The sequence below is a fragment of the Pelodiscus sinensis genome, chromosome 1 (genome assembly GCF_049634645.1).
Source record: "Pelodiscus sinensis isolate JC-2024 chromosome 1, ASM4963464v1, whole genome shotgun sequence".
Taxonomy (NCBI): domain Eukaryota; kingdom Metazoa; phylum Chordata; order Testudines; family Trionychidae; genus Pelodiscus; species Pelodiscus sinensis.
The window spans coordinates 290,387,352-290,531,530 of NC_134711.1; the positions used below are offsets into that span (position 1 = coordinate 290,387,352).

Below are 144,179 nucleotides of genomic sequence, written 5' to 3' on the forward strand. Positions count from 1 at the left end.
ACCAAAGAGGGTGATGCTGGCACTGTCTGTTTCTGTATTGGTGGCCTATCAAGTAGCAACAGACCTCTTCTGCCTTAGTCCCAACCTTGCCCTTGGCCCAGGACTTTGCCAGGGTTACATCTTTTAGAGCCATGTGGGCTCAGTGGGCTGCTGAATGTGTGAGTTTATCAGTACTATAACCTGAAGCTTCCCTTTCACAGCCAGTGGGGCTGGCGCTGGGCTCAGCGTAAGAGACCTCATTGGCACTTTGGGAGTGCCAGTATTGCTGTGGCAGCACTCTCTGCCCTCCGCTTTGGCACCATCCGTTTGCATTGGTACTGCTGCCGACTTCAGGACCGATGTTCCTTCCGGTGCAAGAAACAACAGAGATGTCCTTAGTGCCATTGGAACTGTTGCCACCATTGGCACCAGCTCCCCCATCTTTCTGAGCTGTGAAGAAGTTGGGACTGGCTGCTCACACAGGCTCCACTTTTAACCCCTGAAGCAAAGAATTGGGGACCCCTGCCCAGGCACTTACTGCTGTAGCCGCACCAGTGGCCTCCATGGAATCAATGGAACAGTCCTCTGTTGTGGATGTTCCACTCTTTATCTTGCTTGTAAGTAAAATTACTGACCAGGACTGTGGTGGGGATGTTGATTCACCACTAGCCTAGGCCCCAGTGAGCCTTGCCTTTGTGGAGCCTCGACAATTGGCCTGTCCAGGCTTGTTAGTCCTGCAACAGGATGTGGCTCTGGCATGGTGAACTGCTTCATCTTTGTCCCTGAATGATTCTGTGATGCTTGGCTCTTCCTCCCCTTTGTTACTGGAGAATTTCAAGGCTTACTAAGACTTTTTGCAGCATGAGGTTGCTTCCCATGGTATTCAAGTGGAGCTCTTGCAGAAGGAAATCCATAAGACAGCGTGTATCCTGCATTGGTTTGCTCCTGGGAGAATCATCCTGCTTATTAATGATTTGCTTGTTGAACCTGTTAAGGACTTCTGGAGCACCCTGGCTTTGGTACCACCTGCAGCAAAGTGCATGGAGAAGCACTACGTTGTTCTGGTGCAGGTATTTAAAGGTTTTTACTCCCATCAAGCCCCAGATTCTCCAGTAATAAACACGGGCAACAAATGAGCCCAAATGGGCAGCTTTAAGTATACTCCAAAGATAAGGGCTCAGAACAAATGGACTTGATGGGCAGAAAGATTTTTAAAGTGATGCACCAGGTTGCTCAAGAAGTGAAAAGGCAGCTGAGGATTTGAGTTGCTGTAGGTGTTGACCTTTCCAAAGGAGTTGCAGAAAATGTTGGGGGATCAGCCCTCCACCCTGCTCCTTTGCATTAGCTGAATTTGAGAGTGCAGAGGAAAGCAGCTGCTGCCTCCTCTTCTTTCCAGAATGGTACAGACAACATGTCCCTCCTGTGTAACCAAGAGCTGCCTGAGCCACTTTATCTGCCTGAGACTGAATTCCTTCAGGGGCCTTCATTGTACTCTGCAATAATGCTCCCTGGCTGAGAATGAAGGCCCTATCAGGCCTTCAATATATTTCTTCTGAAGGGGCCTGAATGTTGGCTCTCAAATGTTGACTCATCCTACTCCATATAGAAAGTGTTGATTATTCAGTGGAAAAAAGCCTCTGATTTTCAGAGGCAAAAGTTACTGTAATAACCCACTCCCTTTCTAAAAATTAAATTTCTCGGCTCTACTTTGCCTTATAGAAGGTAACAGAATCTAAGTAATAAGTTTTCTGCTTGCAATTAATAGGGAATTTTGCTGTGTAACTGCCTCCTGTGGAATGGTGGCTCGCATTTGGTTGTCATATGGCTGCACTGTATAATTATAGAACATATTATGGTTTGATGGATGAAGTCATTAAGAGCATAGTAATTAGTACCAGCCTACTACTTTGAACTACAGTGTGGTGACAGTGAATTACGTCTGTACACACATGAATATGGCTTTCTAACCACCTGACGCCTCAGACCTACATACTTTTACACTGTAACCATTCTAGCCTTTTTCCATTTTTTAAATATACATACATAAAACCAGACAGAAGAATTTTGCTTTGCATCTTTAAAATTCACATGAAATCTAAATAATCTGAGGGAAACTTAAGGCTAGTTAAACTACATTAGATTACTTGTGACATTACGATTGGCATAAGAAGCAAAATCCTATGGTGGAAAGGCAAAGAACTGTGCTACAATATGTAAGACTCTGATCTAGAATTAATCCTAGGATGGGACCTGCTAACTCAGGGTTTATAAGAAAGAACTAGCAGTGCAGCAACATCCTAGCTGTGAAGCAATTCACTTCACTTTCAAACCAAACTGGCTACTGGGATCTCAGTGATGGTTCAGCTGGAGGTGTAAATCTGAACTGAGGCAAAGGGGGGAATTAGTGGAGAGAGTGTGTGTGTGTGTGTGTGTGTGTGTGTGTGTGTGTGTATATATATATATATATAAATAAATAAATAAATAAAATGGGGAAGTTGGGAATGATGAACAGCTTATCACATATGTAGTGGCTCTACCATAACATCTAGAGCTAGTGTGGAAAAAATTATTTCCGTTTGACTTTTCAGTGGAAAAAATCATAACCTGGCAGAATTTTCAGAAACTGAAAGTTTTTTGATTCAGAAATGCTATGGGAATTGTCATTTGGGTGCATCATGTACCCATTCTCCCTGGGCCCTGCTCTCCATCTGGCTATATCTCCCGTGGGTGTACCTTCTGGCTGACATCACAGTGTCTGAGGGGGTCTCTTGCCACAGTGCATCATGGAAGTAGTGTGGCTCAGCCCATAAAGGAGAAGGGGGAGATAAGGCATCTGAACTACAACACCCATGAGGCACTGTAGTGACATTTTGATTTGAAATTTTCAGTTTTCAGGAAAAAAAATACTTTTTGGATATTGCATGTTTGAGTTTTTGATAAAAAATTGAATTTTTCCATGGAAAGCAGATTTTTTTAATTAAAACTTAATTTAGTTAAACCTCCTAATTTGCCATTGAAAAACAACTTTAATTACATCTCTGATCCCTGCAAAATCCATGTTTCGCTGTCAAAAGAATGAGTAGTGAGCAACTCCTTGCATCAAATAGACTGGGAAATATTAATGACTGGGACAGTCCCAGATTTTAATTCTCTAATTCTTCTTGGCACCAAATGATAGATGCCTTGCTTTAAAAATAGTTGCGATTGCTTGACCAGTGTTCTTGTGTGCTGGGAGGGAAGTGTTACAACTGATCTTTGCATAGAGAGAGATGTTATTGTCTGTCACTTCTTTTCTCTTTTCTGGGGCCCCTGACCCAGTGGTCCCAAAACATGAGCCAGCAAGCCACTGGCAGCCAGCCCTCCACTGCTCCCCAGGAGCAGTCTGCCAGCTCCCAGAAGCCTGACAAGGGCTGGAGAAGGCGGGCGCCTTCCTGGTCCAGGGTGGAGATCATGGACCTTATTCAGGTTTGGGGGGATTCCCCCAACGTTCATGATCTCTGCACTAGACGGAGGAACGCAGCCGTCTATGGCAGGATAGCTGCCAGCCTGGCCACCAAAGACCACATGCGAACCCAGGAGCAGGTTTGCATGAAAATCAAGTTGATCCAGTGAGACCCCCAACCATGGGCCCTGAGCTTCCCTTCCCCCTTCTTCCCCTTGCTTCCCCCTTCCAGCTCCCTCCTCCCAGGTTTCCCCCTCCCCTCTCCCACTGTCTCTCTTTCCCTCTCCCACCTCCTTTTCCCAGTCTTCCTAGAGGTTCATTCTCTTCCCCCCCCCCCCAGTTTTGTTCAATAAACTCAGTTTCTATTTTTGAACATATGTGTCTTTTGTTTGATATTAGGGAGGGGTAAGTGGAAGGACGTGAGGGAGGAATGGGGCATGAGCCTCCCCCGGTGGGGAGGACCAGGGTGGCTCTGAGGGCTCCTTGGGGTGGACGCTCTCCCTCAGGGCCTCCTGGATCCTGACAGCTCCCCGATGAACCCCCCGGATGGCAGCCTGCAGCAAATGCAGCCGGGCTGATGGCAGCGACCCCATGAGAGGCACCGGTGTGCCCAAGGGCAGCTCTGCTTCCATGTGGCTGAGTGCTGTGGTGTCCCAAGTGCGGGCACTCAGGGTACTCCTAGACAGGACTGCTTTGCTGTCCCTCATCGAGGTAGACAAGCAAGCAGGGAACCCTGAGAACTGTTTGACTGGGGTGGAGGTTGGGTCCCTTTAAGCACGAAGCTCAGTTAGTGTGTGGGGCTGCTGCCTGAGGCTAAGTCCTAACATGATGCCCTGCTGGCACTGGTTCCGGCCAGCCTTAACTTCGGTTCAGGGTCTACTCAGTGTGGATGCGCTATTTCGAAATAGGTTTTGTGTGAAGACGCATTAATTTGAATTTGCTTAATTTGAATTAAGCTAACTTGAATTGACGCTGTAGTGTAGAGGTACCCATGGAGTGTAATTTACCTATTAGGTTCATGGGTTACACGTAGCAATTCCTCAGAGCATTTAGCACAACTGTGGTCTTTCCTGGACTTCATTTCAGACATTTGGTCCTTGTCCAGGTAGGAATCTTGCTCAGACACTGTGTGATTTGAGAAACAGTGGGGGAAAAAATAGCGTCATGAGCATAGTGTTGACATCCCATCCCATACTGCCCAAGTGAAATTCATGAGGGCTGGACCTAAGTGATAAATAGGAATGGTGATCAGATTGAATTCTGAGGCCTGGTCTACACTAGAGTAGGCAGGTTGGCTTAAGATTTACCATCTAGCTATTCAAAATGTGTAGCTGGATTTGGCTTGCCTTAAGCCAAGCTGCTGCAGCATCTACACTGCGGGAGCCCGATGGGAGCACATGATCCCATCAGCTTCCCTTACTCCTTGCAGAATCGGGAATACTGGATGCTGGTGGGAACTGCCCTCAGCATTTGATTTGGAGATCTACACTAGATCTGCTCAATTGAACGCTAGAAGATTGACCTCTGGAGGGTTGATCTTCTCCATATTGTAGATGTACTCTGCAGGACTACATAGGTCAGAGCTTTGAGGGTGAAGGCAAGCATAGGAAGCTTGTCCATTAATTTTTGGAAATTCCTAGGAAACAATGAAGTTCTGCCCAGGTCACATTAGTATCCTGTGGTCAAAGCCAGTTTGTCAAGATCAGATTATCTCTTGCTTTTCTTCATTGTCCCGAGGCTGTTTATCCATGATACAATTGCTGTTAATTCTACATCCTGGCTCGAAGCTGGATTTGGACAGATCCACATCTGTTAGGTGCCTCTGAAGTCAGATCACCACTGCCTCCAAATAATTCCATGAGGGCAGGGGACTGGACTCGATCTCTTGAGGTCCCTTCCAGTCCTAGTATTCTATGAATTCAGCAAGGATTTTAGTCTGAGGGCTAGTACCTGTTTCATGGTGGTGGCCAATGGTATCACCTCTCAGGGAGACTATGTTGGTCAGGAAAGAGCCCATTGGCATTTCCTACTGAATTTGGCCATTCAGGCCTCAGAGGTGGTATCATTGATTTCTTAGCACCTCTCCCTGCAGGCTGGGGCCCAGTTTCCAATAGGAAGTTGGTGTGATTCTCACACAGATGTGTTGATTGTGCGTCCCAGTTTACAGTCTGAGATTATTTAAAGTTTTCTCAGCAAAGTGGGAGGAAAGTTCCTCACAGCGGGATGAAGTCGCCCTTGAGACTGAGAGGAGTCAGTCTGAGTTTATTAGTCAGCTAAGGAGTAGAATAACTCCTTTGCTATGCTATTAAATGTTTACTTGTAGCAATACTCAAATAATAAACAAGAGGAATCCTTCTGTCATTCTGTCTCTCCCTGGACTGTATATTAATCTAATTGCTTCATCTTAGCAGGAACTCTGTCCCTTCTCCTCCCACAGTTTCCTTTGATCGTAAACCCTGATTTATAGGCATTTGTGCATGCTGTAATTGATGTCAAGGAGAATTTTGGTTGAGTAAGAACTGCAGAATTAGGCCTGTGTGTTAGGCTGGGTAGGTCTAAGAATTTGCAATCTGGGGATCATATCATGAAGCCTCTATTCATTTTTTACTGCAATACATTTTTATTTGGATAATGACTGAGTAAGGATTCCAGGATTTGTCTTGGAGTGTCCTTACCTGATTACTTTACAAATTCTTGGTAACTCAAAGCTCTCACAAATCCTATAGGTGTCTCTGTTATCCTGGTTAGCCCGGAATTACTAAATATTCCATAAAATGGTTCTGAACCCTCATAACTGGTACATAAACATGGCAACTGCCTAATCCATCTCAGAAAGTGATGTAATAAGTTAATTGCAAGACTGCTTTGAAGATTATTACCTATGCACTTTTCTCTACTTTACTCATGGAATGAGGAGTAATGGTAGTTTGAATTAGGATCTTTAATTCGAACTACCTACTCCGTGCCACGTGCAGCTGCGGGCACGGAGTTCGGACTGAGGGGGATTTAAAAATGGCGGTGCCTGGGAACATGCAAATGAAGCCCAGGATATTTAAATTCCAGGCTTCATTTGCAACTCCGCTTGCCCTCATTACCCTACCTAGCTCTAACTAACGAGCTAGTGTAGACGTACCCAAAGATGCACCCGAGAAATAGGGCCTCACCTAGCTTGTGAGCCATCTTATGCTTCAGGCTCATATTTCAAATGTTCTGCTCTCTGTCCAACTAAAGGCCAGTCCTGGACATCTTCTCTATCTTTAGGGACATGTTTTAAGAAGATGTAGCTATTATGTAAGACATGGCAATGCAAGTCTAGGAAAAGGAGATAATGCTAATTATTGTAAATAGTAAAAAATTCTCCCTCCATAAATAGAATACCAAACAATGGAAAATTATGGTTGGTTATTTTCACATACCAGACTTACAAAATAAAATGAGCATACTCTCATTAAAGTGAGCATACTGTCATTAAAGTGTTGGTGGGAATACCATGCTGTCAGGAGCCAATCTTCATGTCATCTGGAAATGTCTCACATAGACTCCTAATCCAATCTCAAAATATTGGTGAAATGTTTATTTCAGGATCAGTTATCCTACTTCCTATTAATATGGTAAGGAAATGGTCTGATTAATTGAAATTAAACTAAAACAGGTACCTTGTTGTTGTAGCCCAGGCATGTCCAAAGTCCGGCCCGCGGGCCAATTGCGGCCCGTGTTCCGGTTTAATACGGCCCCACAGGTAATTTGGCAATATCTATCTTTTATGGCCCCCAATGAATCCATATGTATTGAGATGAATACATTGTAAAATCTCAGTTAATGTCAGTTGGTCTAAATCAGTTATAAATATATTTGGACACAACATGTATACTTGGTGTTATGTTCCTGTTCATATTTTTTTAACTTAAAAGTTGACAGACAACCTTTATTACCAATAATATGTAATGTACTTTACAATGTTCCTGACATATTTCAGCTTCTTGGATTTTTTTTTCATCTGGCCTTCAGATATGAAAGGCAGAGTGATTTAACACCTGTTTAGATTTGTCATCCATGTGACGAAATGAAAAGTATGCTGTTTGCAATAAACTTTGCATAAAATAGTTAATTTGCATTTAATTTTAATGGTTCAAAGAATGTCAGGCAAAATGGTCGGCCCTCACGCATGTTCACTTAATCAAATCTGGCCCTCTTTGAAAAAAGTTTGGACACCCCTGTTGTAGCCAATAAGTATTTTTAATTAAAGGCGAACATGTCTCAGGGGCGGCCCATCCATATAGGCAAAGTAGGCAGTCGCCTAGGGTGCCAAGTTAAATGAAGTGCCAAATGGTGGCACAATATCATTGAGTGGTTTGAAGGTGGGGGCACCGATTGCATGGTTCGCCTAAGGTGCCAATTGCTGGCAGCTAGTCTAGGGTCACCCCGACACCTTTACTTCTGTCAAAACTCCAACTCAAGCAGAATTGTGATTAACCCAGGGATTTTTAAGAGGTGTGTGTGTTTTGCATGCTTGTTCTTGTTTTCAAGTATTTACATGAATTTATTATTTGAAGATTTTTTTTTTTAAATACCAGAAACATTAGGCTGTAATTGCAATCTATGAATGATAATTTAAACCCTTAAGGAAAAGTGAACAGGAAAGTCATGGAAAAAATCGTGGGGTTTTTTTTTATTGCCAGCTATGAGGAAAGTAAAGAAGTTAAAGAACTATCTAGGGGCATGTCTACACCACAGAGTTAATTTGAAATAACGACAGTTATTTCAAATTAACTTTAATAGTGTCTACACAGGCAAACCGAAATGCAAAATAAATTTGAAATAGTGGAGTCCTTATTTCCAATTTGGTAAACCTCATTCTATGAGGAGTAACACCAAATTTGAAATAGCTATTTCGAATTAAGTGCTGTGGAGACACTTAATTCGAAATAGGGGGCTTCCAGCCCTTCCCAGTGAGCCCTAGTGGCCACTCTGGGCACAATCAGGAAAACTTACTCTCCTCTGCCCCAGCCCCGGAGCCATTAAAGGGGTAGATCCTGGCCACAGTGCCTGTGCTAGCTCCAAGCCTGCAAGCCCAGAGCCATCAGTGGCCACTGGGGCCCCTGACCCACTGGCCCCGAAACATGAGCCAGCAAGCCACTGGCAGCCAGCCCTCCACCGCTCTCCAGGAGCAGTCTGCCAGCTCCCAGGACCCTGACAGGGGCTGGAGAAGGCAGGCACCTTCCTGGTCCAGGGTAGAGATCATGGATCTTATTGAGGTTTGGGAGGGATGCCCCCAACGTCCATGATCTCTGCTCTAGACAGACGAATGAGGCCGTCTGTGGTAGGATAGCTGCGCCTGGCCACCAAAGGCCATGTGCGAACCCAGGAGCAGGTTTGCATGAAAGTCAGGTTGGACCGGCGAGACCCCCAACCCTGAGCCTGAGCTTCCCCTCCCCCTTCTTCCTCTTGCCTTCCCCCTTTCAGCTCCCTCCTCCCAGGTTTCCCCTGCCCCTCTCTCTCACCTCCTTTTCCCAGTCTTCCCAGAGGTTCATTCTACCCCCACTCCAGTTTTGTTCAATAAATACAGTTTCTATTTTTGAACATACGTGTCTTTTGTTTGACATCAGGAAGGGGGGCTAGGGAGGGGTAAGTGGAAGGACGTGAGGGAGGCATGAGGCACGAGGACGGGGGAGGCTCTGAGGGCTCCTGAGGGTCAATGCTCTCCCTCAGGGCCTCCTGAATCCTGACAGCCCCTCGATGAGCCCCCCCCCCCCCCCCCCGGATGGCAGCCTGCAGCAAATGCAGCCGGGCTGATGGCAACGACCCCAGAAGATGCACCGGCATGCCCAGGGGCAGCTCTGGCTTCATGTGGCCGAGTGCTGTGGTGTCCCGAGTGCAGGCACTCAGGGCACTCCTAGACAGGACTGCTTTGCTGTCTCTTATCAAGGTAGACAAACAAGCGGGGAATCCTGAGAACTGTCTGTCTGGTATGGGGGCAGGGTCCCTTTAAGCACGGAGCTCAGTTAGCCTCAGGCAGCAGCCCTACACATTCAAGTCCTAACCTGATGCCCTGCCGGCACAGGTTCCGGCCAGCCTTAACTTCGATCCTGGGTCCACTCAGTGTGGATGTGCTATTTTGAAATATCAAAATGCTATTTCGAAATAGTTTTTGTTTATAGATGCGTTATTTCGAATTAGCTTAATTTGAATTAACTATTGCAAATTATTTCGAATTAGGTTAATTCGAAATAGCGCTGTAGTGTAGACATACCTTTGAAGACTAGTGCAGAAGGAGAATAGGAGTAAAGCTAGCATGGAGGACACAGGACAAGAGCCTGCACAGAGTACAGGGGCATGGCTAGAACCAACTGTCATTGGATACTGAAAGAAGGGGAATGGGTGGAATCGTGAAGCAGTGGCATCCAAGATGAATGATCGAATCTAGAAGTTGCTGATGTAATATAGGCTGGGGACATAGGAGTGCTGATAAAATTCTATATTTCTAATTTTGTGATGTCAGTCATATGACATAGGTAATGGTTACAAAGTTTATACTGTGTACTATGTCAGGGGTTGGTATCTGGTGACTCCTGTGGCTGAAATTGCTGAAGATGACACTTTCCTACCCTGCAGTTGGTAAGGAGAAGGGAGAGATGGGAAGTATTTACAGGTACAGTATCTTAAGTTTCCGATATATGGGTATCCATTGCTATTTCAAACGTATTAAAGTATAACCCTCCAATCTTAATACAGTTCTAAAGCACAATGTGGAATTCTGAAAACGTTTCTGCAATCACCATCTGTATCATGATTGTTTCTTTGTTCTTGCACCATTTTAAGATCCAGATAACTACCCCAATCTGTATTTATGATTAAGACTGTCACAACAAGCTGGTGAAAAATTGCTGAAGAGAAATCATGGTAGACAGTTGAATATAAACATTTGTCCTCTTTTAAAAGACTTGCCAGGCTTCAGTAAGAATTGAAGGTACTCAGCCCCTCCCAGGCCTCTTCAGCACTTTTCAGGATCAGCCCTTATCTGGCACTAATACATGTAAAGTCCTTAATTCTTGCAAGGAAATATGGCTGTGTGTGTCCAGCTATCCCATGGGTGTATTTAAAGATGTATCACCCCTTTTAGTATATATAAGTTTATATGACAGTTAGTAACTGATTGCACTTACGGGTTTAGGGCATTACATCACCAGCAGACCACCTCCCCCATCCTCCCCTGCGGTTTGGAGTCTGTATTCCCAGCTCATAACTGACCCTTTTAATTTTTACATTCAATCCCCACAATAAATTTTAGACATGGAGAATTCAAGTCCTCTTAACACCATTCAAAATAAACAGCTCGTACAGGAACCTTAGCTAGCCTAGCTTTCTCTCTAGGGCAGCTATTTAAAAATGTATTCTTATTCTCAAAATCAAATAAAATTTCAGTTAGCTTTTATTCTCAGGAGGCAGAGTTCCCCACCCCTAATAAATCAACAAGAAAAAACTAATCTGGAAAGCCCTATGCTTTGACAGTATGATTTCGTGGAAAAAACATAGACTTCACAATGTCATTTAAGCTTATTTAACTTGGCCTCGCTTTTTTAGTATTTCACCCAGTCTTTCATTTACATTGTGTTCTATTGAAATAGAAACATCTCAGCTGACAGGACTGCAGTGTTGCTTTATGTATGAGTTTTTGGGACACAAATGCAGTATAGTTTCTGTAGCCAGGCAGCATTCAAATGGCAGCGTTCTTTTTGACTTCTGTCATCTGTATACTAAAAAATATGTCTTCCTCACTTTCTCATTTCTCCTGGCAGATAAAGGAAGAAAAAAAGTCAACATCTAAACATAAGAGATATTTAAGTGTTAGAACAACTATTGACAACATCCCAGGCTAATAACCATCCTTGGTCCCTGGTGTCAGAACTAGTTTAGCCTAGGGTACATCAATTGGAAACGTTATCTAACTATATAGTATCAGACTGTGGGGGACCTCATGATTATGCAACTTCACGTCATGCTGAAATAGACAGTTCAGGAAAACCTGGAAGTGACAGATATACCACAGGCTGCCCACACTTTGGGGAATGAGTAAAAGTTTAAATAAGCATGAATATTCAAGATGTCAGATGATTCAATGTCAGTTTACTGCAGCGGTAGTTGAGAGGAGACAAATGACTGATCAATACATACATTTCCGTTCCACTTTAAACACGGTGGCTAAGGAATGTCATGACGTACTCATTATCACACAGATCTGAAAAAGCATTAAATCATTACATCTAACAAGCCTGTCAGTACTTAAGGAATTAATGGTATATAGATGGCATATACTCTTAGGCAATGATATCAGAGTTAATTCTTCCAACTCTTTTCTCATTTCATACCTCCAATTACTACTAGATTTTTTCCTCATGGAAGATTTTCTAGAGAATTAGCACATTTAGAGGAGTCAGGATTCAGTCTTGACTATATAACTACGTTTATAAATATTGAATGCTTGTTTACACCTTGATTATAGTGTTAATTTAATATCGCTATAGTTAGAGCTAAAAAGAAACTTTCATTTTAAGTATCCACGTTCAGATGCAAAGGAAGAAAACATCCAAACATTTTTCAGAAGTCTGTTTTAAAACATCTCCAAATTAAAATTTACTAAACTTACCTCAGAATTTCATCTTTAGTACAATAGTTAAGTATGAGAATTTTTTGCCATAATGTGAATGTTTGAAGTATGTTTGGTTAAAATTTTGTTTGAAAGCAGGTGTGAAAAATGTTTAGATATTATTCTTTAAAATTTCAAACTTTCCATTAACTTGGCATTGTGTTCTACCCCTAGGCTGCCTTGCAGTGGAGGATGGAATGCTCTGATGTCTCCATGGCATACCTCACAGCACTGCTGAGGCTTATCCGTTAATGTCTGTAAAGTGCTTTGAGGTCCTCATATGAAAGATGCTAGAGTATGTATTATTGCTATTGGAACTCCAGTAGTGATGGCCTTAATTTTGTTCTAGGTCTGGGATTAGCAACCTACAGCATGTGTGTCACTTATGGAATGCAAGCTGATTTTCACTGGCATGAGGGAGGGAGCTCAGCACTGCTGCTCTTCCCTTGCGCAGCCACTGGAGAATGCCCTCTCTCCTCCCTGCAGCAGGTTAGGCTGCAGTGGGAGGAGGCAGTGCTGGGGCTGATTCTCCTCAGCAGCACCTTGGCTGGGACTGGAGGCGCTTCTGCCATGGCCACATGGTCCAGGGCCAGCCCAGAATTGCATGGAGGTGGGGCCTCCAGTCTCTGGAGTCAGCCCTGGACCATGTGGCCATGGTAGCGGGGTCCTGGCCTATGTGGGCCCTGGCAGTAGCAGTGGGGCCTGCCTTCAGGGCAGCCCGGGACAGTGTGGTCATCGCTGCAAGGGGGTGCGAAGCCACGTAAGGTTTCCTCTCATGCCCAGATCACCCCACACCTCAGTCCCCTCACTCACTTTCCCTCATAAAGATCCCATACTCCCAGCTTGGTCTGACACCCTTCTTTGTTGCCGCACCTTCCCCCTGGCCTTGCCTAACACCCCCATCCTGCTCCTGCATCCACCATTGCTGCTGCAATCTTTCCTGGCCATACACGACACCATCTCTTGCTCCTGCTTGTCCACCTGTTCAGACACCCTACTCCCACCCAGACCTATCAACCTCTCCCCCTTCTGCACCCTCTCTCCCAGATCCTACACCCCATCTCTATCCTACTTGCTGGCAGCCCTGTCTCACACACTGAACCCCTCATTTTTGTCCTTACCCTGGAGTCTGAAGAAGTCCATAAAATCCACTAACTCCAGAACCCAGTAACTTCCCTTCCCCCCCCTGTGAGGCTAGGGCACTGGAGGAGTGAGGTGTCTCATTTGGGGGCCACATCAGTGAGGGTTGGGGATTTTGGGAGGAGTTTTTTGCTTTACTTGTGTGGTTCCTACCTGATTTTTCTGTGGTTGATGACTCTTGACCCCCCCAAAAAAGTTCCCCCTCCCTGCCATAAATAAAGAATACATGGAAACCTTTCATGCTGGACATATTTTACTTTATTTAAAATGAAGTTCGATAAACTAACATGAGAAAGTTAAAATGCTTAGTCTGTTTCATAATTTAAATTAAACCATTCTCCCTGGCTGCAACTGGTTCAGAAAATGTCACCATAGCCAGCCTGCCTTTGCTTCCCTTCCCCTCTTCCCCAGCACACAGATCTGTGAATAAGTTAAATCTTGGTATGCCAATTCTGAAAGGTTGCCGACTCCTACACTAAAAGGTAAGATCTGCATCTTTCTTTATTAATGAAGCTGCTGTAAGTAGGACTATAATTGACTTTAAAAAGTATCACTGGCACTTGGACCCGTACATACAGGTGCATAAGTCAAATCACGGCACTCCACCTCTGAAAGGTTGCTGACCCCTGTTTTAGGTTGTGCCATTTGTTAGATACAGGAGTGAAAGAAACATTAAGGATACATAAGAGAAATTCTGTGTTAGTTTCTCATTCCACCCAGAGATTCAAGAAGTGTGTGTGGGGGATGACCATTCATCCTGTTTTTAATGGGAGAGTCCCTTATTTAAGCCCTCTTTCAGGTGTCCTGCCTTTAAATAAAAAGAAAAATTGTCTCATATTTCTCTTGCTAGTCAAGTCAGGCTGCAGTCAGTGCAGACACAGCCCACACTGTGGGGCTGAAGCGCTGATCACTAGCAGATCTCCCCCAGCCCTGTGGGGCTGAAGCCCTGATTGCTAGTTAGGCCCCCCCCCTGCTGCAGGAATGAAGCTCTGATCGCTGGGAGCCCCTCCCACAAGGCTGAAGCCCTGACTGCTGATGGGCCCTCCCCCTTTGTGGCTGCAGCTCCAGTCACCGGCAGCTACACTCTTGCCCTGTGGGCTGAAGCCCCAATACCCAGCACCCCCTGCAGGGCTGAAGCTCTGTGTCACTGGGTCTCCTGGTGCCTGGGGCACCCTTAGTCATTCCCCGTGAGGTACAGCCTCTAATGTCAGGGCTGGTTCAGCCTTTCAGGCTTTGTACCCAAGTCAGATTCACCCCCTATTAGGGTCAATACAGCCACTTGGGCCTAGTCACAAATACAGCCCCACTCCCTCAGGGTGGAGACAGTTTTCTGGCCTGGTTCACGGGTAAGCTCCCCCAAGACTCTAGGGAACTGGATTACAGTGGGGCAGGGAGGTAATGGGACCCGGGCCCTCCCACTCCACCAGGTCCCGGCCCAGGGCAGCGGCAGCTCTCGCTGCCGGCTGGGCGGGGCTGCACCGGAACACGCCGAGCTCCCGCAGGACAATCTTCCGACTGGGCCACTTCGCACCCCACCGATGCACCGCGCCGTCTCCGGCAGCCAGTCCCAGTCTGGCGACTCCCTTGCCCGGCATTGTTGCTGCAGCGGCTGGTGCTGCTCTGGGGGCAGCTCTGGTTGCAGGGGCTGTTCAGGAGCTCCTGCCTGAGCTGCTTCCCCTCCATCTGCCCCAAGTAGCTCTCTTTTATACCCAAGCCGTGGGAGCATGCCCAGCAGACTACAGGGGGTGTGGCCTCCCTGGCCCTCAGAGCGGAGTTAACCCCTTCTGGCCTAGAGCGGGGGGATCTTACCCCGTCACACTCTGATTCCCACTGCCCCCCCCCACCCCCAATTTTCAGTACCATGCCTCCAGGTTGAAGCCCTGATTCACGGTGCTCACCAAATCCCCAGCATGCATGCACCCTCTGAAGCCCAGATCCATGCTCCCTCCCACCCTGCAAGCCATGAGTGGTGAGGCTCAAACTGGGAGCAGCTGAGTTTAACCCTGCGTGCCCCATGCTCTCTGTGAGGGAGAAGCCTCCCGAGTCCCTAGGCAGAATCAGGGCTGGATTAACTTTATGTGGGCCTGGAGCCCAACATTTTTGTGCACTGTGGAGCATGACTCAGGGAGGTCAGCCTCTAGAGCAAGGGGCCAGCTAGAGACAAAGGGGCACAGCATGGCAGGGGCGACTCTGCTCCTCCCAGGCCAGTGTGAGGGCATTATTTATAAGCCGGCACTTGTCAGACGCACAGTCGGCTGCCCGGACCTGTGCTTCCACCCTGCCCCTTTCCCTGGAGGGCAGGGCTATGCTGTGACCCACAGCCCTTGACTCAACATCCCCCCTTTTTCCTATGGCCAGAGCCCCACACAGCCCTGCTAGAAGTACAACACCCTGCACACCACCCCTGCCCAGTGCTCCCCTGCCACAGCTGCCTAGAACCCCTACTCCCTAGCCCCCAAACACACATTCTCGCTATCTCACAGCCCAGCCCCCTCAGACCCACTAAAGACCCACTCCCCCGTTTGCTGGCTGCACTCACTGACCCTGCTGGGAAGTGACTGTTTCTGCTGGCAGCGCAGCCAGGGGAATTGCTCCAGCCCCATAACCACTAAATTGTAAGTATATATTTTTAATTTTTTACCTATTATTAAAGGTATAATAATGCAGTATTTCTTTTTAATGGGTGCTTAGTCAACTTAGTATTATTTTCAATGTTTGTACTGCATATTTCTGATGGATTGCCATTGAACTCGCTTAAATCCAAAGCAATTTTACCAGGTGTCCTGTATTCGACATAGAGAAATATGGTCACCCTATACATATATGAATAGTATTTGGCCTTTTTTAAGATGTGGAAGACAAGTACACTGATGTACCCCAGCCATGTTATATAGTCCTTCTGGCCCACAGCCTCTTGACTCCTCTGAAACTGCATCTTCATGAAACTGCAGACAGTCCTTTTATTTAGATTACATTAACTGTAGGTGGGTGAAACAAATCTGTGGCAAACTTGAAAAAGGCATGACTGCTTTTAAGACAGCAATAATTTGTTTCCTTGCAGCATGAGCACAGCTTACATACATTTCCAACCCCTGAAACCTGACCAATGCACTCTTGTTTTCATTTCTGGACCTATGTACCTAGTCCACTGCTTCAGTTATCTGATATAACTTTATAGCTACAGCTTATGCAACATGTAGTTTAAACCATATGGTCATTCTTTTATGTAGTGTTTCTTCTCTCTTATTTTTCATTTTCCCACACCCACTCCATTTATTGTTGGCTGCTCTCCCGGCACCTTTCCTACATAGAGGGAGTTGCATAAATAGACCACTGTAGATATAACAACACAGACAATGGTGAAAGGATCTTCTCGACTCTGCTTCAGAGTGGTGTAAAAAGCACATAATATATGGTACATGTCTACAATAGTCTGTAATTACAGAACTTGATCTATAAATAAGAGTAACAATCCTGTTTACTATGATATGGGACCAGCAACAAACTGATTTAAATGGCTACATATTATTGAATGATGTAGCCTTGACTGCTTAATCTGTCTGCAGTCAGTAGGAATGAATGTAAGGTTATGGGGGAAATTAGGAATAATAGAGTACATTTAAAAAATCTGCATAATGTTTACATTATCTACCTCATATTCCTTTTATAATGATTTAGGATTGCTTTTCCTCTTCACTTAATTTGCTACTGAATTACATTTAGCACTAATCTACCCCATATTTATTTTATGCAAGATTTACCCTTGTAATAATGGGCCCAGTCTTGCATTCCATGCACATTCAGAACTCCCACTGATTTTCAGTGGAAGTTTTGGTTGCCAAGGAATACAGCATCAGGCCCACAGTATGGCTTATTGCAAAGTTACTGCTCAAGGAATAGTAGTTTGTTTTTATTAAGATTTATCTACATCAACATGTGTTTTAATCAGTTATTCTATATCAAATCAAGGTCAGGATCCCACTAGAGCAGTGGGTCTTAACCTGGGGTGCACGCACCCCTTGGAGTGCGAGACATGCCAGATTTTTTTATGATATATCTTAGGTTTAAAGAACTGATCTACCAACAATTTTTAATAAGGGGTGCGAGAACATATTTTGAGAACCAAAGGGGTGCAGACTGCAGTAAGATTTAGAACCACTGCACTAGAGGAAAGATATGAAGATTCTTTGCAAGTGAATACTTGGGAAAGAGAATCAGTTCGTCTGTCTTAAAGAATAGTGCAAATGATTTAAGGGAAAAAAGTGGAGAACTGTTTAGCGGAAGTTGCATTTTGGTGTGTAGGAACAGGAGGGAAGAAAAAGAAACTAAAATAGCTGTTTTGTTGATTTAGTATTTGGAGGATTGTACAAACTATTCATTGGGATGTATCCACTTATGGAATGTGGGCCAAATTCAGAGGTGGGGTAAATGATGTTAACTGTCACTAAATAATTGTAAGCTTCAGGAGGTAGCTGAGTTAGTCTGTACAGTTAAACTGAAAAAACAACAAATAGTCTGGTAGAACTTTATAGACTAACAAAACATGTAGATGGTATCATGAGCTTTTGTGGGCAAAGCCCACTTCTTCAGATGACCTGAGTGTTGGATGTCTAGGACCCTAACCCCTCTCCCGTCTGCCCTATTTATTTTGGTCCTAGAAATCTAACACTCCGGTCATCTGAAGAAGTGGGCTGTGCCCACAAAAGCTCATGATAGCATCTATAAGTTTTGTTAGTCTATAAAGTGCTACCAGACTATTTTTTGTTAAATAATTGTAAGTAGGTGGAGAGGGGTGTATCTTGCATGCAGACATTCAGAAGGGGAGGATACTGCAGGAAAAGCATTTGACAAGAGAGTGTAAATGTTCAAAGTAAGGAAGAAGAGTTATAATCTAAGCCCTTGGGCACGGGGTGGAAATATGATATCATACCACAGTGTATGCCTCTAGATAGACAGTAGGATACTGGAGATGGGCCTAAACCACAATCCCTGATCTTAACTCCATCCAAATTTGGAGGCATTTGTATCCAAAATTGAGCTTTACAGCTCCTGTTTACTAAAGGCCCCTGTCTACTAATGATATCAGTAGATGGACTATATTGATTAAGAAGTGCTTCATTCCTGGAAAAAGGGGTGTGATCAGTTAGAAACATGCACATCAGCAGTCTTCAAAAAAGCATGTGACTCCAACAGAGAGAGCCAGCTGCTTCAAAGAATGACTAGAGTATCAAGCATCTTACTTAGAGGTAGGCCAACCCAACCAGATATTGGAATTCTTATTGCTGGAGATGCCATACAGTCTGTTTGTGTGCACACTCTGCTGCCTTTTGCACATACAGACAGAAATTAGACTCTACTGATAAATACTTTCTAAAATAAAATACATGAAAATCACCTTGTTTGCTTACTGGCCAAGATCTAAATGCTGGATTTGTGTTTGCACTGCTGTGATTGAGGGCATCTTTCACATCTAAGGGTACGTCTAAACTACATGGCTCCATCAACGGAGCCATGTAGATTTGTTGTTTTGGCAAAGTCAAATGAAGCCGCGATTTAAATGATCGCGGCTTCATTTAAATTTACATGGCTGCCGCGCTGAGCCGACAAACAGCTGATCAGCTGTTTGTCCACTCAGTGCACTAGTCTGGACGCTCCCCCGCCGACATCAAAGCCCTTTGTCAGCAGCCCCGGTAAACCTCATCCCACAAGGAATAACGGGGCTGCCGACAAAGGGCTTTGATGTCGGCAGGAGAGTGTCCAGACTGTCCGCTCAGCGCGCTAAACAGCTGATCAGCTGTTTGTTGGCTCAGCGCGGCAGCCATGTAAATTTAAATGAAGCCGCGATCATTTAAATCGCGGCTTCATTTGACTTTGCCTATGTGTCTAATCTACATGCCTCTGACGACAGAGGCATGTAGTCTAGACACAGCCTAAAAGAGTGGAAGCAAAATAGGGAATGTAAATCCTTATGCAGTGGTTTAAGTGATAATAAGATAGTATCTACTGTTGCAGGAGAAGCACAGAATCTTGGACTTCTGATCTGGGAAGATAGAAAACATTCCAGTTCATCTACGAAACATTTAAGAATAAATAAATAAAATGGTGAAATTGTCTATGTAGTGTGTATATATAAAGAGATTTCACCCATTCATGAGAAAAGCCTTTGTCAGCACTAAAATTTCCCTCTTCAGAAGTAGATTTTCCAAGCCAGGACAAATCAGAGGGTGCACACATCTTGTCTGTCTTTATGGTGCACTGTGGAGACATTCCATGTTCATTAGCTTCTGGCTGAGGGAATGGCTCCATGTGTGAAGAGGAAAATTCCCCAGGGAATCTATTGTGTAAACCACAGTCTGGGAGATAAGGCTGGACCTCAAAGAAGAAATTGGTCTTCTCAGATCATATTATGTCTACATGTCTGAGACTAGACAAGCTTTAGGAACAGAAAAAGCAGTACACAGGAGGTTTTCATCAAACTGAGAATTCCGTGGGCAGATAGAATAAGTTGGCTAATAAGATAAAAGCATAAAAATATAAGGAACTAAACAAACCCACAACAGCAGAGGATGGAAGGCATGAAGCTTCACTAGAGCATTAAAATACAGGAGATTTCAAAAATATACTGGGTCCACAGTACTAGACTTCATGAGAAAATACTCCCAGACAACACTCACTTCTTGGAAAAATGTGGGTTGGGTGTTGGTGCCTGTGTGTACTACATGCCAAAAAAAATCATACTGAAAAGAATGATTAAAATTTAACAGTCCGTCTCATGCTCATGTAGTTCTAAAGCTACTCAAACATATTGTGTCAGGATATGGGAAGAATCCCATTTTTCAAATCTGTTCATTTTGTAAATTAACGTGTAAATTCTGCATGAGTAACTGAATATGTTTAAAGTGTTTAAATACTGTGTTGGAGTTAGTTATGCTATATTTTAGTAATGCCTTTTACCTCATCTCTAGTATAAATTCCTCTGACATTTTTTGTTTTTTAAAATTCTGTTCAATTTGCTCCAAATGATATTGTGGGTTTCCATCCTCTTTTTTACCCTCAAAATACTCTCTGTTGTTAGTTCAATTGGGTTTTTGTTAGTTTAAAAAGAGAGAAGAAAAAAAACCCTCAGGCTATGTCTAGACTGTAGAGTTTTATCAGAAAAACTTTGCTTTTTTTTTTCGGAAGAGGCTTTTCTGAAATTTGACTGGGCCAAATTTCAGAAAAACCTCTTTCAGTACAACCCTTATTCCTCTCACTGAGAGGAATGCTGAAAGAGAATGTGCCCTGCTTTTTTCAGAAACTGTTCCGAAAAAGTGGACGCGTTCCCTGGATACCGAAAAACTGCAGTCTAGATATAGCCTCAGATTCAACCTGGGATCTGGAATTCATGCTGGAGTATTTCTTTCTCTCTTAATATCCTGTAGTAAAGAGTTAGCAGGCAGAAATGTATCTTCTTTACACCTGTATAATTCTGTTGCCTTAAAGTTATGAACTCAGTGATGCTTATGCAACTCAAACACAGACGTAACAGACTGCCTCTGTAATTGGAGTTGATAGTACACAGCAAGGAATAGAAGCCAACTCACTCTCTCTTAGCTGTATTATCTTGAAGGACTAGGGTAGCAAAATCAGTTAAATATTTTTGCTAGGAGATGGTGGCAAGCTAATAAGATTCAGGTTATACAGAGGAAGCATATTGGTTGAGTAAGAAGGTGCCACACTTTAATCTGTTATCCTTTGACCTACCCTGTTTCCTAATTGCACAATACCATTGTCTTTCTCAAACATTCATATGCAGCATATTCTTTCAGCAAGCAGAGAACCTGATTAGTTAATGACATCTGGGGTTAGGTTAGTAAGGGTATGTCTACACTACCCTCCTAGTTCGAACTAGGAGGGTAATGTAGGCATACCGCACTTGCAAATGAAGCCCGGGATTTGAATTTCCTGGGCTTCATTTGCATAAGCGGGGAGCCGCCATTTTTAAAACCCCGCTCGTTCGAACCCCGTGCAGCGCGGCTACACGGGGCACGAACTCCTCATTTCACGAGGAGTAACGGTAGTTCGAACTAGGAAGCCTACCTAGTTCGTGCCCCGTGTAGCCGCGCTGCACGGGGTTCGAACCAGCGGGGTTTTAAAAATGGCAGCTCCCCGCTTATGCAAATGAAGCCCGGGAAATTCAAATCCCGGGCTTCATTTGCAAGTGCAGTATGCCTACATTACCCCGCTAGTTCGAACTAGCGGGGTAGTGTAGACATACCCTGAGAGATGATGGTGTGGGTGAAAAGCAGAAACTTTGTTGAATCTAGTGCATTTTTAACAAGATGATATATGTTCTTATTATGTATCCCTCCCTCCCGAGATCTTCACAGCACATCTTCATAGGTCTTCCTCCAGGAATCAGCTAGTGCCATTGGCTAGCAGGTGTTAGCATTGGTTGACCAAAAGTCTTCCCCTAAATAAATCTTCCTGCTGATTCAGGGAGTGAGAAACTAAGGGTACGTCTACACTGCACACTTATTTTGAAATAAGCTATTCTGGAAGAAATACTCCAAAATAGTTTATTTTAAAATAGCATGTCTACACTACAGGGAAGCCTCAAATAGTCGGAGGCAGACTTCCCTAATGTGAAACAAAATACAGGACTATGTAGCACTTTCTTGTTAGTCTTTAAAGTGCTACATAGTCCTGTATTTTGTTTCAGCTACACCAGACTAACATGGCTACATTTCTATCACTTCCCTAATGTGGACGTGCTACCTCAATTTAGAGCCCCAGGAAGGCACTGGGGAGTAATTATTTTGAATGGCTCTGGGGAGGAGCTATTTCGAAATAACAGCAGTGGAGTGTCCACACTACTGCTATTCCGAAATAGCTATTTTGGAATAAGTTTTATTCCTCGTGGAATGAGGTTTACAGATTTCAAAATAAGCCATCCATTATTTTGAAACTATTTTGAAATAACGGAATTGCCGTGTAGATGCTCGCATTGGTATTTCGAAATAACATCAGGTATTTTGAAATAACAGTGCTGTGTTGATGCACCCTAAGGGCTAAACTAATTCTAAGTGTAAGCAGACATAATTCAATTGAATACTATGAAACTTCATTACCTTACATCAAAAACAGTTTGGGAACTGTTGGGAGCCCCAACAAGGAGAAAACCCAATTTTTTAACCACTTTGTTAATTGTTTTTTATGGTGTTAACTAACATGGTGGTAAAACGTCAAAAACTGGTAGAATTTCTTCTGGACTTGGGCTCTTGACAATTCTAACAGTAGTTCAGCAGATTAGAATTGATGGAGATTTTTGAAGTAAAAATTTCAGAAGACTCCATTTTAGCAATGCTTCAACATTGCTATTGGACATCGTTACACAGTTTGTGACATGTGCTATACAACAAATGTTCTTTGATCATTTAACTTGGTTACAACAGAGTTGTCCACAATTCCTTTAGAATGTTTGACATTTGTTGTTTAGAAAGCATTGATGCCTCTGTGATAAGGCTGAAGCTGGAAGGCCTGTTTTTACCCTGGGTACTTTGACATACCTATATCATGTTCATGCCAACATTCCACTGTGTTGCAACCAAGCCAGAGGACAACTGTATTTTAACTGAGTTTCCTGAATCAGATATATTTATAATGTAAATGGAACCCTTACATGTTGGTTGAAATCATGTTCTAATGTGTTTGAGTGCAACCATTTCAAGCATTGTTTCACACACGATCACAAGATTAATATGGATCAGACCTTAATGCAACATTTAAATCATCGTTCTAGGAATTTATTTATTTTTGTTCTTGTGGACAGTATTTAATATAAACTTGTAAATGAAAGATAAGAAAGAACTACCTTTTGTCTTATTGTTCTTGTGTGTACATACATATTTTCCTTTGTTTCTGTTTTTGTTCTGATAGTTAAAATTATGAAAAATAATAATTAAGGTAAAGTTGTTTTGATGGGAAGTTAATTGTTGTGATTCTTTGTAGGAAATGGAAGCTTTTACTATTTGGAAAGCATTGCAGAATTGCATAGAAACATCGGGGCTGACACACCTTGGATATTTCTGATGAAAGTGTCTTGAGAGAAGTATCTAGGATTTTTCACACAATATAAATCTTGCAGTATGATTTAATTAAAGGGAATTAAATTGGTCATACCATTTACTAAACAGAAACTTTTCTTATGCAAATATTGTGTGTGTGTGTGTGTGTGTGTGTGTGTGTGTGTGAGTGTGAAAAGTAGGTACTAAAAGGGCTTCTGGGCTCAAAAAAAGGGTTAGGAAATTGGTACTACTGTTATCTCAACTGGTTACAAGCTAATCACAAACTTGAGGCTTACCGTTTGTAAGATTCACTATTACCTTGTCCCAAAATACATTTTTTTTCTAACTATGTAATAAGAGGCAGAAAGCAATATGTTTGATAATCCCAGCCAAAAAACTCAGGCACTATTTTACAGCTTTACATTTAGAGTAAATGGGTAACAGACTGAAAATCCTGGAATGTATGTCAAATACAGCAAATTATTTACTTTTTAGACATTTTAAAAATGTAATCAAATGTGCTACAATGAAAGATGAATTTACAAAGAAATGTAGATCAGAGGCCAAACTGACCACTGGCATAAACAACAAAGTTTCATGCATTTATTGGAGAGTATGCCTTAGAAATGCAACTTGGAAGCAAATATTCTGCTTCTAAATCTCTAAATACTTTGTCTCATAGCTTCTATTCTTCTCATTTGTCTTCCATCATTTCTGTTTATATCCTTCCATATCCTGTCACTTTCCCTCAGATTCATTTTTTCTATAATATTAAATACTCCAATTAAAAAATAAACTCCCTTCTGTTCTCTCTTTCTCCCTGCACGCTACATCTCTTTTGGCTCTTCTGAGATATTTTTCTTTTCTAAGCCTATCTTTTCTTTTATCTTATTTCTTCTTTACATGGTTATATTTGCTGGCATTTTTAATGCTCTTGGCTGGGACATGAAGACATGGGCCTCCTAGGCTATGTCTACACAGCAACATTATTTCAAAATAACTATCATCATTTCAAAATAACATTGTTTGCATCTATACAGCCAGCAGTTATTTCGACATAATGTCAAAATACTGTTGGACTTCTTAGTCCAATTCCTGTAATCTTCATTTTATGAGTAAAGGAAGTCAGAAGAAGAGTGCTCTATTTCGAAATAAGTGTTGTGTAAACAGCACCAAAACTCAAAATAAGCTATTTCGAAACAAGCTACGCAATTGACGTAGCTCAGTTTGCATAGCTTATTTTAAGTTAAGCTCTGCTGTGTAGACGCGCCCTAGAGAGACATGTCAGGCTTTAGCAGCTAGTAGCTTTTCTTGGCAGTAACTTCCTTTGGGATTTCCATGAGGCGTAACGGTTAACTCGAACTAAGGACTTAGTTCGAGTTAACATTTGACTGCCTCGTGTAGCTGCGGGCAGTTAATTCGGACTAAGGGGATTTAAAAATGGCGCCCGGATGGGAAGATGCAAATAAAGCCCGGGATATTTAAATCCCGCGCTTCATTTGCAACTTCGAATGCCTACATTAGCCTCCCTAGTTCGAACTAGGAGGCTAGTATAGACATACCCCATGTGTCTGGAGTGTTAGTGAGCTTCAAACCAGCATCCTCACTTAATGTAGAATAAAAGTATGTCATGTCCTGAGGTACTCTCCTCTCAGGTAACAGTACACTGATATAATTTGTTTTCGCTCCTGACTGGACAACTTTTGCACTCAGTTAACATCCAGCTGCTCACTATCTTCTTGTTCCAATCACAATCAAAACCAACCCTTGTTATTTCTCCCGGTGGTCTGCACTAGCAGTGGTATCAGGATGTGGCAATGCATGCATGCTGGTGCCAATGTCTGCTATAACTACTCTAGTTCCATTGTATCCTGAAGATCAGTAGAGTCTGTATATTGTATATGGGACTTTGCTTAACACAGAAGGAAACAGTTTTACCAAAATCAATTTATTGAAAGAGAGACAATTTAAAGGACTAGAGAAGGATCTGACTGGATGCTTCACAAATAGAACCATGAAAACAGTTACTTTGTGTGGATATGATGACAGCTATTAAATTTAAACCAGCTTGTAGATATCAAATAAATCTTACGGTAGCTTATCTCTCAGCAAAAAAGGCGACATTTGGCTGGTGTTTTTATTGTGAATTATATACTCATCCTTACATACATGCACACAACTGAGCAGTTCCATTTCCAACCAGAAGAGGGCAAAGGCACACACACACATACCCCCAACAACCAATTGCAGTTTAATTTGTATTTTCTGTCATTACATCTTCCTTTTTCTGAGCACTTCCTCATCCTGTGTGGCCTTATTTGCATAGAATATATATCTTACTGTAGTCTAACATCTCTCTGCTCTCTCTGCACTGAAATTCCTCATTTAGCTTACTTTTTACATATTGCCCACAATAAATGATTTCCTATGCCAGATACAATGGAATCATTGGACTGAAAGGGATCTTGAGATGTCATCTAATCCAATCCCCTACATACATAGCAGGATTAAGTATTATCTAGACCATCCCTGACAAATATTTGTCTGACTTGCTCTTAAATATCTCCAGTGATGGAGATTCCACAATCTCCGTAGGTAATTTATTCTACCACTTAACCATCCCAACAGTTAGGAAGCTTTTCCTAATGTCCAACCTTTACACCTTCCTTTCTGTAATTTAAGCCCACTGCTTCTTGTCCTATCCTCAGAAGTTAAAAAGAAAAATTTCCCACCTTGTTCTTGTTCTCTGTAAGTTGTGTGCTTGGGCGGCCACCCATGGGAGATTCAGCTGCTGTGCAGCCCAATTAGCAGAGCACCCACAGCTGCCCATAGCCAGCAGCATTTGTTTCTACCGATGGTCCGCATTTGCATATGTCTTGGCACGCATAACAAAAAATATTCTGCATGTGGATAGAAAAAATTAGAGGGAATATTGCTCATAGGTCATGTTTTCCAGATCTGTAATAATTTTTGTTGTTTTTCTCTGAACTTTCTCTAGTTTGTCCACATCTTTCAGGAAATGTGGTGCCCAGAAATGGACACAGTACTCCAGTCGAGGCCTAACCAGTGAAAAGTAAAGTGGAAGAACTGCTTCTTGTGTCTTGCTTATGACAGTCCTGCTAATATATCCTAGAATGATATTTGCCTTTTTTGCAAGAGTGTTATGCTGATGAATCTTCTTTAGCTTGTGGTCTACCTGTGACCCCAGATATTTTCTTGGAAGTCACTGGCCATTTTGTATGTGTGCAACTGATCATTCCTTCCTAAGGGGAGTACTTTGCATTTTTCCATATTGAATTTCATCCTATTTACTTCAGACCATTTCTCCAGTTTTTCTGGATCATTGTGAACTATAATCCTATCCTCAAAAGCACTTGTAAATCCTCTCAGCTTGGTGTCATCCGCAAACTTTATAAGTGTATGCCATTATCTAAATAATTGATGAAGATATTAAACCTGACCCAGAAATGATCTCTGTGGAACCCCACTTGTTATGTCCTTCAAGCATGATTGTGAACCATTGATAAATACTCTGTGGAAATGGTTTTCCAAACAGTTTTGCAAATATTTTATATAGGTCCATCTAGGTTGCTTTTCCCTAGTTTCTGTATAAGAAGGTCACATGAGTCATTATTAAAAGCTTTACTAAAGTCAAGAACAAGTTACATCTACCACTTCCCTCCATCAACAAAGCTTGTTACTCTGTTCAGGAAAGCTATCAGATTGGTTTGACATAACTTGTTTTTGACACTTGTTACTTATCACCTAGTTATCTTCCAGGTGTTTGCAAATTTATTGCTTAGTTATTTGCTCCACTATTTTTCAGGGTACAGAAATTAAGCTGACTGGTCTGAAATCCCCCAGGTTTTTCTATTACCCTTTTTATAGACAGACACTATATTTGCTCTTTTCCAGTCTTCTGGAATCTCTCCCAACCTCCATGACTTTTCAAAGATAATCACTAATGACTCAGATATCTCCTTAGTCAGCTCCATGAATATTCTAGGATGCATTTAATTAGTACTTGGTGACTTGAAGACATCTACTTTGGCTAAGTAATTTTTTTCTTTTCCTACTTTAGCATCTGATCCTACCTCATTTTCACTGGCATTCACTATGTTAGATGTCCAGTGACCACTAACCTTGATGAAAATTGAAACAAAGAAGTCACTAAGCTCCTCTGCTATTTCCACACTTTCTGTTATTCATCCCCATTAACATACAAAGAATCAGGGGACAGGAGAACAGCAATATGAGAATATGCATTAACCAAGCAACCATTTGATAATGAAAATGATTATTTATACTGTTTTTCCTTTTTCTAGAATGTACACCCTGGCATTACAGCTTGGCATCATGTCACAGCTGAAAAAAGGCCTGTGTCTGAATCAATTGTAGTAGTCACTGGTAATCCAAAGCCTCTATGGGTATGTCTACACTACAAAGTTAGTTCGAACTAACAGACGTTAGTTCGAACTAACTTTCATAGGCACTACACTAGCGCTCCGCTAGTTCGAATATAATTCGAACTAGCGGAGCGCTTAGTTCGAACTAGGAAAACCTCATTTTACGAGGATTAAGCTTAGTTCGAACTAGCTAGTTCGAATTAAGGGGTGTGTAGCCCCTTAATTCGAACTAGTGGGAGGCTATCCCTCCCCAGGTTTCCCTGGTGGCCACTCTGGCCAACACCAGGGAAACTCTATTGCCCCCCTCCCGGCCCCGGACCCTTTAAAGGGGCACGGGCTGGCTACGGTGCCCGTGCCAGGTGCAAGCCTGCCAGCACCCAGCCAGCAGACCCTGCACCTGGCACGGCTCGAGCCATCCACCCAATGCCCCCAGCCCTCCCCCTCTTCCCGGGACCAGGCTGGCGGCTCCTGGTAGCTTGCCCGGGACCGCAAGAGGTGGGCACCCGCCTGGACTAGTGCAGACATCGTGGACCTCGTCCACGACCTTCGCACTAGGCACAGGAAAGTGGCCGGCTAGGGCAGGAGAGCTGCCAGCCTGACCACCCAGGAGCAGGTGTGCATGAAAATCAAGGTGGTCCACTGAGACCCCCGACCCTGAGCCCTGAGTTTACAATGGCTGTACTGGGTCAGACCAAAGGTCCATCTAGCCCAGTAGCCTGTCTGCCAACAGCGGCCAACCCTAGGGACCCTGGAGTGGATGGACCGAAGACAGTGACCAAGCCATTTGTCTCGTGCCATCTCTCTCCAGCCTTCCACAAACCTTGGGCAGGGACACCACTCCTACCCCCTGGCTAATAGCACTCCATGGACCCAACCTCCATGACTTGATCTCACTTCTCTTTAAACTCTCTTCTAGTTCTAGCCTTCACAGCCTCCTGCAGCAAGGAGTTCCAGAGGTTGACTCTTTGCTTTGTGAAGAACAACTTTCTGTTACTAGTTTGAAGCCTGCTACCCATTCCTTTCCTTTGGTGTCCTCTAGTCCTTCTTTATGGGAACTAATGAAGAACTTTTCTTGATGCACCCTCTCCACCCAACTCCTGCTTTTAGAGACCTCTATCCTATCCCCCCTCCGTCTCCTCTTTTCTAAGCTGAAAAGTCCCAGTCTCTTTAGCCTCCCTTCATATGGGACCTGTTCCCAACCCCTGATCATTGTAGTTGCCCTCCCCTCTCCCAGCCTCTCTCTTCCCCTCTCCCACCTCCTTTTCCCAGTCTCCCCCAGTTTTGTTCAATAAAGACAGATTCCATTTTTGAAAACAATTGTCCTTTATTTTGTACATCAGGAAGAGGGGCTAGGGAAGGGTAAGCGGAAGGAGGTGAGGGAGGAATGGGGTACGTGCCCCCGATGTGGAGGACTGGGCTAGCTCTGTGGGCTTTTGGGGTGGAAGCTCTCCTGCAGCCCCCCAATTGCCCCCTCTCCCCAGATGGCAGCCTGCGGCGAGTGCAGCCGGGCTGATGGCCGAGTGCTGTGATGTGCCCAGTGTGGGCACTCCGGGCACTCCAAGCCAGGACTGCTTTGCAAGCGGGGCACCCCTGAGAACTGTCTGTCCGGGGTGGGGGTTGGGTCCCTTTAAGCACAGCCCTCGGCTAGCCTGAGACAGCAGCTCCACGCTCTAAGTCCTCCTCTGATGCCCTGCCGGCACTGCTTCCGGCCATCCTTAAGCCTGGCTCAGGGTCCACTTAATGTGGACATGCTAGTTCGAATTAGCAAAACGTTAATACGAACTAATTTTTTAGTCTGGATCCGTTAGTTCGAATTAGCTTAGTTCGAATTAACTAATTCGAACTTAGTTAGTTCAAATTAACGTTGTAGTGTAGACATACCCTATGAGAGTGAGCACTTGTAAAGACAGAGTCATTTTCAGTTCTTGACAACAGCTTGGAATGTGAGCATTGGAGCCCTGCTTGCCTTTCTTATTAATAAGGCAGAAATACCAGCTGGAACAGTTATAGAGACAATGACTCTTCATTCTGCCAGATTGGGTCATTTTGTTACAACTGTAGGCGTTAAAAACCCTTTGATTATTTTTGCCTGGAAAAGTTTATTTGTATACATTTTAACTAGTTAGAACTTCCATAGTGTGCCCTCAGGGTGGTCCTGCAAACTGCTGTCTGCCTCTGTTTTCTGTTTCTGGTGGCCCCTTTCCTCAAGGCCTGCCCACTTTCACCACCATGTTTGATAAAATAGGCACTGCCTATGGCACCTTCCTTTGACAGGCTGCAGTACACTTGGTGAACTTGCTTTAGTTTCCCCTTCCTGAACAGAGATCCCAATACTTAGCTTTCAAATATAAATAGCCCTTCGTGAGGTTTATTTGTTACAGTAAGTCCCATAATCCTGAATTTCCCAGCATAGTCCAAACAAGGAGATTCTCTCTTTTGAGCCCCTGAATTCCTCAACACCCCAAGTACAGTTCTGGTATTTCTCTCTACAGTACCAATCTCCAGTATAGCTTCAGTGTCTCTCAGTAGAGGGTACTTCTACACATCAACATTATTTTGAAATAACTAACGTTATTTTGAAATAACTTAATCCACGTCTACACAGCAAGCAGATATTTAAAAATAATGTCAAAATATTGTCAAGCTGGAGGACTTCTTACTCCAACTCCTGTAACCCTTATTGTACGAGGAGTAAGAGAAGTCGGAGGAAGAGTGCTCTATTTCAAAATATGTGCTGTGTAGTCGCTCCCTATTTTGAAATAAGATACGCAATTGACATAGCTCAATTTGCATAGCTTATTTCGAGTTAAGCCCCGCTGTTCAGATGTGCCCTCTGACAGTCAGGTACAGGTTTGGTATCTCTCACCAGATCTGTCGCCTAGGCTACCAGGCATAGGAAAATGAAGCGGGGATTTAAATAATCGCTGCTTCATTTAAATTTACATGGCTGCCGCGCTGAGCCGATCAGCTGTTTGTCGGCTCAGCGCGGTAGTCTGGACGCACGGGTGTCGACATCAAAGGCATTTGTTGACCACCCAGGTATGCCTCCTGGGATGAGGTATACCTGGGTGGTCGACAAATGCCTTTGATGTCGACACCCGCGCGTCCAGACTACCGCGCTGAGCCGACAAACAGCTGATCGGCTCAGCGCGGCAGCCATGTAAATTTAAATGAAGCGGCGATTATTTAAATCCCCGCTTCATTTTCCTATGCCTGGTAGCCTAATTTACATGCCTCTGGTGACAGAGGCATGTAGTCTAGATGTTCCCTACGTCTGTATCTTTCTCTTGCGAGGTATCATAAGCAAGCTGATCCCTCCCTTCTTCTCCCCAGCCTTCCGCCTTCTTTGGCCGTGCAGCTTCATCTCTCTGGCTCATAAAGCCAGCAGGCATCTCCCACTGCTGCTCTCTGTGTTCAGTCATTTCTGGATGTGGCTTTTAGGTTTGGGGAAGTTTGTAGGTGACCTCCCACCGCCTTCCTGCCCTTTGTTTTCACCAACCTTATCCAGAGCGTAACTAAGGCAATCTCAATGCTCCCTCCAACAGGGGCATCCTCTCCCTGAAGCTCTCAGATCAGCAGTCTCCCTTCTCTCAGGGCACTCTTCTGCACTGGATTCTGCTCCCTTTGGGTTCTGGAATCCCTAGTGCCCATGGGCTGGGTCTCAATTAGAATTCCAAGGACTGCCTGGCCTGCCTCATTACACTGACAGAGAGCATACCTGGACTGAAACAGGAGAGGTGGAACCAGTTTCATTTCAGTGCCCAGGTGATAAAATCCTACTATTTCCTGTAAGTGAAATATTCAGTGTTGTTTGTGTGCCTTAGTAGCTCACTATAGTTGTTGAAAGTTGTACGTTAATGTTCTTCATATATTCTAGCACTCTAGTACTCTTGGCTATACTCTTTGAAGTGGGTTTGGATTATCCCGTTTATTGTGGTTTCCTTTAAAGTAGTCCCATTGTGCACTGCAGTGATGCAGAGTATAAGCAAGATGACTCAAGCATTCAGTACTGAACAGAGCAATGCAACTATTCTGTACTCAGACGTACATTTCAGAGATCACAACAACCGAATGAAAGCTTTACTATAATGGACTTGTTGCTCATATCTAACAAGAAGTAAAGAGTGAAAAAGCAGTGGGAGATAAAAATGTATGATCTCGTGTCTCTTTAAAAAAAAATCTTTGTCAGCTGGAACAAAGCTGGAAGCAGAGCTGAGCCAGCATAGGAGGGAGTGCAATGCTGCTCCTTCAAAAGGGGGAGGAGCAGTAGTTCCAGTCTGTGCTTCCCCTGAGCCTGTGAAGGATTTTTTTTTCTCAGTCAGTTAAAATTCTTTCCGGGTCTCCTTCCCTGCCTCTCCTCCCACAGTGCTTCTTCACAGCCCCATAATGTTGTTTTGGTGTAACACCTCAGACTGGTCCCATGTCTCCCTTTTGTCCACTGCTCATATATTTTTGGAGGGGAAGGTAAGTATCAGTAGCAGTGATCCAATGTTGGGAAATAAACAGTGCTAAGATTTTAGTGTCACCGGAGAGGAGGGATTTCTTGCAGATCAGCTATTTATTACTTGTGATAGTATATAGGCCCAGCTAAAATTACTGTGTGACTAAAAACAACTTAACTGATCTATGCCATTACGGAAAATGTGTTTTGTCTGACACTTGGTATTGTAAAGTTTAACAGAATGTGGATTAAAACTTTCAAGACGTAAACCTTGAAAAAGGGTGAGTGCTTGATCAGTAATATACCATCTTTGGAGATCTGGGTTCACATGTTGCCGGGGGTCACAAATAAAATGAGTTTGGCAGTCGCCAGCTACTCCCTAGTAAACGTTTATTCATTACAAGACCCACACCATTTGTCACGGCTGTCAGTTTTTATTCAACAGAGGCCCAGGTCTTTAATAACAAGGGTATTGTAAGTCAAGGTTGAGATGCACTGGCAGAAGTGTGAGGAAGCTTGCAAAGCAATTACCTGCAATTTGCCTGGTTCTCTGCAAAGCTAAAGGTCACTCACTTTCAGGAGCAGTAAAATTGATCACATTTAAAAACAAAAAATTATTTTAAGCGAGTTTTTTAATGGAAAGGCTGGCAAAGCCAGGACTAAAATATCACTGTCAGGAGACCATTTGAGTTTTTCTAAACTTCTCTGCCAAAGTTTGTTAAAGTATTTTCCCTATTAACTCTTTTGCAATCCTTGTCTTAAGTGTACCTGAAGTTTTAATGTTAAACCATTAAATCCATTTTACAACCACAGATTATTATGTCAAAGATGAAGGATTTGTGAGGTTAATGGCTGACCCTCAAAAGCTGAGACACAAAACATGTTTACATTACTTAGGGCCTTATCCTCATCCCATGAGAGTTGGTGGGGGCAGGATTCAGTTTATGTGTGTGAGTTCAAAATCCATACAAGAATAATGGTAACATACATTAATTCAGAATAAGCATGCTGCAAGATTTGATTTTAAATCACAGAATCTGCCAATTACTTTGTAATAGCATTTTTAATTTGAAAACATCATTGCAATGAAATATTGCTGTAATGCCATTTTTAATTTGAAGTGGAAAGCTTTCTAGAAGAAAACATAAACAAGACAGCAATTATGATTTACAAGTGATTAAGGGATTCATATAAGGAACTACAGCAAGATCAGGAGCATAATACAAGAGAAAAATATAAAAAAGCTTGTGAGTATGATTTGAACCTAAGAAACAAAAAGTAGTATCCAAAGTGGTGGCTTCCCAAGAAAGTTGATCAGCAAGCAGATACAGATGCTAAATGAAATAGTTGGAACAAACACAGTCCTACAGAAGAATTTAAAGCAATGATCAGCAGTCATTTAGGAACATATAATCTAACCATTTGTACCTTCTGAAAGCAGGATATATCTTTTACAAGGGCTAGGTGGTTTGGTTCATCTACAAATTCTTAGTTTCTGTCATATGTGAGTAATATATATAAATGACCAGTATCATATTGTAGCATTAGAATTAATTGTGAGTAACAATCAAGTTAATTTTTACATCTATTTTATATGTAATTAAATGAAGAGGCTGCTGGCACCATCTCCACATCCTTCCAGAATAGTGAAACCAAGAAGGATTAAGTGTTGTAAGCAATGATTCATTCTCCTGCTCTGCAACCTGCCAAGGGATCTCTAGAATGGCATTGCTGTTGGTAATGGAAACAGCTATCCCTCCTTCCAGTCAGAAGGAAGGAAACTGATACACATGGCAAGCAACCAGGATGGCTCGGAACAAATACTATAGAAGTTAAGGAAACTAAATATCAGACCAAGAATCTGGAAAACATGCCAGAACAAAAAAGGATAGAAGTACAGTAATAACAAAAGGAAGGAAATAAAAAAATAAGCAAGAGAATTCTGTTACCAAAAATAATCCCCAGGATCAAGTATTCTTTAAGAGCCAATGTCTATCCTCCTGATGTAGAGGCTGATTTTACATGGGACCAAAAGCTACTACAAGATGTTAAGCATCTGTCCCTAACAAGGAAGGGAGTTTTTCTTGAATGAAGCCTTAGGGCTTCAAGATTTGGCTTTCAAATTTTCTAAGTCAGCAGAGTAATTCTGAAATTAATCTGATCTGCTTCCATTGAATTCAGTGGTAAAACTTCCAAGGATTCAAGTCTCAGAGGGATAGCTGTATATCAGCAAAAACAACGAGGAAGCCTGTGGCACTGGAGTAAATCTACTTTAAACCCTGCAGCGATTCAGTTGAATTTATAGTTCAGATAATTTAACAATTTCTGCTGATTTATGGAGTTTAATAAGATTCTGCAGTCAAATCTCACTCATTTGTTCTCAATGATGGCTGTTGGATGCTGAGCACTTTTGGAAATCTGGCCTTTTCAGGTCCACAAATGGGGGGATAACAATGGGGGCAGTTGCCCCAGAGTCCAATTATTCAAAGGGATCCGAGGCCCCAGCTGCTGCCACTGCTACTGCAGGTAGTAGCCTTGGGTCCTTTAAATTGCCACTGGAGTGCTGCACCTCATGCTTCATGTGGCTCTGAGGGCTGGGGAGAGGTGCACCCATGCTCTGGGTGGTGTTCAGGGTTGGCTGTCCTCAGTCCTGCCTCTTCCGGGTGCATGGAGCCAGCCACCCCACACTTTGCTGAGGGGTCTGGGGAGGCCACTTTGGTGCCTAAATGGGAACTGAGTTTTTTTGAAAATCTGTCCCTGACATTGGAAGTTTCTTGTGAAAGAATGGGGAAATACCCAGACTAGTACTTTTAGAGTAACTTCCTGAATACTATGGTCTTGTCTTCTTTGTGTTGATTCGGTACACAAACTAAAGAGAGGTTAAGGCCCATGTATTGTCTCTCTGTGCTCTAGGCGAATTCCTTTTGTTGCTCTATTGGTCCTTTTGGAAATGATGGTTTTAAATCTGTCTTCTGTAGTTGCTTAGTTTTTGGGTTGAGACTCAAGCGAGATAGACTCTCCATAGCGATGTTCAGGTTCCTGCTCTGCCTTAATTGGTGAGCTATGACAAAAAAGTTTGTAAATCAAGGACTTAAATCTGTGTTTTGTTAGCCACGAAGCCACACTCTTTCTTGGGTATTGTAGATACTTCTCCTGAATAGCAAATGGATGTTTCAGCACAATTCTGTTTGTGTGAAAACATGTGAAAGGTTTTTGTTTCATTCGAATGTAGAACAAAAATAGATTTTTAAACATCAAAAGTTGCCATGAAATAGAATTGTCATCCTCTGGAGACTGGTCAAACTTAGGAGTTGGGCAGGGAAGGAGCATGCTCAGTGAGAAAGAAATCTTCTGAGATTTTAACTGCTGAACTCAAACTAGCATGTACTGAACATTTGCAAAGTGCATTTTTTCAGAGGCTTATAATTTGGGCAGATGTGGGCAGATTTTCAGGGGGAGGGAAAAAAGCACATCCCTGACGCATCAAATCCCCAAAGCAGAGCATGGGGGGAGCTAGCTCATTTAAAAGAACCGATGTAAAGGCATGTGGACAAAACAATTTGTTTTTTCCTAGCTGTGTTCTTGGAAATGGCTGAACTATTTGGGATGAAAATATTCACAAATAAATCCAGCCTGAGAGTAACACACAACATATATTTTAGCTCAAACGCTTACATTTTCACAACGTTGAAGCAACTGGAAACAGGGTTTTGCAGCACCTCGTTACCACCTATCCTTATCAAAAGGGAGCCTTATCTGTGCTTGATGTGGGTTGTTTCCCCAGCTCCACTGGGAACAGGCAACACAAACTCTCCTGTCTAGGCCTCACAGGCCTTACTGCTATCCTGCAAGCTAGCGATTGGCACAGTCCAACCCTAGAGCCCTCCAGGCATCTCATTGGAATGTCCAGGCCCTGGTCCACTGGTCACTTGCAGGGCTCACTGCTTTCAAAGAAACAGTATGCTCCACTTTAGTAGTTCTACCAAGGGGTTGATCAGTAAAGAAAGCTGCATCATGAAGGTTAGAAAATGTGAGACTTGCTCAAAGTCAAAATGAATTAGCTCTTGGCATTGGCAAGGACATTAAAGTAAACAAGGTTTTTTTAGTTATATACATAAAAAAGAGAATAAGAAAGGATGAAGTCGGGCTACTGTGCAGTGGAGATGGAAGGAGATTAAAAATACTCCATGTATGGTCTCAAAACTAAATGAATATTTTGAGCTGGTTTTTAATAGTGATGATAATGTGGAACATTGGCTGATGCATGGGTGACAGTAACTTAAATGTCTTACAGATACTGTCCTATCACAACTGAGGTCCCTGTAACTCTTTAAATAGCTCCCTGTTGGGCACAAGGGTGCACCCCTTACTTTCACCTCTGGGCTGATGGAAACTACCACATATGAGATGGAAAATTTAAAGAGACAGATACTTTCCATGTCACAAAATTGAAAGATCTGGCACAGTGTTCCCTGTAAACTGTGTGCTTGTGCTTAAATGCCACCCAGATGATTAGCAGAGTGCCCTCAGCTACGTTATTTGTTTCTACTGGTAGTGCACATTCATATATTTCTCAGTGCATGTAAAACATTTATTCTATACATGGATGGAAAAAATTAGCAGGAACATTGATCTGGCACATGAGATTGCTAGTCTAGTAGTAAGGATAGTACCATGAGATTGGAGATAGCTAATGTCATACCTATATGTAAGAAAGGGAGAAAATGATCTGGGTTAGTCTGATCTCACTAGTATGCAAGAATAAATGGAGACCCAATTATGAAGGAAAGAATAATTAAATTCATAGAGGTAAAGGTAAAATAATGCAACAAAGGTTTACCAAAGATAACTCATGCCAGATTAACCTGATGTCCTTCTTTGACAAAATCACTGATTGTTTAATAAAGGGAAGGGCAGTAGATTTAATATATATGGGTTTCAGTAAAGCATGTGACACAGTGAAATTATGAAATTAGGAGAGCTGGGGATCAGTTCAAGCATTTTAAAGTGGCTAAAGGAGGGAAGGCAATGGGTTGTGCTGAGAAGTGAACTTTCAGACTGGAGGGAGGTTATACGTAGAGTTCCTCAAGGAGTGACTTCTTATTCTTATTCAATATTTTTTAGCAGTGGCTTTAACACAAAAAGTAGGAGTGTGCTAATGAAACTGGCTGATGGTGCAAAGTTGAGAAGCATCATTAATACAGAGGACAATCAGAATATTAAATAGGAAGACCTGGATGATCGTGAAGACTGGAGTGAAAAAAATAGGATGTAATTCAGGAGCACAAATTGCAGGATTTGTGCTACAAGCTGGAGGCCCATCAGCTGGAAGTGACAGAGAAGGAGAGACCTGAGTGTGTGGGTTAAACACAGGATTGCTATGAGCCACCAACACGATGTGGCTGTGAAAAAGGCAATGCAATACTAGAATGTAGTAGGTAAGGCATTTCTAGTAGATATAGAGAAGTATTACATTAATGCTATTTCACATGGCACTGGTATGACCTGTTGGGAATGAAGTTGGAATACAATTCTGGTCACACATGTTCAAGGGAAATTAATTCAAACTGGAAAAGGCACTGAGATGGCTAGTAGGATGATCAAGAGCATGTAGGACCTGTGGTATGAGAGGAGAGTGGGAGAGTGTTGCTTGTTTAGTCTAGAAAAAAGAAGGCTGAAAGAGGACATGATTGTTCTCTATAAATACAGGAGGGTGTGAATACCAAGGATGATGAGGAACTAGTTAAGCAAAAGGACAATGTTAGCACAAGAACAAATGAATATAAAAATGCTGTGCACAGAGTCAGGCCAGAAATTAGAGATAAATTCTAAACGTCAGAGGGGTGAGGTTCTAGAACAATCTCCAATAAGAGTTGTGGGCAAACAACGTAATTAGTTTTGAGAGAGAAATGGATGAATTTATGAATACAAATGTTTGATGGAGTTACTTGTGATGATAGGAGGCAGGGCTCAACAGCCCCAGGGCTCACTTCTGGATAACGTTTTATGTTCCTAACATTCTTCACTCAGTCACTGGCAGGAATCAGAAAAGGATTTCTCCTTTCAGTGTGTTCTGGGACATTTTTTAAAATCGCCTTCCTCTGAAACATAAGAGATAGCCACAGATGGCACATTGAGTAGGACTTAGAGGTGGCACCAAACATTATTTTTCAGGTGCTTGACTGGCTGGTCTTTGCTCACAGACTCAGGGTCTAACTGATTGGGTATATGTGGGGTTGAGAAGGAATTTGGGATTGGCGGTGTCAGTGGAGGGGTTTCACTTTTTTCTCTTTAGCATGTTGGTGCAAGTGCTTTGCTAGGATTACCTAGGTACATCTCCCTTCATCATTTCCCTGCTATTGCAGGGGCCTTGGTGCACTTCTGTCTCTCCTAGCCTTGGCCTATGACATGTAATAGTCTAGTCTCCTATGCGCTGTAATACTTTGGCCTTATTTCCATTGCTGGGTTTAGAGCAGTGTTTTTGAAAGTGTACTGCGGAAACACTTTTAGAAACACTTTAACTGTCTGCCCCAGATTGTTTATCTACCACCGCTGTGGCCATGGAGCCTCGCGGCTCCCATTGGCTCCGTTTTGTCCTTTGCAGCCAAGGGGAGTCGAAGGAAGCTGTGGCCCAGCCCATGCCGTGGCGCCAGTACATAAACAAACCAGGCTGGCCAGTTAAAGTGTTTCTGAAAGTGTTTCCGTGGTACACTTTCAGAAACACTGGTTTAGAGTGCAGGAGCGGACTGGTACTGGTGGCCAATGCTGCATAGGAGATCAAACTAGATGTTCTGCTGGTCTCTACTGGCCTTAAAATCTATGACTTTGTGATCTTAGATCCCTGCTCTGCTTAACTCGCAGCATGTGGGTATGTTTACAGTGAAATCAAATACAAAATTTATTTTTCAAAACATAATTCAAGTAATTGCAAGTAGATTTGGAAACAAAGGATTGTATGGTTACATATACATTAAAATAATAGCATGTGTTCTAAAGCCTAGACATATATTAAAAAGATAGTTTAATGTCTAGAAGAGTATTGCTCACCTTGCAGGATTTTACAGTTCAGCTGGACTTCCCCCTCCTTTCATGAGACAAGCACAATGGCAATTTTCCTCCTTGGTGAATGTTTCCTTGCACCCTAAAACATTCCAGAACAATTATTGTCTTTATTCATTAACAGGACCCACTTGGTGTAGGTTTCATCTGTGAATTTCCTTTCTTCTAGATTTTGCAATCTCTTATTTCTCTGGTGGCTCAGCACGCAAATAGATATACTCTGTTGCATAGAAGCTATGTGGATTCTTTGCATTAGTCATCACTGTGGAGGATCTGAGGGAGATTCTCACACCTGAGCCATCCTTTCTGGATGACAAATCTGATGAATGTCCAGACTGAGGTGTCAGTAGAAGGGGTTTTGGAAGTTAAACAGTAATAAGTCACCTGGATCAGATGGGATTCACCCAAAAGTTCTGAAGGGACTCAGGTATGAAATTGCAGAACTGCTAACGGTTGTATGTAAATTAGTCTTAAATTAGCCTTTCTACCAGACAACTGGAGGCTCGTTAACATAACCTTGGTTTTTAAAAAAAGTCTCCAGAAGTGATCCTGACAATTACAGGCTGCTAAGATTAACTGCAGAACTAGGCAAATAGATTGAATCTGTAGAAAAGAACAGACTTATCAGATACGTGTATGAACATGATATGTTGGGGAAGAGTCAACATGACATTTTGAAAGGGAAATCATGCCTCATCAGTCTAATAGAATTTTTTGAGAGTGCCAAGAAGCATGTGAACAGCAGTGATACAGTGGATATAGTCTACTTGGACTTTTAGAAAGCCTTTAAGAAAGTCTCACACTAAAGGCTTCTAAATAAGCAGTTATGAGATAAGAGGGAGGAAAGTGATGGATGATTCAATAATTGCCCTCTGTTCATTTCCTCTGAGACACTGGGTGCTGACCATTGTTAGAAGGCAGGTTACTGGGTTAGATGGACCACTTGTCTGATACAGAATGGCTATTCTCATGTTCTTATGGGTATTTTTTAATATTTTTTTTGTGGGACAGGAAAACTACTACTCACATACATCAGAATTTGTTCTGCGGTCCGGTTATTCTCTGAAGAGTCTCAGCATCTTAGCAATTAGACACCACATTATTTCTGAAGTGCTGATTATTTCAGTAGTTCTAGGCTGTCTCTCTTTGTGAAACATTTTGTTCATAAGGAAATTAAATCTTAGGATGGAACCTGACAGAGCTCTTTTGCAGATTTATAGTGAATCCATATTCAGGAAACATGTTGATAACCTTTGCACTGGTATAAAAGGCTGAACTTTTACTAAATCTATTGGAAGTAGCAAACCTTACTGCTGTAGCTCTGTTAGAATTGAAATGAGAAAAATCTCTGCTTGCCTGTCCTGGTCCCTGGTCCCAAGGGTTGTTCAGTAGCAGAAGTTCTTCTGTATACAGTTAGCTATTTCCTGTGGGTTTTTTTGTCTTAAGGCTTTAGACATGTACTAAACTCTGAAGCCTTCTTATCTAAGGAATCTACATATGGCTTAACCCATTTTTTAAAAAGGACTGTGCTAAGCAACATTCCAGGACTGAAGCCATTAGTTGTGTCTTTCACTAGTGTAAGTACATTGTGGTGTACACAGAAAATTTCATTTTTATCGCACGCTGCATCATAAATAAAGGAAAGAGCTGTCTGCAGCCATTGGAGTTTTTTCTTGGGTTGTTTGGAATTTTTAGACTTAAAAATACTAGATGAAAGACCTTTAACCCATGTGATGACAGCCCTGGAGGAAAGAACACTAGACATGGCTTCTCTCTGCCTGCCATGTAAATCTCATAATCACCCCTAAGAACTCTTTGCATTATTTTGTCATCAAAGTGTTTCGGAGCAGCTGCCTCCACAGGAAACAAGTTATTTTATAGGTAAAAGCTTCAGTAGTGGAACACACTTAGGGAATGGCAGATATTTTATTCCCCTTTATACATTTTGAGTGGGTGCCTGCTATGTGAATGTCTCAAGATGTTGACATTCAGTATATAAATGTGTGTAAATAACCAGAACAAGGAAAAATGAAGTAAGAGCTAATTTGGAGTGATTTGCTAAACAGATAATGGCCCTGAACACTTCTCATCAGCTTGGGTACATTAGATTAGATCATCCCTGCTTCTTAATCTCCTGTCAATGTAATTCAGAGCAGGATGAAGAAGATTGCTAGCTTTCCTCAGGTGAACTTCTGTGCGGAAACTGAGAGCAGCCAATTTGTTCAGATTCCTTTGGCCTTTTTAGATTTACTCTTACTTGCTTCAAGTTGATGAATCATTTGAAGATGGGGTCAGAGAGGGTATGTCTACACTACAGCGCTAATTCGAACTAACTTAGTTCGAATTAGTTAATTCGAACTAAGCTAATTCGAACTAACGCATCCAGACTAAAAAACTAGTTTGAATTAGCGTTTTGCTAATTCGAACTAGCATGTCCACATTAAGTGGACCCTGAACCGGGGTTAAGAATGGCCGGAAGCAGTGCCGGCAGGGCTTAGATGAGGACTTAGAGCATGGAGCTGCTGACTCAGACTAGCCAAGGGCTGTGCTTAAAGGGACCCGACCCCCATCCCGGACAGACAGTTCTCAGGGGTGCCCCACTTGCAAAGCAGTCCTGGCTTGGATTGCCCGGAGTACCCACACCGGGTACATCACAGCACTCGGCCATCAGCCCGGCTGCACTTGCCGCAGGCTGCCATCTGGGGAGAGTGGGCAATTGGGGGGCTGCAGGAGAGGTTCCACCCCCAGAAGCCCGCAGAGCCACCCCAGTCCTCCCCATCGGGAGCTCGTACCCATTCCTCCCTCACCTCCTTCCACTTACTCCTCCCTAGCCCCCCTTCCTGATGTACTAAATAAAGGACAATTGTGTTCAAAAATAGAATCTCTGTTTATTGAACAAAACTGGGGGAGACTGGGAAAAGGAGGTGGGAGAGGGGAAGAGAGAGGGTGGGAGAGGGGAGGGCAACTACAATGATGAGGGGTTTGGAACAGGTCCCATATGAAGAGAGGCTAAAGAGACTGGGACTTTTCAGTTTAGAAAAGAGGAGACTGAGGGGGGATAGGATAGAGGTCTCTAAAAGCATGAGTGGGGTGGAGAGGATGCATCAAGAAAAGTTCTTCATTAGTTCCCATAAAGAAGGACTAGAGGACACCAAAGGAAAGGAATGGGTAGCAGGCTTCAAACTAGTAACAGAAAGTTGTTCTTCACAAAGCAAAGAGTCAACCTCTGGAACTCCTTGCTGCAGGAGGCTGTGAAGGCTAGAACTAGAACAGAGTTTAAAGAGAAGTGAGATAAAGTGACAGAGGTTGGGTCCATGGAGTGGTATTAGCCAGGGGGTAGGAGTGGTGTCCCTGCCCAAAGTTTGTGGAGGGCTGGAGAGGGATGGCACGAGACAAATGGCTTGGTCACTGTCTTTGGTCCATCCCCTCCAGGGTCCCTAGCGTTGGCCGCTGTTGGCAGACAGGCTACTGGGCTAGATGGACCTTTGGTCTGACCCAGTACGGCCATTGTAAGCTCAGGGCTCAGGGTTGGGGGTCTCAGTGGACCCCCTTGATTTTCATGCACACCTGCTCCTGGGTGGTCAGGCTGGCAGCTCTCCTGCCCTAGATGGCCACTTTCTTGTGCCTAGTGCGGAGGTCGTGGACGAGGTCCACGATGTCCGCACTAGCCCAGGCGGGTGCCCGCCTCTTGCGGTCCCAGGCAAGCTCCCGGGAGCCGCCAGCCTGGTCCCGGGAAGAGGGGGAGGGCTGGGGGGCATCGGGTGGCTGGCTCGAGCCGTGCCAGGTGCAGGGTCTGCTAGCTGGGTGCTGGCAGGCTTGCACCTGGCACGGGCACCGTAGCCAGCCCGTGCCCCTTTAAGAGGTCCGGGGCCAGGAGGGGGGCAATAGAGTTTCCCTGGTGTTGGCCAGAGTGGCCACCAGGGAAAGCTGGGGAGGGCTAGCCTCCCACTTGTTCGAATTAAGGGGCTAGACACCCCTTAATTCGAACTAGCTAGTTGGAACTAGGCTTAGTCCTCGTAGAATGAGGTTTACCTAGTTCAAACTAAGTGCTCCGCTAGTTCGAATTAAGTTCGAACTAGTGGAGCGCTTGTGTAGCGCCTATCAAAGTTAATTCGAACTAACGTCCGTTAGTTCGAATTAACTTTGTAGTGTAGACATACCCAGAATGTCTTGGATGCCTGCTTTAAATGAGCCCTGAGGGTACTTTCTGACCAAGCAGACCATATCTCGTAGAACGGTTTCTACTATGTACTATGTACAATTTTAAATATCAAGTACCTCTGGTCTAAGGAAGAGGGTGTAATGCTTGGGTTGCCTGATGAAGTACAGCAATGCACCCTATGGCCTTAGAAACCTAATTTTCTTCATTGCTGAAGTATCTGTGGCGTGTCTTTGAAAGAGTCACCAAATCCAAAGAGGAATGACATACTTTATGTGTTTTAATGGAGGATTCAGGGCAATGACTTATCAGATGGTTTATCAGAGTTTACAGGTTTAGGTCCTGTTCCTTCTGTCACAGAAGTCAATGGGAAGACCGTGACTGGAACCAGATGAAATGTTATATTTGCAATGGGGCTTTTTGAGGAGTGACACTGTTCCCATATTGATTGCTCACTGAGGAATATTAATTTTTGCTTGTTTCACTTATAGGAATAGAAGAGGGTAAAAAGATATATTAGTTGCAAGATAATCATGTAGGAGACACTATTGGGAGAAAATCCCTAGATCTGGACCTGCAGTTAAGAAAGGCAGGAATAAAAAGAAAAATGTTGAAATACATACATTGGGTCATACACAGACAACTTTACTCTGTTTTAACTCAGTCAGAACCTGTATTGACTCAATGAGAATTTCATTTGCAAAGGAACTGAGTAAAAACTGCATAAAGACATCAGTAATTTCCAGTGAAATGCTTGAAAAATGTAAGCAAGGCAAAACAAAAACAAACAAACAAACAAACCCTAGTTAATATGGCTTAATTTAAAAAAAATGTTTTCACTAGAGAGTGTATCCTAAATCAAGCTGGTTCACTACAGAGGAGCAGAAATGTTCCATGAGCTTCCTTTTTGCTCTTTGGTAAGCAAAAGAGAATCCATACTATAATCTCTAGATTGGTGGGTTACAATCCCATTTGAGTATGCTAGTGTTTGAAGCAATGCTTATCTGCTGAGCTAATCTAAGACACAGTCATAATTTTTGCAAAATGCTTTTGGCAGGATGCTGGATTTTGTTTGTGACCAATATTTGTATCATTTTAGCATACATTTTGTTAATAACAGAAATATTAAACAGGTTGGCTTGTGGTTCTCAGTGCTAAGCTCCAGTAGATAATGCTCTACCAGATTTTTCCAAAAACTCTCATTACCAGGTTCTGACTCATCTAGCCAGACTCTGACGCCAGTCAATGAAGAAACTTGCCAAGTATTTCATGTGGTTTTTTTCCTGAAGCTCAGGGGAGAAAATGAAAGAAGCTTTAAAATGCTATATTTTTTTGTTTAAATATTTGCACAAAACAGATGGGAAAGATGTTGTCATGGTTACAGAGCTAACAGCACCTCTGCCTCCTGTATTGTCTCTTTGAGTATGCCCTCCTCAAGTGGCAGGCTACACGCCTTCACCTCTTTTGGACTGGAACCCCAATTCTTGCTGTGTCAGATCAGCTTCTAACTATAATACTCTGCGTATTAACCATATTTACTCAGGAGGTCTGACTGGATTTGCAACCTGCAGTTTTTGCCTGGATCCATGACCAGTGGTTTAGTGACCAGACAGTGCTTATCTCAGTTTTCTTTTTCCAGACAATCCCTAAAGAGCTACCATCCTCCAGAAAAAAAGTCCTTTTTGCAGAAATACATAGAATTGTTCTTGTTAGTTCTTGGGCTTTTGGCCTTGCATGCTCAACTACTTCTGTAAATTGTCTGGAACTAGGAGGTAGAACCTTCATAGCTAATAATTCAGGCATTGTCTCTTCACAACCCTTAAGTGTTTACTGGGGTGATGATGGTGGCTTATTTTGAGACTGTTTCCTTCCTCCTTTCTTTTTCCTATAGCCTTCCATTGAATTCAACCGATATAGTCACACTATAAACATCTCAATAACTAGGTCAGCATATAGTATTCATAAATTATTATTGAGCAGCTCCACTTCTGTCACAGAAGCTGTCATTTTTTTTACAGAAATATTAGGCCTCTGTTAGCGTATCACTTGTCAAAAGCTGAGGCTTGGAAACGCTCGATTAATAAAGATCAATTGTCCAGAGCAGGTTTGATTATATAAATAGTTCCAGGGCCTGAATCACAATCAGATCACAGATTATGACAGTTTCATCAGCCTTGTGCTGAACAGCATGAAAGAATAGGTCTCTGTCAACCAGTGACCTGCACTCTTGAAATGTATTCCCAGATTAGTGCAACTGGCCAAAAATATGGTCCACCTGGCCTACTTTTACATAAAAGGCCTCACTCCATCCAGTGCTGCCTGTCACAACAGAGACTGGATATCCTCAGAATCCTGACACATGAGGTCTGAGCCTGCAAGATTCTGAATATCCTCAGCTCCAAATAAGTGAACTCCTGTCAGGGGCTGAGCACCTTCACACCCAAGTGGTTTCCCACCTCCACTGATTTCTGTAGGAGCAGAGGGCTCTCAGGCTGTGGTATGAGGTGCTGAAACCTAGCTTGGAGAGCCTTACTATAATGAGATGTTGTGCTAATACGATACCCTTATGTTTATCCTGTCTGACATGCTTTTAGATTTTAGAAATGTTTGTGTCATCAACTGAGAAAATGAAATGAAACTAGTCACTCTCACTAGTCTGAACACACCTGCCATCTTATAACTGAAACCAAAGTCCATCTGTGTCTTTGGCATAACACAGCTATACTAGGTATGACACTAACTTTTTGGCTAAGAAAGGTAAATGCTCTGGGTTTTGCTTTTGTAATTTAAATCAAGGGTTATATCAGGCTTAGCTCAGGGAATGAGATGAGAGGCAAAATCTAAGTGGGTATAAATACTTAACATGCTAGATTGTGCAACAAAATGTACTTCTCCAAACTATGTTGAAAGTAGATAGAATTGTGAACATAGGTACCTGAAAGGTGTAAATGAATATGGTCTGGGTAGCTTTCATTCTCTTCCAGAAAATGAAGATGTTGGAAACATTTGACAAAGAAACATAAAGCTCCTAGAAGTGTGTGAATTGCAGCAGGAAAGCCTTGGATCACTCATGTTAATTGGAAGGTACACCCAAGAGGGAAGTTCAGAATAAGAGAATCCTTGCAGGGTTCAGGAGTCAGGATCCCACAGAAGCAAACCGACCCATAGAAATAAAGCAGCTGTGCCAGTCTGGAATGTGCTAAGGAGCAGAGCTGAAATAAATATGACAGTCGTCAGACATTTTTTGATGTCTGGGGAAAACCAAACCAAACAAAGACACAGCAGTGACACAATACATGGTCAAAATATATTGTGCCTGATTTTGATTTTGCTTTCACTGGCATAAATCACAAGTCCGCTCCATACAGGTTAATGGAGTTACAGGTTAATGGCATAAAACCAGTGTAAGCAGTCAGGCTCAGGCCCCTTTTGACTAAACTTTTAAGCAACAGATGGATTGAATGCTACTTTGAGATAGGGCTATAATCCTAAAGAAAGAACAGTCACTGTATGCGTTCTCCTTTTTATTACAGCTGCAAGCGTAAGTCATGCATGATTTTATAGGACACGATAATATTTATCAGCCACAGGACAGCACGAACCCGTACTAGAATAACTGGCTCAGCCTCAAAGTGATAAACATGTCAGGATAATGCAATTGTTCTTAAATATGAAAGGACAATGCAATTTCAAATGTTGTTTTGCTGCATGTTAATAGTCCTATAATTCATCATCCAGCATAAACTATTTTATTATTTGTATGGTCACAATTGGCCCATATTTTTATGACCTGGGTTCAGTTTTTAAATTTGCAGGTTGCCAGTGCAAATAAATTGCAGACCCAACTTTGGTCATCTAAATACTCGATTGTCCCCTCCAATAAGGTAAATAGATGTCTACATCACATGAATGACACCCAGAAATGTATGAGAGGACAAAATTATGCTGACAGTTTGCAAGTGCAAAGATGGAAGTAGTGTTTAAGGTTGCGCTGAAAATACTTCTATGTTTGTTAATATGTAATACCCAGGAGCTAATGGAAGGGAGAAAAGCTCAACATATGTTTTTAAAATACATCAAATTTACCTACAGTCGCTCCCAAACAACTGTTTTCTCGACTTTTGATATATACCCATTTTGTTACATGTATATGTAGCTACAGTTCACTCCTGTTTCTGCTTCTACCACTGCAATTGTTATGGCAGTGTCTCTTTTGGTGGGTCTTCCTGCTCTCTCACTTGATGTGTGGTCCCACAGGCCTTTATCTTTGTGTCTCTCTTTTCTTGTTTACATTCTTCCCATGGGCAAGCTCATATCCTCATAGGGCTTCAGGTGCTTTCTCTATGCAGATGACCTGAAAATCTACATTATCACTCCTGACTGGATCTCTCAATCTTCAACTTTGCCAATGAGTGACTCAAAAAATGTGTTACCAATGACTCAAAAAATGTGTGACATCTGTGGTTTGCTGCATATTATACCAGGAGTGAAAGCTTAGAATGTTTTAAAATATAAAACCTTCTTTTCAGGGTGTTGTCAACCTGTGTGAATCAAATGAAACAGTTTTTTGATTGGTAGCAGGTTGACTGGGGCAGGAAAGGCCAGCTATAATTAATGCAGTTCCCTTAATTCATTCAGTACCTCCTACAATTAATGCAGCCTTTGCATACAATTCATGTCAATACACTACAGAACAAGTGTCAGTCATCTGTCTCCTCCCACAATTAACACCTCCCACCACCCAATTAATGCTTCTGAGCTTCTGCTTCACAATAAATTCCTTTCCTCACTATTAATGCTGGCTGGCCCCATTAACTACTCTCCTCCGGTTATCAATGCTGGCTGCACCTTCCTTATCCACTTGTTGCTAAGTTTCTCTCCTTCCACCCCCAGGAGCCATAGAGAGGCTTGAGAGGCAAGGTCTGAAGCTGAGAGTACGTTTTTGGATAGGGGAGGACAAGAGGGAGCTGTGAGACCAACATCTTTTTCACAGGAGGCAAAAAAGAGAGCCAAGCAACTGAGACCAGGCTCTTCTCCCTGAAGAGTAGGGGAAGGAACAGAGCAGCAGAAGCCTAGAGCTGTAGGAACAGCAACTCCTCTTCCTCCTCAGCATCAGCCTGTCAGCAGCCCCTGTTCTGCAGACTCTACTAGTGTGAACTGTGGAGAGGGCCAAACTAGCTGCCGATTGGAATTTGCTTTGAGAGCTCTGCTCCCAACTTATCACCAGCTTTCCTGTTTGGCACTCCTCTGTCTCTCTGACCACTTGCACTCTCTTATGTCTCACCATCTTCCCAACCTCAGTGCGACTCCCCCTTAACTCATCGTTCCACTCCATTTTTCTGTAGTCCTGTATTTCTTTTATAATGACTGGTGTTGACAATACTATCATCCTCCCCTTCTCTCAAATACGGAACCTGAGCACTGTTTTTTACTCCGTCCTCTCCTTTGTCCCATATATCCATGACAGATCCTAATGTTGTCTCTAAGGCAGTATATACACTACAAAGAAAAGTCGGAAAAGATATACAAATTGTGAACATGGTGCCAAATTTAGAAGAAACCTCCTCTTTTGGCACATCACTTTTTCCTTGTACAATGAGGTTTACAGGGATGGCGAAAGAATGAGTCTGCTTTTCTGAATTTTTTTTTTTTTGAAAAGCAGATGCATTCCTTGGACATGGCAGAGCTTTTCCGGGATACCTCCAGTATTCCGGAAAAGAGCTGTAGTGTAAGATTTGAAGGTATAGGTTGAACTTCTCTAGTCCAGAACTCTCTAGTTCAGAAATATTCGTCATCTGGCATGATTTTAGATAGCCAGATGTCCACTTTTCATGGATATGGTCAAGCTTCCTGCAGTCCCATAAAGTTCGTTTACAGCCACCAGTCCTAGCTGTCAATGTTCTGTGCTGTGATTTAGCTCTAAGGGTGTGTCTAGACTACAGAGTTTTGTCAACAAAAATGGACCTTTGTTGACAAAACTATACCTGCGTCTACACTGCCGCTGAGTTCTGTCGACATAATGTCGACAGAACTCAGCAGTTTTGTCGACATCTGTAAACCTCATTCTACGAGGAATAACGCCTTTTGTCGACAGTTCTGTTGACAGAAGGCGTTATTGCATCTACACTGTCCTTTGCATCTACACTGTTATGTCGACAAAGCGGATTGCTTTGTTGACAGATCTGGATGTAGTCTAGACACTCTTTGTTGACAGAAGCTTTGTTGACAGTATCTGTCGACAACACTTTTGTTGACAAAAGCCTGTAGTCTAGACGTACCCTAATTTACTCCTAAATGTCTTCTAAGAGCCCAGGAAACAGTGGAAGTGTTTGTAATGCTTCAAGACTATATTTCCCGTGGTCCGGAAAATTCTCTGGTTCAGAACCGGTTGGATCCCGAGGGTGCCGGACTTGAGAGGTTCAACCTGTACCATCTTTCCTCTTTTTATATCTACAACTACAATGAACTCTCATTCAGGCCCTCCTTATTGCCTGTGTGGACTATTGTGACTTGCTCTTCTCTGGCCTTTTTGACACCCATACTGAATTTCATTCTGTATAAAGTATGGGTGATAAGTAGGGATGATAATAGATGGGTATTTAACTAATCAAGTAACTGATAGAATTTTTATCGAATACTTGATTAGTTGATAGGCAGACCGGCTCAGTTCTGGCTAGCGCCGGATGCATGACTAAACCCTGCTGTGGCGCTGCAATTTAAAGATAGTAGGAGCCTGGCAGCCTGCCCCCTGGCTCTTACTAGGTTTTAAATTGCAGCGACGTAGTGGGGTTCGGTCCCGAACCAGCGCAAGCTGGGACTGAGATGGGCTGCCCGCCCGCCCGCCTGGCTCCTACTACATTTTAAATCCAGAGCCCACAGCAGGGTTTGGTCCCGCACCAAGCACGAGCCATGACTGAGCTGGGCTGTCTGCCCAACTTGCAACAGCCTCTGTCTGCGGGGGGTCCCAGTGGGAAGTTAGGACCTCCCATAGACAGGGACTGCTTCTGCAAAGCAGGCCCTGTCTGTGGTGGCCCGGCCACGGACAGGGGCTGCTTTGTGGTAGCAGCCCCTTCCCCATCTCCCACACTGCAGCAGCAGCATGCAGGGTTGTGGGCAATGGGCAGCACCACAGAGACAATGCTGGGGGGAGCCGGCTTTTAAGCACTCTCCTCAGCATTGGCTCCTGCTCCCTCCCCCTTGCTACCTCTCTATGGGTATGTCTACACTACAGAGTTAGTTCAAACTAACGGACGTTAGTTCGAACTAACTTTAATAGGTGCTACACTAGCGCTCCGCTAGTTCGAATTTAATTCGAACTAGAGAAGCGCTTAGTTAGAACTAGGTAAACTTCATTTTACGAGGATTAAGCCTAGTTCGAACTAGCTAGTTCGAATTAAGGGGTGTGTAGACCCTTAATTCGAACTAGTGGGAGGCTAGCCCTCCCCAGGTTTCCCTGGTGGCCACTCTGGCCAACACCAGGGAAACTCTACTGCCCCCCTCCCGGCCCCGGACTCCTTAAAGGGGCACGGGCTGGCTACGGTGCCCGTGCCAGGTGCAAGCCTGCCAGCACCCAGCCAGCAGACCCTGCACCTGGCACGGCTCGAGCCAGCCACCCGATGCCCCCAGCCCTCCCCCTCTTCCCGGGACCAGGCTGGCGGCTCCCGGGAGCTTGCCCGGGACCGCAAGAGGCGGGCACCCGCCTGGTCTAGTGCGGACATCGTGGACCTCGTCCACGATGTCCGCACTAGGCACAGGAAGGTGGCCGTCTAGGGCAGGAGAGCTGCCAGCCTGGCCACCCAGGAGCAGGAGTGCATGAAAATCAAGGTGGTCCACTGAGACCCCCGACCCTGAGCCCTGAGCTTACAATGGCCGTCCTGGGTCAGACCAAAGGTCCATCTAGCCCAGTAGCCTGTCTGCCGACAGCGGCCAACCCTAGGGACCCTGGAGGGGATGGACCGGAGACAGTGACCAAGCCATTTGTCTCATCCCATCTCAGCCTTCCACAAACTTTGGGCAGGGACACTACTCCTACCCCCTGGCTAATACCACTCCATGGACCCAACCTCCATGACTTGATCTCACTTCCCTTTAAACTCTGTTCTAGTTGTAGCCTTCACAGCCTCCTGCAGCAAGGAGTTCCAGAGGTTGACTCTTTGCTTTGTGAAGAACAACTTTCTGTTACTAGTTTGAAGCCTGCTACCCATTCCTTTCCTTTGGTGTCCTCTAGTCCTTCTTTATGGGAACTAATGAAGAACTTTTCTTGATGCATCCTCTCCACCCAACTCCTGCTTTTAGAGACCTCTATCCTGTCCCCCCTCCGTCTCCTCTTTTCTAAGCTGAGAAGTCCCAGTCTCTTTAGCCTCTCTTCATATGGGACCTGTTCCCAACCCCTGATCATTTTAGTTGCTCTCCCCTCTCCCAGCCTCTCTCTTCCCCTCTCTCACCTCCTTTTCCCAGTCTCCCCCAGTTTTGTTCAATAAAGACAGATTCCATTTTTGAACACAATTGTCCTTTATTTTGTACATCAAGAAAAGGGGCTAGGGAAGGGTAAGCGGAAGGAGGTGAGGGAGGAATGGGGCACGAGCCCCCGATGGGGAGGACTGGGGTGGCTCTGCGCGCTTCTGGGGGTGGAAGCTCTCCTGCAGCCCCCCAATTGCCCCCTCTCCCCAGATGGCAGCCTGCGGAAAGTGCAGCCGGGCTGATGGCCGAGTGGTGTGATGTGCCCAGTGTGGGCACTCCGGGCACTCCAAGCCAGGACTGGTTTTCAAGTGGGGCACCCCTGAGAACTGTCTGTCCGGGGTGGGGGTCGGGACCCTTTAAGCACAGCCCTCGGCTAGCCTGAGACAGCATCTCCACGCTCTAAGTCCTCCTCTGATGCCCTGCCGGCACTGCTTCCAGCCATCCGTAAGCCCTGTTCAGGGTCCACTTAATGTGGCCATGCTAGTTCGAATTAGCAAAACGCTAATTCGAACTAGTTTTTAGTTCTAGACGCGTTAGTTCGAATTAGCGCTGTAGTGTAGACATACCCTTCCAGAGGCAGCAAACGAGGGAGGGATGCAAATAGTTGACTTGACTGCCCAATAAGCTTAGGCTTATCAGGTAGTCAACTAGTTGACTACTCCTTTACATCCCTAATACTAAGACCATCTGTCCTACCCTTCACTCAGAGACATTCAATTCACGCACTACTAGTTTTTCACTGAGGGTCTGTTCCTCTGAGAGACTGAATTTGGGTATGTCTACACTAGCCCCCTAGTTCGAACTAGGGTGGCCAATGTAGGCATTCAAACTTGCAAATGAAGCCCAGGATTTAAATATGTAATGATACACCCAGCCCACAGGCGATTCCTCTGATTCGTCATGGGCACAGAACACTACCAATAGAGAGTGTTACCTTTCGGGCTCTCAGCGGTGCCGAGAGTATTTTCCAAAACCCTGGCGGTCGTCGCTGCCTACCTTCGACGTCTTGACATCATGATCTTCCCCTATTTAGACGATTGTCTACTGAAGGCTCCTGCCTTAGAGGAGGCTACATCGGCGGTCAACACGACAAGGGCAGCATTCGAAGCCCTGGGGCTCATAATTAGTATCACAAAATCTTCCCTAATGCTGTGCCAGTCTCTGGAATTCATTTGGGCGAGGCTGGATTCAATAACTGCAGAAGCATACTTACTTCTAAACAAGTTTCATACCATCCAAGACCTGGCCCACAGCTTATCGGTTGCTCCCCAAACCCCTATACTTACCTGCCTGCAATTAATGGGGCACATGACTTCCACCATTTATGTTGTGCCCCATGTGAGACTCTGTCTACAGTGCCTTCAACATTGGGTACTCACTGTATATGCGCCAGATGTCCAGAGCATGCACAAGATGGTCTCCGTCCCAAAACATGTCAGGGACTCATTATCGTGGGTTGTGGCACAATCCCAGAAATATGCTAATGGGTATTCCCTTCAAGGGCCTGAAGCCCACCGTGCAACTCACCACAGATGCATCCTTACTCGGCTGGGGAGCCCACTTACAAAACCATCGTGCTTAGGGTCTGTGGGTGCCTCAGGAGTCCCTGCAGCACATAAACTTCTTCGAATTGCAGGCAGTATTCAACGCGTGCAAACACTTTCTGCATATAATACGCGATCTTACAGTACAGATCCTCACTGACAACACATGCACTGTTTATTATCTCAACTGGCAAGGCAGCACTCAATATTGATCCCTCTGCTCGGAATCCATCCGGTTGTGGAACTGGGCTATCCGACACGGGATCATCCTTACCGCGACATACCTTCCCGGCAAAGACAACACCATTGCCAAAACCCTCAGCAGACAATTCTTCCCACAACACGAATGGGAGCTGCACAATGAGGTCGTCTGCGACCTCTTCCTACGCTGGAGATTCCCCAGTATAGACCTCTTCGCCACCCATCACAACAAAAAGTATCATCATTATTGCTTGTGGGCGGGCATAAGCACGGCTTCCCAAGGGGACACCTTTCTACTCAAGTGGAGTCATCACTGTCTGCTGTATGCCTTTCCCCCACTTCCATTCATCCCGCGAGTACTGGAGAAAATAGCAATGGACAGTGCCACAGTGATATTGATAGCACTGTTTTGGCCCCGACAGACATGGCTACTGCTGCTATCACAAATGTCTTTGTCCCAACCATGACGACTACTGAATCTATACACCTTACTGTCTCAACAGTGGAGTACAGTAATCCACCCGCACATCGATCTCATGCACCTCACTGCATGGCTCCTAGTTGGCTCCAAAGTCCAGAAATGATTTGTTCCCAGGCTGTAAAGCACGTGCTCATACACAGCAGACACCACACTACTTGAACGACTTACCTTCACAAATGGCATTGGTTCCAGTAATGGTGTTCAGCGAGAGGCTTCAATCCTCTTTCCCTGCCTATTCAGCAAATACTCGATTATATCCTACAGCTAAAGACAGCAGGCCTGGCGATATCTTCCCTCAGGGTTCACGTGGCAGCAATTTTGGCCTTTCGACCTCCCATCGATGACCACTCAGTAGTCGCTCACCCATTAACCAAAAGATTTTTAAAGGGTCTTGCGAATCTATATGGCGGAATGGGATCTAGGGGTCATAGTGGACCACAAGTTGAATATGAGTCAACAGTGTGATGCTGTTGCAAAAAAAGCAAATATGATTCTAGGTTGTATCAACAGGTGTGTTGTAAGCAAAACTCGTGAAGTCATTCTGCCGCTCTACTCTGCACTAGTTAGGCCTTAGCTGGAGTACTGTGTCCAGTTCTGGGCGCCACATTTCAAGAAAGATGTGGAGAAATTGAAAAGGGTACAGAGAGGAGCGACAAGAATGATTAAAGGTTTAGAGAACATGACCTATGAAGCCAGGCTTCATGAACTGGGCTTGTTTAGTTTGGAAAAAAGAAGATTAAGGGGGGACATGATAGCGGTTTTCAAATATCTAAAAGGGTATCACAAGGAGGAAGGAGAAAATTTGTTCCTCTTGGTTACTGAGGCCAGGACAAGGAGTAATGGGCTTAAAGTGCAGCAGGGGAGGTTTAGATTAGACATTAGGAAAAAATTCCTAACTGTCAGGGTGGTCAAATATTGGAATAAATTGCCAAGGGAGGTGGTGGAATCTCCCTCTCTGGAGATATTTAAGAACAGGTTAGATAGACATCTGTCAGGGATGGTGTAGACGGAGCTTGGTCCTGCCTTGAGGGCGGGGGGCTGGACTCGATGACCTCTCGAGGTCCCTTCCAGTCCTATTATTCTATGATTCTATGAGTCTATATCCCCCTCACAGTGTTCCTCTGGAACCGTGGGACTTAGGTCTGGTCCTGGACACTTTGACTTGCCCCCCCTTCGAGCTATTCATGACATGTGATCTCCACACGCTCACTATGAAGGTGGCGTTCTTGCTTGTCATAACCTCGGCATGATGGGTGGGTGAACTAGCAGCATTCTCTGCTGATCCTCTGTACACATTATTCACCAAGTACAGAGTAATGCTTCGCGTTCACGTTCCCTTTTTACCAAAGGGGAACTTGATCTTTCATATAAACAAACCCATAAGCCTACCAGTCTTCTATCCGAAACCTCATTCCACCATTGAAGACAGGCATGTCCAAAGTCCGGCCCGCGAGCCAATTGCGGCCCGTGTTCCGATTTAATACGGCCCCCGCTTCCTCCCCCTCTCCTGGCTCCCCGGCGCTCTTTTGAACTGGCGCGCCCAGCATGCCGCTTCCGGCCGCGCCGCCGCCCATGGCCTCCGCGGTCCTAGAGCCTGCCCTGTAGGGCACGTCTGCAGCCCCGCTCTCCCGCTCGGCTGCGGGTTCGCCCTGCCCCCGGGCCGCCGTGAGGCCGGCGTGCCCTGTGCTCTCCGCCCGCCTCCGACCCGGCCCTCACGCATGTTCACTTCTTCAAATCTGGCCCTCTTTGAAAAAAGTTTGGACACCCCTGATTGAAGAGATGCGTTTACATACACTGGACATCAGAAGAGCGCTTACATTTTACCTCGAAAGAACACGCGTCTTCCGAAAATCGCAGCGCATTCTGTTATCTATAGCAGAACATTCAAAAGGCCAACAGCTATCCGCACAGCACATTTCCAACCTTATTGTGTCTTGCATCACACGATGTTACTCCTTGCACAATAGACCGTTACCGCACAGACCGAGGACCCATTCCACAAGAGGGATGGCCACCTCCGCAGCCTTTCTTAAGGGCGTACCACTACAAGACATATGCCTGGTCCCCTACTCCGACCTTTGCCAGGCACTACGCCCTTACAAATATACTGAGAAATGATTCTGCAGTGGCCCAGGCAGTCCTATCCACAGCACAGAGACCATGAGTCTGAAGCACATCAATAGCACGGGACCACTGCTATGTACTCACCTTCAGTGGAGCACCAATGGGGTATGTCTACACTACAGCGCTAATTCGAACTAACTTAGTTCGAATTAGTTAATTCGAACTAAGCTAATTTGAACTAACGGATTTAGACTAAAAAACTAGTTCGAATTAGCGTTTTGCTAATTCGAACTAGCATGTCCACATTAAGTGGACCCTGAACCGGGGTTAAGGATGGCCGGAAGCAGTGCCGGTAGGGCATCAGATGAGGACTTAGAGCATGGAGCTGCTGTCTCAGGCTAGCTGAGGGCTGTGCTTAAAGTTACCCGACCCCCACCCCGGACAGACAGTTCTCAGGGGTGCCCTGCTTGCAAAGCAGTCCTGGCTTGGATTGCCCGGAGTACCCACACTGGGCACATCACAGCACTCGGCCATCAGCCCGGCTGCACTTGCCTCAGGCTGCCATCTGGGGAGAGGGGGCAATTGGGGGGCTGCAGGAGAGCTTCCACCCCCAGAAGCCCGCAGAGCCAGCCCAGTCCTCCCCATCAGGGGCTTGTGCCCCATTCCTCCCTCACCTCCTTCCACTTACCCTTCCCTAGCCCCTCTTCCTGATGTACTAAATAAAGGACAATTGTGTTCAAAAATAGAATCTCTCTTTATTGAACAAAACTGGGGGAGACTGGGAAAAGGAGGTGGCGAGGGGAAGAGAGAGGGTGGGAGAGGGGAGGGCAACTAAAATGATCAGAGGTTTGGAAGAGGTCCCATATGAAGAGAGGCTAAAGATACTGGGACTTCTCAGCTGAGAAAAGAGGAGACGGAGGGGGGATAGGATAGAGGTCTATAAAAGCATGAGTGGGGTGGAGAGGGTGCATCAAGAAAAGTTCTTCATTAGTTTCCATAATAGAAGGACTAGAGGACACCAAAGGAAAGGAATGGGTAGCAGGCTTCAAACTAGTAATAGAAAGTTGTTCTTCACAAAGCAAAGAGTCAACCTGTGGAACTCCTTGCTGCAGGAGGCTGTGAAGGCTACAACTAGAAGAGAGTTTAAAGAGAAGTGAGATAAAGTGATGGAGGTTGGGTCCATGGAGTGGTATTAGCCAGGGGGTAGGAGTGGTGTCCCTGCCCAAAGTTTGTGGAAGGCTGGAGAGGGATGGCACGAGACAAATGGCTTGGTCACTGTCTTCGGTCCATCCCCTCCAGGGTCCCTAGGGTTGGCCGCTGTCGGCAGACAGGCTACTGGGCTAGATGGACCTTTGGTCTGACCCAGTACGGCCATTGTAAGCTCAGGGCTCAGGGTCGGGGGTCTCAGTGGACCACCTTGATTTTCATGCACACCTGTTCCTGGGTGGCCAGGCTGGCAGCTCTCCTGCCCTAGCCGGCCACTTTCTTGTGCCTAGTGCAGAGGTCGTGGACGAGGTCCACAATGTCCGCACTAGACCAGGCGGGTGCCCGCCTCTTGCGGTCCCGGGCAAGCTCCCGGGAGCTGCCAGAATGGTCCCAGGAAGAGGGGGAGGGCTGGGGGCATCGGGTGGCTGGCTCGAGCTGTGCCAGGTGCAGGGTCTGCTGGCTGGGTGCTGGCAGGCTTGCACTTGGCACGGGCACCGTAGCCAGCCCGTGCCCCTTTAAGGGGCCCTGGGCCGGGGCCGGGAGGGGGGCAATAGAGTTTCCCTGGTGTTGGCCAGAGTGGCCACCAGGGAAAGCTGGGGAGGGCTAGCCTCCCACTAGTTCCAATTAAGGGTCTACACACCCCTTAATTCGAACTAGTAAGTTCGAACTAGGCTTAATCCTCGTGGAATGAGGTTTACCTAGTTCGAACTAAGCGCTCCGCTAGTTCGAATTAAGTTCGAACTAGCGGAGTGCTAGTGTAGCGACTATCAAAGTTAATTTGAACTAACGTCCATTAGTTCGAATTAACTTTGTAGTGTAGACATACCCATGGGGACACTACTCGACAAAGAACAGAGTTACTCACCTGGTGTAGTAACGTCTGTTCTTTGAGATGTGTGTCCCCGTGGGTGCTCCATGACCCGCCCTCCTGCCTGCTTCAGAGCTAGTGTCTTTATCTTTTTCAGGTGCTCCCAGCTTAGGAGGAACTGGCAGGGCTGGACCGTGCTCCATGAAAGAGCGCAAATGGTGTGAGGCAACAAGCGCACATGTGCGGTTTGGTAGGGCCACTGCTGATGAAAAATCTCCGACTTGCGGCACTGGGATAAGCCCAACACCTTCAGTGGAGCACCCACGGGGACACTCATCTCGAAGAACAGACATTACTGCACCAGGTGAGTAACTTACTCTTCACAAGGAGTAAGGAAAGTCAAAGAGTGTTCTTTCTTTAATTTCCTTCTGTGTAGACAGCGCCAAAAGCCGAGTTAAGCTATTTTGATTTAATTGATATAGCTAAAGTTGCGCAGCTTAATTCAACTTTAGCCCTGCTGTGTAGATGTACCCTTAGTCTCCTTGTGCCTCAATTCCCCAAAAATCAGGATAATAGCACTTCCCTACCTCACAGAGGTGTTGTGAAGATGAATTCATTAAAGCTTGTAAGGTGTTCAGCTACTGTGGTTGTGGGGGTCACAGATAGTTATGAAGAAGCTGAGCAAGGGTAACTAACAGTTTTAATTACTCATTATTCCCCTAAATGATTACTACAATATTTTAAACCAATCATGTAAAATTGTCATGGAAATATGCTATCCAAGGCACAAGTATACTTGCTTTCCCTTTACTCTGATAATAAAAATGCTAATGATACTTGATTTAAAAAAATACCCCATGGGAGTAGGATTTTGCAAGGCTGTTTTAAACTTTCCTCCATGTCCAGCTATATGAACGTGACTCAGCTACTAAAGAGGCATCTAAATAGAGAGGCTTCTTTTGTGCTTTTTATTCACAAAATCCCAGTCCCAAAAAGCAAAGAAACACTCCTGGGCTTTTCTACATATTCTTTCTTTGATCTGAAGAATGTTAACAATAAAACATGTTTGGGTGAATCATAAATGCGATTTATTTCAGAGTCACAATGTAGTTTGATTTATTTCAGGAACTCCGCTAATGGTTCAATATGATAATACTGTATATAATTGAAACATAATGGCATATAATCATTCTGTATTTTCCCCTTTACTCATTCTTTCATAAATGTATAGTGGGAAAACAATATTTCCTGTGCCATTTCCACCTTTAGGAAAATCAAAGACCTAAGACTATAAAATAACATTTGAAAATAACACGTGAAACAATTTTATCTACTATGTCTAATAAGCATGTGTGTTGCCTAGAGTCACTATAGGGGAAGGGAGGCTCTTCTCTTTACCCTCTCCAATTTATGAACATCCTTGAATTGTGGGCACCAGAACTGGACTCAGTATTCCAGCAGCAGTAGCACCAGTGCCAAATGTGTTGCTAAAATTATCTCTCTACTTCTATTTAAGAATGTGTTGTGTATGCATCTCAGGATCACATTGGGATGCATGTTTAGCTGATTTTCCACCAGAATCTTTTTCAGAGTCACTTTGGGTGTGTCTAGACTACAGGGTTTTTTTTTTAAAAAGTGGCCTTTTTTCAAAAAAACTAAATCGAAAGAACGCGGCAGTTCTTTTTGACCACAGTAAACCTGATTTTATGAGGAAGAACACCTTTTTTCGAAAGTGCTCTTTCAAAAAAAAGGCATTCTTCAATGCAAACAGGGATTTTTCGAAAGAGAGCATCCAGATTGCTTGGATGCTCTCTTTCGAAAAAGCGGCTTGCTTTTTCAAAAGAAGTGGTCTATGATGTTTTATATTTTCTTCCAGACAATGTTAAATAGCTTAGGACCAAGAACCAATCCTTGTAGAATTTCACTGGAAACACCTGCTTGACAATGATTCTCCTTTTACATTTGAGACCTATTCATAAGCCAATTTTTAATCCATTTAATACGTGCCATGTTAATTTTATATTCTGTCTTTTTAATCAAAAGAAATGGAGCCTATTATTTTAATATAACCCTCCAGGGGACAGAAACATTATCAAACTTTCTGCCATTTTTCACAAAAGTTCATTTTGGCTAAAATTAGTTCAGTTTCTAGATATTTCCATGAGACTCGTTTTTAATTGTTATAGCCAAATGTTTGTTCTCAGGCCACATTCACATGATTGATATTTCTATTGACTTTGGTGAAGAGAATCTGGATTAAACAGGTGCCTATAAAAACAAATACACCCATTGTGCCACCTGTTAGTTCTTAATTTCTTGTTTTACTAGTTTAGCAACAATTACATACACTGTCCTATCTAGTGGGTGGTGATTTCTGGATTAGAAACCCAGTCATACTCAGAAGCAGAAGTGGTTACAGCAACAGCAAGCCTCTCTAACACCATTGGGTCACAGAGTATAACAGGGAAGTGAAAGTGCATAGAGGCAGAGAACCCACACAAATTATGTGACATAGTGTATTGGTGAAACCATATTATTGGCTTTTGCTGAAGTGAAGAAGAAACTCTGAACAGAAAAATTGTGCTCACTGTCATCTTTCTGGTGTCAGAGCTTGTTTCCCAGCTAACCTACTTTTCTTAGATAATGCAGAATAGTAATAACAGTGGTTGAATGAAAAAGATGTGTACTTTTGGTATTACCAGTATTTGCTGACAGTGTATAAGGAAAGAACACTGCCCCGCAAAGAATGCAGGTAATGTTGTACCTACAAGTGAGATGGTGAAAAAGTTGGCAACTATTATCTTCAAATTCCCAAACTATATTTTTTATATTTTAAATTATTGGAATAAAGGGGCACTTTAACAACCTATACCTCTGTTGGAAAAATATGACAAAACCCACAAAATTTCCAATACATTCTTGGATTGTACTGGGGACAACTTTTTTGTTTCAGAAAGTTGAGGATGTAACCACGGGAAATCATTTTAGACTTGATTCTAACAGAGAGATATTGTTTGGAAATTGAAGATGGAAGACAAATTTGGTGAAAGTGGTCTTGACGTGATAGATTTCATTTTTCGTAGAAGAGGAAGACATGATGGCAGTACAATAATCTGGAGAAAAGCTAATGTGATGCCATTTTAAAAAAAGGCTCCATAGGTGATCCTTGCAATTAGAGACCAGTAAGCCTAAATTCAGTAACATTTAAATATACTGAAACTATGGTCAAGAACAGAACTGTCAGACACATAAATGAACATGATATGTTGGGCAAGGGTCAATACAGCTTTTGTAAAGGGAAAACATACCTCATCAATCTGCTAGATTCCTCTGAAGAGATCAATAAACATGTGATCCAGTGGATATAGTGTAATTATACTTTCAGAAAGCTTTGACGAGGTCTGTCATAGAATCATAGAATCATAGGACTGGAAGGGACCTTGAGAGGTCATCGAGTCCAGCCCCCCGCCCTCAAGGCAGGATCAAGCTCCACCTACACCATCCCTGACAGATGTCTATCTAACCTGTTCTTAAATATCTCCAGAGAGGGAGATTCCACCACCTCCCTTGGCAATTTATTCCAATATTTGACCACCCTGACAGTTAGGAATTTTTTCCTAATGTCCAATCTAAACCTCCCCTGCTGCACTCTATCTTCCCTGCTACAGAAGTTAAGCTGATTGCTCTGTAGCACCCTGGGTGGTCCTTATTTCCCTTTTCATAGATGGGCACTGTATTTGCCTTTTTCTAGTTTTAAGAACCTCTCTTGCCTTCCATGACTTTTCAAAGCTAATGTCTCAGATAGCTCCTCGCTCAGCTCCATGAATATTCTATGATGCATTTCATCAGGACCTGGTGATGTGAAGACATCTAACTTGTCTGAAATAATTTTTAACTTGTTCTTTCCTATTTCATAACTTTCATCAAAGACTCTTAGGTGAGTAAGCTGTCATAGGATAAAAGAGAAGGGCTCTCCTAAGTTCTCTGTAAGCTACATGACTGCATGGCCACACAGTAGCCTATTAAGTGCTGTACAGACACTCAGGGAACCCAGTCCCAGTGGACCTGTTGTGACTAGAGAAGAGGGACCAGTTAGGGGTATAAGAGTTTAACCGGTGAACCAGATAACTGATAAGCTTCAGCTTATTGGTTTCTGTTATGGTTAAACCCTTCTGCCCGGCAGATGTGGGCTGGCTCCCAGCGCACGTTGGCTCCCAGCCAACGACTGCACTCCTGGAGAGCCACTGTAGGATCTTATACTGCAGAGCCTGCAGTGCGGGGCTGCATCTGGCTCCCTGGGAGTGGCACCGGCAGCGACAGCCAGTGCGTGCTTGGAGCTGGCTTATATGCACTGGCTCCTGGTTGCCAGCTCCGCTCCCAGGGAGTTGGCTGTGCTGTGGGCTCTGCAGTATAAACCTTATATTGCAGAGCCCATAGTGCAGGGCAGCAGGCGGCTCCCTGGGAGCTGCAGGGACACCCTTCCACCACCGGTCCCTCGCTTGTCCCAGCTGGCCAAAACCAGTTGACCATGTAACCACTAGGATATTTAATGATTACACGGTTACTTCTCTAAACCCTTTTTAACATCCATAGCACCAGTCCTCTGGCCTGAACCTAGCCTGGCTCCCAACCTGCCATGGCCAGCACATAGGCACCATTCTCCCAATCCAAACCTGAGCTGGATCCACCATGGCCAGGGGACAGGCACCTTCTCTCCAGCCCAAACCTAGCCTGGCCTCTGACTTGCCACAGCTAGGAGACAGGTGCCCGTGCCCAGTCCTGAACCCAGGCCTGGCTTGGACATGCTGTGCCAGAAGAAAGATGGCTATCCTGCAGCCCAAGCTTTGGAGCTGCTGTGGCAGGGAGAGGCACCCTTCTCTGGAATAAATTGCCTAGGGAGGTTGTGGAATCTCCATCTCTGGAGACAGGGGCGGCCCTAGACTAGCTGCCAGCAACTGGCGCCCTAGGCGAACCATGCAATCGGTGCCCCCACCTCCAAATCCCTCAATGATATTGCGCCACCATTTGGTGTCCCATTTAACTTGGTGCCCTAGGAGACCGCCTCGTTCACCTATATGGATGGGCTGTCTGGAGGTATTGAAGAACAGGTTAGATAGACATCTATCAGGGATGGTCTAGACCAGTGTTTCTGAAAGTGTACCATGAAAACACTTTAATTGGCCACCCTGGTTTGTTTGTGTACCAGCACTGTGGCCATGGAGCCTCATGGCTCCCATTGGCTCTGTTTCGTCCTTTGCAGCCAAGGGGAGCAGCTTAGCTGTTACTCTTCAAGTAACAATGCTTGGAGCCATTGTAGATAGTTTTCTGAAACTATCACCTCAATTGTGCAGCAGCTGTCATAAAAAAACTAATAGAATATTAGGAACCATTATGAAAAGGATAGATTAAACACAGAAAATAGTAGAGAGATTAAAAACACTAACTTTTCAGCTTGAAAAAGAGGATTGAGAGACATGATAAACATCCATACAATCATCAATCATGTGGACAAACTGAACAAGGAAGTGTTACTTACTCCTTCACATAAACAAGAGCCAGCCTCACCCAATGAAATTAATAAGCAGCAGGTTTAAAACAACAAGTAGAAGCCCTTCTTCACACAACACACAATCAACTTGTAGAACTCATTGCCAGGGAATGCCATGAAGGTTAAAATTATAACAGGTTTAAAAAAAAAAAAAGAATCAGATAAGTTCATAAATAGCTATGAGCCAAGATGGTCAGGATTGTAACCCTATGCTCTGGATAGCCGTCACCTCTAACTGCAAGAAGCTGGGAAGGGGCAACACGGGATGGATCACTCAATGGTTGCCATGTTCTATTCATTCCCTCTGAAGTATCTGGTGCTGACTGCTGTTGGAGAACAGGATACTGGCTAGCTAGACCATTGGTCTGACACAGGATGTTCTGTTCCTATGTTTTCTTTGCCCAACACTATGCTCTATACTCTCTCCCTCAACTGAGATTCCTCACAGGTTAAGCCCCCTCACAGGTGGATGTTAGGTAGAGTTGACAAAAGAGCATCCCAAAATCTAATGAGGCCTGTGACTAGCTCAGCTGGGATTGCTAATGTGATGTTTGTTAGCTAGGGTTTGGCAAAAGCAACTAAATGAGGTGGAGCAAGAGAGCAGGAACTCATGTTCAGTGTAATGTTTGTTCTGAAATGAAACAGATGTGCTTTAATCAGTTCTCAGTTGATATGATTTCCGGCACAATAATTAGTGCAAAGTATAGGACTGACAATTAAGAAAATAGCTGCTGTAGCTGTAAATGTAAAATGGGAAGTAGCTTCACAGAGATATCTTTTTCTTTTTTAAAGTCTTTGAATCTCATCTTTAATAGCAGCTGTAGAGAGAGTATTTGGATGAGTTTGATTTGTAGCAAGTATAAAACAAGGTCTGTAGACTTATGTTTTCCAATGTATCAAACAGCAAAGGGACATAATGGAATAGACATATTGAGAAGTCAAATATTCATCTGTATGGAGTGCACTATTAATTATTTTAAATAAAAAACATAGTATTTTTATTATTTCAATTTTTTTTAAAAAAGCAAACTTCATTTTCTCTATCACCCATGTGTCAAAACATCTGCATCAAACATTTTGTGCACAGCAAAACAACTATAGTGCACACATTACAGTTGGGTGTCTTGTTGACAGATTAGCAGATGAGTTTCCCTTATGCTATTGAAAATATATCTCCTTAGCCATAACGTGGATAGGGGAAAAGCTAGAATTAAAGATCAGATAACAAAAAGTAAACTTTTGTGAGTTTATTATTGAAATTCTAGTGTGCCGAGGGAAATATAAAGGGCAAGCAAACAACACAAGGGACATCTAATACGGGGAAATGAAACACTGACAGCTTTCAAAATTAAAGCTGCAATGCCTATACATATGAAAGATTGTTTTTCAAGCATCTCTGTAAATCACAGTATATATTGATAAAACACTTAGAATATTTTCTTTTAGAGCCAAAGTGTAGACAGGTTGTAGGGCTACGAGCTGAATTTTTCCCACCTCACTCATGTGAGTAGTCCCACTGAAATCCGTCGGCATACCCGTGTGAGTAACGTATCACTTGTATTGGATTTTTGCTTCTGATCTCTGTTCCTAGTGTGTGTTTTGATACTTCCTTCACTAGTGGAGGTGCCATTAGTTTTATTCATGGTGTAAGGGCTAGATTCTGTAAGATGCCAAGCCTGTCTTGTGAGGTAACTGTAGGAGATCATGGGGACATGCATCATCTTGCATTAGGTGCTTAGCATATCACAGGACTGGGCACCAGAAGATCAGTCCTGTTAAATCTATGTTGAATTCAGGAAGTGTCCTGTTGCGTGGGAAGGACTGCCTTGTGTCACATATTGCCTTGTGTCATATAGGAAACTCACAGATTCTATGACAGAGCCATTTGGATTCAGCAAGCAGGAAGTGGGTTGTCCTGCCTACTGGTCAGAACCGTGGCAGTCCTGCCTAGTGGTTAGAGCAGCAAGTAGACTCAGAGTCAGAGTTAGGAACCAAGCTGGGGAACAAAGCTGGAATAAAGCAGGAAGAAGGCAGGAGCTATCATAGTTAATTGGGCAGGTCGGTCAATCATGCAGTTCTACTATAGCTCACCTATGTTCTTTATTCTCCTTTGAAATGGAGCTAAGATACTCCTAGGCTCAGCCACAGTCCCTTATTCCTGACCCTCTCTAGCAGCTTCAGCCAAGATAACACTGGGAGAGCCCTTGAAAATGATGCAGCATGTTTTCCCTTTTGAGCTACTCTGGCCCTGTTGGCTGGTGTGGAAGAAGGTGGAGCCCTGGCCCACGTCTTTTGGGGTCTCCGACCTTTGCTGATGCTGGAAATTCCCAGTCCTTGAACACAGCATAAGAGTCAGATTAATGACTGCTCTCAATGTAGGGTCTTCCATCCTAATGTAGTTACCCATAGAGGGCCCAGCCCAATCTGGCCAATGGGTTTTTCAAAATCTAAGATGGATGGAATTGCATTCAAGAGTTGTTTTTAATGTTTTTGAAAACTTCTCTTTTTATTACATGTTGACCATGAGTAGGGTGTGCTTCTGGCATTTGGGGAGGCTGGACACAAATGCTGGAAGCTCCTCCAGGGCCCAGATTTTGGCTCCACCCATTGCTCTGCCCCCACATGACCTTCTGACCCCATGGCCCTATCCATGCTCCACCTCTACTCTGCCCCAGAACCCACTCCTGCTCAGCCCCCTTATGTGAGGCCTCTCCACCCACCACTTCCTTGCTCCATTCTGCCCCCTCCTGCTGTAAGGAAAAGTGACAGAGGGAGGAGGCAGAGAAGAGCGAGTGGTAGGGCCCTGCCAACCAGCTGATGGGTGCAGCCCTGCCTACCAAATGTTCAGTAGTGAGCAGCTGGTGCTCAGGGACAAAGTGGGGGAAAAGTGCAGGCAGTGCTCCAAAAGATGACAGGTCAGCAGTGCACCTCCAAAGGGAGGTATGCCACATCCTGTTTGGGGAGGCTTAATGTCCCCTGGCCTCTTCTACCTGCTGCCCATGATGTTGACATAAAACCTCAGTATGTAATCCACTGACAGTCAGAGAGAGCCAGGGCCCTAGAAACCATCTTATGAAGGAAGATATGTAATTTCATATTTCTGTCAAGCAAGCTAGAAAAATATATCAGCTGCCAACAGCCTCACAGAACTAGTGGGTATTGGAAAGCTCACAACAAATTATAATTAAGAACTTAGAAACTTCCCTTTTCAGGACTTGACTTACAAGTTGTAAGTTTTGTTTCTTTTCTTGTTTTTTTTTTTAAGGCGCACTAAGTAGCATAATGAAAAGCATAGAATTACCTCCACTCTTCCCTTCAGCACAGTAGATGGATGCTGGATCTTTGAATATGTGAGATTGGTGTTTCACATATTAAAAGTAATAGGTCATCAAGAGTTGGCCTCCAATTCTCACACCTTCTTGCTACATTGTGAGGGGAGTGCTAAGGTCTCTCCAGCTGAAGGAAATGCCAGTCTCCTAGTGCCCAATCCAACTCCCACTGAAATCACTGGCAGTCTTCACACTGACTTGGCAATAAGATTAAGCCCAAAATGGGTGAAGTCTGAGGTGAGAAGAAACTTTCAACTTGCCCAGTCTGTGATGTGCCACAGAACCATCCCCATTTAAATTACAAAAAATGGGAGGGAAGGATGGACTTGTGGTTTAGGCACAGAAGTTGGAGACTGGGGCTTTGTTTATACTGCTGGCTTTTGCTGGCAGAGAGTACACAAATGAAGCGCTGATTAGCATTTTGTCACACTTCATTTGCATAATATATTGCCATTTTTGCACAAGGGTTTTTTGCGCAAAAACAAGCAGTGTGGACGTTTCCTTTTTGCGCAAAAACCCCTTTTTGTGCAAGATCCTTATGCCTGTTTAAAACCTGATTTTCTGTTGAAATACAGTTTTAACGTGACATTTTCATTTAGCCTTAGTGTTAGTGCTTAGGAGATAAACAAAGCCCCTTTTGAATTTGTCTGTCAATTTCTTGATGACACCCTATCTGCAATAAGATTCTTAGAGAAGTGCTGTCCCACTGGTGTCAATTTGAAATTAAAATATTAATGTCTTCTATAGAGGCTTCCAAACTGGATCTTTCATAGTGTCTTTGTTTGTGCTTTCACATATTTTTAATTTCAATAGAGTTGGTTTGATAGAATAAATTTTACCATTCCCTGCAGCATTTTAAACCAAAGAACAAAATGTGTGTATGTCCAAGATGCAGAAAGTGAAATGACCCATCTGGTTTTACTGACCAAGCTCTAGGGAAGTTGATAAAGCAGTGATAATCAGATTGAGATTAGTGAATCGCGAGTGGCTCATTAATGCATCTCTTGTGGCTCTTTGTAGGACATGATATTAAAATGCTGTGTGATTTATTTATTAACCAATATAAGTTATTAACCAATCAGATTGTTTTTACTATGTTATTGATCAATTGTAGTTGATAAAATAGTAGTAATTGATAAATCACTTCTTGGTGAGAATTATTTTTACAGAGAGAGAGAGAGGGTAAATATTTCCCTTCTCATACTACTTAAATAAGAATATATGGTACTACAGTAAAGGAAACAAAGAACTAACACTACTGTGTCTTTTTTGGGTAATATTGATCGCTAATTTGGCTCCTGAGCCATGGAGGTCTGAGTATATTACTGGTACAGATTAAACAAACAGCAGAAATACCGAAGAATAAATTAGGGGTTTTATAATGAATATTTTAAATAGAAAGGCGGGGTAAAAATATTTAAATAAATAAATAAATAAATAAAAATAATGTGTCTAACAAAATCAATATTTTTTTAGAAGTACAAAGTCTTATTCTAATTCCATTTATTCCAGCTCTAGAACAGTGTAACTTAACTGACTTCATCAGATTTATTCCTGATGTATACTTGAGTAGGTCAGATCAGGCCTATCATTTTTCTTTCATCCTGAGTGTTCATGAAAATACTTCTTGTTAGGTGTAAGGTGTTGTAACAAATAGTATATATTAGTGTTGCTGGGAGTGTTCATTGGGTATATCAGTGAATTTGACTTGTTACAGTTCAACTCGTAACATAGGATAGAACAACCTTTTATTGCTCTCACATAGGCAAGTATTTCATTGTCAAAGAAAAATATCTGTATTTTCCAGGATGAATCTAATGATTTTAAATGACTCTTTACATCACATGCTTTTATCTCAACAAGATTTACAGGTTGTCTAAAGCTGGCTTGTACTGACTTTGTTGTGGTCCAATTTCTTGCAAAGACTGGTATTCTGGCTTGCTTATTACTTCTGAGACAATATTTGCACCAGTTAGGACTGCAGATTTGTCACAGCAATTTTTATCAAAAATCACAGAGCTGTTGCAATACATTTAGCAAAGATTATGAGTTACGGTGACCTCTTGCTGATTTTTTATTAAAAATTCCCATCCTCCTTACCCTGTCATCAACCCATGTCAGCATCCTCTGCCTTGGCATCGCAACCCTAATCTGAACCTGGGATGAAGGGAGGCACCATGGGAGGGGTACTGGAGAGCAAGCCCAGCCCACTCTACACTCCCCCAGGCAGCAATGACGGCTGTGGTTCATGTCCTGAGGGACTGGGCCAGCTCCCAGTGCTCCGCCCCCAGCAGAGGCTCCTGTGGGTCTTGTCCTGTGGGGCTAGGCTTAGTGCCCTGCTCCTGCTACAGGCATTGTGATTAGCATGCAGGGTCTCAGTATGGCTCTGGTTTGTGCTCCCCTCTCCCTCTTATGAGGGGCAGGGTGCCAAACCTGAGGGGAGCGTTAACCTGGTGAATACAGGAAGGGCTCATGCCAGCATCTCCTCCAAGGCCTCATCTTCTCCTCATGCTAGGACAGGCTCATTCACCAGCCCTCCTCTCTCCCACCAAGTCTTCCCCTTCACACTGGGCTGGTGTCCTACCCTTTGTGAAAATCATTGGCAGGGGAAAAAATCACAAGTGGAAAAATCATGATGTCTAGGACTTTTTGCCCAGGAGCCCCTAACCATAACCAGAAAGGGCCAGATCCCTTTCTACCCTGGTGTTCCTAAACATTAGAGGACTCGATCCTGCAACATTTGCAAGAATACTCCCATCGGTTTCAGTGACCTAAGTTAGTAAGGACTATTCTCATGAGTAAGTGTTACAGGAACTGGACAGGAACTCCAACAGTATAAAATACTTTCTGAGCTTTACTATTAGTTTGTGTGACTTAGAAGCTCCACTTGACATATAGTATTAAAAAGTCCAGACATCAAGACCATGCACAGCAGCATTTGAAACACAGTTCAGGCTCAGCCCATTGGTCAATCACTGTTCTTTCTGTGCTAAAGCTTAACAATGACAGAGAAAATGCTGTGAACGAAAGAAATACAGTGTTCTCAGCATTCCTCAGTGCTTGGAAGGAGTTAAGTTTTGCACAGCCACTGAGTTCTTTTGGCATTATCCCATTAACTTAAGTCATGGCTGATGACTTCACCCTCATAGTGACATCAGCCTCTAATCTCGTGAAGGTGAATTCATGTGAGATGGTTTCAAAACAATTATTCCCTGAATTGCAGACCATTTCAATTGATATATGGCCACAACATTCCCTTTTACAGATTATAGCCCCTCTTATGCCCTGTACATGTACTTACCATTTTGTATGACAGCATGGCTGACATTACCTAAGATCAGTAATGGAATGTGCTTGTACTAAAGGACAATCACAAAACTACCTTTTTAAAAAAAGTATAAAGTTAAGATAGAAGTATGGTCTGACTGTGGTTTGCCAGAGTTCCTCTTAGCAGTCTTGCCTTTTTCTTTACTTGATTTTTGGCTATATCTTTATCTAGGAATTATCTGTCTATTTCAGTTTCTTTGGCCTTCCTTCTTGTGAGCAGTAAAAAATAGGCTGATGATTATCCATGATGACTGTTTTGTAAATAGCAATTTTCAATAATGTTTTTAAATCCCCTTTTAAAATCAGGTAAGTACATACATTCATAGTAAACTGATTGATTGGATTGTAAAACATTTTCTTCTACTTCTATTTCCTTTTGAGTAATGGGAAGAAGATACATATTGCCACATTCCACACTCTTCGGGAGACATTTTTTTAAATCAGGTGAGGCAATTTCTAGCCCCAACTAGGCAACCTTTTCTGGAATAGAGTTGCCAATACTTCTGGACCAGAAAGACTGGATACCATTGCTGCAAATGGCTTCCCATCTGGGGAGTTGGTGGCCTTACCCTGGAGTCAGTGGGGCTGTGCTGGGTGTAAAGGAGGGCAATGTTTGCCCCAGGGTGTAGTACACCCATGCAGACCGCACAGTTATATGTATAACTGCTTATTTAGACCAGAGCTTTCACTTAACCTCTTCTATTTGTTTAACTTTATTTTACTTACCTTTCCTCATCATTCCTCTTCATCTGATTGTAGCAAGACAAGTGGTAGCATCAGAGATTACAGGGCTTGACATTTAACTTTTACAAATGCGAAAGCCAAAAAAGAGATGTTGATTGGGCCTCCCCACAAGTCTGGATTTAACCAAGGTGGGGGTAGGGTGACAGTTGCATGAGAGGAGCGAAGCAGGAAGTTTCAAACACTTTCCTGTACCCAGTATACTGTGAATAGACTTCTTAATGTGACTAATAGCTCCTGGCATTGAACTGCAGCTCCTGAAGTGCCGAGCTGGCATTTCCATGTGCTAATGTTTAAAGTAATGTGTCAGAAAAGCTTTATAGTACTAGCACAGTATTGTTAGAGGACAGGAAGGTTGTTTATTTAAAGCCAATGGAATTCTACTATCATCATTTCTCTCCCTTTATAGCAGGGTATGTGGAAATGACTTAAGTTTTTATTTGGTGCTAGCAGTGTAATGCTAGACATTTTGCACATTCGGAAGTGGTGAGGTCGCGATTAAAAAAAATCTTTAAAAAGGAAACAAGTTGTCCTCAGTTCCTGGATGCTCCAAGGGGGTTGAGCCAAAAAGACAGCAGACCTACTGTATGAGCTCAGAAAGGGATTTTCTTCAGCTCCTCACAAAATAAACATTGTTGTGTTATTCCTTTGAGGAAGGAAATTGAGTCTTTGGATGACTTGCAAATGTTTTGCTAAATGTAGTGGCCGGTGGGTTTCCTGAATTTCCAGATCTGATTTTAGATTAGATTTTTTTTGAGGCGGGGGAGGGGGGGAAGGAGTTGGCTAAATCAGAGGAAATTAGTACAGTCTTAGTCCAAGAACCAGGCACTGTTACCAATTACATGTGTGTAGGTTACAAGAGCGATATTGCATCTGCCTTACCTCTAGTTAGAAGTCAAATACCTTCCCCTTTGCTCCCAACCCCTCACTCTTTTGGGTGGCCAGGAAGCAAGAAAAATAGTGAAATGTTTTCACTAAAAATTCTCTCTGAGTGAAACCTGTGTCTGGGCTGAGTAAAGTATCTGGAGTCTGGTTCATGAAAAATGATGGACAGGAAAAATGCACATGAATAAACAGTGTTTTAAAATATAGTTTGGCCTTTGGGTAAGTGCACAATATGGGGAAAGCACTAGGAGCCCTCCCTGCATAAGCCTTCTATGGAAAAGCCAGTTATAATGACAGGCCCTCTTTTTCCCAAAGGGTGTCTGATCAATCCCAGAAAGGTTGAAGATATGGTTAAGTACTAGGCTGGGAAACTTGATCCTTTGAACTGGAGCTAACTGACTTTTCGCTGCTTAACAGGCCAAGACAATAACATGACCAGCAATCTTCCCTCTAATCTTTTCCATCCATGTGCAGACTTTTTCCATCCACGTGTATAATACATTTTTAACGTGCACTGAGGCATGTGTGAATATGCATCACCAGTGGAAACAAAACCTAGCTCATCAGAACTACCACTCTGCTGATCAGCAGGGTGGCATTTGAATCTGTCTTGAGCGGCTGCACAAGCAAACAGTTTACAGTGGACGCTGATGACCAGAGCAGAAGATCTATGTCCTTGCAGACCTTAGAACTGGGACTTGTTGTGCACTTACCCAAAGGCCAAACTATATTTTAAAACACTGTTTATTCATGTGCATTTTTCCTGTCCATCATTTTTCATGAACCAGACTCCAGATACTTTACTCAGCCCAGACACAGGTTTCACTCAGAGAGAATTTTTAGTGAAAACATTTCACTATTTTTCTTGCTTCCTGGCCATTGATATGCCAGTCATCCAGGCATGGATAGATCTGCACTCTTTGGCGCTTCAGGTAGGTTGCTGCCACCAACATACATTTGGTGAATACGGAAGGGGCCATTACAAGGTCGAACAGGAGGACAGTGAACTGATAGTGACTGTCACTTACCATAAATCACTGGAAGCACCTGAGATCCTCCAGGAGTGAGATATGGAAGTACACATGCTTGAGGTCGAGGGTGGCATACTATCCCCTGGATCCAAGAAGGGGATGATGGAGGCCAGTTGAGACCACGCAGAACTCAAGTTTTATGAGGTAGCAGTTCAAGCCTCACAGTTCCAGGATGGGATGAAGTCCACCCTTGGCTTGGGGATTAAAAAATAGCAGGAATAAAACCCCTGGTTCCTGTGACAGTGTGGAACTTCTTCCACTGCGCCTATCCACAGTAACACTTTGACTTCTTGCTAGAGCAAATGTTCATGAGAAGGGTCTCTGAAGAGGGACAGGGAGGGAGGTTCAGGGGGGTGGAGGTGGGCTGGAGTGGTCCATAGTTACAGAGTGACAGGCAGGGAGGAAAAGGCACACATGGTGGGAAGATACTTACACGTGAATGACTAAAATACAAGAATATAACCAACAACGAGAGCAGTTGTAATGTAGTTCCAAGCACCATCACTGGTGGCAAGAAGGAACTGAGGGTGGAGGGGGTCCAGCAGCACCCTATATAGCACAGCATTTGCATGCCATGCCAAGGGGCATTGGAACCAGTCACCCTATGGATACTGCTAAGGGAAAAATCTTCTGGAACTGGTGCATATGGCAAGCACACATAGCTGTGTTGAATGGATATGAGCAAGCACTCAAAGAAGAATTGTTTTTGACTAGCTCTAATGCTTGAGGTGAGGGAGTGTCTCATATCACTGAGCAGGAATTTCTAATTCTCTGGCTGATTAAGGGCCTCTATTGAAAGGATGGAATCCAACCCACTTGTCAGTAGTCAGAAAGATAGTGCCTGTGATGCAAGACTCTAAATGTTGGGTGGAATGTGGAATAGAATAGAAATGTAACAGGTTAATCCTTAGTGCTCTAGGTGGGTCATAGGAGACCCCTTGTGGTGGTGGTGAGATATTTTAAGAGAAATGACAGCACTGAAATGGAATTTTCCATGAATATAGCTAGTAAGGATCTATAGTAGTTGATGGTAGGAGGGAGATTACCTCTTTTGGCATAAGGCAATGTTGCATCATCTTGGGTTGAGAGGCACAGTCCTCCTTTTTCCCAGGAGCCTGTTTTTCCCTCTTCCATCCCATCTTAGCTTTATTGATTTGGCCCTTTGAACTTGGGAGAGCTAAGTGGCTGCACCAGTGAACCCATACACCTGCTTGGTGCAGTTCACTGTCCCATGTAAGTGGCACTTGAGACACTCACAGAGACAAAGAATGAGTGAACTCTAAGCCTTAGATGAGAGCCTGCTGGCTTTTAGCTCAAACTGTAGATGCTCATGCACTAAGCTCTAGAGGTCCAATGTTCTGTTCTGCCTGTAAGTATTACAACTGACAGGCGGATTTGTCTGGGATTCCAACAGGGTCTCTGAAGTGCGAGATGTGCTTCTTCAGTAGCGGAAGTATGTAACCAGCATACTTACTGGGTCTGGTTCACTGTCCCATGTAGTGGCACGTACCACTTACAGAGAGAAAGAATGAGTGTGCTTTACAGCCTTAGCTGCGAGCCTGCTCGCTTTGTAGTTCAAGCTGTAGAGGCTCATGCCCTAAGCTTCAGAGGTCCTAATTCAGTTCTGCCTATGGGCATTACACAGCCTCAGCCCAGCTATTTTGTTTCATAGCTGCATCTCACTTTCTCTCTTTCTTACTGCTGAGGGCACGGCATGCTCTCATACAAAGCAAGGGAACAGAACTGAGGACACCAGAAAGAGTTCCCAAAACAGGCCTCTGTGCATTTGTTTGGCTGGCTGTGCTGTGTGCAAGGACACATTACGCACTGCTATAATACTGTCATTTAGATTTGACTAACATGGTGAGGCTCTAGTAGTGTAAACATAAAAATGGGAGTTCTGTGGATTTTTATACAGACTACTTAAAAATTGCTTGATGCAATTTCCTGCATTATCCTAGCCCATTGAAGTCATGAGGAACTTTAATGTTTACTTCAGTGGAGTTGGGCTTTCACCCATAGATTTTATGCCAAACATCTAAATGCTATGGATTGTCAGATTTTCTCCCTGCACATTCACCTTGGAAGAGACGGGGGCTCAGCAGGGAGGGGGCCTGTGTTCCTTTAGAGGACAAGAGGAGATAGAAAGGGGATGGGACATCTGGGTTTCTCATCAGACCCTGCTGCTGCCAGAAGGGCTTGAAGCTCCATAAACACCCCAGGTTTTTTTCCCTTTCACTGACCAGTAAGAAGGAATAGGATACAGAGATCTCTGTGTTATAGTAGAGGTGAGAGGGGAAACCATGCTCTCCAACCCTACTCTTTCTGGAATTATGTCCCTGCAGATACTACATTCCATATAATAATTTAATAACTATTTCCTACAACTCTGCCTGCCTGCCACAATGCTTACTGTTAATGTACAGTTTGCTTTGTGCAATGCTCCGGGTATGCCTACCCATAAAACTCTACAGCCACCCAGCTGCAGCGCTGCAGATGTAGCACTTTAATGTAGAAACTACCTACTCCAAGGAAAGGGGTTCTCTCATCCATGGTAACCTTCCTCAATTAGAGGTGGTAGCTATGTTGATGGAAGAGTTTTTTCATCAGTCTAGCACTGTCTGCTTTGGGGGTTAGGTCAGCTTCCCTGCACTGTTCAGGGGTGTAGCGATGACCGCATTTATGAAGTTGTTGCTGGAGGACTCCAGAGCAGAATTCTTCTCCCTAATAGAGGAAGGCAAGCTGGTTGTCCAAACTTTACTTCAGACAGCCCTCAACATGGCAGACTCAGCATTCCATGCCATAACTTTGTGGATAGCCAAGAGACAGGTATCTTTATAAGGTCTAGGACTCCCAGTTTCATAGCCTGAAAGACTCAAGGGCCACCCTCAAGTCTCTGGATCTCCACACTTGGGTGAATCAGTGTAAATATTTTAAGTAGCAGCCCCTGCCTCATTCATACCAGCCTCGAAATAGGCAGAACTTCTCCCACAGGTGAAGTAGAAACAACAGGAGAAGGCCCCAACCTTTGTCAGGCTCAGGCTCTGGTCAGGTGAAGCAGTCTGCTGGCCACAAGCAGGCCCTTCAAAGGTATGCCTAGGGGCTATATTCCAATCTGGACACTGGATATGTCTCACCTTACTTTCTTATGCCAACTGTCACCTTTCTACTCTGTGTGGGTTCATGTTTCATCAGATCACTGGGTACTCTGCATGGTAGAAAGGAGATATTGCCTGTAATTCTTGGCCCTACTGTCCTTCCACCCTGTTACCCTGTCCTTTTCCAGGGACCCTTCTCGCAAATAACTCCTCATACAGGAGGTGCACTTGCTGTTATCACTGGGGGGCAGTAGAAGATCTTCCTCAGGAGCTGCGAGGCAAGAGCTTCTATTCCCAGTATTTCCTAAATCGGAAAGCCAAAAGTAGTCTCAGGCCCATCCTAGACCTGTCAGAACTCAAGTTCATGAAGAAACTCAAGTTTTGCATTGTCTCTTTGGTCTCTGTCAAGGGAGAGGACCCCTAGATGGTTGGGATGCCCCAAAGTTGGGGGTCAATGTCCTTTTTTTGCAGAGCAAATATGTCCCTACGAGCCTATTGCCAAACACAGTTCTCTCTCTTGGAGTTACTCTGGCCTAGAGGCCTAGTCCATGGGTAAGTCTCCCCACACTGTTAGGGAGCAGGGTACTGAGGGGTAGGGAGGTACAGGGACCTGGGCCCTCCCGCTGCACCGGGTCCCAGCCCAGGGCACTGTTGGCAGTAGAGGATTTCACTGTCTACGCAGCGGGGATGCTGGCCGAAGTGCACTGAGCTCCCAGAAGACAATCCTCTGCCCTGGGCCATTTTCTACTATTCCCAGCACTGCTCAGCTCTCCAGGTGTTGCTCGGCATGTCCGATCCTTGTGGATGGCCTCACTGGTTGGGGCTGTTGCTGGGGCTGCGGCTGAAGCGGCTGCTGCCTGGGTCACTGCTCCTGGGGTAGTTGTGGCTGCAGCAGCTGTTGCCGGGGTTGCTGCCCCAGGGGTGGCTGTGACTGCAGCTGCTGCTTGAAGGATGTTTACTTTCACATTTTGATCATGCCCTCCCACAGAAAATACCTCAGGTTTGTGGTAAATCATCAGCACTGGCAGTTTATGGTCCTCCCATTTGTCCTCTCAGTGGCTCCTTGAGTGTTTACCAAGTGCTTGGTGGTTGTGGCTGTGTTCCTGTGCAAACGACAGGTACAGGTGTTTCTATAGCTCAATTACTGGCTAATCAGGGGCTGCTTCAGGGTGCAAGTGGAGTCACAAGTTGGCTTCTTCAGAGCAACTTTTGACAAACTGGGCCTTCTCCCAAATGTTCAGAAGTCAACTCTGTCACCCATTCATCAAATAGAGTTTATACGGGTGGTACTTGACTCCACCCAGGCCAGGGAGTACTTCCGGGAACTGAGTTTCTGGTCTCTAAGTAACATCATTCAAAGTCTCAATCAGTTGACTCAGTTCCTTACCACCACAGCAAGAAATTGCCTAAAGCTGGGGTGGGCAAAAGGGCCACCGTGGGCTGGAAGGAGATGTCACTCGCTCCCCCACCCCCAAGCCATGATTGGCTTGGAAGTGGGGGAGCTTTGTGAAGTTTCCTCCTCCCGCCCTGCGAAGAGCCTGTGGCACTTCAAAATGCTCTACTCTCACAGGGTATGTCTACACTACCACCCTAGTTTGAACTAGGGTGGTTAATGTAGGCAACCGAAGTTGCAAATGAAGCCCGGGATTTGAATTTCCCGGGCTTCATTTGCATCTTGCCAGGCGCCGCCATTTTTAAATGTCCGCTAGTTCGGACTCCGTGCACGCGGCATGGACTAGGTAGTTCGGATTAGGCTTCCTATTCTGAACTACCGGTACACCTCGTTCCATGAGGAGTAATGGTAGTTTGGAATAGGAAGCCTAATCCGAACTACCTAGTCTGTGCCGCGGGCATGGAGTTCGAACTAGCAGATATTTAAAAATGGCGGCGCCCGGAAAGATGCAAATGTTCGAACTAGGGTGGTAGTGTAGACATACCCACACAGGGCGGGGGCAGGGTAAAGGACACTTTGCACAGCTCTCCTGCCCCTAGGCCCTGATTGGAAGTGCCCCAGGCTCCTGGGGAGGAGGGGATAGGGTGGGAAGAGTCTTTGCATCCTCCCCAGCCCCCAGGTCCTGATTGGTCTGGGGGTGGGGGAGCGTGCAGTCTCTTCCCGCACTTTCAGGGTCATGAGTGCCTAGTGGAAAGGGGGGGGCAAAGGGGTTCCTCCACCCCCAAATCAATCATGGTCTAGGGATGGGGAAGCCCAGAAGCATCCTGGCCCCACCTCTTCTGGTTTAGGCCCTGCCCTGACCAAAAATTATTGCCCACCCCTGGTCTAAAGCTTCAGGGTCATGTGGGCCACTTGTTCCTAGGTGGTACAGCACACGAGGCTCAGACTCTGACTGCTTTAAGTGTGGCAGGACCCAGGGTATCGGCCAGTTTGGGACAATCTGGACAAGGTCATCTTTCTTTCCTCATCTGATCCTTAATTCCCTCCTTTGATGGCTCAGCCTGCAGGTGGCATGTGTGGGTGTTCCCTTCACAAGACTCCAGCCATCCCTCTCGGTGACGGACATGTCAGTGTTGGGGTGGGGAGCTTAGATGGGAGACTTCAGTACACAAGGATTCTGGTCCGAGGCAGAGCTCTTCCTTCCCTTTAATGTCAGAGAGTTACGACATCATAAACTCTGTCTTCCAATGGTGGGGTTTTCCCCAGATAGACTTGTTCACCATGTGATGAAACAGGAAGTGCCAACAGTTTTGCTCCTTCATGAATTACAGCCCAGGTTCCATCGTGGATGCATTTCTCCTTTCTTGGAATATATTCTCTCCCAACTTGTTCACATGGCACTGTAGAATGACCTGCTAAAATAATCTGCCAGCTTGTTCTGTCTTCCAATTTCATGTCAACCGGGACATTTTTCTCCCAGGGTACATCTACACATCAACTTTATTCCAAAATAACTTAGTCCACATCTACACAGCAGGCAGTTATTTTTGAATAATGTTGAAATGCTGTCAAGCTAGAGGACTACTTACTCTGACTTCTGTAACCGTCATTGTACGAGGAATAAGGGAAGTTGGAGGACGAGTGCTCTATTTTGAAATAAGTGTTGTGTAGATGCTCCCAGTTTCGAAATAAGATATTTCAAAATAAGCTAAGTAATTGATGTAGCTCAATTTGCGTAGCTTATTTCAAGTTAAGCCTTGCTGTGTAGATGCACCCCCAGTGTTCTGTCCCAAATCGCACTCACACAGTAGGAAGCAAAAACGTCACTTGCTGGACATTCTCTGGGCATAAGCCTTCTGTATCAAGTGAACAAAACTATTCTGGAAATCCATTCAGCTATTTGTTGCACTAGCTGACAGAATGAAAGGGCTTCCAGCCTCATTCCAAAAGATTTTGTCATGGATCACATCCTGCATCCAGGCATGCTATAACTGGGTGAAGGTACCTGCCCCTCAACTTACAGTGCATTCCACAAGGGCAGATTCCTGGAGTGTGTTCCAATCCAGGAGATATGCAAAGCAGCGACATGGTTATTACTACATACCTTCACCTTACATTACAGTGTCACCCAGCAGGCCAGTGACAATGAAGCTTTTGTTAGAGTGGGGCTACAATCAGCAAACCTGTGCGCTCCTATTCTGCCTCCAAAACTTGGACTTGGTAATCACCTAATTGATATGAGGAAGCACTCAAAGAAGAAATAACATGTACTAACCTTCTCTTAACTGTTGTTCTTTGAGATGTGTTGCTCACATCCAGTTCAATACCCATCCTCCTTCCCCTCTGCTGGACTGAGTGGGTGGCTGGCCAGCAGGGTTCTATATTGAATGCCAGAAAGGCATGATGGATGATGCTAGGGGGAAAAATCCTTCCAGCTAAACACACACACACACCTAATTGGAATGGACATGAGCAACACATCTCACAGATCTACAGGAACAGGAAGGTTAGTAACCATTTTTTCCTAGGTTTGTTGAGTTTTGGTTTGGCCTGTTCTCTCCTGGGGAAAAGATGAGAGAACAAATATGTGACAGAGGTTAGGCATGTTCCTTAATGCACTACTGGAAGATATGTCTGTGGTGAATGCAGCATATGAACCTATATAGAATAGAACTGTATGTTCTGCAAACTCACCTTCCTTGCCTTCAGCGAGTCATGAATGACTTGAGAACTTATACCCACAAGAAAGATGAAAGTGTGAGGATAAGATTTGTTTTGTATGTTTTAAGTGATGATTTTTCACTGTGAGTTTAAAGGAAAACTCTGAATTGATTTTTGTTTGGAAAATAACCCTAATGAATTCTTATTGTGATGTTTATCATTTTCTTGCTTTTTGTAAGCAATGAGTGGGGGAAGATGTGTGTTGCACAGAAGAAGTGCTATCCTTTTCTGTGAATCTCAGCATTCAGTGATTAAATGGTTTAACTCAGCTAGCTAGGTGGTGTAGATAGTGAGCCAGGAGAGCCAAAGGGAGAAGGTGTTTGAGATTTGAATTGAAAGGAATCCTGCTTTCTTTTTTTTCTTTTGTGTTAGTTTAAGCCAGGAGCTTGGGAGAACAAGATTAATTGAATCAGGCAGGACTACCATGCCTACAAAAATGCTGGGCCTGGCAATGGACTAGACCTTGAAGCAAAGATATGTGAGTAGATAGGGAATGTCTATTTAGATGCACTCAGGTTATGTTCTTTCTTTTTTATTTTTTTGGTTAAACTCCACTGTGCTAAATCCATGTGTCCTCCAATAAACTGTAACTTTAAGTTGAATCCCAGGGATGAAATTCTCTGTTTTAATTTGTTCTTTCTCAGTTTCCTTAAAACACCTAACAACCAAGTATGCTTTACCAAGTATTTATTTTTTGTTTTGTTAATAAAATCACCTTTTTAAAGGCCGTGATTTGATTCTTGTGTCCTGGAAGGTAATGGGAGGTTTGTATATGCATGGCTAAGATCGAGAGGTCAGCTATCAGAGATTACAGGGCTTTATTTCAAGCTCTTTTGTGGTAAAAGAACTTGGGGTGCCTGTCTGGAAGGAGTTCCAAGTGCTTTCTTCCTGGGTTCAAGAAGAAAGGATGGGTTTGGTTTTTTTACTTGGTGGTGGCAGCCTATCTCCCAAGGTCAGAGAATCTGTGACCTTGGGGAGTTTTTTAAAGCAGAAGCCTCAGGTCTGGCCAAAGAGTTTGTAGGGCTTAAGGTGGCACACTGTGGTTGATTGTGCCATCCAGCTGGGTGGCTTCCAGCCGGGGCAGTAAGCGAATGGCCAGGCAGGCGAATGCTGGGCACTCTGGGGCCTTGAAGGTACAGGGCCCAAGGCAACTGTCTTGCCCTAAGGCCAGGCCTGAGAATCCTATAGAGGCAAAGTATTTTGAAAAGTCTCTTGCAGGCCCCCACCTTCTGCATTCAAAGTGCCAGAGTGGGGAACAGCCTTGATAACATGCTAAATAGCATCAGAGGTAGCTCCAGTGGACTTCAGACCATTCTAAGACCTTTGACAGGACAAACAACAATGATGCACTTTCCATTTCAACCATCAAATAAGGTGTTTACAGATTAGAACATAATGCAACATTTCTTTGCTTGTTAGAATAAAGCAGAAAAACAGCTTTGGCTTATCAAATCTATCATTGAACCCTAATTAGCTCTAGCCTTTGGATATTTTTAGTCTTACATCAAGATAAATAATATTTATGGTTTCTTGTATGCAACAAGTCATTGTTTACAAAATGCAATGTTGTATGAAACACTCTATTCTTTCAGAACTCAGACCACATGGTGACCAGGGTTACAATCTGGGTTTGCAGTTGAATAACTGGAACAGAGTATGGGTAATCATCATGTAGACACTACTAACCACAAACATCAAAATGCTTAGCTATGTCTCAGGCTTGCACTTTTGAGTGGAAATGTTGCTGTGCTAAATGCAGAATCTGAGCTCCAAATTAGGGATAAGAGAAGCAGAGGTTTTATGAAGCATTGTGGAACTTACAGAATTTTTTCATGTGAAAATATTTCTTTTCTAAGGAAAAATTTCTCAGAATTCACCAACACCAGTGCAATATTGAATTAAAAACATGTACAGGGAAAAATGCTGAGGCCCTTACCATGATAAAAACCCCTCTTTAATTCCCATTAAATACTACTTTATTCCATGAGAAATGTCAATTAAAGTAGGTGAAATTTGGCTTTCAGATCTTACTCAGTACTTCTGATGTCCATGGGAGTTTGTGTATGGACTGAGTGAACCATGAGCATATCAGGACTTGGTTTTCATATTAAAAATAATTTGAACATACAACTTTACTGGCTGTGGGATCATTGTTAATATGATTTAACTGTAATCTTCAGTATCCATTCTTTCTCTGCTTTCTGAACCTTTCCTTCTCCTTGTTTATCTAGCCCAAATAATTTTCAATTATATTTCTGTGTATGCTTTCAGTGCTTATCTCTTTTCCCAGGTAGGGATGTTTGGGACCCAGTTTTGTCTCTAAAGTGAGACACAAAGTGTGAGATAAGTGATACATAATCTCTATGCCCTGATAACTTTATACTCTAAGAGTCTGATCCAACAAACATAGTTTGGCCATGCCAGAAGAAAGATAGGAGGCAATGGATATGGTTTAATTAGGCCATGACTTTAGTTACGTAAAATATGAGACTACCTGGCAATAAACTGCACAGTGAAGGTCATCATTATTTCCTTCATCATTTCCACACACTCCTCAACTTGGTCCCAACCAGGCCTGCTGACAGGGTGGGAGCAAATGGACAGTTGCTCTGGGGCCCAGCAATTCAAAGGGGCCTGGGGCTACCAGCTGCCACCGCTGCTACTGTGGCAGCGGTGGTGGACAGAGCCTTGGACTCTTTAATTTACTGTGGGAGGGCCACTCCATGTGACTCTGAGGGCTGGGGGGCGGAGAGTGTGTGTCTGTGTGTGGGGGGGGGGGGGGTGCACCACAGTCCAGGCAGCTCTGAAGGCCACCTGCCCTTGGCCCTGTCTCTTTCACCTGAGGCCCCACCCCTTCTGGAGTTGTGGAGCCCCCTCCAACACCTTACTCAAGGGCCCGCAGAGGCTGTCAGCTCCCCTCATCCCATCCATCCCGTTTCTGGGACCCTGTCCCCCCCCTCCACCCCAGGCATGAGGACCGGGGGGGGGGGGCTAGAAAAGAAGGGGGGGGGGAAATCCCTCTTGTTCCAGACATACTTTCTCAACTTCCTTAACAGGTGCTTTCTTTTAAATCCTTCTCCAATCCACTTTATCCAAACAAGTACCTACCTACACAGGGCTTCTGCCCCAAAGAGACATCTGCAGTTTAGCCTGGCTCCCTCCTCACAACACTCTGCCTGGTTCCCAGACTTTTACCAATTCCTTCTTCAATAACAGACAAAATAGATCTGCTCCCCCACCAGATAAGTGTACCCCATCCTCCCGGAATAACTTGGGTAACCAGTAAACTATGTCCAGCTGAATAATTAACCAATGGTCACATATAAACAAAGCTGCCTCCCTATTCACATAGCCCTAAGCTATTCTACTAATGTAGAATACATACTGATGTCTGGCAACCTGTGGTCTTCTCAGTTACCCACTCTACCTTGCATTTCATCATTTCATCATCACGTCCAGTGTCAGTTCTTGTGCCAATTGGTCCCAGAGCATGCCCCTCCTTGACCTGTAGCGTGCCCATCCATCCATGGCACGTCAGAATTGCCTCACTGCTGGGAGCCAGCACAGAACCTGTGGGCCAAAAGCACAATACCGTGCCCCCCCCCCCCCAGTCACATGATCGTGAAGGCAGGAATAAACATGAAAAGAGTTTTAACATATAAACCACTGAATTGTCCTCCTGAAAAAGGGGTTCCAACCTTGTAAGCCTTTTGATGCCACCATTGATCTAGGTTTGGTTTATTGGGCTTCCTGCCCAAGGTGTTCTACAAATGTAAGAATACCAGCGTGAATGAATATCCCAGGGGAACCTCAACAATGGATGTTATTTGCCATTGCCATGAACTGCAATTTCTGTCTCTGCGGTAACTCCCTTCCCTGTGAAGAAAGAGTTGAACCTACTCAAAGCAAGTCTGAACTCTTTGATGAGCAAATATCAGCCTCCCCCATGCTCTTGTAGCATTATGATATTCCTTGCTGTCTGTTAATTGGTTTGTTGACAGTCCCCAAGTCAGGATGTCAGGTCCCTCCTCTCCCCTCCCGTAGCAGATCCCTGAATTCCAATTACTTCTTTTCTTGCTGAAACCCTTATTAACTCTGATAAAGGCCATCCTTTCAAACCCAGGCTCCCCATACTTATTTTTATGACACTGTGAGAGTCAAGAAATTGGATCCATCCTGCAGATTTCAAAATTCCAAAGCTCTATCTAAATATTTCCTTGCCGAACCCCTTAACCCAGAGTAAATTCCCCCACACCTCCAACATACATCCAAATGTTCAAGGTGCTAGTTGCTTTGCATTTAGACAATATCGATCAGTAATAAACCAAGCTTCCCAATGTGGTCACTTTACCTGAATAGTAAATTTTTCTTCTTGCTGATCCTCTGCACCAGTTCTCAAATTCTACCTACCTCATACTCCCAGTGAGTTGAAGAACCAGTACCAATGTGGATTTCTGTCTGATTTACCTTTGACTTCAATTTAATAGGTAGTCACCACCACTGAGGCAGGAAAGAGTTCCCCTGGGGTCTAGTTCTCTTCCCTTCCCAGCTCTAATGAACACAACTCAGTTTTCAGGTGTGACCTTGGTACTCCAACATCCCTTCAAAGAAACCCTATTCTATGGACTAAGGAACTGACCAACACTCAATAAAAACCTCCATCTCTTAATTTTCACTCACATAATTAACGTGTTGCTGACATGCCTATGTGTTTGTAGGATCAGAGCTTCCCCAAATCTTTTCTAATAGTAGAGATACAAGTTCAAATGTGAGCGACAGATCAGATTTTTTTTTTTAGAATGATTAGAAGAAACCTCATGTGAGATAGGTCATCTCCTGTCCCCTCCACAAAAGAACTAACTCGCTCAGTATTCAAATGAAATGTGTGTTTACTAAGGTAGAATATATACTGATGTCTGCAATACAGTTCAGAGAAATAATTATGTGTCATATGGATACACTGGTCACTGAATATGCTGTGCTGTCAGTGTGGCAGCGAGCTAGAGTTTAAAGTGCCAAGCACTCCTCACACCACAAACTGCTATAAAGATATTAGCATAATCTAAGCAGAGTGATGAAAAATTGTATGCCTTAGGCTACATAGCCAATCACATGCAATAAGCATACAAAGCTCTCAGTCCACAGCTCAGATCACTAGTCTAAGTGGTGCAGTGATGATTAGCTATTAAAATATTAAGGTCTCTGATGTGGGTTAGAGCCAGCCAGATGTGTACAAACTTTTTCCAAATTACAATTTAATTACGGTTGCAGAACTATCAACATACTTTGACTAGGAAATCCAGCTGGCCAAGTTAACCATGAATCCATCTCTCAGCTGAAGCTGTCAAACTTTGGGGCATGAAAAATAATTACCATAAATCGTTGCAGATTTTTCTTCTTGCCATTTTGTTGATCTCATTTGGTCCTGCAATAAAGAGATGGTCTTGGATAGCTAGACTCTGTTATTCTTCCCTCTCCTTTGTAGTCAACAGGGTTTATGTTCCCAGGGTCATGATAAGTCCCCAGCCCGACTTCTCAGGTTGCCAGGTTACAAGAGGGATGAAGACATCTGTACTGGCTTAAGGTGACTCTCTTCTTGGTGCAGCATTTTGATGGTGTTTAACATCCAACATAGAGATGATTCATCCCTCTCTGCTCTCCTCATTCAGATTCTCCCTTAACACTTTTGTCTACCCAAAATTAGTGATCAACAACATTTAGACCAAAAAACAATATGCTGCATCATGCTGTGTACAAATCACACTTCACCTTATTACTGGTGATTGCTGTTCTCCCTCCCTCAACCCCAATTTTACTGTTTTGCTTCTCCTTGGTTGAGACATCTCTGATGTGAGATTTTAACCCCTCATTGCAAGGACTGGCTTCTTATTTGTACCATGAGGAGGCAGGCACATATTTGGGCACTGTGAAATAATAATAGAGAAATTATTGTTTTCAATGTAACACAAACAATTGCTGTTCCTTTAAGAGGCAAAAGTTAAATAATGCTCCTTTCAGTATTTAAAGTTAAATACTATTCCTGGTTTGTAAATCCCTTTTTTCATGTATGCTTTTGTTGCTTAATTCTTTTGTAATACAATTATGCAGCTATTGTTCTTTCCCGTGGTAACTGTAAAGCAACAGTGCTGTCACTGCTTGCATCTGTGCTCATTCTCTTTGAGGAGGCCTTTCTAGATTACAGGCAAAAGTGGGCTGAATATCATAATTAATTCAAAAAGTCTCAGAGGGGTAGCTGTGCTAGTCTATAACTTTATAAACAAAGAATTGTTCTGTAGCACCTTAGAAACTAACAGATATACAGGATACCAGGTAAAATCTTTAGTGGGTAAAATCTACTTCATCAGATGAATTTGAGTGGAAATAACAGAATAAGTAATTTTACTACCCAGTTACAGACAAAAACTGCTGAACTGGAATTCATTTACAAGTTTGACATCTGTCAACCTGGTCTTGAATAAAGATATTAATAGGTTAACACACTACAAAGGCAATTTCCCCTGTCTTTGACATTCACTTTTTTTCACATCAAAAGCTATTAATGGGACACATCCAATGTACTTAATTAGCTTCATTCACATGGGTCCTACAATTGACAGGTAACTGTTTTTGCTGTTGTATATTCTCTGGATTCTGTTATTTCTACTCCAACTCATCTGATGAATTGGGTTTTACCCACAAAAGCTCATGATCCTATATATTGTTAGTCTCTGAGGGTATGTCTACACTACCACCCTAGTTCGAACTAGGGTGGTAATGTAGGCAACCGGAGTTGCAAATGAAGCCCGGGATTTGAATTTCCCGGGCTTCATTTGCATCTCGCCGGGCACCGCCATTTTTAAATGTCCGCACTAGCGGACATTTAAAAATGGCGGCGCCCGGTGAGATGCAAATGAAGCCCGGGAAATTCAAATCCCGGGCTTCATTTGCAACTCCGATTGCCTACATTACCACCCTAGTTCGAACTAGGGTGGTAGTGTAGACATACCCTAAGGTACCAGGAGATTACTCATTGTTTATAATTAATTCAGGTTATTTATGAGGTCATGATATAGACATATTCCTACCCCTAATATGGTTACAGAATTCTTGGACTGTCAAAGTCCTGGATTCCCAGGGCTTGCATGGACAAGCGGGCACCAATTATAGCAATCTCCTGCTTTGGCCAGCAAACTGCCAATTGAGGTTTGCAATAATCTCTCTGCCATCACTTGTTTACAATGTAATTTTGAGATGTTTGTGGAGAAGTTAACTCACTGGCAGGGTTCATCAGATAAGTTATTAGGGTGGAGCCGGGGAGTTTATTATCTGACAGCAAATAATTGATAGCTTTCTGGGTGATGTGGTTCACAACAGACTTATCAGTGAGCAAATGTATTATAGCTATTTATTAATAATATTTTTATTAGAGCAGCACTGTGAGAATATATATATATATATATATATATATATATATATATATATATATATATATATATATATACATACATACAGGGATTGGGTTTGTGTAATGCCGACATCAGTGGGTAGATTGAACATGGGAAGCTTAGTGTTTGAGTCTCTGGGGTATGTGTGTGTGTGTGGCCATAAGATGGTTTGGGGAAGCAGCCTATGGCCCTGGACTTTGGAGTGCCCTGCAGGGTGGCCTAGGGGCTTCCCAGGGGGCCTGGCAATGGCAGCAGGGGTCTAGTCTGCCCCTGCACTCACCATCAGTGGTGGGAATTGTGAGAAGCAGCGCAACCCAGCCCCAGCTCCAGCCTGCTTCATTCCATCATCTTCCAGCCAGACCACTCTGCTCACCCCGAGCAACTTGGCTGGGAGACAGGCTCAGGGAACAGAGTGGGCTGGAAACAGGTTGCTCCACCACTGCTGTCAATATGGAGTGCCGACTTCTGCTGCCGTTGCCATGCCCCTGGTAATTCCCTGGATTGTATTGCTTGGGGAAGTGCTATTGTTAATGCAGCATATCTTGAGAAAATTAAAATAAATAAAATACAAGTCTTTGAAGGATGGCATGCAGCTTTTATTTACTCTCAGCCATGCCTTCATTACTTATAACTAATGAAGTCAATCACTACAATCAGTGAAAAGTGACTGTGTAGCCCACCTTCTAATGACATAGATTTCATTTGCCCTCAGTGTATTGAGTCAGAATTGAGTCTACTCTATTATGACAAATTATTTAAAAAGCCAATCAAATTTTCCTGCATGTGCAACATATTTTATCAAATGTGCAAAAAATTTCTGAATGAAATACACACACACACACACACACACACGTAAACACACACACACGCACGAGAGCGACACTGGCAGCATATTGTGGAAAAAAAAGCAAAGCAAAAAAGCTCAGTAAGAAGGGAAAAATTGAGCTACATGCCAGAGTTTCAGTCACAGTTGGACACGCTTTTCTGAGCTTGCAAGTACAGTACGAATGTGAAAAACACGTGGTGAAAGAGGAAATGGAAAAGGAAATAGCTGATGCAGAAGGCAGGACTGTTTATGCCAATGGTGACATTGCAACTTAGCTTTAAAAAAAGGAGCAAAGTAACTTCTGATCCAAATAAGAATTTATCTTACAAATGCAGGATTTCTGTTGTTGCAGTTCTTTGGGAATAGTAGGAGTCATATAGGCAACATGTTAGGAGGAAAACACTGCTACCCTCTCAAAGGGGACTTAATTCTGAGCTTATTTATGCTGGTGTAAACCTGTAGTAGCTCCTCTAAAGACATTAGAATTGCACCAATATAAAATCACAGTAGGTGCAAGTAGAATTGGCCCCTATACATATATCTTTAAGAAACCTGTGCATGCTGTTAAAGTGATAGTTCAAGCTCTGAATCTTATATATCTAGGAATCATCAGATCTTGAAGTTGGGATTGGAGATATTGTAAGTGGAGGAGAAAGAGTTGTTTTCCTGGTTACTTGAGGAATGAACTTTAGAAAGTGAAATTAAAGGAAAATGCCTAGAATAATTGTTTTAATTATTATGATTATTATTTATTATTTATTTGCAGGGCTCGACAAATTATACAATCTACTCGCCCATGGCGAGTAGATTGTAACCTGGAAGAGCCGGGTTCGGGCGGTCTGCGCATGCGCAGATCGCCAGACAGCGCAGCTGGTGAGCGGGGCTCGCCGCTGTTTAGCAAGCCCTGTTTATTTGTATGATCTTAACACCTTGAAACCTTCCTCATGGATGAGGACCTCATTGTGCAAGGCACTGTTCAAACCCAGAACAAAAATGCCAGTCCCCCTCCTGTGTGGCTGCATCCTTTAAAAATGTATTTTTGATTTCTGTGTACTGTATCTTTAAATGTATTGTTATGATGGAAATTAGGGGAAATCTTATTGAAGCTTATCAGCTTGATAGCCACCCTTCTTTCAGGATAAACGTAAGAAGCTGTGAAGCTGGGTTTTTTGAGCAAGATAGATGAAACAATGGATGACTATGCCCAAAACACAACCACTTGCACAGCTAGTTGTAGAGCTGAGTGTGTGGGTGGGTGGGTTTTGTTGTGGGCTGAATGCAAATGCAAGGGAGGAGGAAATGTGTGTACGTGGACAGAAGCAGGCTGCATGAGAAGCATCAGCCTGAAAAGAATGCAAAGAGAAAGGAGCTTTTTGGGTGGGATATTGGCAGGAAAGAGACTTGAAACTATGAACAAAGGAATTGCCTCTTGTTGTGTAATGCCTACTCTATTCAGGGAAACAGGAATTTGTGTACATTCTTTGTAAATAATCAGGATTGCATCAAAGAGGTACATGACTCCCCCCTTCATTCACACTGAGTGTACCCTGAACCGAAGTTAAGGCTGGCTGGAACCAATGCTAGCAGGGCATCAGGTTAGGACTTAGTGTGTGGGGCTGCTGCCTGAGGCTAACTGAGCTCCGTGCTTAAAGGGACCCTACTCCCACCCCGGACAGACAGTTCTTAGGGTTCCCCACTTGCTTGTCTACCTTGATGAGGGACAGCAAAGCAGTCCTGTCTTGAAGTGCCCTGAGTGCCCACACTCGGGACATCACAGCACTTGGCCACATGGAGCTAGAGCTGCCCATGGGCATGCCGGTGCGTCTCGTGGGGTCATTGTCATCAGCCCGGCTACACTTGCTGCATCTTGCCATCTGGGGGATCCATCGGGGGGCTGTCAGGATCCAGGAGGCCCTGCGGGGCAGCGTCCACTCTGAGGAGCCCTCATAGCCACCCTGGTCCTCCCCACCAGGGGCTCGTGCCCCATTCCTTCCTCACGTTCTTCCACTTACCCCTCCCTAGTCCCCCTTCCTGATGTCAAACAAAAGACACGTATGTTCAAAAATAGAAACTGGGTTTATTGAACAAAACTGGGGGGGGGGGGATGAACCTCTGGGGAGATGGGAAAAGGAAGTGGGAGAGGGGAAGAGAGAGGGTGGGAGGGGAGGGGGAAACCTGGGAGGAGGGAGCTGGAAGGGGGAAGCAAGGGGAAGAAGGGGGAGGGGAAGCTCAGGGCCCAGGGTTGGGGGTCTCACCAGACCAACTTGATTTTCATGCAAACCTGCTCCTGGGTTCACATGTGGCCTTTGGTGGCCAGGCTGGCAGCTATTCTGCCATAGACGGCCGCATTCCTCCGTCTAGTGCAGAGATCATGGACTTTGGGGGCATCCTCCCAAACCTGAAAAAGGTCGATGAACTCCACCCTGGACCAGGAAGGCGCCCGCCTTCTCCAGCCCCGTCAGGCTCCTGGGAGCTGGCAGACTGCTCCTGGGGAGTGGTGGTGGACTGGCTGCCAGTGGGCTGCTTGTTGGCTCATGTTTTGGGGCCAGTGGGTCATGGGCCCTGGTGGCCACTGCTGGCTCTGGGCTGGCAGGCTTGGAGCTGACACAGGCACTGTGGCCAGGGTCTACCCCTTTAATGGCTCTGGGGTTGGGGGAGAGGAGAGTAAGTTTTCCTGGTTGTGCCCAGAGTGGCCACCAGGGCTCTCTGGGAAGGGCTGGAGGCCCCCTATTTTGAATTAAGTGTCTACACAGCACTTAATTCAAAATAGCTATTTCGAATTTGGCATTACTCCTCATAGAATGCGGTTTACCAAATTCAAATTAAGCGCGCCACATAATTAATTTCGAAGTAGAGGTTTGCATGTATAGATGCTATTAAAGTTAACTCAAAATAACGGCTGTTATTTCCAATTAACTTTGCAGTGTAGACATACCTTATGGAAACAAACCACAAGACCCCAGGTATTGGCTAATTGCTCAGATCCAAAAAGGCTACTAGTGTATTGTGCCTACCCTTCCCTCGGGTGGCTGCTGGAGCAGCTGTGACTTTGTGTTTCGGTGCAGTTGCACAATGTTTTGGAGTCATTTTGTTCTTTCTTGCAGAGATTTTTTTTATATATTCTTTGTTGTTTCATCTGAACAAACACCATCTAGGTTGTTAAGAACATAAGAATGGGCATACTGGGTCAGAGCAAAGGTCCATCTAGCCCAGTATCCTGTCTGCCAACTGTCCAATGCCAGATGCCTCAGAGGGAGTGAACACAACAGGTAATCATCACATGATCCCTTTCCTGGCTGTCATCCATTTCCAGACATATATAGGCTAGGGACACCATTTCTACCCAACCTGGCTAATAGCCATTGATGGACCTAATCTCCATAAATTTATCTAGCTCTTCATTGAACCCTGTTAAAGTCCTAGTCCTAGTCCTGTTGGTGTAAACTGTGCTCTTGGTTAATGGGAAGCATAGAAGAGGGGATGGAAGAACATTCAAAACCATGTACATAAAAAATCCTTACCAGGAACATGTTCTGATCCTAGGGAAGGTAGGTATTGTCATAGCTAATGGGAAGAAACTAAGAAAATGAAGCCATAAAACTCTGGTATACACTAGCACTTTATTTTGAAATAACCCCCGTAAGGTCGAATTTATAGATGGAGCATTCACAGTACTAAGCCTGTTATCACAATATAATGGACTGCTTAATTCGAAATCTGTACTCCTGCTTTTCATCAGGAGTAGTGCTAATTCTGAAATAGTTATTTTGAAATAACAGTAGTGGGACACGCTGCTATTTTGAAATAACTACCCCCTGAGTAATTTGAACTAATTTCTCTCCAGTACTTCCGGGGCTAGTCCAAAGTAGTGCGTCTGCATTAACGAAGCCTGCCTCAGACTAATTTCAAGGCTTCCCCATAGTGTGGACATGCTAGTTCGATTTTGTTAAATTGGGAGTTATTAAGTGGAATTTACTAATTTTGAAATAGTTCCCTAGTGTAGACATGGCCAAAGAGGCCAGAAAGGGAGGTTTGTGGCCATTTGCATATGATGGCCAAAGGCCTACAAATTATTTACTATGTAGGTATAGTTCTACTAATGTGTTTTCCATTGGTAATAGCTCCGTGACAAACTGAACCACACCAGGTGCCGACAATGTTTATTTTGATGGAAGAAATTATAGCTGGACTAGTGAACTGGAGGATTATAGTGGCTGGCTTGAGTATTACTGATCTGCGAATAACTAAGTTTGTAGTTCAGTGGCTAAAAAGAAAAAAAATCAGCAGACAAAATTCTTGAATAACTTTTGTTTGGATTTTGAGGGATTTTAATTTTTTAAAACTGAAATCAAGGGAAGTTCTGAAATAAAAGTTTCTGAAATGAAAAGTCAGAAAGTTTTGTTTCACAAATGCCAAAATGAACCCTTTTGACACAATTTGCAGTAATTAGCCTGAATTAAAGAGTTGTTTTGATTGACCCTAATCTGCATTTTTGGGTGAAAATTTTTGCTCAGCTCTAGTATTAGCCAATTAAACTAGAGGTAATGTGGAATTTTATCTAACAGTAAAATCCAGGGACAAGGGACTAAGAGCTTGATTCTAAAATTCTTACATGAGCAAAAGTTCTATTGCTTTCAGTGGGAATTTAGATTGAGAAAGGACTGCAGAACTGAGTCTTTAATATTCAGAAGGACAGCATATGGGAGAGAGTTTGAATACTTACCATAGCATCTGAAATTGCAAACACTGCCCAGGCAAAACTCCCACTGATTGTCCCCTTATTGCAGTTCCCCTTTGCTTTAATGTAGTTTTTTATACAGCATCTTTCTCCTTGACAAATTCAAAGCCTTTCATCAGTGATGACTGGCACCAGCCCCCTGTGGCTTCTCCTGGATGAGAGTCAAGATGTATGTTTTTTTTTGCTGTAAATCTTCCTACCCTATTTTTCCCCTTTTAAATTCTTCATTGACTTTAATGTCCCTCTCCTTCCAAGGCTATCAAAGCAGCTTTTCCCCAGGCTGCCATAGCTCCAACAAAACTGCCTAAAAAGAAAAATGGGTCCATGCTGAAAATTGGAAGTAGTTATACATGAGTACTGTATACAGAATGAAAAGCTCTGAGTTGTTATAGCAGCTGTCCCAGCTGAAAAAAAAGTCAGTAAGCAGGATCATTTACTGTGTAGTTTATGGGCAGGGAACAGGCCAGATTCATTGGTATTTGTGTTACTCTTGAACTGTTCAGCCAATCCCTACATTTCACAGGATAGTAATTTGATCTCCAGTGCCCTTGAAGTGTGTTTGCACTGAATGTAAAAAGGTATAATTTTATGCCAAGCATTAAATGGACTTTTAAATATCCAAATCACTTGTATTCTTGTAAATTCAAGGTCTGATTCAATAAAAATACTACACACCTTTTTTTTCTAGGGAGTTTTTGTATTTTTTTTCTCTAGACTAGAGCTGGGTGAATTATTCACTGAGAATACAAGTGATGTTTCCCTTTTTGATAAGCAATTGTCTGAAAACAGGATTTGATTGCAACGAATGTCGTCATTGTTTGAAATTGGTTGACCAGTACTTTCTGAGGAAGGGATTGTAGCCTAGGCTGGGTCATTTGCACATGCTCCACCTCAGTTTTGTCTTTGACAATTCAGTTCTCAATGCTCATGTGATAGAACTGTCACTGGACAGAGTCACATGGTGTTGTTTCTTCTTCCTGACTGGAACCCTTTATAAATGGGAGGAGAGAATTCAAAAATTCCCTGGGTGGAGGGAAACAGAGCAAGGATCAGTGGAGGTTTAGTGAAGGTTGATGCACCAACTCTTCTATTAACTCCTTTTTGGTCCCCACAGGGCAAGTTCCATGGAGTAGCTAAACAACTGCTCCACCATCCCTAATATGCCATTCAGCTTTTGCTCAGTGTTTGTCAGGCCACTTCAGACTATACCTCTGGGCATAACAGGGCTAACAGGCCCTTCAGACCCTTGACCTAAGTGTGCAGATTTAGATGTTCTTCTTTTTCCTTATTAATTGTATAAAATGGTGGTTTTTAACCCTTTTTCATGTGTGGGCTCCTAAAACAATTTCCAATAGAGGTGTGGAAATCTTAGACATAGCCTTTGGACCTTCAGTGTCTTAGGACCATAGGTTGAAAACACATGTTCTGTGGTAACAATAGCCTTTCATGGACCCCTTTTACATAGTCTGTGGCTCCCAGGGACCCATGGACCAGAGATTGAAAACCACTGGTCTAGAACACCAAGATGGATGTTAGTTCAGTTTCCCTTCTCTTACTTCAAGGAGCATATTACTCATGTAACAAAAAAGGTTAAGACATTTTAAAACCAGACTTGATAAAACACTAGGAAATACACTGGTGGGAACAGGCCTCTACTGGTAAGAAACTAGAATGGATGACCTAATCGTTCTCTTTCATCTCCAATTTCTATGATTTTCAATACTAATTAAAACTTGACTAGCTATTAGGATTGAACATCACAGCCAATTCAAATACCTTGTGTTAAAAGCGTCCCTTCTTTTTATCTTTTCCACCTGCCTATTTTAAGTAATTTTATATACATACCATTTATAAGCACTTATTTACAAAGGCATTCAGTTATAAAACTACCAAAGTCTCTTACATATAACAGTTCTTATTAACACTGTCAAAGCCTAGAACAAAATTAAGTGTAACATTATTAAAGAAAATATTTTCTTTAACATTAGAGTTGTGTATTTGGGTTGTTTATTATCATGATCCCCAGGTATTCAGTGGCTACAGAATTTGCCACAGAATTCACTCCTTGCTCCAGAACCTAAGCTTTCATTTAAAAACATGTTTCTAGTCCTCATGGCTGTGAACCAAGTGTAAGTGATGCAATATCTTCTTCATATGGAAGAGAGCTCCAAGCAATAGCTCTGAGAATTGGGAACCACTGCTATGGTTTTAATTTTGAAATGTAACAACGACAATGTCTAGTTGTCAAAGCCTCCAGTTTCTCTGTGATACTGTCTATGATTTTTTATTGTCTTTACAAAATATTTGACATTTTGAAAACTGATATGTGGAGGCAGGTAAAATACATAGAATTTACTATCAAAGTAAATAATACAGGCGATAGCATGCAGAATTTTGTTACAGCAGAACCTCAAAGTTATAAACCAGAGTTACCTCAGGAATGGAGGCTGTTCATAACATTGAAATGTTTGTAATTAGGAGAAAAATGGTTGCTGTTTCAAAAGTTCATATCTGAACATTGACTTAATACAGCTTGGAAACTTTACTATGCTTTCCCTTTATTTTTGTAGTAGTTTATGTTTAACACAGTACTATACTGTACTTGTGTGTTTTTTGTTTGTTTGGTCTGTGCTGCTGCCTACTTGTGCATGTATGTAACCCCCTTTTTCCTCCCTGGGGTACTCGGGAACAGGCCATGCTCACATGTGTGCTTGGGCGCCTGATGGTTTTAACATTAAAGGAGATCCTGAATACCCCAGTGGTGATGTTGTATAATTGGGGATTCCTTATCCACCCACTTGCTTCAGTCTCTTGCTCCTAAAGGAATATACAGTGGCAGTTCCTCCACCTGGCTGGCCCTATACACACTTAATGGTGTGCTTTGGGAGCCTCCAGTAATAATCTTATTCCAGTAATAATCTGGATCTAACTCCAAAACAACAATTATAAATAATATACATCTATTTGATTAAATTAGAATTAACACACCTTTACTTAACAGCTTAATGAAACAGGGTTCAACAACCTAAAAGTTAATACAATCAATTAACAAAGTACACAGAAATAAAGGAAACTTATGTAACTGGCATTTACACTGCCACCATTTATCCCACTCCAGAGTGTGCACTTCTCTGGATCTTAGAGTCCCAGACACTTGCTTGCGTGGGCGCGCTTGAAGGTCTGCAGCTGGAGTGGAGATAGCACTGTGCAGGTTCTGTGTGTGTCAGTCCAAGCTAAACAGCCAGTCCAGGCAAGGCAGTCCAGCAGGTCTGTTTCACTGGGCAGATCACTCTGCCTCTCTTTGGACCCAGAGTTAGTTTATTTTCTGTGCTCTGTCACAGGCAGCACTTTTCCAAACAGCCACAAGTACTCACAGTGCCTTCTATGCAGGGTTATGCAGGCCCTTCTCAGCCATAGGTACAGCCAGGATCTCCCTCCTTCAGGGACAATCACCAACAGCCCCTGAAGCAGCCTGCTAGATCCAAGCCCTAGCAGGCTCTTAGCAGTAAGCTCTAGCTTCCAGCTGCAGCTCCTGGATTGGGAAGGGCTCCACACTAGCAATCTGGCTCCTCTCTCCAAATTGGAGTCCACCAATTCTCTCTCTGCACTGCCTGGAAGAGAGCAAGTTTCCCTCCTTTTTCCCAAGGGCTCATGGGAGTTGTAGTCTCTAGGTCTAGATTGCAGCACAAAGTAAAAGTCAGAGGCTCCTATAATAAGAGAGCTACATGTACTTCTGGTTCCAAATGAGGTGTGCGGTTGACCAAGTTACATCGTAACTCAGATGTTCATAACTATTGATTGTTTTCCTATTTAAATAATTAAAACCCTCTATTTAAAAATTGCATCTGAAACTGCTATTTTCACCTCAGCGATTAGAATCCAGGAGCACTGCTATAAAGTTCATATTCTCCTTGCTGCAGAAAACTGTAAAGTTTAAGACAAAGATCTTTTTTTTTTTTTTAAAGGAGCCTTCAGTTAGTCAGAAGAGACTATTAGACATAATTTTCAAGTCTATGGAATATGTCACAAGCTATGTTGAGTCCAGTTAGAGAGCCTCACTGGCCAGTCTTTTGCAAAATAAAGCCACTGATTGGGGGCATAAATATGGATTTTGGAACAACTTCTGGCTTCATTTTTGGCCTAATTTATAAAGCACTCGAAAGCATGGAAGATTCAACAGAAATACTTGATATTGTTAATTGGATGGTAAAAATAACTGTTGATTCATCCTTTTAAATTCATCACATTTGTTCAATTAATTCTAAGCTTTTGCTATCTTTGTTAGGGAACTTGTTAAGTCTGTATTGTAAATATTTGACCATTTGATTTGGGGCTAGATGTTTGATGAAAGAGTGAGGGCAGTGAATAGCCGTATGATTTGAATTCTGTCAGGTTGGTGTGTTATTGCTTTATCATGCAAGGTTTCTTTAAAAAACTAATTACATGCTTTTCCCATGAACCAGTAAATAATAGCTTAAGGGTTCTATTGTTCTATTCTACTTCTAAGCTTTGTTCTATATTGTGGCAGTGCAGATCAGCACCATGGTGCTTGGGGAGGCTTTGTGTGGCATGAACACCTTAAGGAGATCTGTTCCTCTCTGGGTATACACTATCTGCATTTGGAGCTGTGGATGGGATTGTCAGCTCAAAGAGACATACTTGCACTAGCTCTGATAAAGGTAGCTTGTTAAAAATAGAGTTTAGCACAAGCAGTGGCATAGGCTAGTGCCCTGAAATATGTGCCTATGGGTTTGGCTTGGTACCTACTCAGCACCCATCTTCTTGCCTGTGCTGCTGTGTTTTTAGTGCACTATCAAGGTGAGAATTACACCTCCCCCCAGTTCCAAGTGTAGACATACCCTCCATGACTACCAGTGGTTCCAGTAGGGGTAAAAGGAGGGAGGGGAGAAGAAGAGCACAACCTTCAGGGCCAGTCTTAGGATTTATGGGGCCCTACGCAGGATTATCAAATGGTGCCTGACTGACCCCAGTGTGTGGAGGGGACACATCCCTTAGACAAAACCCGTGTTGGGGGCAGATTGCTCCATGCCACCCTATCCACTCTCCCGGCCCTGAGGCCAGAGACCCTTGAATGCTGGCTAGAGCAAATTCCCCCCAGACTGTGTGGAAAGACAGGTGAGCAGAATGAACTCGTTCTGCCCTGACTCATGGCCACACTCCTTTCACCTAGCTCACCCACTCCACTTTGTGCAATTTTCCCCCTGGGGAGAGGATGAGAGAGCAAACCATACATGACAGATGTGAAGGCACATGGCTTAAAACTCTAATAGGAGGTGTTCAAATACTACAGAGAAGAGGTGATATAAGAACCTACATAGTAGTGGCATAGTCAAAAGGGTCCACTTGGGCACGCTCTGACTTTGGGTGGGTGGGCAATGGTAGGGGTGTTAAGCCCCACTCCACCCTGGCCACGCTTCCCAGCTGGAGTGCCAGGCAGATCGGGGACAGCTCCACCCCATTCCCTGAGGTCAGCTCAGTTGTTTAAGTTTTACAAGCCTTAAAAACAATTACTATACAATTTAAACCTTAAATACTATAAATTCTAAAGCAATTAGTACAGCACAAAGCAATGCAAAAGCAGTTCTTCATCGAGTAGTGTCCCCGAGGGTGCTCCACTCGAGGTGCTGGGCTTGTCCCAGTGCAGCAAACCGGAGGAATTTTCATTAGCAGTAGCCCCCTACCGGACCGCGCATGCGCGACTGCCCCTTTGCGCCTTTGATCTGAGCGCGGTCCGGTCTTGTCAGTTTCTCTCCAACCGTCCGCAGCCGCAGACGGAGTTAGATTCAGCTCCCTTTAAGGGCTCCGGGGCCGGGAGGGGGGCATATGAGTTTCCTCAGTTAGGGTATGTCTACACTACAAAGTTAATTTGAACTAACGGATGTTAGTTCGAATTAACTTTGATAGGCGCTACACTAGCGCTCCGCTAGTTCGAACTTAATTCGAACTAGCGGAGCGCTTAGTTCGAACTAGGTAAACCTCATTGTACGAGGACTAAGCCTCGTTCAAACTTACTAGTTCGAATTAAGGGCTGTGTAGCCCCTTAATTCGAACTAGTGGGAGGCTAGCCCTCCCCAGCTTTCCCTGGTGGCCACTCTGGCCAACACCAGGGAAACTCTATTGCCCCCCTCCCGGCCCCGGACACCTTAAAGGGGCACGGACTGGCTACAGTGCCCGTGCCAGGTGCAAGCCTGCCAGCACCCAGTTAGCAGACCCTGCACCTGGCACGGCTCGAGCCAGCCACCCGATGCCCCCCAGCCCTCCCCCTCTTCCCAGGACCAGGCTGGTGGCTCCCGGGAGCTTGCCCGGGACCGCAAGAGGCGGGCACCCGCCTGGTCCAGTGCAGACATCGTGGACCTCGTCCACGACCTCCGCACTAGGCACAGGAAAGTGGCCGTCTAGGGCAGGAGAGCTGCCAGCCTGGCCACCCAGGAGCAGGTTTGCATGAAAATCAAGGTGGTCCGCTGAGACCCCCGACCCTGAGCTTACAATGGCCGTACTAGGTCAGACCAAAGGTCCATCTAGCCCAGTAGCCTGTCTGCCGACAGCGGCCAACCCTAGGGACCCTGGAGGGGATGGACCGAAGACAGTGACCAAGCCATTTGTCTCGTGCCATCCCTCTCCAGCCTTCCACAAACTTTGGGCAGGGACACCACTCCTACCTCCTGACTAATACCACTCCATGGACCCAACCTCCATCACTTTATCTCACTTCTCTTTAAACTCTGTTCTAGTTGTAGCCTTCACAGCCTCCTGCAGCAAGGAGTTCCACAGGTTGACTCTTTCCTTTGTGAAGAACAACTTTCTGTTACTACTTTGAAGCCTGCTACCCCTTCCTTTCCTTTGGTGTCCTCTAGTCGTTCTATTATGGGAACTAATGAAGAACTTTTCTTTATGCACCCTCTCCATACCACTCATGCTTTTATAGACCTCTATCCTATCCCCCCTCAGTCTCCTCTTTTCTAAGCTGAGAAGTCCCAGTCTCTTTAGCCTCTCTTCATATGAGACCTGTTCCCAACCCCTGATCATTGTAGTTGCCCTCCCCTCTCCCAGCCTCTCTCTTCCCCTCTCCCACCTCCTTTTCCCAGTCTCCCTGAGTTTTGTTCAATAAAGAGAGATTCTATTTTTGACCTCACGTTTTCTTTATTTTGTACATCAGGAAGGGGGGCTAAGGAAGGGTAAGTGCAAGGAGGTGAGGGAGGAATGGGGTACGAGCCCCCAATGGGGAGGACTGGGGTGGCTCTGCGGGCTTCTGGGGGTGGAAGCTCTCCTGCAGCCCCCCAATTTCCCCTCTTCCCAGATGGCAAGTGCAGCCAGTCTGATGGCTGCGGCAAGTGCAGCCAGTCTGATGGCCAAGTGCTGTGATGTATCCAGTGTGGGCACTCAGGGCACTCCAAGCCAGGACTGCTTTGCAAGTGGGGCACCCCTGAGAACTGTCTGTCCGGGGTGGGGGTTGGGTCCCTTTAAGCACAGCCCTCGGCTAGCCTGAGACAGCATCTCCACGCTCTAAGTCCTCCTCTGATGCCCTGCCGGCACTGCTTCCGGCCATCCTTAACCCCGGTTCAGGGTCCACTTAATGTGGCCATGCTAGTTCGTATTAGCAAAACGCTAATTCGAACTAATTTTTTAGTCTGGATGCGTTAGTTCGAATTAGCTTAGTTCGAATTAACTAATTCGAACTAAATTAGTTCGAATTAGCGCTGTAGTGTAGACATACCCTTAGTTAGTTTTCTTGTTTAGTAATAGATAGTTACCAGTTATAGTGTTAGTAGTTGTAGTCCCCTGTTTAAAAAAACAAAAAACAAAACCGTTTTTCCTTCAGCGGTCAGTCAGTGCCTTCCTGACTGAAATTGACAAAGAAATAAATCAGAAAGGGAGTCAGGATGCCAGGATTACCTGGCTTCAAGAAGTGCCTTCAGTGCCAGGAGGCTATCCCTGTCTTCGATGGACACTCCCGGTGTGTAAGGTGTCTCGGGGACGCTCACGTCCCAGCGAAGTGCAGCCATTGCGCGAAGCTGACAGCTCGTGCCAGAAGAGATCGGGAGCTGAGACTGAGGGTCCTTTTATTTAATAAGGCTCTACAAGCTCCAGAAGTCTCCGAGCCCCGCTCTGCACCCAAAGATCACGCTGGGCAAGAGATCTCCAGCAGGACCCATAGGACGCCGGGCGGCAGTTCGGGCAAACCGGGGAGCTCTGGCTGTGCTACTCAAGGTCTCCTTCACGCTACTATAGGAGATCCCTTTCACCAAGGTCCCCAAGACGTACAGAGTGCCCTTGTCGGTATGACACAGTGAGAAGATACAGTTGTTCTCCCTGCCACAGCCAGCGGGATGACCGATGTTATCACAAGTGTTCTTCTCATTCATCGCACCGCAGAAGGTATTCGCGGTCGCGGTCACCACAATCTTCTCGACCTGAATCTCCACACGGTCCGGACGAGTCTACCCTTTATGCTGCCCCACCATCCTCAGCTGGGGATTTGGATCCACACTATCAGGAGGGTAAGCAGGACCACACTCCTCTTGACGGACAATAGACCCCTGATTCCCCAGCGCAGCATTCCTCTTCCTCGCCAGATGACGCAGTCATCCCTGCGGACTTGTCTCCTACGGAGGACCACAAGCAGTTCCAGGAACTCTTCAAGAGGGTTGCGCAATCCCAGGACATCCAGACCACAGATGTGCAACAGAAACAGCATCGGCTGCTGAAGAATTTACAACCTTCCCAGAAGTCAAAGCTCGCCTTTCCCTTCAATGACGCTATACTGGAGGTGGCCAACAACATCTGGCAGACTCCGGCCTCATCGCTACCAACTAATAAGCGGTCAGACAAGAAATACTTCATAACTCAGAAGGATATGGAGTATCTGTTCACACATCCACAGCCTAACTCCCTTGTTGTGGACGCTGCGCAGCAGAGAACAAGAACTTCTCAAACCAAGAATCCCTCAAACGACAAGGAGGCTAAAAGACTGGATATCTTGGGCAGAAAAGTATATTCCTCCTCCACTTCTCCTCTGAGGATGTGTAACTTTGCCGCACAACTAGCAAACCACGATTTTGACAACTATTTGAAACTGATCCCTCTATTTGAGCATTTGCCGGATTCCAAGCGTCAGATTCTCAAGGCAGTGATACAAGAGGGCTATACGGATGCCCGAACAGCCTTACAGATTGCCCTCGACATGGCGGATGCAGCTGCTAGATCCACAGCTTCGGCCATAGTTATGCGTCGGGTGTTTTGGCTACACCAGGCCGTTGTTCCTAAGGAGTTGCAGGCCAAGGTGGAGGATTTGCCCTTGGATTGCAAGTCACTATTTTCCCAGTCAACTGATCAGGTCTTCCACTCGGGCAAGGATATATGTACAACTTTGAGGACACTAGGGATGTACACGCCCCCCTACAAACGAAGGAAATACATACCCTACAACAGGCAAAGACCATTCTTGTATGCGACGCCTCGGACCAGGCCATACGATCAACAGAGGCCAAGACAACGTCCCCAAAAGCATCGCCAACAGCCTAACAAGACGTCTGTCCAGCAGCAGGGCCGGCAGCAGGTTTGATGTGTTGATCGAAGGACTTCGGACCACCCCATTAACAGAGACTCTAGGCATCACAAAAGGCGTATTTCATCATCGTCTCAGGCCTTATCAGCATCATTGGGCTCTCATATCCACTGACTGGTGGGTTTACGACGTAATAACTTCAGGATGTGTCAAGAAGTGAGGCGCGTGTTGATTAACAGCAGGCGGCATACGACGCGCAAATCCTATCTCCATAAGTGGCGTCGTTTCCATTCATGGTGCTCGGTAAGAGATCTTGACCCTCATTCGCTGCCTATACAACAGATCCTAGATTATGTGATGCACCTAAAGACGACCGGAATGGCTATTTCTTCCCTAAGAGTTCATCTGGCGGCAATTTCAGCCTTTCGTCTTCCAATTGATGGCCATTCAGTGTTTGCCCACCCTATCACCAAAAGGTTTCTGAAGGGATTAGGCAATCTGTATCCGGCCCACAGGATCCCACCGGAGCCTTGGGACTTGCCTTTAGTATTGGACACTCTGACTCACTCGCCTTTTGAGCCGCTCTCAACGTGTGATCTACGAATGCTCACGATGAAAACGGTGTTCCTACTTGCCATTACGTCAGCGCGTCAAGTAAGTGAATTAGTAGCTCTTTCCGCCGATCCGCCGTACACACAATTCTTCAGTCATGCGGCAGTACTGCGTGTCCAACCAGCATTTCTGCCAAAAGTCAACTCTGCTTTCCACATAAATGAGCCCATAACCCTGCCGACTTTCCACCCGAAGCCTCACTCCTCATTGGAAGATGTACGTCTACACACTCTAGATGTCAGGCGAGCACTGGCCTTTTACCTTGACAGAACTCCAGTCTTTAGGAAGTCCCAGCGGCTTTTCCTTTCTACAGCCGAGCGCTCCAAGGGCAAGCAACTTTCTGCGCAGCGTATTTCCCACTTGGTCGTCGCAGCACACAATGTTATGCCTTGTGCAACAAATCTCTTCCAAACGGTCTTCGTGCTCATTCCACCCAGGGCATAGCAACATCCATTGTCTATCTTTACGGAGTACCGTTGAAGGACATATGCTGTGCAGCAACCTGGTCATCTACCCTCACATTCGCTAGACACTATTCCCTCGCGAACATACTTACCTCTGATTCAAGGGTAGCTCAGGCTGTCTTGTCTACAGCACAAGGACGATAGGTCTGAAGCATTCATGTAACGTTGGACCACTGCTGTGTACTCACCTCGAGTGGAGCACCCTCGGGGACACTACTCGATGAAGAAAAGAGAGTTACTCACCCTGTGCAGTAACGTCTGTTCTTCGAGATGTGTGTTCCCATGGGTGCTCCACGTCCCACCCTCCTCCCTGCTTCGGAGCTTCTATTTATATCTTTCAGATGCTTCTGGTTGGGAGGAAACTGACAAGACCAGACCGCGCTCAGATCAAAGGTGCGAAGAGGCAGTCGCACATGCGCGGTCCGGTAGGGGGCTACTGCTAATGAAAATTCCTCCAGTTTGTGGTGCCAGGACGAGCCCAGCACCTCGAGTGGAGCACCCATGGGGACACACATCTCGAAGAACAGACGTTACTGCACAGGGTGAGTAACTCTCTTTTACTAAAAGATCTACTATATACAATAATAAAGCCTACTTCCCTTACACTTCACCTGTATGCTACTTTCAGTTGCAGGCAGGAGGTTGTGGTTCCGTCTTTTCCCATGCATAGGAATGCCACCACTGATGTAGATGGTATGAAGGGCCTAAACACTTCTAGTTACATCGAGCAGGATGTGTGGGTCAATCCTGCCCATTCCGTCCCATCGATTGTTCTTACAAAACCCAATTTATAGCAGAGAGAGGCTTGGTCATTCTAATAATATTTACCAATTGATTACGTATTGTGTAGGATATGTAAAATGCCCAGTGCCCCTATTTGGAGTAAATCCTGCTACTCAGGATGTTACTGCTATGTGCGCAGTTGACAGTTCTATGACTGCATCTGTACTTTTTGCTTATCCGAAACAAGTACCAGTACAAGGCTGCTTGTCCTGTGTTCTTGACGTGGTCTTACGTACCATGCTTAATCTGCATTTTTATGCAAAATAATTCCTGACTCTTGGGCCTGCCTGCATGTTTCTTTACACCAGACTTGAGACATGCCATAAATCCACACTTTAGACAAGGCAGACATCACCATTTATTGCCAAAGCAGGGTAGTGCAGGCTCCCCTACACCCACACAGACCCACCTGTGGCTATGCAGTCCTTGTGACGGAATAAGATAGAGAATAGAATAGGATAGAATGCAGTCCTTGTGATCGAGTGCCAAGATTATGATTAGTCTTAAGCAAGAGTCCAATGAGACAATTCCTCATTATCTTGGCCCTGGGGATAATAAGACAGCTTACAGTAATAAAAACCTACTTTCAGTTGTTGGCAGGAGCTTACCCATAAAGACAGACACAGCAAACGGGGTGTGTTAGGAAATCCCAAAGAGGGACTAATGGTATGTTTTAAAAACTGAATAATTGCTGGTCATCATGAAAGGGGCATTTGTGGGGATAATGGAAGTATTTAGTTTTAAGGAGAGATTTGAAGGGAAGGGGTGGTGGTTGGTGAACATGGACAAGGCGATCACTTTATGCACAGGAAGCAGCATGAGAATCAGCTAGAGACAGAAGCAGGAGGGGGAAATGAACAAGGTGCCAATGTTAGTATCAGGAGCAGAGTAGGGTAGATACAAAAGATCAGCTGGACAAAAAATGCCAAAGGCACTTTATTTAATGGGAAGCCAGAAGAAGAAATCAAAGAGGGTAGGCAATATGGTTAGATTGACACAGAAAGTGCTTATAGCTGCCAGCTTTGGGGAAATGTGTAGGGAAAGCTGAAGGCTACCAGGGATGCCAGCAGGGAGGCAGCTGTAGTAACCACGATGGGAGATGGTCACAGCCTGAACTAGTACTTTACTTACTGGTGCAGGCCAGGGTGGTAAGGTGTAACCTGGGGCTTAGGAGACTCTGGTTCAGTGTCTGACTCTCCCAAAGCCTTCCTGTGTGATTAAGTCACATACTCTCTCTGGATCTCAGGTCTCTATCTGTAACGGGCTTGTCATATATTCCTACCTCCATAGGGCTGGTGTGAAAATAAATGCAACTGTGGTATAATAACAGGAGCCCCATGACTAACTACTCTTAGGCAGTAGGTGGCTACGGCTCAAGGAGCCTCAGCCTCCCCTCAACCAAATCTACCTACCTACCAGCTCCCCCAGCTGCCCAGGACAGAATGGAGCTGCTGCTGCCCAAAGTGATTGCAGGGCTGGACAGCTTTATGCTGCAATCCCTGGGGGGACAGGAGTTGCCATTCCCATGGGGCAGGTTTGCTCTCCAAACCCTCTCCCTAGTCTCATTTTTGATACTGTATCAGGACTACTTGGATGCAGCACATGTGCGCATTTGAGAACTTGGAAGCATTTCTTTCAGAAAGGGTATGTCTACAAAGCAGGGCTAAACTTGAAATAAGCTACGCAACTTGAGCTACGTCAATTGCGTAGCTTATTACGCAATAGCTTATTTTGAAATTGGGTGCATCTACACAGCACTTATTTCGAAATGGAGCACTCTTCCTCTCACTTCCCTTAATCCTTGTAAAATGAGGGTTACAGGAGTTGGAGTGAGAAGTCGTCCGGCTGGACATTATGTCGACATTATGTCACGCACTTTCTTATTTTTAAATAATGTCAGTTATTCCAAAATAATGGAGCTGTGTAGATGTACACAAAAGATGCATCTACACAGCACCCTTACTTAAAAATAAGGCACTATTCCGAAACGTCCCTTATCCCTCATGCAATGAGGTTTACAGGACATTGGAATAGCGAGCCCATTATATTTTGATATAACGGGCTTGCTCTTAAGACACAGAATACCTCTGGTATCCCAAAATAGCGCTGCAGTGTAGACATAGCCAAAGAGACCAGATCTGGACATCTATGGGGATAAGGGATGGTCCATAGATAAATAATTTGACCCATTATCTTGTCTTTCCTGGGAAAACCATGATATCTTGCGAGGCTGTTCACAATCCCCCAGCCTCTGCTATAACCAGTGTTACTTATTTTACAAATACAAGAAAAATGCATTTTAAACATTTGTGTACTATTTATATTTAAATTCTGTCTATTTTGTCTAATGATTATATTGTTTATACCTGTGTTCAATAGTTTTAGAGAGGTAAATTAAACTAGAACTTCACAACAGCATGAATACATGTACAAAATTAAGATGCAGTGCAAAAAAAGACCTCTCATCAGGATGGTTACCTTATAATGAAGGCTTAGGAATTTATGTAATGTTTGTTGCTGTTTAAATAATACAAAATTATTGTAATTGATCAAGAAATATCTGCACTCAAGATTAATGTTTACTGCGTATTCTGATCAAGAGTGGGAACAAGAAGATGGTTACATGGGGATAGGTTTGCAATGTAACAAACTTAAAAGAGAACATATATCAAACAACCCCTTCTAAGGAGAGTTTATTTGTCCAGTCACTTCTGCATTCCCTTTGTTGTTATTTCAGATACTGTTGTATGAAGAATAGTATTAACCCTTATAATAGGGTTTTACTTTTGATAGGCAGTTAAAATACTAAATTTGTCATGAAGATCTCCATGTGTACAAATGAGGGTGAAGTCTCAAATTCAGCACAAAGGAACAAATTATGGCTGCCATCTACACACAGGCAAATAGAAAACCTATGGGTAAAGAGTAAATAAAAGAGGCGAGGTTTATGCTCCATTTTTTGGCTCACTTACCACCCAAATATGCACCTGACGTATTTATTTAGGGCAACAGGATATGGTCCGAAGGCTATTATCAGAAAAGGACCAATTTAAACAGAAAGGACCAAATTTAGCTTCAGTCTAAGTGATTTCATTTCTATGAAAACTAATGACGTGTGTAAGGAGAGGGGAGGTGTAAATCTCAAATTCTACTTTGATGGCATCTGGATTTAGATCAAGACATCTGTGAGTCAGCCCATCTCTAGCACACATCTGAGCCAAGATGATGAGGAACGTTTCCAGGAGTGGCACATGTAACAAAACTTACAGATGTATAAAACTTTTGGGAATTGCTCAGTTTTCTGGAAAGGTGCAGACTGGGCTGAAAACTGTAGGAAGCCTAAATATAGTAACTTTCAGAAAGAGGTATCTTCAGATTCCAAACCGATGACATGTGGTTATTTACTCACTAATTCTTTATCCACAGCAGGTGATTTGAATATGAGAAGATAAAAGACTTCTCTCTTGTTTCACAAGATACTCCTCTCATTACTCTGTGCAATAAGTGTCTGAATTTACTGACTTTGCAGTGACCATTTGAGTTGCTCTTGGACTAGGAGACAGTCTATATTATGTCTGGGACAACTGGGCAAACCCCAACAAAAATACTGTGCACACTTTTTTTTAAAGTGTTTTACTGCAGGGAAGGGGATTTCAAGGAGAGAAGGGTTGGTTTTGTGTAAAGAAATCCTTTTTTATAGACTGCAGCCAGCTGGATGCCTGATGCACTGCTTCAAGTTGGAAAGAAGGGAGAAAAATAATTCTTCCCTTAAAATGAAGGGTCAGACACTGATTTCACTTGTACCACTGGAGTAAGTGGAGTGACTCCTGAGTTACAGCAGGGTGAGATCAGAATCAGATCTGAAGTCTTTTTTTCCCTTAAAGATATTTAATTTCTGGGTGTTTTGAGATGTTCCTGCTATATCTTTTCATGAGCTCATCTTATGTATCTGTAGCATTAATCCACACACGGGGTATTTTCTGGGCTGCGATTTTAATTTCATTGATTGTTTACCAGCCACACTAATATTGAAGTCAGAAAAGTCTGTTCAACGTCTGCATTAATGGTTTGAGGGGCCTGGCTATAGTGCAGTTTGCTGTGGACTCTTAAAAGGGTTGTAGTGAAGTTACTGCTGGAGAACAGTGTCAGATTTCCCATCTCGAAGATAAAGGTTCTTTGTTTAGTCATGTGACACCTATAGATCTGGAAGCTGCCTTTCAGCCTTCCTTACACGGCCCCTGGACAGCAAATTTGACATGGTAAATACATGAAGAGCAAGAGAAGAGTCCAGTCACTATGGGTATGTCTAGACTACAGGCTTTTTTCGACAGAGGCTTTGTCGACAGATACAGTTCATGCCTGACTCCGGAGCCCTACCTTCCCATCTTGTTGCAGATCCATGCCTTGTTCCTGGCTCCTGCTCAGCTGCCTTCCCTGTTTCTGTGTTTTACTGCTGGCTCCTGACTCTGGTTCTGACCCTTGGGTTGTTGCCTGACTTTCTCTGACTTGGCTCCTGTTCCAGGCTCCCAAATCTTGATATGATCCGTAGGTCTGAGCACCACTGCTCTGACCACTAAATAGGACTGCTTACACTGTCCTTGACAAAATTTTATCATCCATTTAAAAAACAGGTAAGATAATCCTTTTAGGAGACTTTAATGCAAAAGTTAGCCAAGATTCTTACATATGGAATAGCACCACTGGGAATGAAGGAGTAGACAAGATCAATGCCAAAGGCATCCTTCTACTCAGCAAATGTACAGAGCATGACCTTGTGATCACAAACACACTCTTCAGAAAAAGCAACAGGTACAAAAAAACTTAGCAACGGCCTTGCTCAAAACAGTGGCACCTCCTAGACTATGTCACTGTAAGAACACAGGATCTAAGAAATGTTCAAATCACCCATCTCAGGAGAGGAACTGATGATTACTGCACTGACTACCATCAGATGAGGTCAGTCATGACCATCAGGATTGCCCAGAAGTATAAAAAGCAATCCAAATCACAAAGACAGCAATATAGCATCTAAAGCCTTCAATCTTCAGTGCACCTAGTGAACTTCCAAACACTCCTCAGTGAAAAACGGACCATATGCACCCCTAGAAATGACAACACAAGTGTCAAAGAAGACTGGAAAGCCCTAAAACAGACCATCCAGAAAGCTTGTGGGGAATCCATTAGCCTTGCTACCTACCACTATCAGGGCTGGTTTGACAACAGCAACATTGAGGTTATAGCCCTTTTTGGACTAGAAGAGAAAAGCTTTCTTTGAATGGCAAAAACAACCACTATCCAGTCAGAAACAGAGCTTTTTCCATCAGCTCAAAGCTGCAGTTCAAAGGAAGATCTAATGAATCAAAATCAAATGGTGGGAGGACAAAGCAAAAGAAATCCAAACATTCGCTAACAGACATGATATGTGGAACTTTTGTTGTTGTTGTTGTGAGATAAAGACCCTGTGCATAAAGCTCATATGACCTCACACCTGTAAGATCCAAAGATAGCAGTACCCTTCTTAAAGATAGTCCATCAAAGAGCTCTGGAAGGAACGCTACCAAAAGCTTCTAAATTGAGAAACAACTATGACTGATGACACCATCAATACCATCTCTCAGCACCCAATCTGGGAAATTCTTGCCAACTCACTGACATCTGAGGAGGTCTTCAAAGCAATTAAACAAATGAAAAACAATAAAGCACCAGATCCTGGTAGCATACCATCTGAAGTACTGAAAGTGTGTCTGTGGAGAGAAACACTGATTAACGAGCTTTATTTGCTGCTCCCTCTAAAATCTTGTGCACCAAAGAAATCCCTGCTGACTTATTCGCAAAAAGGGAGACAAGGTTGATTGTGGCAACTATTGAGCCATTGCCCTTCTGTCCATCATTGGGAAGGCTCTTTCTAGAATCTTATTGAATCACCCACTCCCTCTGGTAGAGGAAGCACTTCCAGAGTCCCCATGTGGTTTCAGACCATCACCAAGCCAAAGCAGATCCTGGAAAATTACCAAGGAAACCAGGAGCTGTACATGAAACAAAAGACAGGACTATGCAGTACTTTAAAGACTAACAAGATGGTTTATTAGGTGATGAGCTTTCGTGGGCCAGACCCACTTCCTCAGATCAAATTGTGGAAGAAAATTGGCACGACCATATTTACCAAAGTGATACAATTAAAAAAAAAAAAGTGAACACATATAAAATTGACAAATCAGATTTTAGAACAGAGGCGGGGTAAGGGGGGAAGGTTAGTGTCTGTGAGGTAATGACATTAAAGGTGATAATTGGGGAAGCTATCTTTGTAATGGGTCTTAACAAAGATGCTAATTATCTCACCCATATGTAAAGTGTCAAATTTAAGCATGAATGACAGTTCTGAGGCTTCTCTTTGAAGTCTGGAGTTAAAATCTCTTTGAAGCAATATGCATGTTTTAAGATCATTGAGAGAATGGTCAGTCTGGTTAAAATGGCAAACAGTTTTCTCTCAGTGAGAGAGCCTGATGACTGTTTTATAACACGGCTGCATCTCTATCACTATTCCAGGAGCTGTACATGACCTTTATCGATCTGACCAAAGCCTTTGACTGTGTCAACCATGAGGCTCTGTGGAAAATCATGTCAAAGTTCGGCTGCCCAAGGTAAGACTCCTCCACGACCAGATGACTGCCTCTGTTCTGTGCATGGCTCTACCTTTGAGCCCTTTTACATCAGTTTGGATAGCAAACAAGGCTGGGTATTGGTTCCCACCCTTTTCTCAGCAGCTATGAAAACAGTACTCCAAGACCATCTACTACAGGGCATTGACATTCAGTATTGGACTGATGGCAAGCTCTTCAACCTTTCTCACCTCCTCCATTCCTGAACTAAAATAATATCGGCAACAATAACCAAACTCTAGTATGCAGGTGACTGTGCTTCTCTGAAGCTTACAAACACCTAGGACTAACTCTGAACCTCAATAAAACAAAAGTGACATCATTATCTCCTCAAACTTAGAGGAGATACTAGTTCTGGTACTTTCTACAACACAGTATGTAAACTGTTGACCAACACTGACTTCTCATTGCTGATAACTGTACCCAGGACAGATACTGGAGGCTGAACAGCTGATGTATCTGTGCTGAACAATAATTTTTACAATTTATAGAATAATAGCCTTTTATAAAGTGCACACATGGAATCTAAGGGAAAATAGATCAACCCAGTTTATTTGGAATACTTAGCAGCCTAAAACCTTGTTGGTTTGATTTGCTGCTGCTGCAAGTTCATGGGTAATGACCAGGGTGAACCAAAGGAATGGGCATGTTTTCTAGAGTCTTGCTGACTGTAAGGTGTTTGGTTTATGCTTGTAGCATAACAATATTATACAACTTCTAATCTGATATGGACTCGCAAAGCACGTTTGCTTCATGTGAAATGCTCGAACTTGTTCTTTAAATCATAACAGGTCATTAAACCACTTGCCAATATTTTATTCTCCATGCAATCTGAATCTACACATCCCAGGATTACGTATGGACAATGTACTGACCTCTTCACCTGCTCCTCCGCCATCCTGTTCAATACAGCTGCAGTCCATGCCATTGACAGTCTTTGAAGTTAGTTCCTGACTGTTTGTGACCTATTTATAGTGCACTGACAAAATTTAAGACAGGTGAGGACCTTGTCTTAACTATTTATGGCTTAAGGGGGAGGAAAAACGTGAGAATTTTCTTATTGAATGTCAGATGTCCCAAAAGGCTGCAGATGTGTAAATAGATGTGAGTGTTCCCATTTCCGCATGGTTTTGCTTTCTCCTATAGGTTAGCTTTCTCAGAAGATGAAGAAAGCCAAACTTTCTAACTTTTAGGGAAGTTATAAATCTTTGTAACACATATTACAGTGTTTTCAGACAGATAAAATCTGTTCATTCCACAGGTGACTTTCTGTAACCCATTAATTCTGCACTTTCTTGAATAACGTGGACTTGGAAGTCACTGTGCCTTTCTTTTAAAAGCTCACTAGTGAATGGGAACCTTAAAGTCCTTCAAAAACACAAAGCTGAGCATGCCCTGTCTTAAAGCATGAAAGTTACTAGGGTATGTTGCTAACCTAATTTCTACCATAAAGGAATTCCTCTTTTATCAGTGTGTATCAGTCATACTGATGCTGACTCCTTAGTTCCTTTACTCCCATGTTCTACTATAGGCTCTATGGGTATGTCTACACTACCCTCCTAGTTCGAACTAGGAGGGTAATGTAGGCATACCGCACTTGCAAATGAAGCCCGGGATTTGAATTTCCCGGGCTTCATTTGCATAAGCGGGGATCCGCCATTTTTAAATGTTCCACGAGGTGTACCGGTAGTTCGGAATAGGAACCTAGTCCGAACTACCTAGTTCGAGCCCCATGTAGCCGCGCTACATGGGGTTCGAACCAGCGGGGATTTAAAAATGGTGGCTCCCCGCTTATGCAAATGAAGCCCAGGAAATTCAAATCCCGGGCTTCATTTGCAAGTGCGGTATGCCTACATTACCCTCCTAGTTCGAACTAGGAGGGTAGTGTAGACATACCCTATGATAGTAGAATGCAGCAGGGTTCTTTGGAGGCACATAGGAATCACCATTTTAAGGTAAAGAACTTAATAAATGGGGGAGTGCCATACATTTATTGGTATTGCTCCACACCGCTGGGTACATTGTTCAGCAGTCAAATGTTAAAATTATTCAAAGGAGGTAACATACCTCCTATAGCTAATTCACTGGAAATAGGTTTGTTTTTTACCAAGAGACAAAACTTTTGTAAAATATGTTGAGAGACTTTGCTTATGAAGGCATTAATTAATACTGTAGGAAAACCAAACTGAGAATAACAGAATGTGCCAAAGTTATCCCAAATGTTGTTAGAACACACTGTGTTTATATTACTTACATACGTCAGTTAGTACGAGGAAAAATTAAAGCATCACAGACTTTTATACAGAACTTCATTAAAAATTTTATTGAAAATTAAAATGCACTTGAAATCAAATTAGCATTTCTTTAAAGCTTGATGTTTTTTCATTCATTCCTCTCCTGGGCATCCTCAGGGACAACCACAGCTCTATCAAATAGCTTGTGAGTGCTGCAGCCCAATAAATAGGCATGCCAACTTGCCCCTATATTGACCCCACTACAATCATTTACCACCTTGTTTTTGGCTACATAAACTGCTTCTAAGCACTTTCTCATTCAAAAACCCCAGGGCACCTTTCAAAGCCCGGCATCAGCATGCAAAATCGTGAGAGTCTCTCAACCTCGCGTGTGCACATATATGTGCACTCAAGGCTTTGACCATCATTCTCCTCTCACTTGCGTAAATCTGGCACAGTTCCACTGCAGTCATTGTCACTGGCTTGCCATTCTTGCAAAACAGAGAAAGTGTGAGAAGAATCAGGCCTTAATGTGGTTCCATACCTTCCTTTAATCTTACACTTGTACCCTGATTTCTCCCCTGCACAGAAACAGTTTTACAGTAAACTCCAGTAAATTGCTCCTTGTCCATAACAATGACCTGATTCCAAATCCACACATTTTGGCATTCATCAAAAATAATTATTTTAAAGTCAATCAAGTGAAACCAGTAAGAGTTCAGATACATGCCTTTAATCTTGGCCTTTCCTCCATTTTGATCCTGGCCTAGGCAGCTCAGCGTAACTGCATTCATTTTGTCCTCCTGTTTCCTTCCATGTATGCCTTCCCCATTCCTCCCAAGTGCCCTGCTTGAAACTCACCTTTTTTAACAGACTTTTTCAAACCAAATTTTCCCTTTCCAGAGAATTATTATTTTAACAGATGACTGATAACAAATAAAACAAAGATCCTGGAAGTAACAAGACATGTGTTCTACTTCATCGCCCAGACTCACTGATAGTTTTTTTTTTCACTTTCCAATACAGGATACTCTATTTGTCTATTTCTGTTTAAATTCTGTAAGCACTCTGGGGCAAGGTCCAAGTCTTCATACCTGACTGTACAGAACCAGCATGCTGTTGGTACTATACAAATAATAACAGTTTAATTCAACTAACCAAAAATATCAAGAGATGTGAAACCACTTCTGAGGCCTTATTATTAAAAAGCCATTCTGGGCAATGTGAGTTTACACTGCACTGTGATATAATTATATCACAGTTTGAGCTGTCTCACTGGCAGCATCTAGGATAGCCTGAAAAGCCAAATCCTGAAGTTACTACTCAGGCAAAAATCCTACTGAAGTTCAGTGAGTTTTTCCTTATTCAGGTCTGTACAGTTTGGTACTTTGTCTATGAAAGGGTTTAACTTTCATCCTTCATTAATTCTTGTGGATATTAATTTGATAAGAACAGGTGTTGAACCATTTCAAGACCTTCTTCCCATGGTGGGTCATTGTTAACTAGTACCAGCTAATTTTCTGTGTTTTTCAAAAGTCCTTTATAGCTAGAGCTGGGATGCTTCCAAAGCATAAACTCCATTATGTCCTGGCAATTCCTTGTCTTAATTTTCACATTAACATGGAGAGGACAGTCAAAATGCAGAATGTTACCTGGATAGGGTTCTCACCCAATCCATCTGACTGCCTTTCATTTATCCCTTCAGAAAGATAACAGCTTCTATGATCCGATATGAGCACAGGTGGGGTGGGGAAGTGCTCCTGATTTGGAGTGCTGATGCAGCACACTTACAGCAACCTCTGGGTTTTCAAATGAGAAAGTGCTTAGAGGCAGTTAATGTAGCCAAAAATGAGGTGGTAAATGATTGTACTGGGGCCAATATAGGGGCAAGCTGGCATGCCTGTTCATTGGGTTGCAGAACTTTTAAGCTATTTGATACAGCTGTGGTTCTCTGTGGAAATGCCCAGGAGAGATTGGGGTGAAAATGTGGATCTTTTAAGAAATTTTAATGGGATTTCTATTGCCTTTTAATTTTTAATAAAACTTTGAATAAAGTCCTGGTTGAAAGACCATGGTGACTAAGAGATTCCATTTTAACATACTGCACAAACAATTGCCAGTAATGGGAGAAGGATGGGCTTTGTAACAATGTTGTGTGCACCTTTTTCAAATACATTTAATAATGAATGATATCAAAATGGAAAAAGGAAGGTAAAAAAAATCTGCTGTGTAGTCAGTAAGTTTGGAAGAAATTACTGAACTTTTGGCATCCTTAACGGATACCCTCTTCACATGATAGTTACTCTGCTCCAAAGACAGTATAATAATGCATGCCAAAAATTCTTCTTTTTCATTTGCATGAAATTGAATTGACAGATATACCTGTCTATTTTACATCCAAGAAAATGTCTTGTTAGAAACGTGTGAAAATATATTATATGACAGACGCTGAAAATGTTTCAGATACAGCAATAAATTGATTGTGGTTTTTGGACCAGATGTGAACTATGTTTAGCATTTTTCATGCAGGCCTGTTAGTCTAGCTATGTGCTTAAATAAATGCAGAGAATTGGTCTTGTGTGTCAAGGAAGCTCCAATGAGTATAGAAGAGCTACTTTCTATCTAAAACGGAATTATACACACTAAGTTTCACACCCATTATGCAAGCATTAAAACCACAAACTGAACTTAGGTAAAGGTGTGGCAGTTGTTGGTTTTCACTTTATTAACATGCATGAAAACACTTGGAATGTTTAGAGTCAAATAGACACAGTGGAAACCAGAAAGGCTGTGATGTTAATTATTTTCAGAGCAGAGATTCACTCCATAATAGCGATATCTGTGGGGGGAAAATACTTGGAGCTTGTTTAAGACTGACAACTTAATTGAGAAATCATACCATGTTCTGAGGGTGATTTCTATGCTATGGTGATTTCTATGCTATGCTTTACATGCTATGGTGGCTATAACTGAGATACCAATTGCTCATAAGTGAAACAGGGCAGCCATGTCTTGCCACATTCTAGTAAGATTCAAGTCTGAGCCCAAGAGTTCTAACATATACTCACACAATAGGGTAGAGACAGCACAGAGAGTAGCGTGGTCCAACAGACAAGACTTAGGACCAGAAATAAGATCAGTGGGTCTCCCTTCCCACCAGAGGACTGTTGTCAATGGGCACTGCTCATATCGTACAGAGGGGAGAAGAAGTGTCATGAGTTCAATTTCTGTTGTTCTATTTCTGACTTGGCCATATTCTCTTCACTTCTCTGAGCTTCAGTTCATCATCTATCACAGTGATTCTTAAATGGTGGGTTGGTACCTCAAAGTGGGTGCCACCAGTGTTCCCTCTAAGCTGCGAGCAGCACAGCTTCACAGGTGATTAATCAGCCCCGCCCAGTCAGAGGCTCAGGGCTCCGTGCACAGAGCTGACTGCCTGGGTGGGGCTGATTAATCACTTGTGCTCCTGATCTATAAAATAGGAATAATGCTACTTATATATCTTTGTAAGGAGTTCAACTGATGAGAGGGGATACTTAGTAATATTAGAGTTTTAATGCCAAAATATAGTTTTCCATCTCTGTAGCATTCCGAAACTGGACAGACGTTTGAATCAGAGCTTCTTACAAATCTGAGATGAGCTTCCTCAGAAATAACGCACCACTTCACCTTAGAATCATAGAGTTGGAAGAGACCTAGGAGGTGAGTACAATAACTGTATGTATTCTTTGGTACATGAAATTTAGGGAACTGGTTGTATGGCACATGTGACAACAAATATGCTTTCCAGGATGTGGCAGGTTGGACCAGAAGTATATAGATCATAGTGGTTCATGAAAACCCTTTGTGGGCACCACCTGCTAATATCTTATGTTTTTATGTTCTTCTTCTATCTGCTGCTTGTATATAAAATAGAAGCAACCCTCTTTTCTTCCAATGTCTTGATCTAATATAACCATCAACACAGTATCTAACTGTACATAAATAGGATTCAGACTGAATTCTTTATGAAATAGGGTATAAATTCTCTATCCCTCCTTCATTTCAGTTGTTAGTATTAGTGGAATCAATTTACTGAGTCCCTTCAAGTTAAATTTTCCATCTAATAAATACTGGTCATTTTTAAAACAGGAACAAGAAAAATGGCATAGTACCAAGAAAAAGACTTGTTCGTGCAAGGGTGAAACAGCTTGTTAAAAATAACATGTATGCCTTACACTTCCAACCAACACCATTCAATTAGGAGCGTGTTTCAACTTTCCCATCCCATTTTAAATTATTTTCACTGTTTACACTAAAGCTCTGGACATTAGAAAGTGAAATGCATTTCTAAATCAAAATATATACGACCTCTTTGCATATTAATGCTAATTTGTTTTTGATGGGTTTCTTGTGAGTTAGTGAGCTGGCAATGCATTTTTATGGAAAATAGTTTTGAAGCATTTGTTCAGAGGGGGAAAAATATACAGAACTACATGCACTTAGTTCAAATTTTGGACTTTACCAGACTTGACAATGTCACTTTAAGTATGAAACTGTCCTTTTGTGTTTTGATAGTACTGTGCTCAACATGCAATTTTACAGTGCGTTTGCAGTAAATAATACCTAGGTGGGATATATAATGGTGGAGTTCAGGGCAGAATTTCATCCTTATGTCTGAATTTCCTTGTTTGAATCCATTTTAAATTATTCTGTCAAAATACTTTGTTGGTTAAAGGGACACAGATTAGATGTGGTTTGACAGCTAAACTATTTAGAAGTTTTTATTTTATGGAATACTAAGATAGATTTATTTGCAATGGATACTTGGTAAATAGTTGTCTTTAAATGTGTCCATGACACAGTTTTTAGTAAAACTCAGTACAGTTCACCCTGACTACTGCTTTTCAAGGCTCACATGTTTATCATGAGTGGGAATAAGTCTTTGTTTACAATACAGTTATAACTGAAGTAGAGACACCCAGTTTTAACTTGGTTAAGAATTGCCATGCAGATGGGACCTAACTATGTCCTCATAATTTCAGTTAAAACCTAGGACTGTCACAGATGTTGTTGTTTAATTTATTTATTCAAAATAATTTTGTCTATCTATGCTGTAGCTTTTAAAGATGGTGAAGCTCAGATCTCCTGATTTGCTTACAGTGCTAGTATAGACAGAACCAAAAAGTTCTGCATGTTTCTCTTTGTTAAATGTATTTTCAATATTAACAACATCAAGCTTTCAAAAATCATGTCAGTCCTATGATCCTCAAGAGACTATGTAAAAAATTATTGGCTTAAAAATAATAAACATAGGGTTATTTTTATTTGATTTCCTGTGTTGGAATGTTAAAGACTGTCTACGCAGCAAGTAGACACTCATGTCTGGCCTGTACCAGCCAAGTTCGACTTGCAGGGTGTAGGCTACGGGACTGTTTCGTTCCTGTCTATACTTCTGGGCTCGGGCTGGAGCCTGAACTGTAGGACCATGCAACTCTGGAGCCTGGAAGTCTATACAGCAATGAAAAAGCCCTGCAATCCCAAGCCCAGGAACCTGAGTCTGTTGTCATAGTCCAGGCATGCGTTTTTCTACATTATCAGGTTTTGCTCTTTAACTATGAGGGCCAGAAACTTGATATTTTTAAATAAAAGCTGAGATTCTCACTTCATCTGTGAACTCAGGAGCAGGTGCCTTAAGAATTTCCCTATGTATTGTAAAAGTCAGGATATAAACATATTTGACAACAATCTTCTAAGTATTCTATTTAGCAAGAGGTTGCTGTAATCCCACCACCAGCACCTCTGCTGCCCAAAGACAAAATACTTTCCAAGAAGGACTTAAGTGAAGACAGAGTCAGATTTGGGTCCTTAAATGCCTGGCAATGTTCCTTTGATTTAAGAGAAGTAAATAAATTCCAAGTTAGGCTTAGACTCTGTCCATAACCAGTCTCCTACACATCTTGCTTCATTCAAAAACTCCTGAGAAGGGATGGCTGTAATAGAAATGCTGACACAAGCTTAGCATACTGATGCGGTAAAACAAATCTTATAATAATATTAGCATTACAACATAGGAAAACATATCAGATGAGTGATACATATTTTTCGCTTTAACAAAACTGCAACATGAATAAAGATCGTGTGACATATTGATGTGTATGTTCCTTTAAGAAAATGCTGTCTTTCTCCTAAGTAACATATGTATACAGGGTTCCACAAGCACATGCATTTTATCACATATGGCTGTAAATAGGCACTTACTGTAAAAACAGTTTAACTTGTTGTTAGGCTTCTAGTGGTCTGTTCCAGGGCTGCCATTCCTCTGCCTCACTTTTCAATATTGCTCATTGTCTCTTGTAAGAGATAACTTTACTATGCAATATATAACACTGATGAGCAAAACAGCTCAGATGAAATAGGAAATCCCTCTGACCTTGGTCCATTTTTATAACTCAGAAAGAGTCACTTTTGAGCTTCTGTGAAGAGAAAGGTTAAGCACTTTTGGTTCCTGGCTGGGAAGTGCTGAAATTCTGTATTGAGCCTCTGCTGCTTCCATCAATCTCCTTCCAAAATGTGCTAGGAGAATCCAGCCATATCTTTGCTCCCCCACAGGTTCTGGGATTCTCCCCACAACAGGCTGCAGGTCCCTTTTTACCTTTTGTTTTTTTCTCTGGACAAGAGAAGAGAGCAAGTGGCTTCTAGTGGCTTAGATGGGTCAAATGTCAGCCTCACTCTGCCCTCCTACTTTTAGGATGACTGACTAACAGACCCGTCTCTCCACACTTACTTCCCTCTATGCACAGGAGAGGGAAGCAGGTGGCTTCCCTGCCTCCTCCATTCTATAGGAGAAATGCTGTTCCTGTTTCACTGTACCCTGGCTCTTCAGCAATATGTGGAGCTTAGGCATCCTGGTATACAATGGGTCAAACTTAAATTCATTAAAAGCCCAGATTTCCCTCTCATATATGCCAGTTTTACCTCAAATTAACTGTATTATAGAGTTACTACTGACCTATGTTAGGTGTAAGTGAGAGGAGAATCAGGCCATAGGATGGGGAGTTGAGATTGTGCCTTTACACCCACAATTCATTGAAGGGTCAGTGCGTAGTACTGGGAGTACTGGGGCCATGGAGGATTTTCTGGTTCCATTGTAGAAGAAAAGGGAGTGCAGGTAGCTTACCACAGAAGGTGTTTGTTACAGCATGACACTTGGCCCTTTAAGATGGAGCTGGGTCAATGCACCTCTGTTGTATCAACTGACCCAGAATAGACTTTTAAAGAGGGCATCAGGGCCTGGGGAAGAAAGGGAGGCCTGGTCAGTGAGAACTAGGAACCTGTAGACAGCAGGAGCCTGTGAGAACCTGAGAGAAATTGTTCTAAAAAAGGGACTCCAAGGAAAAAACCCCAGGCAGAGCTCAGGGAACAGGGTGAAGAAGCAGGAAGAACAAGAAGCAGTCATCATTTGGGGCAATAAATGTGCCTAAAAGACATACAGCATAGACTCTGCTATGGCTCTGCATTATTAGAGGACTGGGGAGCTAGTATGCAGGCAGACTAGCTCAGTCCCAACTGGTGCCAGGTCCCAGCAAAACACCCCGTAGCTCCCCAGTTCCCTATTAATGCAGAGCCACAGGATGGGTATGCTGGGACTGCTGTGAGCCGGGACTAAGCCCGTGTCCTGGTGCACTGACTCCCCAGGCCTCTAACAATGCATAGTCACAGCGGGGAAGGGTGGGGCTGCCTGTAGTAGTCAATAGTGTTAACTGATAAGTTCCCACTTATCAGTTAATCATTTAGTCAACTACACTCTTATATCCCTAGTGGAGACCAGAGCGGGGTCCAGCGGAGTAGCTGGAATGGTCACTGCTGTAGCACAGGAGATTGGGCAGACTGCTAGGGAGCAAGCAGGTTCCTTTGCCCAACCTGTTCCCACTTTCCACTTACTAGGGGTCCCAGCAGCGCCACCTGGCCCAGGACAGGGCAGGAGCACATGTACCAGTGGGCCAGGGTACCAGTATTGGGAGGGGCATTGGTGCACATTATACCAGTTGCTGCGGCAGCATCGGGGAGCACATGCACAGGCATCAGCTGCTAAGGAAATACCATAGAAGTGACAGTAGGTACAACCCCCATTCCCAGTAGCTTCCCTTCCTAACTCTTTGGTCCCTTTACAGCGGGCTTCCTCTGTCCCAGGGTGCTTGCACTATATTCCAGTCTTTAACACATGATCACTTCCTGTTTCTTACTGCTCATGCAGTAAATGGGACTGACAATGCTCAGTGAATAAGACCCCTGATCAATATTTATTTTCATTCTCATGATTCAGTGTGCAGCTCAAGGACTTACCGACTACACATCATCTAAATTATGCACTGAATAAGGATATTGTTAACAAAGCTCATTTCCATAAGACCTGAGCACTTTATAAGCTCCCAGTGATGTCAGAAAGTATTGTTCTCATTTTACAAATTGAGAAACTGAGGCACAGAGAGTGAATGACTTGCCCAAAGGCACACAGAAAAGTATGGATTCTATTCCTTTTCTTGCCATAAATTTCCCAGGTCCTGGTCCAGTGCCTTAACCACAAAGCTATTCTTCCTCCTACAGCAGACCCTTGAGTCATTCACTGCAAACCATACAACTTCTGCCGTGAATCAGGAAGAGGAGATCTGCATTCCAGATGAATTAATTCAAGAATCCTGTCTCACTCACTGGCCAGCATATGAAATGAAATAAGCCACGCTCCATTGGAAAACAATATGCGCGTGTGTTATTAAAGATTGAGTTGTAATGTGTACACCCAAATAAGCAAATTTAAAGTTGTACAGGCTGAAATGCCATTGGCATATGAAAGGTGCATTTATCCTTGTTCAGTTTTTAGATAACATTACAATTTGTAAAAAACAAACATATATATATAACAGGTCTTGCAGAAGTTTCAAGTCATGATCAAGAGACACGGACTGCTTCACGAACAGTTGTTCAATAACTCATGCCAATCTTTTCCATATCATTCCAGTTTCACTAGGGCTGTGTCTAGACTGGCAAGTTTTTCCGCAAAATCATCTGCTTTTGCGGAAAAACTTGCCAGCTGTCTACACTGGCCACTTGAATTTACGGAAAAGCACTGACGATCTCATGTAAAATCATCAGTGCTTTTCCGGAAAAGCTATGCTGCTCCCGTTTGGGCAAAAGTCTTTTTCCGAAAGACTTTTGCGCAAAAGGGCCAGTGTAGACAGCATAGTACTGTTTTCCGCAAAAAAGCCCCGATCGCGAAAAAGGCGATCGGGGCTTTTTTGCGGAAAAACGCGTCTATATTGGCCACGGACGCTTTTCTGCAAAAAGTGCTTTTGCGGAAAAGCGTCCTGCCAATCTAGATGTGCTTTTCCGAAAATGCTTTTAACGAAAAACTTTTCCATTAAAAGCATTTTCGGAAATTCATGCCAGTGTAGACGTAGCCTGGATGTATAATAAAAGAAGAACATAGATACTGTAAAAATTGCAAATTTTTGCACTTAGAAGACCACTTTGCAATCACTCTAATTTCAAATTCTAGGTAACAGTATGTTATAATAGGATGTTGAATTGTCTAGTTAAGGATAAAAAAGTTAAGGATGAGTTGAAGAGCAGTTAAGGAAAAAAATATACACTCACACTCATACATTTGTTAAATAATCTCATAGTAAGATCCCAATGTTACAGACAAAGCAGGACATATCTTAATAGATGTCATCATTAATAGTTTAGGGTGACAATTTTTGTGTCTATATTAGAAATGACTGGATACTCTTAAAAAAACCCAGCAAGCTTAATTTTAATTTTTTCCAAATAAAATCACTGAATATGCTTTCCCTGATTTTTTAGGTCATAGCTTGTTGTTCACGAGTAGCGGGAAAATTGCTGGGTATTTGTAAAAATGTTCATTAATCTTTTGGTTTTCGAGACTTCGACTATGAATGATTATTTTCCCACAAATTCTTACCAAGGAGAGTTATTTGTTATTCATTGATTACCTGTATAAAATATTTCAGTCAGCCAATCAGAACGCAAAATCAAAGCCATGTGAGTTAGATAACCAACCACAAAAAGTGAATGATTTACAAACAAACAATGGTTTGAATATAGTTCAGACGACTAATTGGCAAATACTTTCAAAAACAATTGAGCCTCCCATCTTGAAAATACTCATGGGTAATTTTACACGAGTAACTGGTTTGACTTCAGTGGAACTGCTCCTTTAGAAAGCTCTTTGTGTGCCAACCTGTTTGTGTGATCGAGCCTTAGGATTGGTTCACAAATGATTTGTCAAGTGGTTGCATTTATAACAAGATGTGGTTAAGAGTGAATAATTTGACCAGCTCTCACCTGCATCTTTGCACACCCACCTAAACTTCTGTGATAAGCCAGATGAAGATAAGAAGGCAAGAAAAAATAGGTCGTAACCTGGGAATGATGGATGAACAGTGTAGTCAGTGCTTCCATTTGGACGCAAAGACTAATAATCAAGCAGAATAATATAACCCAAAAGTGATGTCATATTGCTGTGCTCTGCTTAGAATCCAGTCAAACAGTTAATTGCTCACAGTCATATGCTATCAAATGGTGTTCAAGGTAAATGTAGGAAACGTGGGTGCTCCTTCATTGCTGGCAATGTTCCTAGCTGCCAGAATTGGAGCAAGAGTAAAAGTGGGGAAATGCAGCCTTGTGGGCATGCCTCGGTGTGTTTCTTATGAGGAATAACATTTCCCAGAGAAAATTTTTGCTGTTTAGTGCTTACAGACATGTAAGTTGCCACACTGATTTTTGAATAATTTTATTTTTAACTAGAAACACACTGAGAATTACTCTTAAGGTTTCGTGTTTCTTCCATGCCTTTCTTCAGCGGCATCGCTACTGAGGGTGTTGGTAGCTGCTGTATGAAACTCCTATAGCATTAAAGTTCCACTCCCCCCATTTAGGTTTAAAGGAGATAATGCATCTCCATCTACTTTTTGAGCCTTAAAGTCAAATGTGAAAGTGAGAGGTCACATGAGAGAGCTCATACGAAACATGCCTTTCAGGTTCTTTTTTTGCTACTGTTGTTAGAAGTTTGCAATTGGTTTCTATTTCAGTAACCAATGTGTAATCCATATGTTCAGCCTGCTGGTCCTAGCCACAATACAGGTCTACACAGTCTTTGTCAGCTAGACTATCTTTTCTGCTTGGTCTGTCTGTGCTCTTACAACATATGTTAGAACAAACCAAGTGCCTCTGTTCTCCTAAAGCAATGCTGCCTGAGGCCATCCCTCCAGTACACACTAGTTCTTTGTTTGGATAAAAGAATGTCAGCACTCGTTCACTAATGAGAATATGCTTCAGCTCAGTTGTTCCATGCTCATGTTCTGGTCTTCATAAATAGTCTATTTTACAGAATATCGTAACGGTGTTCAGACTGCTGCAATCACAGGGCCAAACGTTGCCCTGTCATAAATCTGTCAATTTCACTGAATGCAAAGTAGACGCACCAGTGCATTGGGCTACAAGGAGTGAATCTGGTACCTCTGGATCTAAAACAATGAGCTCCTCAATTAGATGACTCGGGTCTATTATCTCAAATTCCCTAGCAGACTCAAAAACCAGTATGTGAGCAAGTATATGTAGGTCAGGCAGAACGACACACTACCCAAGTGTGGGTTACATATTTATTTGTATCACTGGGGCCAGTGCTCCTGGCAAGTCTCTTTATGGGCCTGGAAGCTATTGGAAGGTGAAGGCACTGATTTTCCTCCTATGCCTTGGCAGCACCTGGTGACGGCTGCTTTGAGAAAGAAGCTCTGAGGGATTAGGGATTTCAAAGAGAACCCCCTTAAAAACATTGAGCAATATTCACTGAATATACTTTGTAGTGGTTCCCTGTGTTTAGTGTCCCAAACCAAAGCTCAGTGAAGTTAAAAAGAGTTTTTTCAGTGACCTGCCTTGGTTGTGGAGCAAGTCCTACTTGGGATGTTCTTTGATGTTGCACTCACGATGTTGCCTTCAGAAAAAGAGCCAAACATTTCAAGTATTTATGGGAATGTAATTGAATTTGTCAAGCTTTTGAAACTTGTCTATCACTAATAGAGATTCAGATTGAAATGTGTGGTAGAGGTCTACTTGGCTGCTTCCTTGGAAAGCAACACACCTTCTCTTTTCCTGGGAAAGCATCTACCTCAGTGTGGTCGCTACTGGAAACAAATACTTAATAGCAATAGTTAATAATCATCTGTTATAGGGATGTGAAAGGTTAACTGGTTAATCTTGGCAGGGGGCATTCCAGCCTGGTAGGTGAGGAGGCCGCTCTAACTCAGGCTGGAGTGTCCCCTCTACCCTTCACCCACTGCCCTTCATTAGTTAACCAGTTAAACATTATGTTTAACCAGTTAACCAAATTAAACAGGATTTTACATTCCTAATCTCTTGTTGCTTATCACTCTGCTCCTGAATCTCCAGCTTGGTCAGTTAGGAGTAAGCCAGTGATTGTCTCGATTTTCACTGTCCTTTTAGTCATCAAAGACCTGGTATAATATTCCTGTGGCTCACAATGGGACCGCTGCCAGCTAAGTGGATCAGTGATATCAGAACAACTTTCTCTTAAATATATAAAAATATAGTGGTTGGAATAATGTAATGGTTGTTAACTTTGCTACACACCCTCATAATAATTAAATAAACCTGCTTCTTTGCTGGAAAAAGCCTCCTAAATTCTTCTGGGAAAGAACAAAAGATATGGAGAGATATAGGATACTTGGGGATGAGGGGAAAAATAATAATACAAAAATATTAGCAACATCTGTTAACACTGAAACAAACTAATGTTTCTTTATTTTCATAAAATAAGGAAGTGAAAAATAGCCTTAAGGAAAACACATTAGAATAAGGTTAAGGAAGAACCTACATGAGCATGTGGTGGCTCATGGGTCAGAAGGACGGGATTACCTTGTTCCATAACTCACACAACACATTTCTATTCTAGGCTATTAATTTCCATATGTACCTTTACAATGCTTAACATGAGAATTTCCCAAGCTCAGTTGTGGCTTTCCAGTATATAAAAAGTTTTCTCTTTAGTGTGGAAGGATTTGTGTGCAGCCAAACATTTCATCGTCTGATGGTAACATGTTATAGAGCTTTCCTGGAAGAATATATTTAAAAGAAACTTTGTCATAATAATTGGAAAAGCCTCTAGAAACTCATCTATTAAGCCCTGAGAGTTTATAGGGCCTGATCCAGTGCCCACTGAAATCACTGTAGAGACTATTTGATTTTAGTAGGCATTTGACTAGGTCTCTAAAGCAAAGACCTGCCCTGGCTCACTTTGAAGACATTTAACATTTATCAGGCTATGCACATACATGCATCTCTCAAATATTCATTGGTTTTGCTTTATTTAACAAAACAAACCTTGTTTGGCAAACCTGTTTACAAAATTACTTCTGTCAATCAGATTTCTTTCAACTGTACTTAGAGATAGTCAATTAAGAGCAGTACATTGAGTCAAGTCTATTAATTTGTTTCAAGAAATTTAATATATTTTTGCAGTATTTGACCCACTGTGTATCTGGATGAATGCCATCAATGCATTGGATAATTCAGTCAAAGAACAATAACAAAACTTGTGGAAATTATTCAATAAATACATTTTCTTAGTGTTCAGCCACCCCTAACTGGAATTTGCATATTCATTGCAACATTATTAAGAACTTGCCATCACTATCAGGAACTAAAGCCTCATTCCTGAATTAGATGCATTCGTTGGAGTCAATGGAGTGGACAGGGTTCCATATTGGTACATCTCATTCCTGGATCAGGGACTTTGAAATTTTCCTTATGATTCCCAAACCAAAAAATTTGATTTCAGAAACCAGACAAGCTTGGCAAGTGTCAATAAACCAGGGGTGGGCAAATTCTAGCCCATGGGTCAGATCCCGTCCATGGGGTTAGTCCCTAGTGGTCCCCCACCTTCATGTTTACCTGCACCTCTGCAGGTATTGGAAGAGCGCAACTCTGGTTGGCCACAAATTGCTGTTCGCAGCAATGCGAGCAATGGGAAGCGTCCCAACTGCAATGCTTCCCGACACTCACATTGGTTGCAAACGCTTCCTGCCACTCACATTGGCCAACCACAGCTGCAATCCTCCAATACCTGTGGTAGCAGATGTAAACATGGAGGTGGGGGCCTGCCAGAGACTAACCCTGAGAGCTGCTGTTTTTTTTATTGCCCACCCATGCAATAAACCATGCTTAACTGTCATGTACAAAGCCAAGCACTTAAGATGGAGAAAGTTAACAATGTCATAACTCTTCTGAATTATGTCAAAATTACCCCAAATGAAATATATATTTGTTCTTGACTGAAATTGAATACTGTTTGCAAAATCAAACATTTTCCATTGAAAAGTTCAATTCCTGTCAGAAAATCATTGCAATGGATAATTGTAAACAAGCTCTAGCGAATACCATCTCCACCATGGACAGGAACAGAGGACTCCTCATGCACTGTGCCATCTATACTTAAGCTATACAACTTTCAAGTTTCCTGATGTCTTCTAAGCATAAAAACCATACATTTATGCATTTAATGTTTTGATATTGAATACTTTAATATATTAAAAGTATTGAAATTTACTAGCATAAATATCAGTCTTCAAACTTTCACTCCCAAGTATTGTCTATATATGTATTTGCACATGCAAGATTCTCATTTGCAAATACAGATGATGGCAGTTATTTGCTAACCTAATCGCTCATTATTGTGTGCAACTAAAAATGTACATACCTCTCTATATTCTATATGTATACACTGTAGACTGGCTGGAAAAATCTGGCTCACTATACTTTACTACTCTTGGTATTTCTTTTTTTTCCCTCTGACATCAGTTCCCTTTTTTTTCCCTGTGATTTCATATCATGCTGTATTTTTCCTTCTGCCTAAATATCCCCATTCTGACTTCTATATTTCATGCTTTCTTAGAAAGTAGAGATCATTTCTGCTGAACCTTTCAGCTTTTATCTGTGCTTTCTCTGTAAGTTACTCATTTCCTCCCCTTCTGGCTCATTTTCCCTACTCTGTGTCCACTTCCTGCTAGGGATGTGAACTGGTAATCAGTTAATCGGTTACATGGTAAGCATCACCTTTACTTGGTGATGCTTACTGGTAACCAGTTAACTGTCAGCCCAATGGGACTGGGATCCAGCAGCCCCACAGGGATGGCATTTGGCAGCACTGTGGGGCTGGGAGCCGGCATCTGACATCCTCAAAAACCTGCCAGCCCTGCCCTCGGGTTGGGGGTGCCTCTTCAATCCAGCTGATTAAACAGGATTTTACATCCCTACTTTCTCTTTCTCTCCCCTGAGAATTTCTTTAGTCTCATTTTATTCTCTTCCCTTAGCCAGACATTTTCTCCATCTCTCTTTTTCCCCTGTTCTTTCTTCCTGTGTGTTTAACAGATTCATGGGTTTTGAGGACAGAAAGGAACATTATCATCATCTAGTCTGACCACCTGCCTAACATTGGACACAGAGTTTTCTCCTCACATCATCGGTCCTCATCTTCCTTGTTCTCCTTTCTTTCCTTATCCTTGAACTCCTTTCCACATGTCCTTTTCCAATCCGTCCCCCCTTTCCTCTATTTCTTCTCCCTCCAGGTTTATCTTGCTGTTTGCCTGTGCTGTGTCTGTTCTCTCTACCTTTTTGCATAGACTAAGGCTAACCAAAATCAGAACTGTCTGAGCACAAGAATTCCTATTGTGCTCAGCCTGTGTACATGGGCACAGGTTCCTTATGATCTGTGCACTCTGGGGCCAGATTGAATCGTCCTGTCATCCTGAACATCTGAGACCTGGCCTTCCTCCTCAAAGAATCATAGAGCTTGAAAAGGCCTCAGGAAGTCACCAAGTCCAGCCCCCTGCCCAAGGCAGGACCAATCCCAACTAAATAGTGGGCTGTTCTAATTCTGTCACTGGTTCTAGCCCATCTGTCCTGGAGACTGACAAAAGTGTTAAAGAGCTATCAGTAGAATAGAAATGAAACAACATTATTGACCCGCATGATACAGGAGCTTTGCTGTACTAAACTACTGCATAAGGAGTTACATAGATGGTGCTACATGCATGATTGTCCCTTTTTGCATGGTGTGAAGCCAGAAGCCCTGCCTTGTAATTCTTACAGAACACCAAACAAGGACCACTTGGTCATAGGATCAGGAGAATGCTGCTCTCTGGCCTCAGCTCTGGCCTCAGCTTTCAAAAGCAAAATAACGATTTTGGGTGCTTCGATTTTTGGTTGCCCAGTTTGAGATAACAAGATGATGTACACTTGCCTGATGAAAATCAAGTCCCTTTGAGCTATAGACGGGCACCCAAATCCATGTCACCATATTGCTCTGAAAGTGACTCTGATGCATGGGTCTGTGAAATGGCTATGTGAGAGTTTGTTGGACAGTGGGGCTACAGTAGGCCAGGCAAGCACAGCTAAATTGAATTGCTTTATACTTATTTTACAAAGGCCTTGAATAGTCTGGGTCTAAGCTGTAGCATTTCTTGCAAGATTTCCTTTAAAAACAAAACCCAAAACCTCCGATGGTGTTACAAAACTAAAATGAACTGGCTCTGTATGGAGTGTATAGCATCATTGTCATGTCAGCCAATGGTTATCAGACTGCATGCCTTTAGTGGCATATGTTTTCCCCATCAAATCCAAAATAAATGAAATGAGGAAATGAATTGTAAGAGGCCAGCACTTCATTCCTCATGCTGCAGAGGCTGCAGCAACACAGCTAGGGAAAAATTCCTATGTGAGAAATGATACAATGATGGCAAGTCACATTAGTCAGTGTATGCAAGTACAGTATAATAAACCTATTTTGGGGATTGCCATTATTTGTAGCTAACAGAAGTCTGTGGAGAGTTTGATGTGGTGTTCTGTGCCTGGATTTAGGTAGTGAGTAGGTCAATGAATTTAGAGCAAGAACTTGGGAATCAGGAGGTCTGGATTCTATTCCTGGATTGGCCACAGACTAACAGTATGACTACAGGCATAACACTTAACTACACTGTATCTCATAGATTAAAAGGGACCTGGAGAGGTCATCAAGTCCATTCCCCTGCTGTCACAGCAAGAACAAGCACCAGTCAAGAAGAATGTAAGTCTTTGCCCCCAGTGCAACTTGAAGTCATTGTCCTTGGCATAGGAGGCCAATGCCTTGACCTTTAGACCACTGGGGTCTCAGTAGCCCTATCTTCATAATAAAGATAATCAGCATTGTATATAAAAGGTACACTGAGTCTTATGTCATTAGTGTTCGTGTTTCTGGGTTTTTTTAACACACTCCTCCTTTTGGGGCAAAGTGGAGGTGCACAGCCCCAGGAAAAAGTGTGCTTCCTGGAGATCCCACATGTCTGATGGAAAAAACATGTTGCTGGGTTCTTTTGTGCAGCAAGCTAATGCTGAGTCAGAGCTCTGCTCATTAGTGCAAAAGCATGGATGTGGGATTATTGCCTCACCTACCTTCCCGCCACTGGCTTTTCCATTTGGTGTGTCTTGCAGTGAAGGGGTCATCAATAGGGAACATGCCCTGTGTTTAGGAGCACATGTGGCTGTTGCATGGGGGATGGAAAGGCTGATAATCTCCTTTCAATCATGCATGTGAACTAGTCACAGTCTCTCACTCAGGCTCTTAATATTTTCAAAGCACTCTGATATGCTTGGCTGAAACACATTAGAGCAGTACACAGTGAAAAAGACTATGGATGAATGTTATTAGCAGGGCTGGTCACTATCACAACTGTTTTTTGACTGAAAATTGGGCTTTTCACTTTCATTAAAAGTGTCTGCCACTGTGGTGGCTCATGCCCATATTTCTTCTCTCTGGGGGTACGTCTAGACTGCAAGCTTCTTTCAAAAGAAGCTTTTTCAGAAGAGATCTTCCAAAAAAATTATTTCGAAAGAGAGCATCCAGACAGCACAAGTGCATCGAAAAGGCGATCTGCTTTTTCGAAAGAGAGCTTCCACACTCATTGGATGCTCTCTTGCATAAAAGGGCCACCCAGAACCACTTCAGCCAGAGCATTATGTCAGCAGTTGCTTCTGGCTGTTGCCTAAGGCTATCTGAGATTTGTGCGTAAAGGGACTCCCCTGGACAGCCGTTTCTCAGGTTCTGCTGTGTGCTTGCCTACCTCTATGAGGGACAGCAAAGCTTTAGCAGTGCGTGCTCTGGCTGCCCAGCTTTGTTGGATGCCACAGCATTTTTTAAATTTTTTTTTTGCTATGGAGCCGGAGCTGCCCCATGGCATGCGATGGCCCCACACAGCCATGTTGCAGGTTCTGCAGCAGTTTGAGCATAGTGTCTTGACTATCCTGCCCCAGCTCGACTCAGAGTCCCTCTGCCTGGGTGCGATGCCTTTGAACCTGCACCCCATGATTGAGAGATGATTCTGGAGGCTGGATACCAGTTCCGACTGTTGGGACTGGCTGGTGATGGAGCAGTGGGATGACCAGCAGTGGCTCAACAACTTCTGCATACAGAAGGCCACCTTCTAGGAGCTGTATGCCTGGCTCACCCCTGCCCTTTGGAGATGTGACACCCACCTGTGGCCTGTCATCCTCCTGGAGAAGCGGGTCACTATTGCCGTCGGGAAGCTCACCACCTCCGACAGCTACTGGTCAGTGGGCCACCAATTCGGCATGGGGAAGGCCACAGTCAGGGTCCTCCTCATGGGAGATATACAGATGCCACTGAATCATTGGTGATACGGCCTACCCACTAATGCTGTGGCTCATGAAGCCCTACACTGACCACCTGGACCCCAACAGGGAACAATTCAATGCACACCTCAACCGGGCTAACATGCAGGTCGAATGCGCCTTCGGGCGCCTCAAGGCCAGATTGAGGTGCCTCCTGACTCAACTCGACGTGGGGGAGCATAACGTCCCCGAGGTGGTTGCGGCATGTTGTGTTCTCCACAACATAGTGGACAGCAAAGGGGAGGCCTTCCTCCCAGGGTGGGGAGCAGAGGCCAGCCGGGAGGGAAGGGCCTTCGAACAGCCTCTGGCAGTTTCCATTTGCCAGGCCCATCTGTTGGGGGTGCGCATCCAGGAGGCCCTGAAGGAGACTTTCTCTGAAGGACCCCTATAACTCTCCCCAGGGCCTCCTCAATGGGGGCCTGTGACTTGCCCCCCTATACCTTTCCCACCACAATCCCTCCCTGCCCCCCTTCCTTGTACAATCAATAGAAGTAACAGTTGTGAGTTGAACAACGAAAACTTTGTATATTTTTTTTAACAAAAAGTAACTGGGGAGGAGGGGGCTGAGAACCTGGATGGGGGAGTGAGGAGGGGAGATTAGAGCAGCAAGTGGTGCATGGTGCAGCTGCAAGTGCCACCCCGGGTCCATAGACCTCAGCGAACTTAGGGTTGGGTGGGGCCTAGGACAACGGGGGGGGGGGGGGGCTGGCAGGAGGGAGGGCTGAAGTGCATCCATACACATCTTTTTCCAAAAGAGCACTTTCGGAAAAGACATTCTTCCTCATACAATGAGGTTTACCAAAGTTGGAAACCCCCCTGCATTCTTGCAATTTTCTTTCAAAAGAACTCAATAGCAGTGTGGATGTAAGTGAATTTTTTTTTGAAAAACGGCCATTTTTCCAATAAAACACTCCAATCTAAACACACCCTGGGTCAGGTTCACCATACAGACTACATTTCCCATGATGCCCATGGCCAGGAATTCTGATGATGCTCTATATGGCTCAGCAAGAGAGGAAAAACTATAGAGTAGCCTAGGAGATGCAGTCGAGGAAGAGAGTGAAGTCCAGAGGGAGTATGGGGTCAGGAGGCAAAAGCTACTAAAGCTCCCCTGAGGAAGCATTCCTAAAGAACATTTTTTTAGTTTTCTACTGAAAATTTGATGGTTTTATTTTTGCCAAGAAGTACAATTTTTCTGTAAGGATTTTTTTTCTGACCAGCTTTAGTGATTAGGCTTAGCATAATGATCTCACAAAAGCTGCCATCTACTTTTCATAGAAGTCTGATGGTCACTAAATATTCACACTGCACCCAACTCTGAGTCTAGTAGCTCACGTGCACTTCTGAAATTATGTCTCTCAAGAAAAGACTGGCTGACTATTTTCAGTGTGGCAAAAAAGTAGTTGAATAACGAGATCTATCGATAAGACTTTGTCAAGAGTGTCTGTACTGGTTTCTTGTAACTTGATGTATGGCATGGTACAGCACAGATTGTGAAATACAGAGGGGTATGGCTTTTTACAGGAAAGGTGGTCTCTGGTTAAGCAACTGGATTGGATCTTGGGAGCTCTGGCTTCAATTTCAGTACCTCAGTGTTATCCACACCAGAGTTACAAACTGACCCAATCAATCACACACCTCGTTTGGAACTAGACATTTGCAATCAGGCAGCAGACACAACAAAGCAAAGGTTGTACAGTACGGTAGAGCGCTAAACGTAAAATACTGAAAAGAGAGGGAGGGAATTTAAAAAAAAAAGTTTGACAAGGAAACTGTTTCTATGCTTGAATGCATTTACATTAAGATAGTTAAATGCAGTATTTGTCTTCTGAATAGTAATATCTCAAAGCTGTATTATGTTTGAAAGAGAAATCATAACATGTTCAGAATTATGAACATTTCAGAGTTACAAACAACTTCCATTCCTTAGGTGTTTAAGTTTGAGGTTCTACTGCACCAGCTTTACTTCAGGGTCCCTACGTATGGTTGGATACTTGAGCATTTACTCCAGTGGCGCCTGTTTCCCATCTGTATAATGGAGAAAATAATTCTTCCTTTATCTCACTCTTGCCTGTCTTGTTTTCTAAATTGTAAATTCTTCAGTGCAGAGACTGTCTGCAAGAATGTTTTTCTGCAGGGTGTACTACACCAAGACACCAATTTTGGTTGGGGCTTTTAGGCACTACTGTTATATATACATTATGTTGCCATAACTGTACATTTGATATCTCTTTCTGACAAAGCTGACACGTTTATACAATAGGTCTAATATTAGAGAACTGGGTAGTCTGAAAACAGAACTATGGTCTTGCCTAAGACCATGAATTCCATAGATGTTTGCATGTAGCTTTCACTGACTTCAATGAGAGATTTCCATATACACATTTGGTCCTCAGTTCTAACCACATTTTAGATTCTACACTGAAATGCAAACTGTGGTTCAGACCTAGTTTTAAGACCCATCCCCACTTTCCATATACTCATAATTCTGTTTGATTCAGACGTAACGGGGTGGAGGTTTCTGCACTTTATTTTATTACTGGTTGTGGTGTTAGTTTATGATTTTCTTTCTGTGTTCAAAAGGTAACTGATCTGCATGGCAATTATCTTTTTGTTATTTTTTAAATTCAGATAAGGCTTTAATTTAATAAGAATATTTATTACCATTGTGATGATATATGGAATTATGACACTTTACAATACTGTTGATATTAGTATTATAACATTGCAAGGATTCTGATCAGATATGTCATGTGAGGTATCTGCAAAAATGTTATGATTGGCTAAGTAAAAGAGTCTTGCTTATATGTTTTTATCTCCTTTGGCAATTTTTAGCTGTATTTCCAAATTTTGCTGTATTTCTGGTGATACCACCAGATTGGCATCAGCAGTGCCTAGCCTGTTTGATGGCCCTTCAAGAGTCATCAGCAGTGTTCCCTCTAAACTGCACAGCAGCACAACTTCACAGGTGATTAATCAGCCCCATCCAGTCAGAGGCTCAGGGCTCCATGCAGGGCTCCTGTGAAACTGTGCTGTATCACAGCTTAGAAGGAACACTGGTCATCAACTGTACAATACACTCTTTGAAAAGCCAGGGATACACTTTATGAGTCAGCAGGATTAGTAGGGATATGCCTACAAATGGGAGACCACAAAGTTTTTCCATTCCATGTGCTATGAGTTTGTGTTCAGAACAAAGGAAGTACCAGATACATGGCAAAAGAACTATAAAGGACAGCTGCATTATTTTGTTTTCATCCTTGCTTCTTACCTTGGGAATAACTTTTCTACAAACTGACGCTCTGAACAAAGGGCTGAATGTCCAATCCAGGCTTTTGGACGTTTTCCAGAGGGACTTTCAAGCCAGCAAACTCACCACTATTGCTAAGAACCTGATATATGGACTTTGAAGACTTTGTATGTATGTGGCTGCTTTACCACTGAACAACTCTCTTCTGTTCTTTTATTCCTTTATAATAAAAGTTTTGTTTTAGATGCTAAAGAATTGGCTTGCAATGTGGTATTTTGATTAAGAACCTACCTAGTATTGATCTAGCAATGTGGCTGACCCTTGGGGTTCAGATGAAAATTTTATATAGCGAGAAAACTTTTTAAATAACTCTTCACATTGCTGCACCCAGGTGCTGATTAGGACCCAGAGAACTGGAATGCAAGAAAGGGGGCTGCGTGATTTCATTGACTACGCGGAGGCATGAGCAGCATCAGCCAATTTGAGTCCTCCATATTGGAATCCTCCTCCTGCTCCATGGTTAACTGTGTCAGCTGCCTATGGTGGGTCAGAAAATGCCATCAAAATGTCTATCAATATCTCATGGGAGCCAGAGAAGGTCCTTAAATGCTGACTTCTCCATGAGATCATGCAGATTCAAAGAAAGCTTGGCAGAATCTGGTGGGAACTATGCTGGTTGTGACTTCTTCCTGCATTGTGTAGGGTGGACAGTCAAGTTTTCCCACATTTTATCACAAACTAGAGGCTAGAGTAGCCACATTTTGGGAGAACTCTAGGAAATCTGGGGTATGGTTGATCAGACTCACATCTAATTGGACTCATGTCTGCAGTGTGGATACTGGAGCCTTGCTGTGGACCTGAACTCACAAACACTAAATTTAGGGTCAATATGCAGTTGGGACTCCCAAGCCCTGGGCTTGCAAATCCAGTGTCCATGTGCTCAACTCCCACTAATCCTAGATTTACATTGTAGTGCAGAAATACACTTTCTCTAAAGCCTTGGATGCATTAACCTCTCTGCCTCATTTTCCCCCTCTTTAAGCTGGGGACAGTGCTATGCACAGGGGGGAAAGATTAAATAGTTGTGAGAATTCATTATTCACTATAGTTAAATTGCTCTGAATAATAAAAGTTGATTATGGGTTTAACTAGGAAAAAATACATGTTGTATTTCTCTTGTTGGCATGCTTCCACTTTTACCTTCTTCTTGTTTCTTAGTTGTGCTATCACCTTCAGAGGCAGGCACCTGCATTGCTGACTTTTTTAGCATATCTTCAAAATCCTGTAAATAATACACTTCAAATGTGTGTGTGTGTGTGTGTGTGTGTGTACGCGCGTGCGAGAGAGAGGGAAAGAAATTTGAGCCCTGTCCTATGAGCAGATATATGCGGAAAGAAAGATTTACAGAACAGTGTTTTCTGACATTTCTTTGCCATCATTCAGTTTAATGGAGCAGCGTGCTGCTGTTCTTTTAATATTTTGCTGGTTGGCAAGAGGCGAGGGAAAACTTACAATGAAGCTGGCCCCTGCTGGAATTATATATATTGTGAAACCTTAATTAGCCCCTACTGTATTGCTGAAAGTATATTTCTCATCTTGAATACTTTGTCATGTGAAATGTTATACGGTAGCTTTCTGAATGTGGAGTCATTTCTGTTAGCATAATGGGATATGCCCAAGCATGTAGCATGAAGAAATATATGCTCTTGGCAACAATGAAAAATTTAAGTTTAGCAGAGTAAAAGGAAAATAATAACTTGTGCAGTGAAAATGTGCAGTTATCCATTTCCGTTTCATTCACAGGGTGAATTCTTCAACCTGGCATACACCCACTTCTTTTTGTCCATAAAATCCAGTATTATTAACCTCAACAAAGTCAGTCTATCTATCTATCTATCTATCTATCTAGCTAGCTAGCTAGCTAGCTAGCTATCTATAAAAGTTTTTTCTGCGGGACGACAGAGTGATGTAATCACGTCACTCTGCGACCCACAGCCCCTCTCCCCTCAGCCACCCCACCTCCTCCCTTCCTCCCTCCCTCCCTCCTTCCCCTGTTAACGCAGCAGGGATTGGCAACCTCTGACTCCCGTGCAGCAGCACTGAAGGCAAGCTGCTGCTGCTGGTGGGCTTGTGGAGGGAGGTGGAAAATTACAGGGCTCTGGCAGCAGCAAGGGAGTGGTTGGGGCTGGCAGAGTGGCCCACTGGGGGAGGGGGGCTCAGACTGGGGGACACCCCAACCCCTGAGCCAGGGCCGGGGCTGGCTGAACGTTCAGCAGCCACCACGTGGCAGGCAGCTGCCAGAGTTTTAAATTGCAGTCCTCTGGCCTGGGCCTTGGCCCCCACCACCCTCCTGGTGGCCAGGGGGAGAGATCGTGGGGCCCAGCGAAGGGCCTTGGGAACTGCCCTACTGGCAGCTTGGGGGGAGAGTGCAGGGACTGGGGAGAGGGAGTGAGCCAGTCTAGCTGCAGCCTTTGCCTGGCCCCCAGTCACCGGGAGGAGTAAGAGGGGGAGAGCTGGGCCAGCCGCAACTTCAGCTGGGCCCAACCCTCCCAGCAGCTGGCGGGGGGAAGAGCCGGGGCTGGCCTGGCTGGGGGGTGGGACCTGGCAGCCAGGGAGAGAGAGTTGGGGCAGGCCAGGGATGCCACGCCTTGGCCTGGCTCTCTCCAGCAGCTGGTGGGGGAAGCTGGGGCTGCCTATCACCAGAGATGGGGGTTGGTGAGTGTAGTGAGCAGGGAGCACTGCCTCCTAGTATTATTAAAAAATTTTTTTTTGTTCCTGGGAGACTAATTTTTGGCTAACGTATCCAGCTGTATTAGATGCTCTTGTCTCAGTATACTGTGTCAGAGTACTCTTTTCTGCCATCATTAAGAAAGAGTCACTTCTATCCACGTGATATGGTTACATTGATACTGTTTAAAAATTATTGTGCCAGCAACCATTTTATTTTAACTCTACCAAGCAGTTGTATAGAATACTTACCTTACTATTCTGTCTTGGAAACAGAAACAAGAATGGGTGATGCGTTTTTGATTTATTCCAGAGTCTAGGAATGGAGAAATAAAAGGAAAAATAATTGTGTAATGGAGAGTGCTTGGTCATATCACTGGAATGAAAAGGCAAGCATTGGTTAAGATGACTACTTTCAATGGGACTGTGTCCAATAACTCTGCCCTCAAACCACAGAGCAATTATAGGCTACAACCATGAAGCTTTTTATTACCGTGAAGTTGCATTCTAGGTGTGCAGCACTGGGCAATGCAATATATTAATGATGGAAGGTAACACTCCTTCTCCCTGACCCTAAAGATAGTGGAACTTCAGTAATTTCTCTCCTTGATACACTTAGTCATGGATTTATAGATTTAATGATCTGAAGGGATTGTCATCATCATCTAGTCTGACCTCTTTCTTAACACATATTGTTACCAAGTGGTTCCTGAATAACTAATTTCTGAGTTAGCAGAACGTATCTTTTATGAAGATATTCAGTTTTGATTTAAAGATGTCCATGGACGGAATATACACCACATCCCTAATTTGCAGAGTGATTAATTACTCTCATTAGTCTGAATTTGTGTAGTTTTAGCTTCCAGCAATTGGATGTTAGATCTGCTAAATCAAACAGCCCTTTAGTATCAGAAATTGTGTACCCTTCTAGGTAACTTAGACTGGAGCAATTTTCCTCTTGCAGGAAGTTCTAAAACTGCAACATTTGTTTTTGTCCCAAATCATGATGTAAAGTTGAAATTTCAAAAATTTGCACAAAACAGAAATTCAAAAGCATTTCAGTTCAGGAATATAAGAACACAATATTTTGACGTCTTTTTATTGCAACAAGATATTTTGACATTTCAGAACTACAAGTGCTTTGATTTGATTTCTTGAACTGACCCAAAATGCTTTCTTATAAGTCAATTGTTTGTTGGCTGATGTCTCCATTCATCCCTATGATCAAGACTCCCTGGCCTGGCTTTATCTCCATATCTATGGCCTGGTCTACAGTAGGACCTTAGTCCAAAATTAGCCTCCCCCCCAGATAACACCACTATTCTGGAATAAGGGGTCATGGAATTCAAACTCTGTAGTCCTGCTTTTCAGGAGGAATAATGCTATTCCCGAACTTGTAAGTCCAAAATAATATTAGTGTGGATTCTCTGCTGCCGCTAATTCAAACTAATTGGCCTCTTGGTGACCTCTTGCAGCTCTCCAGAATGCTTCCTGGGGCTCTGAGTCTGAGGTAGCACGTCCATGTTAATGGAGCCTGCTTGGACTATATTCGATTCGTCCCCATAATGAGGACATGAAACTTTGAATTTGTAATATTGGGTGCCCAGAAGTCAACCCTAGTAAATTCAAAATAATCTCCTAGTGTAGACATGGCCTATATGACTATATTTTCATCAATGATTTAGATAATGGCATAGAGAGTACATTAATAAAGTTTGCAGACAATCCCAAGGTGGGAGGGGTTGCAAGTGCTTTGGAGTACAGGGTTAAAATTCAAAATGATCTGGAAAAACCAGAGAAATGGTCCAAATTAAACTCAATAAGGACAAATGCAAAATATTCCATTTAGGAAGGAACAATCAGTAGCACACATACAAAGTGGGAAATGACTGTTTTGGAAGGAGTACTGTGGATAGGGATCTATGGGTCAAAGTGGACCACAAACTATGAGTTAATAGTGTGACACTGTCGCAAAAAAGCAAACAACCTTCTGTGATTAATTATCAGAAGTATTGTAAGCAAGAAATGAGAAGTAATTTTTCTGCTTTACACTGTGCTGATTAGCTGTCACCTGAAGTATTATGCCCAGTTCTGGGTGCCACATTTCAGGAAAGATGTGGACAAACTGGAGAAAGTCCAGAGCAGAACAACGGAAATAATTAAAGGTCTAGAAAACATGGTTTATGAGGGAAGATTTGAAAGAATTAGGTTTCTTTAATCTGGAAAAAAGCAGACTGAGGGGGGATGTGATAACAGTTTTCAAGTACATAAATGATTGTTACAAAGGGGGAGGGGGTGGGAACTGTCCTTTTTAAATTATGAAGATAGGACAAGAAGCAATGGGCTTACATTACAGCAAAAGTGGTTTAGGTTGGACTTTGGAAAAACTTCCTAATTGTCAGCTAAATGGATTCTGAACCTGTGCTCTGGTTTCTGGCTTCTGACTCTGGCACAGACCCTTCCTCCAACTCCAGTTCTGATCTTTGCCTCAGATTCCCAGTTACCGATGCCTGCACTGATCACAGGGCCTGGCTCCTGCTCCAACCACTAGACACAACCACCCACGTCCTGGTTGCTGACAAATGTTTTGTTAGATTGATTCAAACCAAAACATTTTGGGTCAGTTCAACTAGAAACTGATTCAAAAGTATTTCTTCTTGAGTTTCCTGAAAGGGGGGGGGGGGGGGGGGAGACATTTCTGGCAAAATCCCACAAAGATTTCAATTTTGCAGAAACTGTCTTTTTCTTCAAAGTTATTCTGACAGAGTATTCCTCACAAGCTCATTTATCAACTATGGAACAAATCCCTTCATGTAGCGAGGTAGAGTGACCTCCCTCTCACACAGATAGGGAGGAGAAACTCTTTACCTTGTGGTGGGTGGAACCAGGCCAGGCCTGCACCTTGTGCTGGAAGTGGAGGGGCAGAGCAGGAAGATAAGAGGTGGGGCCTCGAGCTCAGTCTAGGGCGAGACAGGGAAGCAGTGGGAGTGTTTGACTTCCTTTTCACTCCTGAACCAGGGACTGAGTAGTATCAACCTTTGCCTTTAGAGCTATATTTAGAGGAGTTACCACCAAGTGAATATCTGGAAGAGCTGCTATTGTTTGAATACCTCAAGATGTTGCTGGAGCTGCTGGCTGCTGAGTACATCAGGAGCCTGAGGGCTTGTGAGTGTCAAAGCCTATGAACAGGTAGAGTCGGAAGTAGCCCAGGGAAACCGGACATTAGTCCAATTATGTTTGCTGAAGCCACAGTTGGTATGTTTCAACAGGCCACCCACGGTGTGTCTACATAGCAAAGTTATTTTGGAATAATGGCTGTTATTCCGAAATAACTATGCGAGCATCTACACAGCAATTCTGTTATTTCAAAATTATTTTGAAATAACGGACGGCTTATTCTGACTTCTGTAAACCTCATTCTACAAAGAATAATGCCTATTCCAAAATAGCTATTTCAAAATAAGGCGTGCGTAGGTGCTCCACTTCTGCTATTTCAAAATAGCCCCACACCAGATCCATTGTAAGTTATTCCTTCTGGGGCTCTAAATTGAGATAGCATAGCTACATTAAGGGAGCCTGCCTTGGACTGGTTTTGAGACTTCCCTGCAGTGTAGACGTTCTATTTCGAAATAAGCTATTTTGGAATAACTATTCAGGAATAGCTAATTCTGCAGTAACTGTGCAGTGTAGATGTAGCCCCACTGACTCAGTGGCAGGGAATCCCACCACTGTTGGGGTGCTGGTGGAGCAGGGTGGGCCTGGGTGTCCCTACCCCCAGCTGCCAATTCCACCCATGGAGTGGCAGCCTACCCACCTTAGGTCAGGCAGGGGGCATTTGTTTGCTATCTGTCCCAGCCAGATAAGCCACAGACTGCTTGATATAGCTCAGCCCAGCCCAATGGGTTGAGCCTGATTGTGTTGCTGCCCGTCTCTGCTAGAGGGCTGGCTACAGATGATAATCCCTAGTTGATTGGCTCTCAGAGAGTGGCCTCCCTGTGATGCAAACAGGGAGGAACCATTTGAAGCCGCTACATGTCACCTTTTCTTGGATTGAAGAAATAGACTGAGCTCTTTAGCCCTCACTATAAGGAAGGTTTTCCTGACCTAGGATGGTTCTTCTAGCAATTTTCTGAATCTTTTCCCATTTGTCAACATCCTATTTAAATGTGCACACCAGGGCTGGATACTATTCCACTAATGTTCTCACTAATGCCTTAGGGTATGTCTACACTACCCCGCTAGTTCGAACTAGCGGGGTAATATAGGCATACCGCACTTGCAAATGAAGCCCAGGATTTGAATTTCCCGGGCTTCATTTGCATAAGCGGGGAGCCGCCATTTTTAAAACCCCGCTGGTTCGAACCCCGTGCAGCGCGGCTACGAGGTGTACCGGTAGTTCAGAATAGGAAGCCTAGTCCGAACTACCTAGTTCGAGCCCCGTGTAGCCGCGCTGCACGGGGTTCGAACCAGTGGGGTTTTAAAAATGGCGGCTCCCCGCTTATGCAAATGAAGCCCGGGAAATTCAAATCCCGGGCTTCATTTGCAAGTGCGGTATGCCTACATTACCCTCCTAGTTCGAACTAGGAGGGTAGTGTAGACATACCCATATTTAGTAGTAACCACACCTCCTTACTTCTACTTGATATTCCCCTGCTTATAAAGCCAAGGAATGCATTTGCTCTCTCAGCTGCCATATCATGCTGGGAGCTCATATTCAGTTTAGCTGGTTATCATCCATGATACCTAAATTCTTTTCTGAGTCACTGCTTTCCAAAATACAGCTCCCCATCCTATACAGGTGAGCTACATTCTTGGTTTCTAGATACATGACTTTACATTTAACTACAGGTGAGCCCAGGTTGCTCTGTAGAACTGACTTGTCTTTCTCATTATGCACCACTCCATCTTTTTGTGTATCATCCACAAACTTTATTAGCAGCAACTTTACATTTCTCCTGTCCATCACTGATAAAGACATGGAATAGCCTTTGGTCAAGACAAATCCTTCTAGGGGCCCCACTGAAGATGTCCCCACAGTAAGGTGATGCCTCACTCACCGTTACTTTTGAGATCTTATCAGTTAGTCAGTATTCGATGAATGTTACATTACATTTTTTAATCAGAGTTTTGTGCAGTGTAAAATCAAATGCTTTAACTTCAACACAGTAATAGATTTTTAAATGTCTCTGAGGGGTACCTGTGTTAGTTTATAACTTTAAAAATGAGTAGTGCTGTGGCGCCTTAGCCCTGTTTTACACTAGGGAGGTATTTCAAAATACCCTCCCCCTTTATTTCAAAATAATAAGTATTTTGAAATAACAGGCTGGTTATTTAGAAATCTGTACTTCTACTTTCCTTGGGGAATAAGCCTATTTTAAAAGTTATTTTGAAATAGCATTAGTGTGGGTGCTCCACTGCTGCTATTTTAAAATAACTACTCCCCAAAGTAATTTGAAGTAATTACTTCTGAGTGCTTCCTGGGGCTCTAAGTTGAGGTGGTGCGCCCGCAATAACAGAGCCTGCCTTGGAGTAATTTCGAGGCTTCCCCATAGTGGGAACATGTTATTTTGATTTTGTTATTTTGGGAGTTATTATTTCAAATTCAGTTATTTTGAAATAATTTCCTAGTGTAGACATGCCCTTAGAGACTAACAAATATATATATATAGTATGTGCTTTATAGTATGTGCAAAACCCACTTCTTCAGATGAGATGATCTCATTTAACTTTAGCAGTTTTTATTTAAAATCCTAGAATCAGAGATGATTAGGGCTACATTTAGAATAAAAAGTATTTCATTGTCACTGTAAGTTGTGAATAGGTCAGTTGGCTTTTTTTTCTAAATAAAGAGCATAGATATTCTTTGTTTGAATCATTGCATATTTTACCATCCCAATTTATCCTGGTTATCATCTGACTTACACTGATGTAAATCGGGAGTAATTAAATTTAAGTCATTGGAATTAAACCAGTGTAAAATTGGCTGTAATTGAGATTTGAATCAATCTTATAGTACTTTATCTT

At 43.4% G+C, this 144,179-nt stretch overlaps 1 long non-coding RNA gene across 1 annotated transcript; it reads left to right on the forward strand.

The window, feature by feature from the left end:
• Window positions 1–58,085: 58,085 nt before the first annotated feature.
• LOC112545516 (uncharacterized) lies at window positions 58,086–117,180 on the forward strand. The gene is made up of 3 exons (XR_003089005.2): window positions 58,086–58,444; window positions 111,094–111,188; window positions 117,027–117,180. It is a non-coding gene; the product is annotated as an uncharacterized LOC112545516 (long non-coding RNA).
• Window positions 117,181–144,179: the final 26,999 nt, after the last annotated feature.